Raw genomic sequence first — 119,999 nt, 5'->3', positions numbered from 1 at the left:
TTTGTGGTGTCGGGATGCCTTCACCGGCAAAAGGTCGACGACCTGGAAAGGAGGAGCGGTACCGTCATACGGTAGCGTATTTGCGTACCGTATTTCCGTAACTAGCTAAAACTCTCAATTGTGTCGCCACGACTGGTCTCCTGCCCGATCAAGAAATTATAAATGATGTCGCGACCTCATCGCACCTCGCGGGAAATCTCGGAGGCGCTTTTGATATTAGAGGGCGTTTGCCTGAGCACTTCCGACAGTTTGCGTGCTGTTGGCCATTTGGAAAAGTTAAGAAAAATTGTAATGTAAGCCGGAATCTGCGTGAAAACGCAGACGACCATTACAAAATACTTCAGAAAATAATGGTATGCTTCTCCAACTTGATTTTAATGTTGTTTTTCCTGTTCATTCGCTAATTCGGCATTCGGATAATTCGGACATTTTTTCCGGTCCCGTGAAATCCGAATTAACGAGCTTTTACTGTATAACTTTTTCGAAGAGCTTGCCAACGCATGACGTTAATGAAATGGGTCGCAGCTGATCAAGGCTTCGCCGTTTACCTGGTTTAGGTATGAGTACAACCTGTGCCAGTGTCCATTCTGCAGATATCTTCCCACACGGTGTCGAGACTTCCTGATTAAAGTGGTCCGTGATGGCTTGTAATGCTTCATTGCTGAGGTTCCGTATCATGGCATTTGTAATGCCATCCAATCCGGGCGCTGTATTTCTTTTGAAGCTTTGCGCCGCTGCACAAACCTCCGCAAGGTTATAGGTGCGTCGAGCTCAGTGTTGGGTTCTCCATTGTAGTCTTGACTTGGTGTTGGGCTAACGTTTCGCTTGCGTTCTCCTGTGTAGCGTTGTTTCAGCTCTTCTATTAACTGATCCGGATCACCTTGAAATTCCCCAGCTAGCCGTTGAAGGGTAGCGTTTGTTTCGGTTCTTGTTGCGGAGGGATCCAAAAGACTTCGTAGAATGTTCCAGGTCTTCTTCGTGCTTAATGTGCGTTTTAAGGAATCGCAGAAGGTGCGCCAGTTGTTGTTGTAAAGTTCCTTTGAGTATTCGTTTACTTGCTCCGTGATTTTCGCTATACGGAGTCTGAGTTTCTTATTTAGCTTTTGTCGGCGCCACCGTTTCGTGAGGCCTCGACGAGCTTCCCAAAGATGCGTCAAGTGGGTGTCAATGGCAGGTGCGTCGGTAGTTGTTTGAAAGATCTTGGTGTTCTTGTCATAGAGGCCCTTAATGTACGGTGTCCATTGGGCTATGGTTGTTGGCTTGGGCCCGTCTACTTCTTGTTGCTCTCTATATTTAGTCCAGTCAGACAGTCTGGCTTTTCCGAGCGGGCGTCGCAGTCGAGCTGTTTCATATGTTGTTTGCACAATGTTGTGGTCGCTGCCCAGATTGTCGTCCAGCACACTCCAGCGCATGGTCGCGGCATTGTTGGTTATGGTAAGGTCGGGTGTGGTGTCCCTGTTGACACTGTTTCCTATACGAGTCGGTATGCCCGGTGTCGTGAGGAGTGTGTAGTCGTAGCGCTGTATCGCTTCTAAAAGTCGCGTACCTTTGGGTCTGTCTGCGCTATAACCCTATGTGGTGTGCCAAGCGTTGAAGTCCCCATGATGATCAAGCGTCGCGTGTTGAAGCGTGGTGTTCGATAGTGGAAGATATTGCTGAATTCTGCTTTTCTGTCTTGCGGGGGACTGTATATGTTGCATATAACCTGCCTCGGGCGTCCTTTCTTCGCTGGCCAAAGCGTTACGATAAGGTGTTGCGTCTCTTCGTTCGGTGCCGTTATGCATGTAGCTGCCAATTCTTTCCGGACGAGTGTCGCAATCTTAGGTGTATTTGGATCTACGTACAGTTTGTAGCCAGAGACTGTTTTAGGCCTGGCTCCCACCTCTTGCAAGCAGATTACGTCAGGAGGGCCAACCGCCTTTATGTATAGAGTGAGTGTAGCGTGCTTGTTGTGCAGGGAACGACAGTTCCAGGACCATATAGTAAGATTCTCGTTTGCTATGCGTCGGTTAATTGCCATGGTGCGAGGAGGTGGGTGGTGTTTCAGCGTCCGAGGTAAGCATGCTTTTGGCGTCTGACCCTGGGACCGCTGTTGGCTCTGCTTACGTCGACGCTTCGATTCTTTGTTGAGGCTTTCATGAACGTATTGCTTCAGGTCATTAAATTCGACAAAGAACTGTTTCATTTGGGCTTCTGTTTGCTGCGTATGTGCTGTTGCATTAGCTGCAGTTGTTGTTGTAAAGTGAGGTTTGTTGCTGTTTGTTCTGTTCCTATATTGACTACAGGATCTCGTGGTGGTGTCGATTGTGGTTGGATGTGCCCATTGTCCCGCGACTTTTCGCTTGGGTGGCTAGTTAGATTTTGAGAGGCCTGGACTGTAGTTTTCGGGGTGGCTCCCAATAATTGGGCCAGCTGTTTTTCGAGCCACATTATTTTGTTCTCGTATTTGTCAAGGCGTTGTTTAGTTGTTTGTTTTCAGCGATTACTGCTTGATAGTGTACGTTTTGTGTGATGGGGGGAGTACATGCAGACTTGGGAGCCACTGTTTCCGCCCGCTTACCAGAAGTGATGCTGCCTGTTGGGTGCGTCCTTGATCCCGCCGTTGCTTTTGGCTCCCCTTCCTGGAGGACGTGGTGGAGGTTCTGCTGAGTCGATGCTGGCGCGCTCTTCTTGGATGGCGAGTGCGGCTTTCTGCCTGGAGACCGTGAAGGCGACCGGGAACTATGCTTGGTCGTCGGCTGATGTAGGCGTTTTTTCTTCCTCTTCGGAGGAGAACCAGCGGAGATTCTTGGTTCTCGTGGGTCGTTGCTAGTGCCCTGTTGAAGATTATCACTGTGGCCTGCTTGTACTTGCGGCCGTTTAGGCTTCGGCGGCTTAAGTCTTTTTGCAAGTGGGATCCCCTGTGAGATGAGCCTCCCCGCACGAGGCACAAACTAAATAGAACACGGATGTCCATCCGTTGGGTTAGTCAATCCGCACAGCCGGCAAATGGGCGATCCGGATGGGGCAACGTCCGCGCGGTGTCCTTTTTCTCGGCAGACCTTGCACCTGAATTGTAGGGCGAAGGGGTAGCAGCGGAGTTTACCCCCGTAATAGTAGACGGCCGAGGTAGCGTTGGACCGAAAAATGTAATGGCTGCGCTTTTCGTTGTGCTATCATTCTAGCAGTGATTATCTCCACACAGTGCGTTCTGACACGTAGGTGCGCCATGAGAGTTTCGGTTGAGGTGTTTGGTACGACGTGAACCACCTCTCAGAGTATCATCTCCATTTGCGGCGTAGCACGGACAGCGTGAGCCCTGCCGTTGTACAAGGGTGCGTATCCAGGCGCACTTTGTCGCACTTCCTCATATTTGGTCGATAGAATCGCTATGTTTGACCCTGGATTGATTCTGAGGATGAACTGATCATCTCTGATGCCAGCTTGGCATGCCTCGATGATTGCTTGCGCAAGCGTAGGAGTCAAAATGTGTTCTCAGCGGGAGGCCCTGGTTTGGACGAATGACTATCTTGTATCATCTTCGGCAATGTGGCTTTGGCAATTTCTTGAATGTTGACGTGCCTGTCTTAACTTGGTCCTGGGGCCCTGCGCTGACGGCCTCCGCTCCAGTGCCTCTTGCTTGCGTTTTCTTCGTGGATTTCGCTGCCTGCCAGCTAGCGTCCTCTTCTGCATGCGATTGAGCGCCGATAGCGTCTCGGCTCACCGATCGTGGTCACCCTGGAGTTGATCCATTTGGTGTCTGCTGTGCCATCCTGGTCTAGGAGGAGGTATGTTGGTCGGTCGCCGCGTTGAGAGCCATAGCTGGGAAGCTCCGAGCGGCGTCCCCAGCGTCGGTGCAGCTGCCAGCGGCTCCCAGTCAGCGTTTGGTGAGCGTCCTAGCGGTGTCGAGCTTTCTGAAGTCCTTTGGTACCTCCAAGTGGCAAGAAATCCTCTTGAGTGTGCCCAGGCGTTCCTCGGAACTTCTTGAAGCTGATCGTAACGTTTTTCTGGTAGTTGCAGACAGAAAACACCACTGAAAAATCATGAGAATCCAGAGCACGAAGCGAGCGCGTCTGCACTACTTCGAGCCCCCTGGCGGTCTCTCAGACTCAACAAGATCACTCGTAAGGACGTTACCACCACCGCGATAGACGACGCGACTGACAACCTGCAAGGAGCGAATTCTTTTAATCTCTCGATTTGCGCTCAGGGTACTGGCAAGTACCTATGGCTGATGACGCTCGATCGAAGACCGCCTTTGTCACACCCGACGGCTTGTACGAATTCAACGTCATGCCGCTTGGGCTGTGTAATGCGCCCGCCACGTTTGAGCGCATGATGGATGCCGTTTCTGCGCAACCTGAAATGGCATGCATGCTTGTGCTACCTTGACGACGTTGTCGTTTTTGCTCCGGACTTCTCACGCATCTTCAACGCCTGCCGGCATGTTTTGACGCGTTTGTGGCATGTTTTGACGCCGGTCTTCCACTGAATATAAAGAAGTGCCGATTTGCAGCACGACACCTGACAATACTCGGTTACGTCGTGTCCAGATTGGTATTCTCACCGATCCAGCCAAGCTTCGGGCCGTGACCGAGTTCCCCAAGCCTACGTCCGTCAAAGAACTGCGCGGCTTCGTAGGACTGTGTTCCTACTTTTGGCGCTTCATTCGAAACTTCGCGACTATCATATCGCCACTGACGAAGCTCCTCGGAAGTGGCGGGCCCCTTAATTTCGTGGTCGTCATAGTGCGACGACGCTTCGCAAAGCTGTGTCGTTGTTGATGTCGCCTCCCATCCTACGCCACTACGACCCTACGGCCCCTGCCAGAGGTCCACACAGACGCCAGCGGTGTCGGCCTTGGCGCTGTCCTCGCGCAGCGCACACCAGGGTTTCCTGAATATGTCGTGGCATATTGCAAGTCGTACGCTCACCAAAGCCGAGACCAATTACCACCGTCACCGAAAAGCAATGCCTGGCGATCATCTGGGCCCTTAAGAAGTTCCGACCTTATTAGTATGGTCGCCCCATTTGATGTCATCACCGACCACCTGCACTATGCTGGTTGTCATCATTGAAGGATCCATCAGACCGCCTCGCCGCCTGGGCCACTTCGCCTACAGGGACTACGATAATCAGCGTGCTGTACCGCAACGGACGTCGACGCGCTCTCGCGCTCCTCCTTGCCTGACGACAATACCCACAGCTCAATGTCCTCACAATGCCGTTTTTCTTCCATCGATGTTCACACCTTGCTACCGAACAGCGCAAGGATAAATGGATCACCTCGCTCATATAATTGCTCACTGATCCGTCCACAACACCATCTACTCGCGCGTTGCGTCGTCAAGCCCCCCATTACGCCATTCGCGACGACCTCCTTCACAGACGCAATTAAAACACCGACGGCCGCCAGTGGCTACTTGTGATACCCCGAAGTCTGCGTTCTGACATATGGGAATCGCTCCACGCTCATCCGCAGCGTGCGCACTCGGGGTATCGAAACAAAGCACCGCATTCGCCAACGGTATATTTTGGCGACGGATGTACCGCTACGTGCAGAAGTTCGTTCGCTCCTGCATCGATTTCAGCGCCGCAAACTTCAACGCACCAGTCACCAGCAGGTCTGCAACCTTTACCTTCGCCATGACCGGCCGTTTGGCACGTTGGCATCGATTGTTTGGGCCACTTCCTCCGACGTCGGCTGGTAAACGCTGGGCCATCGTTGCTGTAGACCAACTTAAGCGATACGCCGAAACTGCCGCCTTCCCGGCGGCTACAGCACGCGATGTCGCCTCCTTCCTGCTCCACCAGTTCATGCTGCGGCACGGTCCACCCCAAGAGCTGCTCAGCGATCGAGGCCGTGTCTTCTTGTCGGAATTCGTCCAAACCATTCTCAAAGAGTGTCATGCTGTTCACCGCAAAACTACTGCTTAGCACCCGCGGACGAATGGCCTCACCGAACGCTTTAATCGCACGCTCGGCGACATGCTACCCATGTACGTCGCCGCCGATCACACATTCTGCCTTTCGTTATGGCATTCTGCCTTTCGTCACCTACGCCTATAATACCACCCTCAAAGCACCGCTGGTTTTGTCACCCTTTTTCTTATTATACGGCAGGCACCCGTCGCACACAATCGACAGACTCCTTCCATACAAGCCGGATCGATCTGAGTGTGCACCTATTTCTGCCACAGCCAGACTTGCTGAGGAGTGTCGCGAGCTTGTCAAGACCTTTACTACGCATGACCAAGAGTGGCAGAAGTGCATTCGCGGTGACACCAACACTTCAGCGCCCACGTTCCTCCCAGGAGCGCTGTATGGCTCTCGGTCCCTACCACTGCACCTGGCCTCTCTTCCAAACTACTGCCAAATACGAAGGCCCCTACCGAGTTGTCGAACGCACATCCCGGTCAACTACCTGAATGAACCCATTGAACCATCTTCGACATGCGCCTTCGAGGGCGCGATATTGCCAACGTGGAGCGCCTCAAAGCCCTACCATGACCCGCTCATCGTAACCAGCTGTTAGGTCACCAGGCGGCTCCCTTTTCGTACCCGGGGTAATTGTCGGAAGCATTGGAACGCTCTAATGGGTCGTCCTCTCGAGCGCCTTCTAGTGGGTCGTCCTCTTCGACTCTTGTCGGAGAGCACGCCCCTCGTGCTCGTGCGAGGTCTGCGCTCCGTCGTGACTGTCGTTGTTGTGCATCGTCGCCGCCGTCTATAAACGCCTTTACAATATATATATATATATATATATATATATATATATATATAATATATATTATATATATATAATATAACTATATATATATATATATATAATATATATATATACATACATATATATAATATATATATATATATATATATGTATATATATATATATATATGTTGTAAAGAAGAAACAGAGACAGCACCCTTGCTGCAGGCCGGCTGTTCTTTCTCCTCGTCTTCCTTCGCTTCGGCCTAGCCGAGCATGCGCCCGTGCCCGAGCGCCGCTGTCTTCATTACACTCGCCACACTGCGAGCACGGTGTCCTGCCAAAAAAATGACCCTTCACTGGCGGTGGTTGTTTTCACTCGCTGGTAAACCCATATCAGAGTCCTGGTCCTGAACCATCATAGAGACGCCAGCTTCTAGAGGCACCGATGCTTCTGGCGGGCGGGCATTGGCTGCCTCGCAGAGGCCGCTGACGGCCACGCTGCGACACTGCATGGCGAGCTGCCGAAATTGTCCTCTGGCGGGCGGCATTGACCTGTGCCTAGACGGTCTGTCTTGTGTACGTGGTGACTGTGTCTTGGCTAGCTGCTGAAAAGTCTGGGGGGTGGCATTGGCTGTTTCGCGGCGTGTTGACCTTGGCCACGCAGCGACGGCGTACATTCTTGCGCTTGTCTTGGATGACCTTCTTGCACAACGGTGGCGTGGACACGTTGTACTTCATTTTTTTCCATCCCTTGTAGGTCTCCATTCATGTGCTGTGGGCCCTTCCCTTTCAGGACGTCTCCTGTGAGCATGTGAGGGTGCTTCTTGTTGTTTTTAAACTCACGTTTTCTGGTTTCCTTTACCTCTACACCAAGAAAACATGGGCGTGTCCTGGGAGCTTCCCGATGGGTATCTGTTGTTAACACGGCCACTCCTACATTTTAGTCTCCCGTACAACAAGGCGATCGAGTGCGCCTTGGGTAGGTGACTGCTCTAGAAGCTGAGGAATCGGCTCCAGTGAGTAGTCGAGCACGGCAATGGAAGCGATGTGTTCCTCCGGTGCCTTCACTGGAGGCGTGCCAAGAACGGCAGGAGCTGACATCTCCGCGTATCCGAGCAACGTCGAATCAGGCCCGCTCCTCCAACCGCTCTGAATGAGGAGTGCTCTCGGCCTCCTCAGTGATGTTATGGCGTCGGATACAGGCGCAGAGACTGACTAGCAGCGGTGTGCAGCACCTGGTTCCGACGTCTTTTGTAGAGCAGCCAGAGAAGCTCTCTGTCGTGGGTCTCGAGGGCACCGATGGGTCATCAAGGCGGTGTCCCACGTGAGCTCGATCACCGACGGAGGGCAGATTCGTGGACACGCGAGCTGCATCATTGAGGTGGTGTGCCGCGCAACTCCCGTGTGTGGCATAGGCTCGGTCGGCAGGGAGGGGGTCGCACGCATGAAAAAGTGGTCGAAAAGCAGTAGTCAATCTTGCACACCACTGATGCCTGATGTTGTTTCACGCTTCGTAGTTGTGCCATGCTTGGCAGCATCACGAAGGCGGTCAATGGCCACGCACCATTTCTGTTGGTCCGTCCACGCCTCGCGAGCTCCAAGAGCGTTGACGGTGGCCACCCAATTGTCGGCGTCGTCTTGGAAGCCGCGGAATTCCGGTAGTTCGCAGGCAGACGGTGATGGTGCTACGTTAGGCGAAACTCCGGGGCATGACGACGCCAACCAGTCGAGTTGGTATGAGAGCTCCGTGAGAGCACACCGCAGCTCTCTGCGGCTCTCGGGTGAGCTCTCTTCATGGTCTTGCGAGGCGGCGGCGGCCAACGCGGCATTGAGCGAGTGCAGTGCTGGCAAGGTGGCAGGACACAGCACAGAGATTGACGCTGCCAAGGCGTTCACCGTGACTCGGAGTCGCGCGATGGCGGCGGAAAGCTCGGCGGCGCTCTCGGGCGATCCGCGCGCGGTGCCTGTGGTGACGTCCGAGGAGTATGACAGGATAAGCGTACTCACAGAGGAGGGACCCTTGTCCGAGGGAGCTTGGACAGCACCCCTCAGCGGCTCGGGGTGCCGATGGAGTACTGAGTAAGCCGTTGTCGCTGGACGGCATTCCCGGGATCCTCGCCGTTGGAAGCGTCAACCGCGTTCCGAGGTAACCGGTACCCGTGCGATGTCTTGTCCGTGACTGGTACTGCGGCGTCCATGAAGGAGGCTTGAGCCGCCGAGGAGGTCTGGACGCCGTCCACGGACGGTGCTGAAGCGCAGACAGATTGGCAGGTGGTGGCGAGGAGGCATGTACGGCCGTCCCTAGGCGAGAGGAGCCCGTGCGCATTGTTGCCGCAAAGTAGCACGTCACCGGACAAGCAGTTCCCCGGAACCACCAATGGATGCCTGGACGTCGTCCGCTGGGTGTGGGATGGATGCTTGCCGCGGTGGTCTACTTGCTGGTTCCATCAGCGAGGAAGCGTGACGGCGTTCCTCTGGAAGACGCGTTGCCTCAAGCTAACAGCTGGGGTCACCGAAGCCTTGCGACGACTGCGCCATTGTAAAAAAGAGACAGAGACAGCACCCTTGCTGCAGGTCGGCTGTTCTATTTTCCTCGTCTTCCTTCGCTTCGCCCTAGCCAAGCATGCGCCGCCGCTGTCTTCACTACAATATATATATAATATATATATATATATTATATATATATATATATATATATATATATATATATATATAATTTACGCTCACAGCGTCGTTCTGGTCGGCGGGAGTTGTAACTGCTTCGACGACGGAGGTCACTGGCGACGTGCATTGAACGATCCGGTATGGACCGTTGTACTTGAGTGCAAACATTTTGCACTCAATACGGAATAGAAAGCCACCCAAATGAGCCAATGGGGATGGTGTGAGCAGGCTTGTCCTGGTGAAGTCGTTCTTTGTGGGGACCTTGTGCGACGGGTGTAAATGAACATGCTGATTGGCGGCATTCTTCGGCACATTGAACGAGTTATCCAAAAGAATGCGGTCAGTATAGTGGTAAGTATACGGTAAGTATAGTGTCAAGCGTCGAAGAGGGCTCGCGTACGTTTAGTAGAAGGAAAGGTGAAAACGCCGTAATTGCTTTATGTGGCCACCTTATGTGCATGCGTCCTCGCTTGAATTTCAGTGCTGCAACCGCGTTTCTCCATTTCGCGTTTCTATCGTGATGTTTCTCGCCATCATACAAGTGAGAGCGCTTACGCATCATTTTGATGTCACCCACAGCAGATTTGGAGGAAATTTTCAGTTAATGTCATCACGTCGCCATATATAATGGCACTCTCAGGAGTACGTTGAAAATGTTATTTCGTCTTGGAGTCAGCAATGCTGGCGGCGCACAATGCGGGTTAATCATTTCAGAAGGTCAGTACTGGGCCTTGAAGCATGCGAGGCCCTATCCTAGTGAAACAAAAGGAGTTTTAAGGCAGCACACCGTGTTTGCGCTCACAAGCATTTTATTTAGAATGTGCTGTAGGTCAGGCATATGTGTGGACCTCATCATGTTATTGAAAGCAGCAGTAGTTACAGAGGGTGGGATATGTTAACGCATTATATTAACGAGATTTCTGCTTCTTGCAGGCATTTACTTTGCTTTGTCAAGTAGGTGTTATGTGAACTAATAAAGTTAAAGTGAATCTTCAACTTTTTTGAAACCAGATATGCGAACAAACGATGTCATTCACTCCCAAACTTCGTTCCCACTCAACAGTTCTCCCGTGTTGTCCTTTAAAACGGCATCGAGGCCGCAGATCTGAAAAGAAAGAGAGAGACCAGATTACTGATGGCGACAGCGGGGAAATTCAGTGACATAAATTTTGAAAACATTTGCCTCACAGACTCAGTATCGCAGGATGTAGTGAAGTTACAGGAACAGGCGAAAGCTAGGGGCATTATATATATCTTGCTGGAAAGAGAGGGAGAACTCAGCCTTGCAAGGGAAGCTCGTGGAAGCCAAATACAAGCAGTTGTATAATTATTTTACTTCTGATCTGCACAGAATTGTTCACCCATGTAGCTGTTGGCTGTTCTGCCCACACAAAAAACGTATCCGCCAGGGGACGTATTAATGCGAAGCAGGTCTTAGCGAACCTTCGGCACTTTGAGCATTTCTATCTATCTATCTATCTATCTATCTATCTATCTATCTATCTATCTATCTATCTATCTATCTATCTATCTATCTATCTATCTATCTATCTATCTATCTATCTATCTATCTATCTATCTATCTATCTATCTATCTATCTATCTATCTTATGTCTGTCTGTCTGTCTGTCTGTCTGTCTGTCTGTCTGTCTGTCTGTCTGTCTGTCTGTCTGTCTGTCTGTCTGTCTGTCTGTCTGTCTGTCCTCATGATCGGTGCTCTCATGATCGCCTCTTTAACTTGGTGTAGACCAAAATTGGCATGGGAGGGTAAGACGATTTGTAAAATATGACTGTCGGGTCATGACATGAATAACGTGTAAATCCTGTTGTGTACGTCGTCAAACCCTTTCCTCCAAACACGTGTGGCACATACCCGTTTACCACGGGCCGCGGTGTATGGGTATGCGCCACATGTGATTGACAGTTTATATCTACCCAGGAATGGCGAGAACAGAGATTGGTAATTTAAATGTGAGAGCGTCAAGAAAACCGACATCGGCAGCGTGACCCGACGAATGGGAGGAATAAAAATTAGGATCCCAGCAGTAATCGAACCATGCATGCTGCGTGACAATCAGGTATTCTACCACAAAACCACGCCAGGGCTATAAATGGGTTTGGAAAAACAGCCTATGCAGGCGTAATGTCGGTGCAACGTCAAATTGTGGTTGTGGTGCTGTCTATCTAATTTTACAAGAAAGCAAATAAACGCTACGTATGTACTTCTACGATATACGCGTTTGTGGTTAACGTCTGTGGCCTGTGATTAAGTCTGTGTTCCAGCGTTGGCCCTGCTTTTATAGCAGTCTAATAAACATTACATTTTTATTCCTATGATTCAGCAAGCTATATTGAGCATCGTCGACCCCGGAGGAATACATCAACGAAACTTACGTATGATATTCACATGGCTGCACACGTGCACTTAGTTTCGATAATACTGACGCATGTACTCTAACGTGAGGGCTGACCGTACGTCGCACCTTTAAACGCCAGTGTTGTCGGACGTGCCTGGTAAGCCCACGATGTGCACAAAGCTAATACCCTCTACAAAAACATGTCGATCCACCTGTATTTTCATGGCTCAAAGCCATGAAATACAGCACAGAAGTACTCGCTGATAGCTTCGCATGAAACCGTATTCCCACAACGCGTGGGATCTGCCGAATGTTTTGGCAGTTACATGTGCAATGATATGCTTGTAACCATATTTGTATGCTGATGGATATTTAATAAAGTTGAAAGTTGAGCGCCGTGGTGGTGCCCTTGTCTGCATCGTGATTGTGTGCTAGTTTTCTTACTGCTTTATCAACAGGCCCCAAGTGTTCAATATACTGGTGCCCACAAATGTTGGTATCAATTGTAATAACTTCATTTGTTTTGACGGCATCTCTAAATCTCTGCAGGACGGCACCCATGCTGTGCTTTACGAACGCCGGCAGCAAGGTTATGAGCAGTGCGCCGCGGTATCCCTCGTTCTACGTACCCAAGCGCTTCCGGTAATGGCGACTTCGTATGTTCTCGCCGCCAATATGGCTTCAAAGCTTGAAGTGCACTAGCATACCGACGTAGTGAGCACAGCTTCAATGTTGTAAGACTTAGAAATTGTAGGCTAAAGGCGCTAAAGAGAGACCTTTCTACAAGCCTACGCAAAACACCTACACGATAATTAAGTGTTTATCGAATGAAGAGGTGCCTCCTGGCGAACGATGGAACAGTAGCTCATCACTTACTCTCTCAGCGAACAGAACTTCTTGTAGACTTTGCTGAGAATGTCAGCAAGCTGAAGCAGGGAAACGCCCAGCCACATGCTGACGTGGCCAGAAAAGTATGTAATGAGGTCCGATCCCTGCGAAAGAGAAAGTATGCGCACCTTGTGTTTCTCTCCACGCATTAGTTCACTGCGTTCAATGCACCTATTATCTGCAATCTTTCGCAGTTGGTCCAGTAGTAAATGTACATGGACGGGTTTCTTTACACGAAAAATAGTCAAGACAAAAGGGACACGCCATCATAACAATATGACTAGAGCCCGATATTATAGAAATTCTGTAACGTATTAAGCATCAATACAGCAGCAATGTAAAGCAATGCCTCTATAAGGCATTTCTTCGTAAATAGTCGCTGATGTACGGCAAAAAATTAGGTTCACTGTGCCCTATACTTGTGCGGTCCCGCTAAAAGGAACTTAATCCTAAGGTTTCGCCATTCCGTTAGTGAGTTAGAGCATAAAAATTGATTGGCGCTCATCCCTGCTGACTTGTTGGCCAGCTCAGATATTGAATGCCTCGGCAAAGGATGTCACAAAGGCCATTCAGTGTCTTGGCGGCGTTCGGGCTCGCATTCCTAAACAAAAACTGCTGGGTCTTGCTTGGCCTACAACTGCGCTCGAATTCTTCATGCACGAACTCCGGGATCTAGCGAAGCTTTACGTATACGCTCGTCAGCCCTAAATGAAGGGGAATTGTCCATCATATCTATAGCCTGGTGTTCGTTCGCTTTGCTTCTGTTTCTGGTCGGGTGTTTTATGCAAGTGCCTTGGCGAATATCGATGCTTTCAGATTTGTATGGTAATAAATAATACTTATATACGTATAAACATTTGCACTAGCGTTTTCAGAATAGCGATTTTTGCCGTATCGTCATAAAAAGTACTTCCCAGCATATCCACGGGTGAATGATGAAGAGCTTGGGCGATGCTCCTAAAGCAATCATGGTTACACCGTGAAACCTTCAGTGGTTTCGCCCAGCAGTAATCAAAGCGATAGCCCAGTACATCATCAAAGACGTGACAAACACTATATATATTTATACAAGAAATTTTATTAATCGTAAGTGGTAGCTAGACGTGGCTTCCGTTCTCCATTCATTATAACGGCTTTATGGTCGGTGAAGTGATGGATCGGTGATGGGTCATAATGGGATGTTTGCAAAGACGAAGTAGTGGGCAGTTTGCAAAGGTGGCTTCCGTTCCCCCTTCATTAAAACGGCTTTATGGTCGGTGAAGTAATGGATCGGTGATGGATCGTAGTGGGATATTTGCAAAGACGGAGTAGTGGGCAGTTTGCAAAGGTGGCTTCCGTTCCCCCTTCATTTTAATTGCTTTATGGTCGGTGAAGTAATGGATCGGTGATGGATCGTAGTGGGATGTTTGCAAAGACGAAGTAGTGGGCAGTTTGCAAAGGTGGCTTCCGTTCCCCTTCATTATAATGGCTTTATGGTCGGTGAAGTAATGGATCGGTGATGGATCGTAGTGGGATGTTTGCAAAGACGAAGTAGTGGGCAGTTTTCAAAGTTGGCTTCCGTTCCCCCTTCATTATAATGGCTTTATGGTCGGTGAAGTAATGGATCGGTGATGGATCGTAGTGGGATGTTTGCAAAGACGAAGTAGTGGGCAGTTTGCAAAGGTGGCTTCCGTTCCCCTTCATTAAACGGCTTTATGTCGGTGAAGTAATGGATCGGTGATGGATCGTAGTGGGATGTTTGCAAAGACGGAGTAGTGGGCAGTTTGCAAAGGTGGCTTCCTGTTCCCCCTTCATTATATGGCTTTATGGTCGGTGTGAAGTAATTGTCGGTGATGGGATCATAGTGGAATGTTTGCAAAGGACGAAGTAGTGGGCAGTTTGCAAAGGTGGCTTCCGTCTCCCCCTTCATTATAACGGCTTTATGGTCGGTGAAGTTAATGGATCGGTGATGGATCGTAGTGGGATGTTTGCAAAGACGAAGTAGTGGGCAGTTTGCAAAGGTGGCTTCCGTTCCCCCTTCATTATAATGGCCTTATGGTCGGTGAAGTAATGGATCGGTAATGGATTCGTAGTGGGATGTTTGCAAAGAACAAGTAGTGGGCAGTTTGCAAAGAATCGGTGTTTCCCTCTTGTATTAGTCTTGTACTTTTTCTTCTAATACACGTTTTGTCCAGGTATACTGAGTATGCGTCTATGAATGCAACGCATCCCACGGACCTGTGCTTCTTTGCCGCGCCTACCTGCCCGCCGCTGTCAAGTGTTCATACAATTGGCTAAAGCGTGCAATCTAACCCTGTACTGGAAAATGTGTCAAAACACGAGCGCCGGTACTGCGCCATCTCCAGAATACGCCCAGATTTGGTGCTGTCGGAAGCCAACTGACAAAGACACGAAAAATTCGAAGCAAGGTAAAGTAGAATCAACTTTTTTTTAAGGGAAAAAGTCGGAGCTGCCCAGACTGTGTTGGACGCAGAAGTTGGAGGAGGGCAAACCCGCCCAGTATTGAAATACGCCCCTTAACCCCAAGGCTTTGCCTCTTCCCTAATTGCTGAAAGACCTGCTGCTCTTTAGGTACAGTTTCACAACACGGCTTCAAAAATCTATTTGGGGCATAGAGAACGGGCATATGTTTCATTCGCAAAGCTGATAAGTACGCGCCAACTTTAGCAGATGACTAATAATGTATTTTAATCATAACTTTTTTTCTACAACCGTGTAATCTGCAGGTTCGTACCTTTTCGACCACCTACCTATTATCTCCGGAGTTTAATTGGAACTGAGCGTTCTTGCTGAATAGAAAGAAAGACCAGAGCCGAAAATGTTCAATTATTTTCCAAAGTCAATTCATATCGGTCGCGAAAGTTTGAAACAAAAGCGGTGAAAGACCTATTGCCAGAGACAACGACGCACTGCGTTACACGACTGAAGCGCGAATAGGTGAGGTGAGCACATAATGAAAACTAAATTAGAATGGAAATCTTTTCTAATATTTATAATTTTAAATGTAACAAAATAATTAACAATGTACTTTATGGTATATCCGACATTTCACTGAATAGTTGTATGGTAATGTGGGCATATAATTAGTTGGCTATCTCAGTTTAGCGCACTCTCCGTGAACATGGCATCGCTTGGTTTAGCGCAATGACTTAAACACGCATCATTCGTCGGCTATTTCCTTGCCTGGTCTTATTTACCTGGCCTGACACTGCACCGCAGTCAAATACGCAGCGGCTCACAGCAGCTGTTGAGAGCCTTTCTGTAACTGCAGACTGCTTTTGCTGGCGCACGACCGGCATGCTGTCGCCCTTCGGGACAAACGTATGCACCACGCTACGTGATGGGAATGCTGCGCTGTGTACGGCCGCAAAAGCGAACTTTTTATGCTGCTGTTTAGCTCTACTGGTTTCCCTTGAATCAGTAACGTCAGTTTTTTGAACTATTATGGCATTATGAGGGCTACTGTGCTCGTGGGCCGTACTATCATAACACTGTCACGCACCCTCATTTCTTGTCTTAATGCGGTAGGTCTTCATTCAGCCACAAAAATTGTTACCACCACACGTCGAAGGCCGCGCAGCAATGTTGAAAGCTTTCACGATTGTTTCAGACTATTCTGTTAAGATTACGTACGGGACACGGGTAACTATAGTTTATTCTACCAGCCAACACAAGCACCAGCGATAACGCTGGAAGGTTCGATGTAAGACATGTATAAAGGCCCAAGCGTTCCACCCGACGATCAGATTTCCGACGGTCCGCCGACTGTGATCGTCGCTACCAACTTGCAGGTGTATTGCTTGTACTTTGACTTTTTATTTTCTAGGCACCAAGTTTGCCCAATAAACAGCTTCTTTACCAGCCCGACTTTCGCTTTCTTCGCCGTCACGATCACGTGACAATATCTTTTATAGCGAAGCTGTCTCGTGCGGACCCTGTGGCGTTCGCTTAAACTCGCGTGATCGACCGCAGAGAGTATATCTGAATAATGAAATAAATAAAAAACAAGTTTTCTTGGCAAGGTGAGGTTTGAACCTGGTCCTCACGGTTCGAAGACACGTGACATAATCACAGGGCTCTACACCCACGCTTGCCCAACGTGAATTTATGTTAAGAATACGAATGCGAAGGCGAATTGGCCACGTGGGCCACTAGCCCTTCTCTTATTGTAGTGAGTCACGCGTGCGTGTGCGGTGGTCATTCTCGCTCCGACACTGTCACGTTCATTGAGCAGCTGAGGTGCGGCCGAGAGGCCGAGCGCTAGAGACGTCGCTGGTCGTTTGGCAGGTGCCAACACGAGCTTACGAGCAGCCGGCAAGGGGGGTAACGAGAGCCACCAAGGGGGTACAGACTCTGCGCAGGCGGCGCTGCGAAAAACACCGCCACCAGCGCCCTCATCGCAGCCGTGGCGCTAAATGGGCAGTGCAAAGATATAACAATATTGGGGTTTAACGTCGCAAAACCACGATATGATTATGAGCGACGCCGTAGTGAGGGCTCCGGAAATTTCGACCACCTGGGGTCCTTTAACGTGCACCTAAATCTAATTACACGGGCCTCAAACATTGTCGCCTCCATCGAAATGCAGCCGCCGCGGGCCTGGATTCATCCCGCGACCTTCGGGTCAGCAGTCGAGCGCCATAACCACTAGACCACCATGGCGGGGGCGGGCAGTTCAAAGAGAGCCGTCCGCAAGTGTAAGTGCAATAGACCCCCCTCTCCGTTGGTGTCGAGGCACGGTTACCTGAAAATCAAGGACCTGGAAAGCGTCTTCGCCAATACACGCTTCAAAAAGTAGGAAAGCTCGTCAAACGAACTGCGGGTACAATGCACAAGAAGTTTCAGTTATTTCGACGCGCTGCAACTCGCAAATACAAGCGAAGCATCGCACGACATCGAGTCGAGACATGCCCTCCGACGTTTCGCTGTCTGACGGCTTCCACATCGTGGGAACTGGTAGCAAATTTTTCTATAAAGTATTTCGGTGTACAAGGCTGCCTCACAAATGCAGCTTCCTTCTCAAATTTTCATTGTTCGTCTTCCTGCTCTCTCGTATATGGCCATCAGTGAGCCGCCATCACAAAAAATATCAGCTCAGCTACTTAAACAAGAAAACAGCATGTTGAAAAAATACTTTCTAATAAAAAGACTTCCTTGTACGAACGGCACCCCGTGGCAAGAAGCCCATATGGTCCACACGCCGCTCTTGGTGTATGTCAGTTATCGGCCAATAGCAGCGATCTGTCGTATGACGAAAAAATTTTTTGTATGACAGCCCTCCGAAGAGATTACATGAAGAAAGAGTTTATATGAAGAAAGAACGTATCAGACAGCAGCGACTTCGCACTCCGCTCGTGAACTATCCTTGCGTCACAGCTCTGCAAGATTGGCTGAGCTGTTCACAACAGCGTCTACTTCCCGCAGCATGTGTTAGCGCATAGCGTCAAAGAGCTCGTTTCGCAGAAATTGTGGTGTCGGTGTCGGCGTCTTTGGTCTTGTGAGCGAAAAATCGTCGTGTTCGGTGAGCGAAACTTCGAAGATAGACTCAATAAATAATAAATAAATAATAATAAATAAATAATAACAAATAAATAAATAAATAAATAAATAAATAAATAAAAAACCACACCATCTCCCGCTAAAGGGGACCATGAGGCGATGCGAAGCAGCGTTCTGCATGTAGAGCCCGCGTTTCAGAGGGGGAGTGGAGAGGGAAGTGGAGAGGGGAAATGGGAGAGGGGGAGGAGAAACAGGGAAGGGGAGGACAGGGAAGAGAGACGGGGAGGGGGAGGGAAAGGGGAGCGAGGAGGGGAAAGGGGAGGGGGTAATGGGAAGTGGAGAGGGAGATGAGGTGTGTGGAGAGGGCTTCCGCCATGCGCAGTAAGGGTGGTCACGCCGCACCACCACCACTGGATTGAACTCCGCTATAAGATGCTTCCACATCTAATATCGTTTGAGTGAGATCTAACCCAGGCCTTCTGCAGGCCAAGCGGGTGTTCTACCGAGGAGCCCCGCCAGTGCTTGAAACTGCTTTGTAAAAAAACGCTGAAATATTGTCATGTACTGGGAGGAGTTTCCTTAACGCATGTAACACTGCGTGACAGAATCGTAGAGTCGCCCCAGACGTCAAAACATGTGGGCTGCACAGCGAATGGGCGGTTCAAGGCTGCCCACCCATTACAAAGCGCGCAGCATCGCAGGTGCGCGTGTCACCTTACGGACGCGTAGGGGGCACTTCGCCAATTTGCAAAAGGAAGGATTATAGCGTAGCGGACACTTCGCAACTGCACTTGCAGTAGGCATTCTAGGATAGTTTGAAACGACGAATGCTGCGCGCACAAGCGTTCCTTTCCCTGCAGCACAATTGAAGGCGATGTGCACATGGCCCCATATAAGCTATCGCGTTCTACTCTCGAAGGCGAAGCTCAAGCGTCGTCCATTTCTTTTTCCCAAGCATGAGGGGCGGTACAGTTCCCGTTTAAGGAGGCGCTCCTTGTGCAAGAGGTCATGATGAGGCCGCACAATCGCTAACGCTTTCTACTAAATATAGAGGAGAAATCCCCCATTCAGAAGCCTTGAAGCGTCGGTGTCATATCAGACAATAACGCGTCGTTCTGTGATCTGCTGAGTAGATGTGAATGCAGAGAAATCCCCGGTCGAATTTTCTTTGGCAGCTGTCTCTAGTCCTAAGCGCAAAGATTTACCACACGAGAGTCTATGGCCGCGGACTTCCCTGGGACGTTGTCTTCGGCGGTATCGGTACGGCTTCATTCTTTCAGCGCAAGGCACATCAATTCTCGCTATCCAGATTTAGCGCGTGCCACGAAAGAGCACGAAGCTTCAACTGGACTCAGCGAAGGAATGGCAACGGAACAAGCAATGTAAAATTTTGTAATACACCTGTACAGTGTAACAGCAATATAACAGTACGGTGGCATGTCTAGGAAATGTCGTAGCCCACCTGAAATTTGACCTTGGAATGACTTGAGCGAATTTCGCATTCGATAAGTCTAGTTGTGCTCGGGTGAGAATTTAGATGGCCAGTGCCCGAAATTCGGTCAAGTTGTCATCGACACTGCATTGGCTCACTCTCAAAATTGACTTTGCCGAATTAGGAATTGAGTTGACCGAAGTCCAAACCCATTCCCTAAATTACCTCGGCCTTCCACCAAACTTGGGTGGCCCCAATCCCAAAACTGGCTTCGGCCAATTCGAAATTTGAATTCACCCACGCCTAAAATAGACTTCGCCATCGTCAAAATGCACTACGCCCAATCACTAAATTTGGATAGCCTACCCTCAAAGTTTTTCGCTGCCCAATTCAACGACTGGCGAGCGCGTCGGAGGCGACCAAGATCTGCCAGGGCGACCTTATCGACAACCCCTTTGGCGCTGTGTACTCAACAAGCATTGCGTAACGAGGCTTTCGAATGTGTTTTCGCGCAATACTACGTTGCTTGGCGGAACGAAACAATCTCCAGTTCTTTTTTCTTTTCTTTCTAGCGTTGGTAAGCGTCTCCAACAACAAAAAAAACCAATCACGCGATAATCGGCATGCATGCTTGGCATTACATCGATAAAAGAAGGTAGGCGTGAACACACGGGCAGAAGAGAGCGGTGACAAGAGACACGGTGTTTCTGTTGTTCTTATTTTTTTTTCTTGGGTCTGTGTCTGAACGCCTTTCTATTATCATGAATCCGTACTAACTAGCTCAATTAGCTGTAGTTCTTGGCGTTACACTTGCGCAAGTTTACAATTTTTCTGGTGTGTACAAGCCCCCATGTTTGCTGTGCTTGTTGTCTTAGGGGACATCTGTTCTATATTCAGGTGATATCTCCGAAAACCTTTTCGGAAAGTGTTTCTTTTTACTTTGTTTTTGTATCGCGAGTACAACGTGCTTATATGACTCAGATATATTAACATTCTGCAAGAGTGCATGTGCAGCCCAGGCGGTAAGACACTCGCCGTTTGAACGCACTGTCCTTGCTACAAACTCAACCACCACTAGGAAATGTTATTTTGCTTTAAGATTTGTTCTTTTCAGCGATTTTCCTGAAGTGACGGATGGACTCTCGGTTTTTTACTTGACCTGGCATAGATTTGCGGACTCATTCAATAATTAAATCTAAGTAGAAATAAACTTACAAGCATTCGGGGAAGGGTCTGCACAATCCGGCGCTTCGTGGTACCAAGGACGACGGTGACTTCTATTTCCTTGTTCCTGAAGTCATATTCATGTAAAAAAAGAATATTTTTAAGTCACATTGACGCTTAGTTTTAAAATATCGTAAGAACCTTTAAAACATTTACTTTGAACACAGCCCAATATTTCTTCCTGTAACAGCGCACGCAGCAATGGAGCACGATGAATAAAGTGGAATGAACTTGTTTTTTATTTTTAAGAAACACTTTTCTCGACATCACGTTTCATCACATCAGGTATAATCTCTGTATGTAGACCACTATTTCATAGTAATAAATTGTCGTCTGCATGTTTGTCTGCACACAAGCGACGTCGTTGCATTTACTGTCGTAACGATGACTAGTAAACAGTTCTCAGAATATTAATTTTGCACGCACTGGCAAATATCAGCAAGGAGTTTCACGTATGTTTTCTTCCTTTGCGCCGTCTTTAGTTGAACTGTGTATCTCACACATATCGGGCCAAATGTGTGGCCGCTTATATGCACGAGAAACAAAGGCTTGTTGGATCAATGTGCAGGGGAACCGATGAAGAAGAATTGAACAACGAGTTTACAGGAATAACATCATGATCAACAAACGTATGGCTGACTGCATTTCATGTCCCTCTGGCTGCTTTTTTATACTCTTAAGAGAGGAATAACTTGTGCAACAAAGCTCTTCCTTTCAATTTTTTATCAGGTGTCATATTATGACTCACAATATCTCCAGCGACGTTATGTATTGAGAGTGTGTACATAAAGCTACTATACAATAGTTATGAATAGCAGGTACCATACATGTGAAGGATATGGACCGGTACCTTAATTTCACCATGCACCTACGGTGAATCACACAGATATTATACGTGGAAAACGTATCCCGCATTTTTTTTTCTGAAGGGTGTCCGCTATTTTCCATAAAATAGGTGCACGGGTTATATCGGCAATTTAGTGGGACAGTAATTACGGCGAGGGTTTCTATCAGGAACTTCTTGAAAAGGCGTGACTACAATTCGCCACCTAGCCTGTTCGTTACATTAGTATGTTTTTCCATGGATCAATTCCAGTCTATCGCCCTGTGAAGATTAAGATGAAATTTGCATCACAGTGCAGAATCTATATACTCACTCATATTGAATGTAATCTCAGACTCCCTGTCTGGAAGCTGTAGGACTTGTAACGCACCTCCCTGAAATGTGCAAACTCAGTTATACTTTTGGTCACGTAGTTTGCGACATCAGTTTTGTCACGTAGTGTAACGGTGAAGAAGACAGCACTCTAAGCAGAAAAGGAGCTGAACAGTTTATGGGTGAACCAGCGCCCAGCAAACGGTACAAAAAAAGGCGAACACGAACATTATTCGAAGATTAAAGTATCTGAGTTGTGAAACGTATCGGCATTTACCCATGTGGCATTGTTTTACATGAGAAATGCTAATCAATTTACTATAATATGGGGCCCCCTACACAAATGGTAATATTCTGAAACTTGAAAATGTCCAAAAATTGGGCATACAGTTCATTTACAACTATTTTTGACTCAGATCAGTGAATGAACTACACGCTCGCTCTAACCTAACCCCGCTATCCGAAAGAAACCGCTCATCACGTCTAAAATATTTATATCAATTAGTAAATGGGCACTATAACGCTGACGTTAGCGAGTGGATTTCATTTTCTTCCGGTTATTCAACGCGCCAAAGGCATGAACTTAAAATAACACCATTTCGTTCCCATAATGACTCTTTCAAATAGTCTTTTTTTTCCACAAAAAGTCAGAGACTGGAATAACCTGAGCAGCTACATTGTTCAAGCAGATTGTTTGTCAGCATTTTCATCCCTTCTTGATGGCTGAAACATAGTTGTTGTTTTCTCATAGTGACTGTCTGTATGATATCTGTGTTGCCTGTTCCTCTGTCTCATTTGCACATTTGATTAATGCGTTCTTTACTAACTGAACGTGCATTTGTTGTTTCTCTAGTGTTTTATTACTGTAACCTCTGCATGTACATATATTTTGAGTACCATTGTGTTGTATTTTCTTTCATGTATTGTATCCCACACTGCTGAAACCCCGGTAGGGGTTGCAGAATCAATAAATAACTAAAAAGTATATTTTCCATGATCATATACTGAGAGCCTTGCGCTATCAATATTATTTGCATGATATCGGGAAGTTAAAACGGCAATAAAGCCTCGAAACATTACTTTTAAGATGATACACTCTTTTGTACATCTCCAAAACCCTCGTCTACTCTCTATTTGTTAAAAGGAATGTTAAGATCTAGCTCTAGCAATACGAATTACTTTCCTGCACCTAGTTACATGAACAATAGTGTAATGCAGTATAAATGTCTTGCTTCTCCGCACCAGCTCAGTAAGAGCCAAGTTAGAAAAAAAATCAACCTAACAGAATGACATTTCCTTTTAATGTCATTGTCTTTCCTCTCCTTCCCAACAATCGGAAAACGACGCACTCAAGTCTCTTGTAATTTTTCTTTGACGTAGTCAGAATGAACGGCGATAAAATTTTGGTTTTAGCAAACTAGAAAAACATTGAAAAATACACAACAGACACTCGACAGAGTGAGGATTAAGCGACACACTTCGACAGAATTGCTTATTTGGCTGTAGTAGCTGGTTAGTACCTTGAAATTGCCTCCAACCAAATAAAAAATTCATTAGCCCGAAAGATTCGAAACCCATTTGGTTCCTTCTTCAGGTAGTTATACTTGGGAATTTATCAACCCAAATATTCGGGATTCACTCGGTGCCTTCTTCGGCGTTTCTATTTCTGAAAGATATCTAGCGCTCAACCTTCAACACAAGCACGCAGAAGGAAACGACGCGACGGGCGCTGGATGACTTTCAAAAAGAAAAATTTGGGGAGGGGCGAGGCATGTAGCGAAGGGTGTTTCAGCTCCACTAACATGAAACCTGTGGAGGGGCGAAGCATGCAATGTGCGCCGATGTTTCCCGATGTTTCCCGCCGATCATTATTGTCTGTTAGTTCTCACTAATATTGTGTTTAACAAAGAAAAACGAGCCGTTAAAAGTCACCTCCTTTCCTTCATTCATAGCGAGGGTCTCGTTCTGGCAGACTTGATGCCTTCAGGTAGTATGCGAGGGATTATTGGTCAGCTGGCGGCTCGTAAAAAGATCACGTGCTACGTGACGCCATCAGGCAGAAAAAGTGTGATCCACACTCGCCCCCATGGTTGCGATAGGCGCAGACTAATACTCCTATGTTAAAACGAATAATAATAATATCTGGGGTTTAACGTCCCAAAACCAGGGTTAAAATGAACATATATACCCCAGAAAGGGAAAGAGAGGATGGCCGCCGCCGTAGCTCAGTGGTAGAGCATCGGACGCGTTATTCGAAGGTCGCAGATTCGGTCCCTGCCGGCGACAGTTATCTTTTCGTGTTGTTTACTTCTTTCACGTTTACATCCTAATTACTACAAATAACACCCCGTATACTTTCCTTGGCATTACTGTCTGTCAGTTCTCATTATTATTGTTCTAACGGCAATGAGAGGCAGAAGAAAGATTAGACACAGAGACCCGCAGTCCGCTTTTAGTTAACGTACACGCTGCAAATATTTGTTGTTCAACTACGCACAAGAGAAATCTGCCACCGGCACTACATTGCAGGTCAAGATCTAGTACCTCTATATACGCAGTTGCCAGTGAACGGTTGTGCAGCGCGAGCAGTCGGTTTCTTGCTATCAAGAAACTCGCTAGCAGACACTGCCTGCGTCGGCGTTGTCTCCCCCCTAGCAGGCGAGGGCACATCCTCGTTCTTTGCGAGCCGGTAATTCAGCGTTCATCGCAGGATGAGTGTTTACATAGTCAACGCGCGCCGTTCGTTCTCTCTCGCCACGCGGCGAGCGCTGAGGCAGTGGCGCGCTCTCTTGCGTTCAAGCAAGTGTGCCGTCACGACAGGAAACGACGATGCACGCCGAGACCCTAAGGTGCTTCGCCCCTAAAAGATGCATCACCAACTAGCCCCGCAAAGTGTCTTGTATTTCTGACCTGTCCGAAACATTTACATTCTAAATACTACAGATAACACCCCCTGTACTTTCCTTGGCGTTATTGTCTGTTAGTTCTCATTAATGTTGTGTCTAACAAAGATAAACGAGCCCTTGAAAAATCATAGCTTTCCTTCTGTCCGAAATGAAAACACTCATGGCATATAAAATGTGGGGCTAATACAATCTCGGCTTCCTCAGCATACATCTGTAATCACCCCTTCCCCAACAGGCGCTGAGCCGTGCCCCCGAGACGAGAGGCAGAAAACACCAACTGCCTTTTGGTTTTGTTCCCTCATAATAAACGCGATATATATATATATATATATATATATATATATATATATATATATATATATATATATATGTGTATATATATATATTAAATAGTGCGTTTAAAACGTAATTCCAACGCATCCGCTATCGTTGTGGCTCGCCCTGTGCCTACCGGTACTACGTACCACGATCGGGATTTGTCACACAGGTATTAAGATGAGAACAAACGGCGCTAGACACGATACGATGATAGGACGACAGAGCCCAGTCTTTCGTTCTACCACCGTCCTGTGTCTGGCGCAGTTTGTTCCCGTCTTAATGATGTACAGCAACCAGCCCCGTTAGGTGCACTCCTGCGGCACGTAGGTATAGTTCGTCCCTGAATTCACACCACGCCACAATGTCCCACAATAGACCCTTTTCATAATCCGCAAGTGCGCTTCTCTGCGCTGCATATTTGAACAACTAATGGCGGCACCTCTCTTGCTTATAGTGGAGACGAGGTCCTAGTTGCACGTGCTGAGGCTTGTCATTTATGTCAAGAGAGCCGAGTCTACATTTTCCACGTCATTGCGTAAGCAAAATGCGCTTGAACACGCTGTTGGCAGTAAGTGACTAGACGCCATTACTTGGGCAAACTGCATGGCAGGAAAGCTAGCTTTACAATTATAAAAAGGGTCTATAGGCCTTTCGTCCTTTGGAAAGTGCAGAGAAAAGCCTATCAATGCATCCGACTTTGGCACTAGTGCCTGCGGCGGTACCACTAACATAAGCCCCGCAAAGCACTAAAGGGTTGATGACGGCCACCTTTTGAACGCGACACTACCGCACAGCCCCATAACGACAAGAATGCCGATAAAAATATCTGCTAAACAGCGCGTGTAGCTCAGTGCAGTGGTGAGCGTGCCTTGAATAGGCGCCGATCCAAACGCACCGCGCAGCCATCCGATACCGGCTCATCGCAGGTCACTGTATACATGCGCGCGCCACGCGTATCAGGGTAGGCGAGACGAGAGGTCCGTCCGCTCTGCCACCATTTCCGTGCGGTTCGTGCTCCCTATTATAGTTTCGAAATGTTCTGAGCATCGTCACCATGACCTATTGCAGCGTCGCGCCAGAAAGCCGGTATTTCCTACGTGCTTAATTAATATATTAAAGGTTTTTATAGTGCGTACTTATCGCCAATGGTATCTATCGCTGTTGTCTCGCATTTCTCTCTTTAGCAGCGCAGCACGTCAGGAGCTGCGAATTTGTACTTCGCAGTGTCTGCGTGCTACCGTTCGCTGCTTCCCAGCAATTGGCGATGTTTTATTTGTAATCACTGAGAAATACGCATGACGCGCGCATTAATATCGTGCTCCGTTGGCAGCCTTATCTCCCGCAAGCCCGAGCGACAACAGCGGTTTATTTTTGTTCAAGTTTTAGTCCGAAGCTTTCTCATACAGCGCTATAGTACTTTCGCGTTTTATAAACAGATCAAATAATTGTCAAGAATTATTACCCGAATAATGTTTAAAAGTATGAAAGAAAACAGCTATTTGTCAGCATTACATCCTTCCTCTTCAATTATTAGTGACAGGGTCTTTTGCACTTTTAGATGCGCTGTTACAGCACGCACAGAGTAATGTACTTGTTGGGGTTTTACGTCCCAAAACCATATAACTATGAGGGACGCCGTAGTGGAGGGCTCTGGCAATTTAGACCACCTCGGGTTCTTTAACGCGCACCTAAATCTGAGTACATTTTCGTCGCATTTTCGACAGAGGCGAATATGCGACCGCCGTGGCCGGGATTCGATTCCGCGACCTTCGGGTCAGCAGTAGCACGTACACAAAGGTAGCACGTACACAATGCTTACCTTGTGACCATGCGTAGCAGTTCATTTTCGTGCATGATAATTTGCAATGAGTGCATTACCAGAGGTGCCTCAAGGTGTTGCAGCCTAATGAATCCAGTTTTGTTAATCTATTTTGAAAAAGTTGTTCTCAGTCTCTGTCTGGCATTGTTACAGCAGAGCTGTTAAGGTCGCGGTTTGCCATGTGTCGTAGATAGAAAGTTATCATCATGAACCGGCCCACACTCTCTTCGTCTTCTACATTGCTTTCCTCTTCTTCACCTTCTACTTCACCCCCAGAACACGCGCGCCGATTTCACCGGTGGGGGATGCAATAAATCTGATTGGCGATAGAACGAGCACAGAAAGAGAATAAGAAAGAGAGACAGGGAGAAAAATAGATAAAGAAAGAAATTCTTGGCGAAAAAAAATTCTGGCGATGTGAGATTCGAACCCGCGTCCCCTACGATCCGAAGGCGAGCATCGTAACCACTCGGCTATTCAGGCACTTTAGCAGAGCGTGCCTGGATGGTATAGTGTAGTACAGCAAGTGGGTGGTACAGGGAAGTGAAGGTGAGGAAGGCACATATGAGGATGAGAAGGAGGGGAGGACGAGTGCAGACAGTGAAAGAAAGAGATAGAAAGAAAGGGAAGAAAAAAGAGAAAAGAAAAGGCGAGAGAACGACTACAACCAGGGAGAGAGCGAAAGAAACACGTAGAAAATAAGAGAAACAGACAAAAGAGAGAAAGAAATGGAACAAAGATAGAAAAAGATAGGCATAGAAAGAAGCATAGAGAGAAAGAGTTAGAAAGACAGAAAAAAGTTAAAAAGCATAGCCATGTATAGTATAGTATAGTATAGTATAGTATAGTATAGTATAGTATAGTATAGTATAGTATAGTATAGTATAGTATAGCGAGGGGATGGGAAAGACATGTGAGAGGGTGAAAGCCTATCCAAGCCAGGGCCAGCTAGGTGCCCACCAGCTCTGCTGTGACTCAGTTTTGCGCGACTTAGGGCAAGCGGCGCTAACTTCTTTTCTTTTCTTGCACAACACACACATTTTTGATATTTTGAGACAGTTTTCTGCCTTATTCGCACTCGACTCGTATTCAAAAATTTTAATATTCGCCCACACTGCAATAGTTTGTTCAATCACGTGGATGTTTATCTCGCTGTGGACACGGCCCGTTAATGGTGAAACTAGGGAATCACTTCTCATGGTATATGCGGCCGCTTTCTTCGCTGTCGTAGCAGGGCGGGCTGTCGTCGGCAGCATTCCACATGTCTGCCTTGTATCATATGACTGTCATATGTCTGTGGCACGGAGGAAGGAAAGAAAGGAGATGCCCTGCCCAGCTCGCGCGCCACGAGAAAAGTGTGGAGGAAATAACGTCTTAGCGGCCATATACACTGGGCACAATGGCGGAATTGCTATGGTTACGTGGCGTGCCGTGTGATGGCGGCGGCGGCGGAATGTACGCTTCTTTCGGTCTCGCACCGAACCGTGACGGACAGAATCCATTATTCTGTCGCGTTGTTAGCTCTGCAGTGTGCTCCTGGCTGTAATAGCACCAAGCAATGTTTATAAAAGCTGTTGGTAGCCACGAGGTCTGAACAGTGCGTGGAGCGACCGCCTATCCACGCACCATGCAGCGCGAATCAGCATATGAATGATTTGATGTGTTCAGCAAAATCATGCTCAGGCACCATGAGAGACCGGAACCACCGTGCGCGATGAACGCCTTGCAGGTCAGTGACGGCAGTATAGTGTTCCTGCTTGTGACAGCGGACGAAAGATTTGTGCCCCGCAAGACGAGATGAGGATATCATATATAGTTTCGTGTCCTGTGTTGCGATTGGCGAGCCACCCTCTGCCGCGAGGCGCCGGGACGGCATAAAGGCAGCCGCCTCCCTTTGCGGAGATAAGGAAGAGCGCGAAGACGCCCGGATGTTTCTCATACACCAGGAGGTGCATGGTTGCAATTGCTCGAAAGAACGCCATTGTCGCTGGTGTCGGAGCGGAAATGCGACACATGGAGCTTTTATGCCCTAGGAAAGGCCGCGACCCGAGTTTGCGCCGAAGACGGACCTCGGACCACCGCGTTGTGCGTCTCCTGCTGATAGGCAGCGCCAGCTGCCCAAACACATACCATTGGATTTGCCTCGCCTGCGGCCGCCGTTCACAGCATTGGTGGTCGGTCCGAGGAACGAAGCGAGGGACTCGTCACACCCCACATGCTGGAGGCATGTTTCCCCCGATGCGACTCGTTGCGAGAACAATACGCGTGTTTGGGTTGTGTGTGTGTGTGTGTGATGGGGGCGCTGCCAGCAAAGTGACCCGCAGGGTTTGTCACCTGATTGGATGGAAACGTCGTCCCCTGTTGCCCTAGGTCGGGCATCTAGGGACCGCTAAGGGGGTAAAAGTCGCAAGCGGATGCATGAGAATGACTTTCTGGAACGAACTGTCAAATTGTACAAATGTAAATAAACCTTTCGTACGCTTCTTCGGCTCCTCAGCCCGGTTCCCTCCAACAGCAGCTCGTCTTGAAGACGAGGTTTGCAACCGCCTGCCTGGATGCGAGGAAACCAGCGCAGTCGGGAGAGCCTCAAATTCAAACACCTGTGTAGTAATGACTTGCTTGTGCGTATTAAAACACCTTCTCTGCTTTGCACCTTTGAAGCGGGCGGCGCAAAAGCAAGGACAAAAGAAAGGTACGACACAGCTTTTGTTTTATTTGTCCTTGTTTTTGCGCCGCCCGTTTCAAAGATGCACAACCAATTCCAACTTGCCCATACAGCAATTCTTCTGCAGTACTTCTCTGCTTTGCTTACGATGCTCACTCCTAGCAGTGTATTCTCGGCATTAGAGCACACGCGTTCAAGTGTAATTTGCACGCCTGCGCCGAGCACAAAGTCACCGGCTGCACAATGCTGACGTCGGTGTGTTTTACGTGGATCACGGGCACGGTGACCGGGCGCCCCGTGAGGAAACCACGGAAGACGGCGCGCGGCCGATCGTGTTTTCTGTACAGAGCGTGAATGAAGTCGTAAAAACATTGACACCATCATACCGTATTCAGTGTATCCAGTCCGCAGCGTTTTCATTGTGCTTGCCTCCTTATTGGCGCGCCGTTTCGATCGCCACATTTGCCCGGTGCGTGGCCACCCGAAACTTGTTCAGTAAGTTAAAACGGTTCTTCAAGCCACGACCAAAATACGTGTTTGTGCAAGTCCCGGCACTGACAATTGAGCGAGTTGGTACAGATGCATGGCTTCAGAACGGCGCAACAAGGAAGACGAAAAGACGAAAAGTGTTCGTGTAATCTTTCGTCTTCGTCTTCCTTGTTGCGCCGTTCTGAGGCCATGAAAGTCCCGGCAGTTTAGCCATGGGTCTATATGTTTGAATGTACGTAACGTAAAGGAAACACGAGCGCTGCTGGTCATCGCCGAGCATTTTTGGTGCAGTGAGAATGCGCGGACTTTTTCATATCACCGCGTCCAGCTCGCAGTCTGCAGCTGAAAGCCCGAACAGAGAAAAATGAAGCAGCAGCATAGAACTAAAGCGTTTAAAAAAAGCTACGCAAATTGGAGGCGCTTGTCGTCGGAACAGTAATTTGGCTGGCCCGATGAATCATCATTATTTTCACATAAGAATAAAAGCAAGATATAACGGTATAATTTAAAATGATCATATAAAGTTATTTCGGCGCAAGAGGAGAATACTAGCACGAAATTATTTATAGTAGCCGGAGAGAGTGACGTGCTTTCTACTGTGCTGTTCGCATGTAAACCAGAGAGCAGAATCTTCCCAGTCAATATGGCCGACTTCCGGCTTCACCGCGGCTTGACAGAGAATGACGTCAGGGCCTCTCCTCAGTTCTTTCCTTCCTCCGCGTGTCTGTGGTTTCTGTGGCCATTGCGCGATCTGATAGGCGGGCTGATGAGCGACGGTTGCGGCTCCTGGCGGCGGTATGGTGGGCCCAACAGGGCGCGAAGTGGGGACAGTCAGGCGAGCGGCCGCGGCGTAGCTCATCACCTTCGATTCACGTTGTGGTGGTCAAGGAAGTTCATGTGACCAGTTACTTTTCTCGAGAACAATATGTGCGGTCAGCCACGTCCGGCTTCGACTGCACATAATGCGATCGAAGCGAACAACGGCAACGTCCGACGCATTTCTTTGCGGACAATGAGCCTTATGCATGGTCTCGCGTATGTGATCAGAGAAAAATTCTGCGAGTTGTGCGCAGTATCGTGTCGAGCGGCAACTGAATCTTCTGACACGCACTTGAAGTGTCTTTTGGTTCGTGATTGCATTCTATAGAAAATCTGTTACAGTCTTAGGAAAGTTGCGCATAAGCCCAGCGAACAGCGCTTGCTTAATACGTACCGCGCATGAGAAAGCGATCATATTTCTTGTCATACGTATTCTCGTCAGCGTGGCGTAAAATAAGGGTTAGCTCTTCTGTGGAGTATATCGCGGTTCATTAGGCAGCCGTAATCGGTATTGCAAAAGGGTTTCCACCCATTCCTTGCAAGGTAGTCCAAACTGCGTAAAAAGGTGAAAACGCAACGCAAAGTGAAAAACAAGGAGGGAAGAAAGAACGTCCGGACTAGATTTGTAGACTTATTTATGAAGCCACTTCATAATACCTCCCACTTCGTTACACTGGATCTGAGATTTTCGAAATAGGCTTCCTGGCCGTGCCTACTAAGAAAAAAAAACATCGCTGATTCCGCTTTCATAGGAATCGGTATGACACGAATGTGAAACATGTCTTCGCAGGGGTAGTTGAGCGTTATTGTGCCTGTTTCGCCACAAGGGCGAATGAATGAATGCTATAGCAGCAAATAGTAATGTCACGCAAAGAACGACAAGCAGCTTGAAACTTGCAGAGCGCTCTAAAGCAGAAAGGACGCACGAAAAGAACACACAGAGGATGAGCACGAACTAACAACTGTCACGATTGTTACTTTTTGTGTGTGAGCAGCGCGGTCCTTTCGCAAACGCGGCCACTACAGTGAGCGAAGTGCCTTCGTGCTCTCTGTAACGTCAACGGAAACTTGCGGTGAAAGCACAAGAAGTACAACTGCCCCCGTCACGAGATAAGCGTGCGCGCACGAGAGACATCCCCACGTAGTGACGCACTCGGATTGCAACGCGCGGGGCGACGACCTTTAAAGCGCGCCTTGCACGCTCTTCGTACCATCTCGCTACTGATAACAGAACACGCTGAAGCGCGAAAAGCCGGAGACAAAAGGGAAGAACACGGGATGAGCGCTCGTCCCGTGTTGTTCTTGCCTTTTGCCTGTAGTTTTTTGCGCTGTTTATTACTATGAATACAGACCAATTAGCCCAGCTTGCCACTCTCTATTGCCATTCGCATGGGGCATGGGAATTCCATTAGAGAAAAAGAAAATTTTCGGGAGGTGTCCAATATATCAAGGCGCGCACCGAAATGTAACAGATGACAATGATAATTCGTCGCTAGACTAGTTCGTTCATCGTGATCAACTGCAGAGCGCAAATTAGGTACGGCACAAAGAATAACACCCATAGCGCTAGTCCTGTGCTGTGTGTGTTCTTATTTGTCCCGTATTTAATTTGCGCTCAGCACTTTAACATGTAATAGTTTCAGCCTCTGAAACGCGGTACACTTTCAGTTTAGGAAAGTAACAAGGCAGCTACGCGTTTCATACATTAATCTGATAAGTGATAACACTTCTTAATTAGCTACTTACATCTTTCAACGCCTCACGCAAGTAACGTCCGTCAGTTGAAGTAATGAAGCTGACGGACAGCAATTATCCTATCTGCCGAAATTAATATGAGGAATTATCTATGCTTTAGGAAGAGAGAGGGAAATAGGTGAAAAGGAAGAGGCAGGGACGTTAACCTGTGCTGAGTGACCGGTTTGCTATCCTGCACAGGGGTGGGGAAATAGGGGCAAGAAAGAAGAAAACACTCGCTTTACCAGTGGGGTACAGAGCAAACGACAGGAACAAAACCCTAGCAAGCTAGTCAAAATTTGCAGTGGCTTAGCTCGGCTATGCCAGGATATATGTAGCGTTAGCAATGGTTCAGCTGAATATTCTTAGCTTTCCAGATTTTCTAGGATTATTAGCCTTCTTCTCTTCATTCTTCGTACGCTGAACCGCTAATTGCCAGGCAACTACTTCGGGATCCGTTGAGATAAGCTTCTCGGCTCTTCTGCGCCGTCGAGCAGCATTTGCGCTCTCCTTCTCCATGGCGTTACCCACTTTCAAAACGCCAGTCAGAGGCGCTATCAAGCGGCCCCCAGCGCAGTGTCAGACGGCGACTGCACAGCGAAGGCGAATAGCTGGGCGCGCGCCGACGCCACTGTGTCTATGGCTGCGACGTCACTCCTCTCGAATGCGGCGCAGACCAGCAGCGGCGAGCCGCGCGCCGGCGGTGGCGGAGTCAGCGCGCGCGCCGGCGCCAGCGTGTCTGCCGCGCCTACGATGCCACTCCTCCCGAACGCGCTAACCAGCAGCGGCGAGCCGCGCCCGGCGGTGTCGGAGAGCGCGTGAGATGCCAGCTTCGGTGACCCAGCTGTGTAACATCAATGATCCTCGCGCATGCGCAGCACTGCTCATGAGCATCCACGTGAAATCGGCTCCGGCTAGGCAAGTGTAGCTAACTTTACAAAAGGATGTGCTTCCAGTGAAAAGCTGCCAGACAAGCGAAAGGCGTGTTGTATGAAAGGCTGCTCGAGCTTCGACCTCGACAAAGTTTTGCCTGGCCCATAACAGAGGCGAAATTGGCGAAATAGGCAGCCGTAAGTGATACGGTCTATTCCTCTGGGGGTGAATGGGTTTGTCTTGACAAAGCTTGCACGTCGATGTAATGGCCAGAACGCGTGCTTCTTACGAGCGAGGCTGCGCTCACTAAGCATATCGAAAAGAGACGACCGCCGCTGGCAGCTCACCTGCATGGCCTGGTACATTGGTTCTGGCAGAAAGGTAGCCAGTTCATTGTCTTCATGTAGTCGTTGCACTTCACTGAAAAACAAACAAACAAATCATCTTATGCATGGACAATGGGTAGCAAAGGATCGCACTCACAGTGAGCCAGGTATTCGCATAGGTTGCCCTTCAGAACGTGCTTCATAGAGTAGAGCTTGGGGTAACAGTCGCACTTGTTCTTCCACTGGTCTGCCAGGCACTTTTCACTGCATTCCTGTACAGTCAAAAGCACAAATTTCTTGAATATTTTCTTCCTCAGATTTTTCCTGTTTTTAGCAGCGGAGCTGTTTAAGCTTACAATAGCGGCGGTGTGTCTTCCGCGCAAAACACGGCGGGTACTAGCCACAGAAAGCGGGTATATGTCAAGCAGCTTCTAGCATAGCATAGCCATGCGTATTATGGTATCGCAAGGGAGTAGGGAAGGGAAGTGAGGTGAGGGTAAGGAGGGAGCAAAGGAAGCGAGAAGGTAAAGCATGGCATAGCCTGGATAGTATGTTTAGCCAAAGCGATGGGAAAGGGAAGTGAGGATGAGGAGGACTGATGTAAGGGTGAGAAGGAGGGAAAGCAGGAGGTGAGAGAGTAAACCATGGCATGGTATAGCAAGGGGTGGGAAAAAGAGGTGAAGATGGAAGAGTGATGGGGGTTAGGAGGAGGGAAATGAGAGAGAGCAACATAGAAAGAAATAAAGAAAGAAAAATTAAAGAAGGAAGATGAAGATGATCAAGGAACATGAAGAAAGAACCCAATCTGCATTCGCCAGGTGGTGGCGCTTGCTCCACTGCGAGCGCCACCACCTGGGCAGCACTGGTCGTGAGATGGCTCAATCACACTGCGGATGTTTTGCTCCAGTACTCGGTAAGCGCCGTGTAAATGTGACAAGAGCTTGATGGAAAGACCGAGAGTAGTGCATGATACAACAGTCGAACCAGGCCTTCCGAGGAAATGTGGGACGCTTGATTTTCAAGCTTCATGGCGACTCCTGTGTTGCGCAGGTAATGAGAGGGGAAATCGGTGACAGAAAATCGAGCAAGAAGCGGTAGTTATAGAGAATAACTATTTTGACCGTAAATTACTTCCTGTCACACTCCGTGGAGTCGTCAGTAAGACATAGAGCGCGCATGCGATGTGTAAATGCGGAGGCACGAAGCGCTCTCGCATAATTTAAACAGCCTTCGTAGATAAACGCTGTCAGATGCTTTCAGATGAAATGTCAGATGAAATAGAATGAAAGGGGCAGTCGTAGAAGCAAATACTGGTAGCGTTCCATTTATTTACATCAAGACGAAAATACAGACAAGTGCACTTACCTCTTGTTGGATGACGTCCTTTGTATAGTTGAATTGTCTGGTCATTTCTTCATAGTCAGTGCACTGTGTTTCGTACGGCATCTTTAACGACAACACGTTGGTCTGTAATCAAGACAGGTGACAGATTACACACGGCCTCCATAGTAACTTTCAGTGAAACTTAACAGATTTTTGCCTTTGCGTGGCCGCTCAGCAGAAACACATGCAAAAATAGGGAAGTGTAACAAGAGGTTCACTTTGCACGCATAGTTAGAGAGAAAGTAGTTCATGCAAGTTTCATGCACAGCATATCAAATGTAACTTGACATTCATCTTAGTGACAACCTTATTGATTGTATATTAACCCACCCCTTATGTAATACCCCCTCGGGGGTCTTTAAGGCAATACAGATGAATCAGTGAATTCAGTACCTAAAAATAGAGATGGGAAAATATATTTTGTAGAGAGTCTATAAAAGAGATGACTGTTTCTGGGCATGCAATGTCGCACTTCTTATTCGTAGGCGATCATAGCCTTCATTCGTCATAGCCCTCATTCATCGATCATCACAGATCTACAGTTTTTCAGTTCTGTTCAGACCCGCGTGTTCTCTGACACCTTTTGATGCTCTCGTGAATCGATTAGGCACACAAAATGTATTAACTAGGCTTATTAAGATGGTCCTGGACGGAAGGGAATTATTCAGTCCTAAAGTCACAAAGTTTTCACTTAGGCTGCAAAGCAATATCTGCCGAGAGGTTGTTTGTAGCCATGTTTATGGCTGATGTCAAGGTAGACACACCTGCTGTGCGCTTAGAGCGTACCGCTTCCCAGGTCGAAACATGGCGCTGCTGCTCACTCCGCCCGTGAACTGTCCCTGCTGGTGCAAGAGGGCCGACATGATGGCCTCCTTAGCCGGAACTCCTTCGAGCTCGGTTGCGAGCCTGAAAGTGACGCCTGCGCAAGAAATGTTGTAGGAGCGAATTAAAATGGCTGAACTCGTAGGACCTTATTGTGGGAAATGTCGTGCACAGTCGCGGAGCAAGGAAACGATATGACACTTCGGAGACAGTGGTGACTTCATGTGTGAGGGCGCTGGTTATCGCGATTGATAACTAATGTTAGAATTTCAATTGTCGTCTATGAATGCTCACCTGGCGATATCTATGACCACGCAATTATGAAAAGTTATTCACCACGAGCATGTGTAGCATATTTTCAAAATGCTCCAGCGCGATGCGCGCCAGCGGAATATTTCACATATCTCGACACCTCATCTCGAACGTTGACACACGTGCCAACGTTCGAGATGCCACAGAAGCAGAAAGTAATATTTATTGCTGAGAGAACACGAGATGGTAGTTTAAAAAGTACCTCTTTATTCTGCTACTCTTCACTAGAAGGTCCGCCAGCTCAGACAAAATTATCGCGCATCAGTGGGCTAGGGTAAATAACACAACAACTAACTGTTTGACTTATGGATACAAAAATACATTCATCTTTGCATCAACCATCGAGAGTGAGAGCTGTTGTCATTTCCGGTTGGGCACTCGCGTGGCCTTCAGATCTGTATTACTCTGCATGAACGTCGCACAATACTCACTGTATTTCCAGGGCTCTCCACACGTACGATACGCTTCAGAGTGCGTTGGGTCCATTGTGTAGCACACGCCTGTCTTGTAGTAGGAATACTCGATGTACCACCTGAAGTGAGGGAGCACAACATAACCGTTTTGGCCAAGACGGTGGTCGCACTGCCCACTCTTGACCAATCTGTTGAACTTGCTGGCCAAACTGTACTGTCAGCAGCAAGTTAGAGGCACTAACGCTATTGCGTTTTTCATTGTCCTTCTTACCTGTATGTCGGAAATTTGTGATGTAATATGGTGGATGTTGTTATCATTCTCTCTCATGTGCATGGCTTTCTTTCCTCCTTTTCTTCTTTTTCTTTTTCAGTGCTTTATGTGTAACTGACGTAAGGCGATTATGCGTTTTCTGCCTTGCTTAATAAAATATGCTCATTAAAATTATTATGTTTATTATTACTTTATGTAACCCTTTCTACCTATTCTATACATCTGTGAATGTGTAATATATACATCTGTGAATAAATTAATCCCAGAAAAAATACACCTTACATTAAAGCAGTAAGAGTAGCATTCAAAGTTCATTCAGCAGAAATGAGAGTGCAACAACGAACAAATAGAAAGCATTGACTCAACGGCAACAATGCTTGCTACAGAGAGCGGGAACTGACAGAAGATCGTTTCCCCGTACTGCTATAATAATGTACAATACGTGACGCAAAAGTCGCAAGGTCCCCCATGCGTTCGTCGAAGACGACTCAAAGGCGAAGGCCATCATGTTCTTCGCGCGCGCGCGCGCGCTTGTGTGTGTGTGTGTGTGTGTGTGTGTGTGTGTGTGTGTGTGTGTGTGTGTGTGTGTGGTGTGTGTGTGTGTGTGTTGTGTGTGTGTGTGTGTGTGTGTGTGTGTGTGTGTGTGTGTGTGTGTTTGTGTGCCCGCACACAAGGTTCTTTCTTTGAACAGAGCTTCAGATCAGTGTAGCTCTTTGTGATGAAAATAATTTCTGATTTGAAAACAGCGTAAGTACCGCTGTCCGCTTGAGAGGTCACTGCCGACGTTGTCTCTGCAGTTCTGAAGCTGTTCGCGAAACTGTTGGCATGAAAAGAAAAACATTGCATGGCTTAGATCGGAACTTTTTAATTACATTCCTTGTTTCACCGAAACTGCCCTGAAACGCGACAAGTCGTCTTCGAATGGTCCTCGGCTTGTCGGGCGCAATGCCGGTTACGCGACGTCTTTGTTCAGTACAGCCTTGACGCCTGTCTACTGCGCCGTGTCAACGCAATGTGCGGTGGTTCGGTGCGCCACCAGACTGACAAATCACAGACTCTTCCACTTCACCAGCTGGAACCTTCGCTAAACTGGGCATACATTTGCCATGCCATTCTGACACTGCCACAGCAGACGCAACCCAGCAAGCCCACTCGACTGGATTAAATCTACCGCTTGCTTATCGCGTGACTAGGGCCTACTTCTGCTTTAATTTTGTATGACTAGGCTTTAAGATTATCACGTGACGCTCTCTCCGAGTTTTTGCCTTCCTCCATGGTTGAACCCAACGGCATGCGTATTCTGCGGCTCAACCACAAAGGCGGCGGCGCTCGGCGTGTCACTACCCTGAATGGAGGAACGCGCTACTGTCGAGGCACCGTTGCGCACTGCGTGAACTCAGCGACGCCTGGCAAGTTTTTACTAGAAACGGAGAAGAAGAGTGTGCAGGAATAGTCGGCGCGCTACATACGCGCACCAACGTTGAACACGTGGCCACCGACGTAGCATCTATACCTAAGGGAGCGCGCCTTTCCTTGCTGTATTATATGGCTAATTTGACGTCGGCTGCATCGCACTGTACCTTCGACCGCGCACCGGTAACCTGGTCACGTGTGACTAAGTCATATGTGCACACACAACACTGTGGCGGTAGTGCTACGGTGCTACTTCGATTTGCCCAAGACTTGAGATGCACGCTACCACGACGACGAAATAGAATACTATGTGTAAAGTGTTGTCCGCACAAAGGGAGTGCGTAATTGTCCGCCTTATCAGTTTGCCTTCAACACAACTCGCCAACACCACTTTGCAACATCCCTCTGGGGCATCAAACCAGGGGCGTAGCCAGAAATTTTTTTCGGGGGGGGGGGGGGGATTCAACCATACTTTATGCATGTTCGTGCGTGCGTTTGTATGTGTGCGTGCCTATAGACCGTTTTCACGGAGAGAGGAGCGTAGCCTCGAACCGGTGTATTTTCACCGCTTTCTCTCTCTCCACCTCGGCCGACCGCTGCCGCTGGTGTGTGCGGATTCCGGAATTTTGCACTGCGTGGTGCGTGCGAGGTCAGCGTGTTTCCATTTTTCGACGCGCTGAAACAATTGTACTGCCGCAAATCGAAATGTCGGACGAGACCAGGTCGACAAGCTACCACTGCGCTGTGTTTGGCTGCGGCAACAGCTACGGAAGCCTGAAAGACTGGCAGCCAAGGCATGCGAAGTGCACAATGTTTTAAAGACTTCGCTTTTCCTCAGGTCGCACGCCTTCTTCTCCGACAAATAGTATATTATTATATGTGGTGTCTGCACTTATGGCCATTCTCCAAGTCCCACACCAGCTTGTGATTGTGCTTGGGTGCTGGTACACTTTATCATCTGCACCAAAGAGAACCAATGTCAAGGCTGACGATTAATGCACAAAATGTTTGACCAAGAGTTGTTCTCATGAACCTCTCTGATTTCTATGCTACAGCACATGATTTACAATGCCTGCGGCTTGAAAATGTTCCATCTTAGTGCGTGCAATTTCGAGATTATTGAATGAGCACTTTTCAATCTACATGACAGAAAGGCCCGCATGACATGTGTTCTTTGGCGTAGGTACGCGTTTCTAACGTTTCGTCGAGAGCACTTTCTTTCTCGACTTGTCAATTTTGTGACGATAACTGGGGTAGCGTTATGACAACCGCACTTTTTTTTTTTCGCGCGGCAGCCTGGGTGTCGTGAATAATCGGCCCACGTTCGCTAAAGCCAGGTCGTTACCTGGACACGTGCGCTCGTCGTAATGCTTCTGAAATACTCGCCAGAAAACAAATTGACAATAATGTTACCAAAAACGAGCGCCCTTTCGGCGTATCGCTAGTGGCGGCGGCTCGCGCCGAAACGAACTTATGCCATGCCACGCTTCCAGATGTGCAACAGGCTTATTTTTATTTTATCATCGGTGTTGTTTCTACGCCGGATTTTGAGCTCACACGTCGTACTTCTGTTCCTTATCCTGTGCAAGGATCAGAGGCCACAAGCTACGACGGCGACACGAATAAACACACGCATCGGTGTTTGTGCTCCTGTCGTTCCGTGAACATTGTATTGCAACGTGCCAAGCGGAACCAAAATGGTCTGTTAGGGATTAGAGTTATGTTGAACTTGAATAATCACGGCACGGAAAACCCGGGAGCCATCTTAACACTAATGGGCGCACCTAGCGCGCAGCCGGACAATGGCCTACGTATTCGCTCGTCTCCATTTACGTTTCTCCGATTATACTTCGACAGTTGTCCTAAATGTTAACGCTCTTTATAGTGATTATTCCAAGAACCTCACCCGCCAGCTATAACAAACATACAAAGCAATTAACAATTTACACATGCTGCTTAAGAACTGCATTGGCATTATTCTCATCGTCGGCGCTGCTGCGGGAACGTCTCGTGGGCCGCCGCTGCTTGCTGTTTCAGCCATTTTGAAGCTGACAGATTAGTGATTATTTATCAGCGCCTTTACACTCGAAAAGCGTTGCCCTGTTTTGCCCGTGTACCGCGAAAAACAGCAATACCTTGTGAACCGAGCGTATACGCTGCATACACTAGAGTTACTGTATATGCTACCTTTAGGTAGCAGAGTTGCGCATCTGTCTTCCAACGCCGCTAGCAACCATGCATTGCGGAGAAGCTGCCGCTTGGGCCAATTTTTTTATTTCTCGACGCCTCCGCTGCAGCGAACTGAATTAACACTGGCCATCGACAGCCAATGTTTATCGCCGGTCTTCGACACGCCAGACAGGTTAATCGGCGACACGGTAGGCATGTCGCCTGCAAAAACGAAGAGCGACTTCACCGCATAGCTGTGGTTGCTAGCCGGACCTATGCGCAACTCTGCTACCTAAAGGTAGCATATACAGTGACTCTAGCATACACCGCCGCGGAACCCCACACAGCGGAAGGGCGGTGAAACGTCGCAGACGATAGACGGCGCTGCGGCGGTGGAGTGCTTTAAAAATGGCAGCCTCCTTGTGAAATTGGTGTATATACGCAAGCAAAACTGAAAAATTTCGGGGGGGTTTGAACCCCCCCAACCCCCCCCCCCCCCCTTGGCTACGCCCCTGCATCAACCTATAGGCAGAAGAAACGCTATCGTGTTTTTGTCTCATAAGAATGTGCTAAGAGATCCTCTACAACCTTTTACTCATTAGAAGTATGAAGCTTTCGCCATAATAGCTAAACATAAAAATTGGTAACACTTACATGTTGGTGCAATCGAATGACTGACAGGTGTCAGCGGTTGTCTTCATGTAGCAGTGCAGAACGAGGCTCTCGATGGGGTAGGAATACTTTATCATGTCCTTCATGATGTGTAGCCGGTTGTTTAAGATCGCTTCTTGGAAGTAGGACTGCAAAATTCGCGATATAGAGTGCAACCACATCGTGTGCACGTCACACGCATTTACATTTCCCATGTTCATCTCCACATTTGAGATGTACATACTGAATATACACGTCCTAACACAAATATTAACAAAAAACGTGTTTTAATAAATGAGAACCTTTCGAGTTCCCATGAAATTTAGTAATGAAATTTTTTTTTACTTCAGTATTAAAGTGTCATAAGCCTCAATTACGCTTTCCCTTTTCCAGCTCGATTTCTTCCGTCGTCCTAACCTTTCGCCGCGTAATGTCTCTGCTACAACATTCCTAACATAATAAGAGGTTGGTCGACACAGACGGCGTGAAAATTGGTTTATATTATTATTTTATTGCACTTGAAACTGTACCACTGCAAAGTTCCTTAGGAAAACTGATCCCTTTATTTCCTGACTTTTGATACTTCTACGTCTGTAAACAGCGGCATTACGCAGTAAAACCTGTTAACAACTCTGAAATGCTGCAGCATCGGTCGAAAACGGAAAGTATACGTCAGCTTGTGACATATAACATTTCGATTCCCTCCTTATCATCCAGTATTACATTTTAACAATGGCCATTTACGCGTCGTCGTATACACATTAAGTATTTGACCTCAGTTAAGTGTTTCCTCACTCCTTGGGCGTCGTTATTGTTCCTAGTAATCCTAGCAATCCAGACCTAGTAATATCTAAACGTGTAACGCCAAGTGCACATGTAACAGGTAAGTCGTACCGTGTCCAAGGTGGCACATCCTTTTCCGGTGTGTTCCCAGCAGATCCGTGACAGATTAACCCTGCGCATGCAAACGAGAATGTACAGCGCAACAAGTCTTCAATAACAATAAAAGATTAAAAAGTCTTGCACATTATTGGTAAGGTTAAGGTTACAGAACAATGCAGTCGATCTGATGACAAATGACGGGGGACACAGTACTCTAACGCCTTCTGATATTTTCATTCTATCGTCCACGCCAATTTGCCAGCTGCAGCTACCATGCTTGAACAAGCAAGCTCCCATAAAGACACGTTGAGCGATGTCGAGACCTTTTTGAGAAGGTTAGAAAGTGCTTTAAAATGAATGAATGCTTTTCGCACGTATTAATTGGGCTGCTGGTACTTGTAAATCAGGTGAATGCTTCGTTTTGCTAGAACGTTCTTCAGTGTTGAAGCGTGTTGGATTCCTATTGGGACGGCAAGGACGCTTGCTACACCGGATTCACCTGGGCGTCGCCTTCACTTTCCTTTTAAAGACGATAGTCTTTCTTGGGGAACTTAAACGCAGAAATTTTGGTCTGTCTTTCTGTCTGTCTTTCTGTTTGTCGGCACGTCCCTCGATTCAGCCACTCGGCCAAAGTTGAACCACTTGCCCAAGGGCCAGCCATCGTGAACGGCTGACGAGGTTCATACTTGTGTACATTGTTGATCAAAAAGCAAACATTACGCATATCTGAGGCGCAACATCACTAGGTAAGTATTAGGCGGTGTGTTCCTTTAACAGAAAATACATAGATACGCAATTTTAAAGACCTTGATGGTATGCGTTTAACGTTGAGACAGTAACGCGTTTATTAAAAGATTGCCACAGCTGAAGCGATCAGCGGTCCAAGCCGAGCAAGCGCGAGCGCCAACAACAACCGTCTTCGTCGTCTTCTTTCGCAGGCGTTCTTGTCTGCGCCCTACCATGTTACAAATCACTCCCCTGCGGAAAAGGAGCCATCCTGGCGACCTAAGGAACAGGTACAACAGGTGGGTCATAATGCGGCTTCAGTCGATCGACGTGAACAGTCTCGCGGCCGCGACGACGGCGGTCCGTAGATGATTGAACAGGCTCAATCACATAGTTAACTGGGGATGCTTGACGTAGGACGCGGTAGGGGCCTTCGTACTTAGGCAGTAGCTTTGTCGAAAGGCCAGGAGCGGAGGAGGGAACGCGAAGCCACACCAACGTTCCAGGCGAATACGACTGAGGAGGCAGGTTTTCGTCGTGACGGTCCTTCTGGCCCTACTCGCCCTACAATGTTACAACCCTAGTTTCTTAAGGTGCGCTGAAAATGCGACTGCGCTGAAACTTGTCTTCCTCCGTGCCCTCTGCACAAGCTCATGTTGTGCTTCGGTTTCGGTTCAGTATTGCATTGTACGAATGACAGGGGGCGCCGCTCTGGCATTCCTGTTTTACCCAGGCGACGTGTAAGTAAGAGAGTTTGTGGAGAGTGCTCGTTGAGTGCGGACGTTTCTTCTCCTTCGGCGCATCGCGCCAAACAGCGTGTTCAGGCTGGCCGGCGTCCCCACCGGTCGCGTTGGTCACCGCCGGTCTTCGCCTGCCGCTGCGCCGGGACTACCAGCCCGCAACACAGCACTCGTGTTTCCCGACGTATTGCCAGATGGCGTCCATATCTCACGCAGCGCCTCTTCTATCGTCTTTAGACGACATTTGCAGCGAAGCACGCAGATACGCGGCCAATTTTTTATCATATAAATTTCAGCCTTTCTCTTTTTGTTGCCTATGAGCACCAAAAATGTAAAAAACTTCGCTCAAGACAAGCCTACGTGAGTGGCGCCACCACCATAGTTCCGACGACGGCCGCTTTCCAAGTGATGGCCAATAATCCGGCAAACACTGAAAACCTATGCTCTAGCACTCGTCAGTGTTTCGGACAGCCCCATCACACACTCATCCCGTGACCACCTAAAGGTGTGTTTGGCATCAAAGTTTCGCAAAGTTCGATATTTTCTTATGTGTATAGTCCTATAACTTGTGCTGCAGAAGGCTTTTGTTCCAAATTCAGGAAATTTCATGAAGCCTTCATAGAAATACGTGTTATCGTTCCATATTTGTTTTACACCGCAGATACAACGCATTCATGTAGACAAGATATATTCATATTTTGCATGCACACATGCGTAAACCCTGTCTCACAAGCTGGTAGCAGCAGGGTGGAAGCTACAAGGTGTAAAAACATTCACCGATTATTACTATAGTACCTAGTGTGAATTCTGAGCGCAGCTTCGTGTTGGGGCAACAACAACTGTGAAGTTTTGGCTATGCGCAGTTGTAGCAACGCAACAGGAGCGTAGCCAGACATTTTTTTCGGGGGGGGGGGGGGGTTCAACCATACTTTATGTATGTTCGTGCGTGCGTTTGTATGTGCGCGTGTATATATACGCAAACAAAAGTGAAAAATTCCGGGGGGAAGCTTGAACCCCCCCCCCCAACCCCCTCCCCCCCCTCGCCTGGCTACGCCCCTGCAACGCAACATTCGTTACATATTGTCATAGAAACTGCCAGCGCTCGAGTGCTACGCACACCACTCTGCTTTGCAGGCGTCACGAACCAAGTGAGACGCCGACAGCCCGTTACGACAAGCGAAGCCAGCCGCAGTCCACGTGCCAGCCCTGCATGCGTTCGAGCTCCCACCGGGGGCCCAGCGCGCGTGACGGAGGAAGAAAGCGAGGTTAGAGGCCAGTGGATCGTTATATCGACAGACTCCGCGTTGTTACGCCGACGCCATCTGTTACGCCGACGCCAACGGCGACGCCGCTCAACGCAGGAACGGGCGCCTAAGAGCTGCGCTCTCAAAGCAACATGTTTGCGCAGCAAAACATAGCTGTTTGTGATTGCATTATAATTGCCAAGGTCAAGACAACTGCGTTTGTTTGCACGTGCTACGTCACAGTCATACGTGATACGCTAATCACGATTCGCATGTACGTCGTATGCATTTATTATTGTAGCATACCGCCAGTAATTGCAGTGGCGAAACAACATGGCAGCGCCCATCCAGACACTTCTATCCCACATTGCGTTTGGTACTTGCCCACTGTTTTGACATCAATAAAAAAATGATGGAATCGGCTATCACTTTGCGTCATCTCCCGCTGAGAGCTAAGTATCAAGTATGTTTTGCCATTATTATTCAGATCAGCTGTGTGTTCAGCCACGCCTGCTCAACCTTGTCTCCGAGAATTGAATGTATCTTGGCACCAGTGTAATGTAGCCACGAATACATTGCTGTCGAAGCGTCAGGACGCAAATATAATGCAAATACAAGCGTCGGTATCGAACTTACCGGCAACACATTACATGGCCACGACATTATAAATTCGAGGTGGAAGGAACCAGCTTCGACGAGTGCTGCCGTGCTCTTTCTTCCGTGTGAGCTCAGACGCTATGAAGACACCGAGCAGACGACGCGGCGCCAATCGTGAGGGATTTTCGCTCACCCTATTGGCTAAACAACTCCGTATCCTCCACAGCGCCGCAACCCGCAAGGGAAATCGACTATAGCGTATTGAGGCAACAGATTTTGAAGAACATTCACCATTTTTCTGGAATTGCACAGTGCTTTTATGTTAGCCTTTGAATGTTTGCCTGGTAGATTTTGCGCGATTATTGTCGCTAGGTGATTGAAGCACTGCATCATAGCACCTGTGGTAGTTTTTAAATACGAAATGTAATAAACACCATGAAAGAAAACAAAAGTGGGTGTGTAGCATAGTGGGTAAGACACTCGCCTCCGAGCTGGGGGGCCCGGTTTCTAACCCGAGCACTAAAGTGAAAATGTACTTTTTTTTAGTTTTATGGCGCTGATCGTCTTTCCTGACAGATGCACGTACAGACGATAGTTATCTCATTGAGTCGGCATAGAAATGCTTGCGCGTTTAATAGTGCTGTACGATTAAACGACATTAATGAGTTAAAGCATAGGCCAGCCGTTTCCTTAGGGCCGGTTAGCTCGAAGACACCTTGGTGTCAGTCAATGAGAACCCCATAAAAAAGGCTACGTCAGACGCGGAAGCCTATTGGTGCAACAGCGAAAGTCCAAGCGCGTGTCCCGTGGCTGCGACATAAATACCGAGGTTGTCCCAATGGCAGCGACCAAGATAAACAAACTAGTCCGCTTCACATATACATCATTGCTTACAACGTAAGTCATCGTTGTTTACAGTGTAAGGTTATAGCTAATAATACATCATCGTGGAACATCGTGTACAAGTGCAGCACATGCGACAAAATACTAAGGTAGCCTTTAAATAAACCTAGCTTGATGCATCGTCCATTCGTTCATTCATGTTTAGTGTAAAGTATCTTAATGCATTTTTTCGGCCTGTTTGAGCAGTATAGAGATACCGTCAGTGTGAGCTTTGGGTATTTCCTTGTGTTTTTAAAGATTAAACATTTTCTCTAGAAAATTTTCATTATTGCACAGGAAATGGAGCGAAACGTACGCTTCCTTGTTGCAAACGGTGACGGCTGGAAAGTGCGTCCCCTCCATTGAGTTCTGCAGGAGTGCCACGGTCGTCTCGAAGCGTTGGTAGTTACTGTAGTCCAGGTGTATCATGTATGCACAAGCGGCAAGGCTGGTGCTGTACGCCACAGCGCGCACAGCCTCCAGCACGCACAAGAGGCTGCAACAAAACCATCGTGCACTTAAAGGCACTGTAACAGCGCGCACTAAAGACAAACACATTGACAGAAAGGTGCATATCTAGAAAAATTGAAACTCCTCTTGACGACAGAGTCACTAGAAGAAACAGTTTCAGAGTACCACATTCATTTTCTTAACCTCTCATTGGCACATATCAGTCACGTGGTTCCAAGCACCGGCTGGAAAATACTGCACGGTATGCTCTAATTGTGCGCATGCTTAAAGGGACTGTCTACCGCTAGGAAAAAATTTTCTGATTGTGGTGAAAATGAGAAGATCATTCGTCACATCGGCGGCATCCAGCATGCATTTGCCCCATAAAAAAATAATTATATTTTTAATTTCATGTTACAAATCGTGAAAGAATGACCGCTAGCGTCACCCAACAGCGATGTGGTCAATCTACTCGTAGGACAAGAAATACTCGCAGGCAGACCCATTTTGCTTGAAAACAAACATTTATAACTTGAAATTCTTTTTTGAGCACTTGAGGCAGCTTTCGGTTGCGTCAGAGAATAATTTTTCTTTTCTCACGCATCCAAAATGGCGCCAGATGGCGCTGCTTGCGGCGCCGTTTTCGATTTCGTCTGCTTAAACTCATGCACTATGCCATGCGGCCCTCCGCGCTGGTCGTACTGTGCCGCTGTATTGTTGTTAGGATGTCTCACATGGTGCTGCGCTGTGAAGGCGTGCATTTATCGTCTCTTTTTGATGAATCAACGTGGCTTGGATTGCGGCAGCAGTGCTAAAATAAACGCATAGACAGCGATTACAGCAAAACAAGTGTTCTGTAATCGTATAATAAGGCTTCATTTAACCGCTAGCGCGCTGAAAACGACTGTTACATTCATTACATTAGTGTTCAGCTAAAATAAATAATCCTACAGAAATCACATGTGCTTTCGGTTTCAATTTTTACCGGCGCTACATCATCGCGTCCACCAACCAATGTTGTGGGCATGTTTCAGGCCAATGGAAGAAGACCGAATGCAGATCGAAAGATTGTGTTTTAAAAATTTCTACTGACTTTCGAGAGAAACCGCTGCAAGGTCGGACAATGCAAACGGTACGCTTTCGATTGCAGTACAAAACAGAAAAGCGATGAAGGACGGTAGACAGTCCCTTTATTATGCCAGTGCACTATATGCCAGTAAGCATTAATGCAAGGTGGCATGTGAGTTTGAGGAGCTTTTTCTTTTTAGTGGCGTCTCGTCATGAAGAGTGTGCCGCAAGACCATCCCCTGTGCAGCAGGCTGCCGAAATAGCCCATCTGTAGGCACACCACTGAGTAATTATCGCGTCTCTTTTCAGTGTAAATATCACGTGATCATTTTAACCGTCCTTATATAAGCGTGGGGCCACGATGAAAATTTCAGCTGCTATTGTCAGCTTCGTGTTCGCCTTCATTTCTACCACCTTCGCTTTTCGTTTCTTTGGCGCTGCCTGCCACAAGAAAGGTCATGAGGTGAGACATGAGCTGATGAAGAAGGCGGCACAATCAGGACCGCACGGAAACCGCACTTCTATATTGACGAAGTCAGTAATGGGCGCCTACGTTAAGCTTCGCTTGCCCCCATTTTCCCGATTGGGGAAGGGCTCCTGAAAACTTTCATCTCCAACGAGCTTATCGCAACACGTCTTTCCTTTTCTAAATTTCCACCTTGGTTACTCGACGGCTTTTTCGTCATTGCCTCGTAGTAGGAAGGTGGCACTAATCGAGGAACAAGGAAAGAAGATTATTTTAAAGGCTCGTTTTTCGTTGTTAGACATAATAACTAACAGCCAATAGTGCAACGGGAAGTATAGGAGGTGTATTTTAACAATTAGGATATAAATGTGAAGAAAGTAAAGCGGACGAAAAGATTAATTGACCGCCGGCAGGAACCAAACCTACGACCTCAGGATAACGCGTCCGAGCATTGGACGCGTTTATTTGAAGGTCGCAGGCTCGGTTCCTGCCGGCGCCAAGTTATCTTTTCGTCCGCTTTACTTTCTTCACATTTACATCCTAATTGTTAAAAACACATCTCCTATACTTTCCGCGGCATTATTGTCTGTTAGTTCTCATTAATATTATGTCTAAACCTAGGAACAGTCACTCAAGCAATGAAGCAGGCTTAACGCAAGCGTTAACACAATACCGCCAATGGGTTCCAAAAAAGTACATTTCTAAAGGCAAGTGAAAACAAGCTTTATGGAAGACCCCGTTAAGAGTTTGTAAGGGATTTTATCGAGATGTCTATATCCCTTGCGCAACTTCATCCCAGGAGCGAGCGTCGTGCGCCCGCGCTGGCTGTTGTCATAGGCCAAGTATCTCATCGACACTATAGTGCACGTCAAGCAACCATCACCCTCGGTGAGACTGCTTTACGCCGTGAGTGTACCTGAGTTTGAAAATAGCGAGTTGTTGGGCTACTTGGTTAAACATTTTGCGAAGGGAAGAGAACCACAAATACACAAAAGTTGCGAGGTGGGAAGATTTTTCATCATCAAATCACTCGCAACTGAGCGACTTTCATGTCCTGTCTACTTTCTACCGAAACAACGTTGGCGTTTCCTTCCGTAAGATGATCTTGAGTGATAGTGTGGGTCATTAGGTCTGATGTGCCACATGTACAGGAGTCGTTATGCTGTGTATATCCTGTGTTTCTGGGTTGGCGCTTATAAAGTTTTACGCAGAGGACAAGCTTCCCGCTTTTAAAGAGATGGTTAAATTTGAAATCGACATTTAATTTCACTAGATTTCCTAATTCCACTAATTTTACCTTTATGGTAGGACTGCGGAAACATATAAATAGCTTGCTGAGCCCGCAACCACCTTTTTTAAATGCATTTTGATAGCAGCAAGTACCATTGGGCCATAAATGATGCATGAGGAAAGCGAGAATGAGGGTTATATAAAAAATTCCGCAGATCCCACGCCCTGTGAGAATCGGTTTCATGCGAAGTAGGTAGCCAGTAGTTCTATGCTGCACTTTTCGGCTTTGAGCCAAGTGTTACGAGGTGGATCAACGTGTTTTTCTCAATGGAGGAGTTGTGTGCACATCGTGGGCTTACGACGCACGCCGACTACACTGACGTTTAAATGGTAACTTATGGTTTGAGGTAGTGTCAGCACTCACGTTATAGCACAGACGTCTGTGTTATCGAAACGAAGTGCACGCTACGGTTACGTAAGTTGTGTATGATGTGAATATCATACGTAACTTTCGTTAGCGTATTCCTCCGGGGTCGAGCAACGCTTGAATATAGCTTGCTGAATCATAGGAATACAACTGTAATGTTCATTAGACTTCTCTAAAAATGGAGCCAACACTGTAACCACAATTGACGTTAACCCGACATGGCGCCTGTGTACACATGTAGGTGTACACATGTACTGTTTATTGCTTCCTCTAACATAACCACTTGCTGCTTTGTTATAAAATTAGATAGCCAGCAGTACAACCACAATTGACGTTGCACCGAAATTACGCCTTCATAGGGTCTTTTTTCAAAGCAGTTTCTAGAGATGGCTCTGTGGTAGAATACCCGACTGCCACGCAGAATGCTTGGGTTCAATTCCTGCTGGAATCCTAATTTTTATTCCTTGCATTCCTCGGCTCAACGTTGCCGGTGTCCGTTTTTCTTAACGTTCTCGCATCTAAATTAACCAATGTCTGTTCTCGGCGTTCCTGAGTAGATATCACCTATGAAGCTTTCCCGTATATACGGGTATGTGCCACACGTGTCTGAAGGAAAGGGTTTGACGACGTATGCTATAGGATTTTCACGTTATTCATGTTATGACCAGACACTCATATTCGTCAAACTTTCTCAACCTCCCATGCCACTTTTGGTCTACACTAAGTTAAGGAGGTGATCACGAGAGCACCTAGAAGTAGGCGGCTAGATGGATAGACAGATAGATAGAAACGCTCAAAGTGTCTTGGTTTCGCTCAGACATGCATCACATCTAAAATTTTTTAACAGTTAGACAATACCTAAGATGGCACGCTGGGTCAGTGATCAGAGCTTCTTTAGTTACGAAGTTGTCTATCTGATCCTCTCAAGACATGGTGGACAAAAATGCACCACCACACCGACGGCGTTATATCTTGACGTCACTTTGACGTCACAAATTGTTAAAATTTGTGACGTCATCAATTGACATCGTGGATTCTTGAGAGGTTGGCCGTTTCCGAATGCAGTGCAACACTATGTGAGGTGAAGAAAGTTTGTTTTGCCGCCGAAATTCGTATATTTTTTAGGCGAAAAAATTTCTTTTTGGCGAAACTAACTTCGAAATTACGTACTGTATTCGGTTAAAACCTGCGCCTAGAGTAAATTTTATTAAATCGGTAGTGGGGACCGGAACCTCGTGCTCGTTGTCATATGGACACACCCTGCAGCTGCTTCCGCTGTGGGTTGCACTGTCGAACATGTTCATTCTTATGTACCTTGCAACCTCAATGTTGTGAACGCGATACCACTGTTGCACAATCGCGTATATGTGGGACAGATGAGGTGCTGCCTCAACTTGAGATTAAGAGAGCGCCACAACAAACATAGAGGCACGGCAAGTTCACTTATCAGTGATTTACCAGCCATGTGTCTGTAAGCGTGCTCTGGCTCCACTTCGTTTTTTCTAGGCACATGATCCAAATGGCCCGTGAGTTCGGTCTACACACCTCTGAGAGCATCGCAATATGGGTCAATCAGACTTCTGGGGCTCTTCACGAGGAAAAATAGCGTATCGAGAGCAATAAGAGCGAATGATATGTCTGTTGGTGTGTAAATGTGGTGTTCAGTGCAAGTGTTTGCCTTTCGCGCATGCACTCAATCGATTGAACTTTTTTAAATGCGAAGCATTTCTTAGCGAACCTCTGGCACTTTGAGCGTTTCTATCTACGTATCTATCTATCTATCTATCTAGCCACCTACGTCTGGGCGCTCTCATGATCGCCTCCTTGACTTGGTGTAGACCAAAATTTGCATGGGAGGGTAAGAGGATTTGACGAATATGATTGTCGGGTCATGACATGAATAACGTTAAAATCCTGTCGCGTACGTCCTCAAACCCTTTCCACTAGACACGTGTGGCACATACCCGTTTACCACGGGCCGCGGTGCACAGGTATGCGCCACAGGTGATTGACAGTTTATATCTACCCAGGAACAGCGAGAACAGACATTGGTACCCCAAATGCTAGAGCGCTAAGGAAAACCAACATTTGGCAGCGTTGACTCAACGAATGGAAAGAATGAAAATTAGGATCCCAGCAGGAATCGAACCCAGGCATTTTGCGTGGCAATCAGGTATTCTACCACTGAGCCACGCCAGGTCTATAAACTGGTTTGGAAAAACAGCCTACGCAGGCGTAATAACGGTGCAACGTCAATTGTGGTTGTGGTGGTGGCTATCTAATTTTACAAGAAAGCAATAAACACTACATGATACTCCTACGATACAGGCGTCATCAGATTAACGTCTGTGGTTTCAGTGTTGGCTCCGCTTTTATAGCAGTCTAATAAACAATATGTTTGTATTTTTATGATTCAGCAACCTATATTGAAGCATTGCTCGACCCCGGAGGAATACATTAACGAAAGTTACATATGATATCCACATCAACGCACCGTAAGGTGCACTTCGTCCACCAGAACGACGCAGTGTCCTCTTCATTTCTTACGAGGCTGGGCGATGGCCTCATGCTGACCGAGGATGACGCCAGATTGATTGACAGCCGCTTTGTAGACTAGGCTACGTAGGCCACATACGCCCAGGTTGTTACGAATACGACAAACACCATCCACTCACGTTGGTCTACGTAGCACTATCCAGGCCTACCAGACTCGACGGCCTATACCTCACCAACGCGAAGGATGGTTTCAGGTTCCGACATGTCGCCGGCTCTGTCGACAGACAATTTGTCGACGAAGTGACCGAGGCATCCACAAATTTCAACAGCTCTACTATACCACATACTTCACTACACATGGACCCCTCGTCACCACGATCACGACCGGATCCTGTAACAAGCATGACTTGCTGCTGGTGCTCAGTGATCGCGGTGATGATGCCCTTGTTCAAGAACTGTCAAGAACTTCTTGCACACATGCACACGGGTTCGTGAAACGTGCGTGCGTTCTCGGGACACGTATAAGCACTACATATCAGTTTACCGCTTCTAATGTTGGTAATACCCACGTTGCCATTCGGCAGCCTTACCCAACCGTAAACAACTGGGTATATAACACATATGCGGCTCTTCAATATATATATATATATATATATATATATATATATATATATATATATATATATATATATATATATATATATGATATATATATATATATATATATGAGTGCGTATAAATTTATACGAATCTTTAGCGTCATTTTGAAAGTGTCGCCAAGTAAAAAAAAAGTTACGCTACAGTCAACTACCCGCCGCATCCTTCCCATAACAACGACTCCTATGGTACGTGGGATCTGCCGAATTTTTTATGTATATATTCATCTTGTTTTGTTTTGTTTTTATTTGAAAGCTTCATTGAAAGTCGGCGTTTGTTCTTGTCCTTGTCTGTGCTTGCGTCTCCCTTTTCGCGCTGTGTTCACGGAGAGTCATTTCATTTCACAGCACTATATTATAATCTATGTTGCACAAACGGTCTCTCAACGAATTTTATTCACGCGGTAACGCATAGGATCACATGTTCGGCGAAAGAGCAAGGCAGGGCAAAGAACGCGGTGTTGTGTATATATGTGATCACGTGAAAAAAACCCTAAGTTGTTATCTCCGCCGAGTTCTGCCTTGCTCTTTCGCCGTCCATGTGATTCTCTGCGCGACTGCGTGAATTATTTACATCCAACTTTGCACTGTAATTGCAAAGAACAGCAACGAAAAAACCCGCCTAATTATTGAATCTCACAAGATCTCATGGCTCAAAGACAAATGCATCAGCATGCGATCCATCTCTTTATCAGCCAAAGAAATTGCTTATCTAACTTGTACGACACGTGCATGTTAAGGTTTCGCCTGTACTTTGCTTTGCAATACGTAATGTGTGTTCAAATTTAATTATAAGTAAAGTCTCATTTCCCGCCAATGAATCGTTGTTAGTTTGGGCTTCGTCTGTGTATCTGCGTTCCTTCTTGTGTCTCTGCGTTTTGTCCGCAACAGTCCTCATCCAACTAGCCCATAAGTCGTTCCTTTTGAATTTTATTCTCCTTTCAGTGCTCTACTTTTCACAAACAACATCATCGAATAGGTGAACACAACTAACTAAAAACCGCTGCGCACAAAACAGGACCATCCTTGCTACTAGCCGCAGCCTCATCGCACTTTACCAGGAACACCAGCCAATCATTATTTCTATAGGTACACCAAAGAGACTTTACCTGGCCCTGTTTAACGCTGAACTCAGTCGGCGCCGCAGCGTGAGCAGCATCCACTTGGCTCCAAGGTACACGATCAGGTACAGCGACAGGCCCAGCCACAAGCCGAGGTAGCCGCCGATTATGCCCAGTATCTGAGTGCCCTGCGCAAAAACACGTTTGTTCCTGTTAGGAACGCAGCACATACACTCCAAGGCAATGCTACCCATACTGGAGTAATTGTTAGCCGTACCTGCCATCGGGCCTGCACAGCTTACATTTACGCTGCCAAGAAGCCATCATTTAGAGCTATGTGCCGTGTGCAAATCTGAAAGTCTAACCGTTTACACTCCCTTTCTAGACAGCGCGCCATGTGCGAACCCGGAAATTGGCAGTTTACACTCCGCTTCTATATTCTCGTTTGTAAACGGGGCGAACCATCCCCACTGCTGGCTCAGTCGTGTTCGCAACGCCATGCTGACGGGCGCCAAGCACGTTACAAATATTTGAAACATGTAAGAAGTATGCTTCGGTGCCCTAGACGTACAAGCACACCCACGTGAATGAGCGTGAGTTGCTGCTTATTGCGTTTTAAGGCGCCAATACAGTGTAGGCACACTGCGCCACCGCGGTGCATTTCTCCGGTGCAGTCAGAGCACTGTGTCGTCATCGGCTCCAAATAGCGCCAGGCCGCCGCGGAACACGCAGAGCAGTAGTCAGAGTGAGCCGGAGGAGGACCCTTCTCAGATCCCGCTGTGAACTCTCTTATGAGAAGTAGCGAAGCAGCGACAACGAGCCAGTAAGACAACCTGTACACCTGCGCTGCCGCGCACTTTGTTGATGCCGCGGCTGATAATGTTGATGAGTTATGTCTGAGCCGTTCGTAATGGATGGGCAGCTTCAAACTACACACTCGTTGCGCAATTCACATGACTTGACGCCTGGTGCGATTATATGCATCTGCCACGCAAAAGATAACTTTCAATGAGTCTCCTCGGCCAACATGACTTTTGTATATAGGGTCTTTTCCCGAAGCAGCCTCAAGCACTAGCGTAGCTCTGTCGTAGAATTATTTACTGCCAAGGAGAACTGCTCAGTTGAAACCCGCCTCAAATCATTTCTTCGTCTTCTTCTTTTTCTCGTTGTGCGCGATAGCTGTGAGACACCGGCGGCGGCAGACGACATCGCCACCAAAATCGGGTGTTGTTGTGAGCCCTTAACAGGTTACGCTGTAAAAGACGCTACAAAGGCGTCGTATCGGGCTAGAATTCAACTAAAGAGCTATGCACATATTGCGTGACAAAAGGCTAGAGTTGCACCTGGCGTCACACTTTGTGCGATTCAACGCCACGGTGAATTGCGTAACGAGTGGATTGTTTAAAGCTGCTTATCTATTACCAAGGGCTCAGCCACCATTTATCCTCAACATAATCAGCCAAAGCATCAACAAAATGTGCAGCTGCGTACGTAAGTGCACATATTGCCTACAGACGCGTAGTAGGTAGTTCGCTGCTCTGCAATACGATGACGAATTAGGCCGTAGTGGGGTTCTTCGCACCTGTACTTCCAGTACGCGTCCTCAGAAAGTTGCAATAGGCTCTAAAAAGGCCGATCCTCCGCTCATGCTGTGACTATGGTGCACGTTCCACGCAGGGCTGGCGTTTTTCTGGAGCAGGCTACTTTTGTTTGTTCCATTTATCTTGCTACATTTGCTAACAGTTGCTTTCCAGTGCGTTGTTTTGAAAACACATGTGTGCCCTCTTACGTTATGAAATGGGGCCCTTAAGGTGTGTTAAATTGAATGAAATGAGCAGCTTCAGAAACAGAAGAGAAGTTAACAAGAAACACACAATGGATTCTTGAATCCTTTTCTTTGAGATATGCTCTTTTATGCCCTGGAGATTTCTAACGAAAGCACATGGAATGCTGGAACAACTACAATGATAAATTACAGCAATAAAATGCGGACTTTCACCCCAAGATGGCAATGACGCTAGGCTGGCCGCGGCGCCCGTTGTTACGGCTCATCTTATGCAGAATATAAAAATCTTAACATCGCACGAACAATCGCCGCCTAACGACGCAGACAATCTTCCTGGAAAATGAGGACAGTAATGGTTCTTTCCCAGAACAGGGGATGATGCACAAATTGTAAAAGGAAGCATAGTCAAAGTCATAGACGCAATCAAGCTTTCTAATAAAGAAGCTAGCGCTTTATAGTACATGAAATATTGTGCTTTGCATGTTGCATATCCATGTATCCCATAGAACCCAAAATTTCAATACGCTAATAACGACGCGCAATATTTGTGTCAAAATATCCGACTATTTGGCTAACCGGTTCTTCAAGCGGAATATAGTAAATAGTCGGCCTTATAAGTAAGAATAGCCAAATAACCAGTTTTTATATCCTGTTAAACCGGAAAAATGATCTGACAGTAATTTCCAAGCACTCTGTTAGATATACAGAGACAGTCTCTCATGGAGCGTACGGTTAGGTCACTGTGAGGGACCAGTCAATCAGTGCGAGCTGGCGGACGTTCCAAAAGCTTCATCAACGTCCTTGAAAGAAACGTCTCCGCAGGATCATTTATTACAAGATATTTATATTTGAATGCTCCACTTGCATTTGGGTCGAAAATCTGCAAGTGTGATTGTATGCTTAGTGTATTTTTTTCTCTACACTGCTCCTCGGTATGAAAGTAATCATGTGCGGACTTACAATCCAGCAAACGCGAAATTAAGCGAGCTAAAGGAACATCACCTTGATGAGGGGGATGATGTGCATGACGTCCACGGAACGAGAAGTCATGAGGAGCTTGAGACGGATGTAGTATTCTCTGCGGGGAAACAAGGGCGCCAGAATTAGCGAAGCGGCATGCAGCTGCACAGGCGACACAAACTTACCCCTCGTTTTCTGGGTCATAGGCCAGCCAAAATGACTGTTTCGTCTCGTAGATGTATTCTCTGCGAGAAAAAACTTATGGCGTTTTTTTTTTTTTGGCAGTTCATGTGAAGCAGTGCTTTGTGAAATGGTAAAAACCATAGCTTCTCACCGAGCGCGTGAGCCAAAACTCCTACTGCGCTAATGCTAAACACAGGCGATCTCATACCAGAACATGCATACTTCACTTAACCTGTTTGAAACAAATCAGTGTACGGATATAACGACCACTGTTTCGCGTTTTCACTAACACACAACATGACTCAAATTGCGACAGATCACTATGTTATGTTTATAGCTTAGGGCTTCATCCAAAAGACAGATGCCGGCTCTCTGTTGTATACCGCAGAGGGCAGCCCAAAGAAATGTGCGTTGGTACACCCATGAAATTTTTTAATAATATCGCACGGGCGTCGTCCCCTGGATACGGTAGTTTTTAATATCTACGAGGTGCAACGACAAGGGACTTGACGATCGGCGTAATACCGGCTTTCTGAACACGCGATCGCACATATAAGGCTGATAATGCATATTTAAGCAAAACAGCGTAGCAGACGGCGCTGGCGCACGAGTGTGCTTTCCGAGCTTGCACATCATGTAGGAAATCTCGCTACTTCTCGCCTTTATTACGCGCTCCCATGTCCAGGGGTCACTGCTGGCGCGATATTGTTAAACACTCTAAGTCCAGCCCTAAATGTAGCGCTAATTCTGCTGTAATCCAGCGCTAATAATTCGGTTAATATAGCGCAAATGTAGTTCTTCTGTAGGTCTTGGTGTAGTCCTGCGCTTAATGCAGCTCCACTACCGTGAAACCTGAGGAAGTGCGCAGCGCGGGCAACCCAGCGATTCCCTCGGCAATCGCGCGCTTGCCGAGACGGTGGTGCCCTCTCTTACGCGGCGCAGGTCTCAGCCGGATGTTTCAGAAGTGTTTTTCGCGATGTTAGATAAATTATTGAGATTAATTCTTGGTTATTTGTGTAGTTTATAATACTTTATACCTCGTCAGCTCATTCTGCCCTGGTTTTGAACATTCGTAGCCTTGTTTTACGCCTGTGTAGACCACTGCGTGACCATGCGGCTTGAGAAAGAGGATGGACGACATGCCGCGCCCCTAAAATGCTACGCAGTTAAAAATTGCAAGGGGACGTGGTCACTGCCGTGACCTTCAATATCTGAGAACCAAGTTGGCAGATACGTGAGGCAAGGTGAAATCACGGCGACGTCGAGCGCACTGGATCAGTCATCCTTGCAGAAGATTGACAGTCCATCGTTGAGAACGATCGGGTCATTTTTATGGGCCAGCTCAAGAAAGAAGCCAACCATGTACAGTCAATATCTTGCCTCCCAAGACTGAATGATGCGCTTTGAAATCGCCTGTTAGAATATCTGGTCCAGGCTTTGCATCTAATATGTCCTGCAGTCATCCACATGAAATGCTGCTCGAGGTGGTATGCATGCTGCAATCATCGTAATGTCAAAATGCCATACTTCAACGTCACTTCCACATATTCATTTGATGTGTCAGCTGGCTGAGCGCCAGCATTTAGCATCAGATTACTCTCCGGGCATCCACTCCAATCGACGAGAAGATTAGACTGTATCCAGAAAGGCGAAAGTCGGTGCGCACTCGCGATCCTAATAAGCGATATCCGGGAAGCGGTGCACCTCTCATAGATCTACGGGCACGTCGTCGTTGGCATAGGCCTTGCATCGCTTAGGGGTATTCTAGCAGCCGCCGTTGCCCTTCCCGTTCCCTAGTATTCTCTCGTCATACGTACTCAGGGTCTTCGGCTCGCCGCCGTCGCTTCGCAGCCATTTGTTGGACTAACTGTTGCCTTCTTCATTTTTAGTGGACCACTGGTGAGGAGTCGGACGTAACCAATTTCAGTGGCACATACCCGTTTATGATGATGATAGTTTTTTGGTTCGGCGCACAAGGAACGATTTGCTGAACAGCTTCGCGGTTAAAACAATATTTCAGAATCGGCGTCCACATTTTAGTCATTCTGGATATTAGTGTCGATGCGTTTCTCGAAACCTGACGTCAAATCCTTTCAAGAAGTGAGCCATGTAGGAAATATAGGAACGGCCTTCTGTGAAATGGCAACGTTAGAACATTTTGTTCAAACTTAATACAGGAGAAATCCAAAAAATCACAGCATATCCACGGGGTGAATGATGATGAGTGGGCGAAGCTGCGGAGGTTCATCGGTAAACCGTGAATCTTCCGTGAATTCTGCCAAGTACATCATCACCGACGTGAGATCGGGCGCGTTTATACTAAAGGTTCGATGAGTTATGACGACTTGCAGCTCACTTTAATTTTACATGTACGCTGTGAATTTTCATTGTTTAGAAAACCATTGCTTTAGAAAACATCTGGCGTCTTTCGTTAAAGGGGTCATGAACCACTTTTCCAAGTAATGATCTAATGGCCTCAGTATCGGAGTGTACTGCCTCCCGAATCGATTGCCGCAAAAATTTCTCGAATCCGTCAAGAATCAGCGGAGTTACGGGGGTTTGGCGCACGCTCCCAGCGCTTTCTTTCTTTTCTCGTGCCGACGAACGCACTGGAAGCTAGACAGGGAGGGATGGCATGGGGGAAAGAAGTTACGCCAGCGCGCGTCATGAAACTCGATTCGCTCTCGCGCTGTGATTCGCGTGCGCGAGTGCGGCTACCGTGTACTGAGGAGTGCGGCGCCGGCAAGTGGCGGCAGCCCGCGGCAAGAAGCGCATCTGATCCGAACGCCGCTCTCGATTTACGTCGGCTATCGGCCAATAAGCATGCTATGTCTCTTGCGACGTACAGCGGACAGACGCCCCGCCCACCGACGAGAGTGAGAACCGGCCTCTGTTTGAAAAGAGGGTGCCTGGGGAAACGGCAACTTCGCGCTCCGCTTGTGGCCATTACGCGGCGCGCACGACTGTAATATTTGGCAGAGCAGTTCATAGCCGTGTCAGCTTTCCGCAGGATGTGTTTTTTCAATCAGCCCAAGGGGTGCTTCATGACCCCTTTAAGCAGCTGGCGTCTTTTCGTTTTGCTTTAGAAACATCTGGCGTTCTTTCGTTTTGCTTTTAGAAAACATCTGGCGCCTTTCGTTGGTTTATTTCATCAATCAACGGCGTTTTGAATAAAATTTTTATTGTTTAATCACGCACAGGAGAAATCTCACCAGACACTACCTTGGAGGTAAACAATGGCTGCTAATGGGAATGAGAGACAGAAGAAGTCGGCTTTTAGCTAACACTTACACTTCTACTTCTAACGTTTCCTACTGGAACATGCCAATGGCTGCTAATGGGGAATGAGAGACAGAAGAATTCGGCTTTTAGTTAACGCGCACGCTGCGAATTTCAACAACGCAAAGAAAAAATCTCCCACCGGCACCACCTTGGAGGTCAAGATCTGGTACTAGCGTTACGACTGGTTACGCACTACGACTACGACAACTACGAGGGACGAACGGGTGCCGCCTTAAGGAGCTTCGCCCCTAAAACAGCAGGAAGGAGAAGATGGAAGCTTGCGATGAGACACCAGATACAGATAAATACCAAGAATCGAAAGACGAAGAACTTAACTTATGCAGAACACGAGGTCCTGAAATAACTTTTAAACAGAAAGGACATTGTTATAAAACGAGAGGACAAGGGTGGTAGTATAGTAATCTGGCCTATAGAAAAATACAAATACGAAGCTATCAGACAACTCAGCAACAACACGCACTATCAAAAATTAGCCTCGGACCCGACTCAAGAATATAGTAATAGCATTCAACATACGATCACGGTTTTCCTGTCCAAGGAAATAATCACACGCTCCGAGCACCGGTTCCTGATGCCTAAAAACAAGCAAGCAGGCCGCTTCTACCTTCTGCCGAAGATTCATAAGGTGTCCGTAGATGAACTGCTTATCGCACAAATCTCGGGCAGGCCTATAGTATCTAACAACAATACACCCACTGAGTCACTATTAGCATTTCTAAATCATCATTTATCTAAAATATCATCTCACCTACCGTCTTTTGTTCAAGATACGCCTAATTTCATTCGAATAACAGATTCTCTTAACGAAACACAAACACTCTCGGATCAGGCCATTCTGGTAACATCATATGTCTGCTCCTTGTATACGAATATACCTGTACTGAAGGGATCGAAGCGGTCTCAAAATCACTCATAGAAAGCAAGCAAACACATAATGCTGAAGTTTACCTATCGTTACTGAAATTAGTCCTCACGCTAAATTATTTTGAATTTGATTCGTCCTACTACCTGCAAACTTTCGGCACTAGTATGGGAAGCCCTTTTGCGCCAACATGCGCCAACATTTTTATGGGACAGTTAGAATCAGAGCTGTTGAGTGAAGCCTTCCACCTATCTCCATTACATAGACGACATATTTATCATATGGGAACATCGCGTAAGCGCACTAAACGCATTCACTGACCACTGTGACATGTTTCACTTTAGTATTAAACTCACCATGCACCATTGTTTCAGTGAAATTAACTTCCTAGACACGACGGTATCTATTGAAGCAGGAAAATTAAAGACGACGCTTTATAGAAAACCAACAGACAGACAGCAATACCTAGATTACACTGGTCATCACCCGCAACACTGCAAACAAGGGATACTTGTAGGACAGGCGAGGCGTATAAGAAGCATCTGTAGCGACGACGGTGACTACGTTCACCACTTAAGCAACCTAAAGGAAACATTAGTTAAAAGAAATTACCCGCAATATGCTCTAAACAAGGTCTACAACGAAGCATGTCATTCTAAAAAGACAGGGCGTGCAAACACGGACACAAGAAAGAAGTCAGGACACCACAAACGTCGACTAACAGTTGTTAGTCGGCGTTTGTGGTGTCCTGACTTCTGTCTTGTGTCCGTGTTTGCACGCCCTGTCTTTTCAGAATGAATATTTACCAACTAGCTCAGCTCTCTGTTATTCGAAGCATGCCAACTAGATGGGAAATCATCACTAGCTCAAAGGGTATTAAATTGAGGTATTAGCACAGCCCAACCAGCCGCCAGCATTTATAACCAAATACTCAAATGCGCTACCAAACATAAATAATATCCTCCGTAAGTATTACCCAATACTGGCAAGCAACGAGCGCCTTAGAAAAGCGTTTCCCGGAGTACCAAAGGTCGTGTATCGCCGCATTAAAAATTTTAAGGACATGTTAGTGCACGCAAAAATAAACCCTCATTCTACTGTCCACATTACACCTTGTTCTCGTCCAAGATATAAGACTTGTAAGTACCTCCAAGATGACGTTATAGTTGAAAGCACCGGAAGTGATTACGTCCATCATATAAAATCTAGTTTTACCTGCACTAGTTCAAACGTTATCTACATGATCGAATGTTCATATTGTCAAAAACACTACATTGGCGAAACGGGACAACCTGTCAATGTTCGATTAAACGGGCATCGCGCGGACACGGCGAAGTTACCCACAGCGGTGGCACAGCATTTTATTGTAGCAGGTCATAACTTCGACGATCTCAAACTTTACATACTTCAGTCAGATTTCCGGTCCCCAAGAAACAGAAAATATACAGAGTCATACCTTATTCACAAGTTCAATACACTCCAGTCAGCAAGTATTAAAGTTTATAAGGGGGCTCTTGATTCTATTCGGTATGGCACATACACAACGAAAGCCAATGAGAGTTTAGCCCTTTTTCTAGCAATTTCGAACCTACCATTGATAAAGTGCCACGTGCTTCCACTGACAATCATTCAGCGAAGGGTATATCCTCCCCTCTCCTCCGCCCCGTTTTTTTGTTCCTTTTTTCTGTCTTTTTTTTCTCGCCTTCCTTATGACTCACTCAGTTCGTCACTGCGGCCTCTCCCCCCCCCCCCCCCCACCCCCACTCTGGCAGTTGCCCTCCCCTTCTCCCTTTTGGTGGAGAGGGCACGAAGCATATACACACAGACGCTAAGGAAATCAGTTCCAGCCTTGAAGAAGACAAGTCCACTTGTCGAAACGTCGGCTCGAGCACCCACCCCCTGTTTACGGATTTTTTCATTATTACAGGACAAAGATTCATGATTTTTCTTGCAGTTTGAGCACTTCGGTTTTTCAATTTCGCAGGAAAATCCGTCGTGGTTGCCTCTACAGCATGAGCATCGCGCTTGTAGTCGACAGGTAGCAGCCACATGCTCAAAACGTTGGCATTTGGAGCATTCTATCGGAGACGCAATGTACTGGAACACTCGATAACGTGTACAACCCAGAATGGCTTATTCGAGCACAGTTTTTGTGGCAAATATAACGCGGAAATTTTCTGACTATCCCAGTAGCCATACTGACTTGATAGGGGCCCTTTTAAGGAGTACCGAGTGAATACCCTGTTGATCAACGTCCGCACGAACTCTCTTGATGAAGTCTACTCCACAGTTATCAAGCCGCGGCTCGTAAGGCTGAAGATGTATTTCCTCAATGCTTTTAGTTCTCAGAAGGCATTCGGAGACATCTGCACCTGCATCGTGTGTGTCCACAGCCAGGCGATTGAAACGCTCATTAGTTCGTACTTTTGCCACGCCATCTGGTGCTACCTCTTCAAAGGCGGCTTTCAATGTGAGTGGATTTTCTCAGGATTCCGTGGCTTAAATATAACGGTTCAGTTTCATTTAGGCATATTTTCAGGAGTTGCATTTGCATGTGCGATCTTCACTATCCGCGACATCGCTAAGGAGGTTTACATTGCATTTTTCTGGGCCTTCAGAAGACTCCACAGTAGCGTCCATGTAGGCAACTGTGGAAGAAGATTCAGACTTATCCGAAAAATCTTCCTGACCTTGAAGTAGACGGGGGGCCTCAAACAGCGACGCGTGGACCTCTCGCTAGCGGCCCGACCAGCATATGACTGACTTCATCCCATAATTTCTTTTCTAATAAGTATGTTCATGAGCTACACAGACGTGGCCGGTCTCAAGCACATTTGTCGTGAAGCAGCTCATGCGGTCACCATGTGATGAAACATAACCTTGGAACAGCAACTCTATATCTCAGAATCGGTGTCCAGATTGCCGTCATTCCGGAGAACACAATCTATATGTTTCCCGACCCCTGACATTTGGTTCACTTCATTAATGACCCATATATGAGATATGTGAAAAGCCTTTCAAATGGCAACGTTGGCAGACATTCCGTTTAACCCCTCCGCTGCAACCTCCTTCACTGCCCCGGCCCTTGCGGGAGGCAATTTCGTGGACAGACGTCAAGGTAGGAGATTTCTTATTCGGGGAACCTTGGACGGGTGCCAGCGGCAAGTTCTCAGCACATTCTGTGGAGTTTTGGCCTGTAGCTTCACCAGGCTGCATTCCAGAGCTAGAGCATGCCCCGAAGCTTTATGCCGGTGCATGCACCACCATAATTCGATCTGACTGGATCTCAGGAGCTTTGATAGGGTGCGGCCCGCAAGGTGATTAAAGTTGCAAAGTGGGTTTGTTGGTGGTATATTTTTTTTTCTTACTAGGATAGCGCGAAGTCAGAACACAAGAAATGCACACGCTGTGTGTGTGTCCTCATGTGCCTTTCTTGTGTTCTGTTTCTTGTGCTACCACAGCAATCAACAATACCATCCGAAGGCGCCGCACCCGCTGTCAGAAACATGCCCGATGCTCCTAAATTAAGCGTTGAAGCGCTGTGAGACAGATATACCAAAAAAATTGAGACAAGCGAAACAGCACAGCCGCTACGTATCACTTCAAGCAACACTGCGTAGACTTGGTATAAATACCTGTTGGCTGCAGTAAGTTATATCTGTGCAGGTGGCTTCCACACGAATAAGCGTGGTTACAAAGTTTAAATTTATCTACAACTCAAAAAAGAAAACGCCAGGTCTGCGCGGATAGCGCACCACAGTCACAGCGAAAGCTGGAAAAGCGGCATTTCTAGAGCCCGTTATAAACTCTCTTGTGGCTATTAATACAAGTACACTAGCAACGTACCCACTACGCCACAAACCTACGCCAGCTTTATATGACCCGCTAGTTACGTAATCCGCATTGTGTGACTCCCGGTCGTTATTTCTCTCCCACCACGCTTATAACATACGTTAAAGAGAGAGAGAGAGGGAGAATTACCTTTATTGAGACCCTGAGAAAATGGATCATAGCAGCCTTATGGGCTTTCTTGGCAACCAATAGAAGTGCACTGCGAAAAACCCACTACGCTATAAATAATAATTTTTGTGAAGAAGGGAAGCAGCCACTATGCAATTTTTCGTCATTCTGCGGAGAACCGTGGTACCCGCTAAATACCTGTAAGACATTATGTTCACTTTGTTGATGCTGTGGCTGATGACGATAAAGAAATAATGGTAGATCCCTTTGTAATGGGTTGGAGGCATTCAACAACGCTCTCGTTGCGCAATTCGCGTTGTGTGACGCCTGGTTACAGAATTCGCGTTGTGTGGCTCCTGGTTGTCTTCTACCACACTACATTACATATGTTAATGTGGTTCCTTCCCGACATCAAGCCTATAAAGGGTCATTTTGCAAAGCATTTTCAAGCACCGGCATCTATAACACTAAGCTTGAAGCTTAGTGCGGATGTATTTGTTTTTGTTTGAATGTTACATTCTGCAATAAAGACAAAAACCGGCATGGCCCTGAGGTAGAACACTGGGCTCCCACTCAGAGGGCCCAGGTTCGAACCTCGTTCCATCCCGGATATTTTTTCTTATTTCGTTTTTTTTTCTTATTTCGAGCGATAGTGGTTACGGACACCGGCGGCGGCAGCTGCGGTCAACTACGGCGCCAAAAACGGCCCTTGTTGTTGTGATCTCATAACAGCTTTCGCTGTAAAATGCTTACCTGCAACCTTTACCACACTCCCGTGTGCAAGTGTCGATCATCTTTCTTCTTGTTTGACGAACACAGGAAACTGCAAAGCAAGCATTGTTCCATTAAACGTAGATGCTAACGTTTCAAATAGCTCGCCTGTTTTGAAAGGCTTTTTAATATCACAATCGCTTGCCCATATATGCCATCATTCACTGCCTACTCGGGGCGTTATTGTGAAGTATGCAATGCGCAAAAGTTACTATTTTGTACAAGTCTCGCGAAATAAACGGCCTCTTAAATTTTTGGCGCATGCTAATGCTTCCAGTTTTTCAGAAGGACTCTAGAATATAACATGGAAAAAGATTCTCTCATTTTCTGAAAAACATTCTGTTAACTCCGCATCATTTCGGACCTCGTCGAGGCATGTCAACAGAAATGTCTCTGTTAAACCAAAAAGACCTAATATTGCGAGGGTTTGAGGAAAAGAAACTAACACTGTGTTTTCGCAGATTTCTCTAAAGGATTCGGTAGAATTATTCATACTACTTTGTTCATAAAATTAGAGAATTGCGGATTTCGCAACTTGCCTCCTGAACTTCTTGAGCCGTACTTGAACAAAAGGAAATACTGTGTCAGCGTTGGAAATGGGCAATGAAGTTAAACACACAAAGGGGGATCCTCTAGAAGTATATTAGGACACGTGCTTTTTAACATGCATATCAACGACTTCATAAATATTACCGATGAGGCCAGAGTAGTACCTTGCATCGATGATAATGCCCTCTCTTTGCAGTCGTACATCCTAGAAACGTTTTCGCAGCTTGCCAATACTACGTCACGCAATATATATAGTCGAAAGTGAATTAATTAGAGGTAAATGCAAAAAAGAAAAAAAAACGTACCGTTTACGCCGATCGCAAAATGTGCATGTCGTGATTTGCAAATGTTTCTTGGAAATGAAATAGTTCTTATTGCAGCTGATGTGAAAACACTGGGGATAACCTTCAATAAACACTTAAAATGTTATGAGCACGTAGAGCACGTAACAGCAAAATTCGCCTGAGTGTGTGCTATACATTGTAAATTCCGATACACTCTTTCTGAGAAAATAAAGGTATTGCTTTATAAATGTATATTTCCTTCTCACGCAAACTACTGCGCAGCCTCGTGCGGGGAACGACATCCAAAAGTGATATAGATAGGCTATCTCCCTTCCAAATAAACCTTTACGTCACGTTACCCAGACTGCGTATGACGCCCACACAGGACTTTTCTGAGCTCTACGTTCTTCCGTTTTATCAACTGTATCATTTTTTAATCGCAATGAATTACGTGTGTAACGTAAGATGCAATGACAGCACGTTTACTGAACGGCAATTCCGAAAAACCCGGTAAAGTTCAGCACGATATTAGAAATTGCCGAATGTGGGCGGTTCCTTTCTGGCGGATTGAACCAGCCAGTAATAGAATAAAGTGTAGCATGCCGACGCCACTCATGAGTGAATCGACTCATGAGTGAGTTTGCTGACCTATAATCCCACGCATGTGAAATCTGCAGACAAAGCGGAGCTGTGGTTGTGCTCTATTCTTATCTGTTGTTGGCACGTATTCTCTACTGTATTGCTCTTCCGCTTCTTGGCTCGTATTTGCTGCTGAACGCTTGCGTTCAGCCCCTGCTTCTCTAGCACTGAGCTCCGGATCAGCTTGTTTTCGTTGGCGTAGCGCTGCTCCTTGCTTAGCGAGGACCGACGGATCTTTGGTTCTTTGCCGGCGTTGACTTTCCCACAGCAAGCGCTTGCTTGCGTTCTATACGTTCAGTATCGGATGTTTGCGGGGCGAGGACCGGCGAGCGAAAGCAGTAGTAGAAATTTTTGAGGTAGATATAAAAAGGCGCTCATTTCTGCGACCATATAGGGAGCACGGCTAAGCGCCCAGGGAACCACCGTCTGAAGCGCGGGCCCTTTTATCCTTCCATTCTCCCTTCTCACCACCTGGCGTGCACTTATTGGCTCGCTCCTAGCAGCTGCAGCATGCGCCTCTAGGGTGTGCACAGCAAGTACCGATTTTATTTTTTGTTTTGCGGTGTAGTGAAAATATTGTTGGCAGCTTCGTACTAGTGGTATCAACCCTCAAGAAAGATGAGTGGTTCTGCGGAAAAAAAAAGGCGCTAATTTTTTTCTCCCAAGTGGGGACACGGCGAAGTGCCTCCTTAAGAAGAGCGCACCTGGCTGGCCTTCCCTGTTATTCTTTATTTTTCTCCTTCTTCTCATTCTCTCTGTTTCTTGTATTTCTTTATCTGTTTCATTCTATTGCTTTCTTTCCCTCTCTATTTCTTCCTGTTTTTCGCTCTTACTTTTTATCTTTTTCTTTCTTGCCTTTCTCTCTCTCTTTCTTTGCTTTTTTCTCTCTCTCTCTCTTTGTCTCTGTTGCTCTCTTTCTTTCGCCTTCTGTCTTGCTCTCCGTTTTTTCTCTCTCTTTTTCCGTCTGTTTCTATCTCTTTCTCTCTCTTTCTAGGTCTTTCTCAGTCTTTCTATATTTTTATGTATTTATTCCCTTTATCACAGCAAAGCTGCATGCCTCTACCCCCAACGGTTTCGTCTCCGTGGGCAAAAAAAGACCGCGTCGCGCTCGGACGCGTGAGCAATAAATGCGTGTGCAAAACAACGGAGTCGTGCTCGGACGCTCCGTTCAAGGGTGCATATTCTAAATTTAACAGACGTTCTCGACGCCGCTCCTTGTATGCGCTCAGCGTAAGCGACGAAGGTACGATGCTATGAACCGTTTCAAGGGTGCAGATTCTGAATTTATTAACGTTCTTCTCCAGAGTCCGCCCTACAAGTTAAACAACATTCGCTTCAACCCACAGACTTCGAACGTCTCCCCGACGAAAGGGACATAGACGAAGACGAGGTCGAGAGGCTGATGGACGTCGACGACTTGGATGACCCAAAGCAATGCGTCATGGCTGTGAGTGCGTCGAGTCAGACGGTTGTGTACGGTGAAATATGCATGCCCGGTCTACAAGACCAGACGCACTTCTTGGCCATGCTCCTGGTGAAGGTCAGGCGCCAATCTCACTTCTGTACGATTCTTATGCGGAAGATCATTCAAGCGACGTCGCAATGAGTAATCGTTCTGGGTGTTTACAGCTTCGCTGTCCAACCATCTTCGCTACGTGACTTGGAGCCATAATTTTTTTCTCTCGCTTTCAATTTGCTCTTGCTTTCTGTTTTTTCTATCTCTTTTTCGTGTCTGTTTCCTTCTATCTCTTTGTGTGTCTTTGTCGGTCTTTTCTATCTTTTTATGTCTTTATTCTCTTTATTTCTCTCATTTTTTTGTATTTCTTTCTATTGCTTTCTTTCCGTCTTTATGTCTGTCTTTCTTTCTCTATCTCTGTTTTCTCTTTCTTTTTATGTTTCTTTCTTCTCTCTCTTCACGTGTTCATGTGCTCCACTACGCCGAGCAGAGCTTTCCTTAACGCTCGCACCAGCTGTACTCGGTAGTGCGGCGTGCCCAATTCTTATGGCGCATACCCACCTGAAGAGTTATGCACGGCGGAGCACAAGTTACCGATAGCTTAAACAGCTTGACTGTGAAGAGAATGAAGAGAGCGCGTGCCGGTTCATGATGATGATAGTTTTTTACGACGAAGCACAAGTTACAGACACCTTAAACAGCTTCGCTCTTGAAAAGCTTGTTTTTGCTGTTGTATTTGATTCTGCTACTTCGGGCACAGCAGGTGGGCATACCGAAGCATGCTTAACCGCCGCACAAACAGACTCAAGCGCGGTCGAGCACACACAGTGCGCTCATCAAGTAAACCTAGAAGCGGACAAACAGGACGGCGCTTGATCATCTTCTAAAAAGCTAGTGCGTCACGCTCAAAAATCTAGAAATTTCTTAGTGCCGCCGAGCTTGCAGTGGCGCTGCCATCAGGAGCAAGTACTTTCGCTACTGCCTGATTACGTATCGTAATTTTTACACTGTCGGACACCTCGAAAATACGCTACTTGTTTCTTTAGACATGACATTGTCGTATTTATCGTTATTTTTTCACATTCTTTATTTCGAGGACCTTTCCCACTTCGCCGTTTAGAACCGCAGCTCGGGCGCTCTGACGGAAGCAGGGTATTTTATTCATTCACTTAAGACGACTCCAAGGCGAAAGCCATGTTTTTCTTCCCAGTCCGGCCAAGAGTCATCTACCGCGGGATTGGCAGCTCAACTAACTTCATTTGCAATCTACAAAGTACACGAGAGTAGAGATGTCTGTACACTCACACGAATGGTGCTATTTTAGTTATTTTTCGGGGACATTCTTGACCCAGCAGGGAACCACCAGGAAATGTCATCTGTATCCCAACCGCGAGCGGGACACGAAGGACCGCGAAAAGGCGAGAGCCCCCACATGAAAATGAAGGAGTACATTCCAGCTGGAAGGAGCATTTCCAGCTACATATCCAGCGGGAGCACCAATATCCAGCCGGAAGAGGTGCATTTTAACTGTAAATTTAAGATTGCTTTGCTGGAAATAACATGTTTCCAGCTGCCAGCTGCATTTATTTCCAGCAGAATGGGCATCATTACAGCAGTCAACCTTTCCAGCTAAGCCAAGGAGTGCCTGTGACAGCTGGAATACTGCTATTTCCAGCAGGCAGCATTTCCAGAAGCCGGAAGGTGTTTGCAGCAACTGGAAACAGCCATTTCCAGCCGCTTAAACTGGAGTACAACGGGAACTATAATGGCCAGCTGGAAAAAATTCTGTTTGAAACACCTCTCCCAGCTGGGTCCCATGCTACATTGCTGTGAAAAACTTAGACGGCTAGTATTACTTAAGAGCCCTGTAGTGCAGAATTCCGCCTATTCTAGGAGAAGATTGAGAACAACACAAATCAAGTTCGGCACGCAGCTACAATTATTGTACAAAATGTTCAACGCTTCCACGGAAACAGGCTTTAAAATGAAAAGAGACAATGGAGCCGAGAAACACGATGTAAATGAGTTTTCGTACAATATAGTCATCAAAGACAGTTACCGACGCATTACATGTAGTATCAGTGCATTAGAGCTGAACAATTGTGCATATTAATCTCAAACAATATTTAATGCCTTTCCATTTATCTTAATTACTACGTACACCATCAAAAAATTTGCAGTGGTTTAGCTCCGCTATGTCAGGATATATGTAGCGTTAGCAAAAGTTCAGCTGTTTATTCTTAGCTTTCCCGATTGTCTAAGATTATTAGCCTTCTTCTGTTCGTTCTTCGTACGCTGAACCGCAATTACCATGCAACTACTTCGTGATCCGATGAGATAAGCTGCTCGGCTCTTCTGCGCCGTCGAGCAGCATTTGCGCTCTCCTTTTCCGTGGCGTTACCCGCCTGCAAACGCCAGTCTGAGGCGCTATCAAGCGGCCCCAGCGCAGTGTCAGATGGCGACTGCACAGCGAAGGCAAATAGCTGCGCACGCGCCGGCGCCACTGTGTCTATGGTTACGACGTCACTCCTCTCGAGTGCGGTGCTGACCAGCAGTGGCGAGCCGCGCGCGGCGGTGGCGGAGTCTTCGCGCGCGCCGGCGCCAGCGTGTCTACCGCGCCTATGACGCCGCTCCTCCCGAACGCGCAGACCAGCAGCGGCAGTGTCGGAGAGCGCGTGAGATGCCAGCTCCAGTGTCCCAGCTGTGTGACAACACTGATCCTCGCGCATGCGCAGCATGGCTCATGACCCTCCACGCGAAATCGGCTCCGGCTAGGCAAGTGTAGCTAACGCTACAAAACTACAAATAATATCCCCTATGCCTTCTGTGGCTTCATTAGGTTGTGTCTAAAAAGAAATGAACGCTGCACTCTACTCCCGTCTTTCGTTCTTAGAGAGAACTGTAATTATCAAAACACTTAATGTTTTGCTAGTAGTTTTCGAGTAATCAGCAGATGTGCAAATTACCGAAAAAAGAAAGTTGAAATAGCCAGCAGAACATTTTGTCTATAGACATGTCTACAGACAATATCGCGTGGTAAAAGTGCAGTTTATAACGTTGTAATACATGTATACATGCACAACGTCAGTAATGAAAGCTTTAGGTCACAAGACAGAGCCTTAACCTGACGAACACTACAGCATCTCATGCTTAGCAGAAGTTATCTACGTGGCGGTACAGAAGTTATAGTGTTCGGCTGCTGACCGAAAAGTCGCGGGTTTGATCCCAGCTGCAACGGTCGCATTTCGATGGAGGCAAAATGCTAGGGGCCTGTGTACTATGCGATGTCAGTGCACGTTGGAGCACACCAGATGGTCAAAATTTCTGGAGCCCACCTGTACGGTGTTCCTCATAATCGTATCATGGTTGTGGCACATAAAATCCCAGATATTATTATTATGGTCTTAACAGAAGTTTTGAGTTCACTCCATCTGGAACACTGGGAAAATATCGCAGCTGGCGTATTCCTTGATAATGAAAATGCTAGCTGCTGAAAGAACAAGCGCACATTAGGTTTGGAAAAAAGGGCATTTCATTAGGTTGTGTCTAACAAGGAAACGAGCCCCTCTTCTAAATGGCACGACTATTGCCTAGGCAAAGTACAAGAGAAGTATCTTGCTTTCGCTGAGACACAGTCAATATGTTTCCTTTGATTTTTTTTTCAATTTGAGATATGCATTTCATGTTGCCGCCCGCTATTCCAAACATTTGCTTCAAATCGAATTTTACTATTGGCGTTTAATTTAAAAGTGCTCGAGAACCTAAACACCAGAACTTATATAGCCAGGCAGCTAGTGTAGCTCGACTAGTGAATAGCGCACATATACAAAAATCTTATGTTGTAAATATAACTCAAGCATGAAACACAAACTTACCAGTACTAAGACTGCCCCGAAACACCGTTTCGAAAAACAATAAAAGTCACATTACAAACACAACAGATATTTAGTAGTACTACTGTGTGGATTATATACAACACAAAGCACATAACCGAAATACTAACTTTTTCCTGTATATTCCTTTGAGTAAAACGTTATTTTTGGAAATGAAGTACATAATAAGAATCATTCGTAACTTGAAAAAAAAAAACGCCCTACATCATTTTGTTCATGAACATTATTCAACAAGGTATATCTGGAATGCAACCTTCACAAAAATATGTGAAATGATGGCACATTTTCTTTGCTTAAAGTTCAGATTAAATGTTCTGCTTATACTAGGACGTGCTGCCGCGGTGGTATAGTGGTTATGGCGCTGGGTCGCTGACCAGAAAGTCACAGGTTTCATCTCGACCATGGCGGTTACATTTTGATAGAGGCGAAATGCTAGAGGTCATTGTTTGAAGTTTAGGTTCACTTTAAAGAGCCCCCGGTGCCCCGGTGGCGATCGAAATTTCTGGACACCTCCGCTATGGCGTGCCGTATAGTCATACTGTCATTTTGGCAAATTAAACTCCAGATGTTATCATCATCACACCCTACGATCACTCGTAACTATTTAGTGTGTGCCAGTTGATTGTGTGTCAGTTGAATTACCAAGTATCAAATGTGAAGTGTTTGCCAGTGAACCAAAGGCCCTTTGACCGTTTCATCTAAAGGTCCGTCTATCTATCTCTCTAGCCGCCTACGTCTTGTAGCTCTCGTGGTTGTCTCCTTAACTTGGAATACACGAAAATTGTCATAGGACGACATGAGTATACGATGAACACGACTTGCAGGTCATGAATCACGACATTGCAGGCCACCTGCAGCACATGACTAACACGGCTTCCCTGTCGCATACGTCAGGGAACCCATTCCATCAGTGACATGTAGCACATACCTGCATACCAGTGCCCGTGGTATGCTGGCCCGTGGTATGCTGGTTATTCGCCACAGGTGATTCAGTGTTCAATTCATAATTACCGTTGGTGTAATATCACAAGTGTCATGTGACACCTACGCCAATTGTGGTTGCGGGGTGCGTATTCGCTTTTATTATCATATAATGAACATTACATGTGTACACCTATGACTCCGCAAGCTATAGTGAAGTGTTGCTCCAATATGCCGACGATCACTACTTATGACATGCCCATCATCGCACCGTAGCTTGCACTTCGTTGCGATAGAACGAATGCCCCTCCTCTAAAGCAAGTGCCTACGCTACGTCGAACCAGGAGCGGAACTTTAAATGCCTGCGTAATCGGTGGGCCTTGCAAGTCCACGATATGAGCACAACTACTCAATTTACACAAAAATGTCGATCCAGCTTGTAACGTGTGGCTCAGAAGCGAGAAATCCGGCATAGGTTTCTTCTACTCGGTGACTGCTTTACATGAATTTGATTCCAGCAGGGTTACCAGGTCGAAAAGACAAAAAATAGCCAGAAAATTGGAAAAAGTTGTCAAAATGTAGACAACTTGAGCCAAGGGCAGTAAAAGCAGCCAAAAGTAGCCCCGCATATGTCAAAACCACGTCCACATTTTTATTTAAATGAGTAAATGCAAAAGTCCTTCGGCGGAAATGTAGATATGTGCTGCATGAAGAATTAAACATCATAATTCTTGAGATTCCAGCATAAATTGCTGACTGTAGCAATCATTTCATGCATGATGACGTCGTATTCGCGCTGTTGAAAAAATGACTCTCTCTTCACGCATCTTGCACGACTTTTCTTGGAAGGACTAGAAGTTGCGACAACAAAATTAAGTCTACGGCATGATGAGCGCTATCGAAATCTCCGTCCCTGCATTGAAGCATAAATTAAAGCCCCTTTCGGAAAAATTCTTCCGTGATGACGAATCCAGAGTCGCAGTCCGTACCTGAGACCAGAAATGATAAAAGCAGTTTGTCGCGTATCCTAGAACGATTGCTTGTTCGGCGAGTTGGTACAGCATTCTTTCTAAAGAGAGCACTAAGGAGGAGCAATAAACGTTTATTGTACGAGACGGTGTCGCGGTGCTAGTCCCGCGTCTACCCTAGGTGGGAGGTCTCCTCATTCCAGGAACCCTCTAGCCTTTGCTGCCTCTTTGGCCCTGGCACTAAAAAACAAAAAAAAACAGGACACAAGAGGCAAAGGCGGCAACACAAGCGCTCACTAACAACTGTTTTCAGTGAGCGCTTGTGCTGCCGCCTTTGCATCTTTGTGTCCTGGTTTTTCAGGGCTCGCTTGTAATTTCGGATATCCTATTTCTAATGTCGATGGGTGAAGCGTGCTCTGGATGCGGAGCGCTTCCGATTCTGTTTACTTGAAAACTGGTTTAAAGCCGCGTTCAGCAGTGGGTGATCTGCAAAGTGAGGCCCCATGCAACAGTCCTTGCTGAGTCGCAACCAGGCATCCAAAAGCATTTTTTTTTTCAAGCTGAACGTGATATGCAGAGGTTCTTTTATCACAATTTTAGAGGTTTTCTTTGTCTGTGCATTTCTCTTCTTTCAGTTCCATCTTTCCAACAATATTCGCATCACACATGACCACACAGCAAAGCTTTTCAAAAACAATAAAAGCAACTATTTTGGTGAGGGACTCTGCCCAAGTTGTGTGGTGATCTGAACACTTGCACAGAGGAGTGTAAGCGGAAAATGGGCACCCACGAAGGCGAACAGTGGGCAAGAGCTATATAAACAGCTTACGCCAGGAAAAGTGGAGTTTTTACGGGTAGTATTTTTTTTTCAGAATACTGCCCTTTAATTTGAATGAGTTTAATGCTTTTCAAAATTCTTTCGTTGCATGGCTGCCTGGCTTACTGGGGCCAGGTCAACAATATTGATACTACACTGGCACACCATAACATTATGCGCACTACAAGTGAGAAGATTTAAGACTGCAAAAAACTGAGTATGAATAATGTGAAGGCGAGCATGCATGAACAAACGGAGGAAGCAAATCTACATTTTTAATTAAAATACATAATAAACTTTGCACAGCAGTGTTTCCTTGTTTGCACATGAGCTGCTGGTGAAAACCACGTACTGCAGTTGCCTTTTTTCTCGCTTCTAGTAAGTTGAAAGTAGCTGGCATCAGCTGTTTTTCGTAATCAATCTAGGGGACTGCAGCATGAAAGCTGCGATCACTAGAGCCTTTTAGCAAGTTACGGAAATACGGTACGCAAATACGGTAAGGCCGTACAGTAGCGCTCCTCCTTTCCCGCTTGTTGTGCTTTTGCCAGTGACCAACACCACAAAAGCTTCTTCAAAAATTGCTGTGGGGTTGTCACGCCTTATTGTTGCCAGTCAGCCTACGTATTGTTAACGAGGAACCTGTCGTTCAGGGGGCGCACTGTCACTGGAACGGGGAGAGGGTTAAGCACAACGAGCGGGAGAGAAGGAGCGCAACCATACTGCCTTACCGCATTTGCGTAACGTATTTTCGTAACTTGCTAAAAGGCTCTACTTTCTCTAGCAGCGAAATATCATATTTTCGGGCTGCAGCAACCAGTGCTGTGTACAACCCCAGACTATGTATCTAGCTGGGTGCTTCTGGTTGAAACGTCTTCCAGCCGAATTCCAGCTGAAAGTTAATGCACCCAGCTGGATCCAGCTGGGAAACATTCCAGCTGTATCGTAGAACCGGAAATATCATCCATGTGGATTTTTCCCCAGCTGCAGCCTTCCTGCATTGCCAGCATTTCAAGCTGGATTAGGGAACCAGAAATTTCATCCAGCTAGATTTTTCCAGCTGCCTTCCCAGCTAGAGAAAGCTCCGGATGGATGAAATTTCCGGTTCCATAATCAAGCTGGAAGTAAACATTTTTTTCACGTGGTGACTAGCTGTGGTGTTAAAATTCCATCTGAATGCTGCAGCAGCACTTGTTCAATTTTTGCGGTATCATAGTACAGTATGAGGCTGTCACCATGGCTACTATCATCAGTAATAACACTTAAAGGGCGGTGCCATTACATTTCTGTGGCTTGCGCATTCTTTGTTGCAAACGTTTTTATTGCTCTAGGAAGCATGATACACGCTCCAAGATTCACGTATTGGCGCTAAATAATTTGATATCACCTTATTTATATGAACGACTTTCGGTTTCGGTATCTGGGCACCGAGTTGGACAGTGACGTCACTGCGTCGGAAGCTTGAACACGTGGGCTCACAAAGCTGTGACGCACGTAGCGCTGCATCGTCTGCTCTCGCAGACACACGCGAGCAACCTTCCGGATGTCTTCAAAACTCGCTAAAATTCTTTTATAGAGAACATTAGCGTGTGCGAAATTCCGGTATGTATACGCCGGGGCTGGGCAAAGATGCCTTGAAATTGTATCGCGATAAAATACAAGATACTCAGACAAGAAGTATTTGAGATGCAGATACAAGATACTACAACACTGATTGTATTCGATAGGATACATTCCAATTGTATCTTAAATTAAGATACTTCGATACATTCGCAAATTTCTTGTTATATGTCGGTATTATGTAGCACTACAGGGGCGTAGCCAAGGGGGGTGTTGGGGGGTTCAAACCCCCCCGAAATTTTTCAGTTTTGCTTGCGTATATATACACGCACACATACAAACGCACGCACGAACTTACATAAAGTATGGTTGAACCCCCCCCCCCCGAAAAAAATTTCTGGCTACGCCCCTGTAGCACTAATCTCCTATGCACAAGCATCTTCGCTTAAAAATTTATTAAATGCGACCAATTTGATTTCATTTGAATGAAATGCCTGTTAGTATCTCAAATTTATTGTACTTCTTGCTCAAGGTATATTAGTTTCCTGCCGAGGCAACTTATTGGCGTTGCTTTAGCTGCTTAACATGACAGCTCTTTAAAGACTTCGGGGACAGCGGTTTTTGCTTGTCGCTGTTGTAATTGATGGGAGTCGCTGACCAGCTAGCAGGTTGTCATCTAATCACAAGAAATTAAATAAGGAGCATGCGCGTGATGGTGCAGATACCGCTGTGGAGTTCTACCTTGCTTGTAAACGTACGTGTATTACGGTTTTCGCAATAACGGATCACCAGACAGGTGTACGCCACCAAGAACATGCGCAGCCCAGAAACGTTTCAGACGTATTGTACAGTTCCACAAAGCACAGCAGGACACAGACGCTATTCACACTCTTCCCACTTGTAGTTTCGATCACTTGGTGATTAGTAGAACAGTAAAATAATTTAACGAAGCTAAAAAGGAAAACAAATATATCTGAGCAAAAGAGAAAAGCGATTCCGTATCAAACACAGCGAATAAGTATAGAAACACCATACAGGCGGTACCTCCAAGAGGTAGTAATAATTGTTGCGTTTTACGTCCCAAAACCAGAATATAATTATGAGATGCTATAACTGAGGGCTCCAGAAATTTCGACCACCTGGGGTCCTAAAACCTAAATATCAACCCACAGACATCTTGCATTTTCCCTCCAACGAAATGGGGCCGCCGCAACCTTCGGGTCAGTTAGCAGTCAAGCACCATAACCACTAGATCACCGCGGCGGGGAGCCCCTAATAGCTATGACAATTCAATTCGGTGCCTATGGAAAATAGCGTAAAACGGCTCGTTGGGGCGCAACGAGAAAAACGGAGCGTTTAGTATAACAATGTTTGAAGAGTACATTTGCTAACAAATTTTATAGGGCTCCTAATAACTTAAGTTATTATAAGGAGAATTCAATTTACCTATTTTACTTAGTAGTAAGCAGAATTTTAGTTACTGTAGACACCAGGCGCTCTCGGCTTATTATATGATTGTTCAGTAAATTCAACTGGAATATAAGTATGTAAACAAGCAGAAATGACGCAGACAGTTAAAAGTAAGAACAAAGCAGACATCTTACCTTGGCAGCACGTTAGAGACATATTGCAGTAAGCAAGTACTGCAAGTTGGTGCATTATGAGTAAGCATACCGGAAAAAACTACATAGACGCATAGGTAATGTATGGGACGGAAACGAAGGACATCTTAGCAAGAACTTGTGCTAACAATCAAGTTAGGATGTTAAAAACTGCCTGAATAACATAAAAAGAGATGTACGCCAAGATAGCGTCTGTTAGGTGAATGCTTGTTCTGTTAGATCCAGCATCGGTACTGGTAGTGCTATAGCTGTTAGAATCCTATTCGCAATAAGTCATGCAATCTCATTGCATGTAAGTCAAACTTACATCCACGAGATCCTTTAAATCACCAATATGTGAAAGCCACGAGACGCAAAGCAAACCCCCCCCCCCCTTTCTTGCATTCTTCAGACTTCGTAACGAAGCTCCACGCCAGAGAAACTTCGATAATGACACTACAGGGGAATCAGAATGTGTGCGATAGACGCCGCAAATTGGAGTACGCGTCACAGGACTGTGGCTAAGTGCCAAGTGTCATGACAATGACACAAATAATGAGAATAAAAAAAACGAGAAAAAATGTCGGCTGGGTGTAGACGAAGGTAGCTGCTTAACCAACAGTAACTGCTTAACCAACAGGAACGCTCAGAGCTCAACGGTTATCCTCGCCGGAAAACTCTGGCGGAAAGATAAAATAATGTCACTGCCTTTAGTTTTACTCTGGTGACTTAGTGGCAACATTATCAGCTTGAGACGTGGAGTTCAGTCAAAGTTTGTTTCGCACGGTAGTGCTGCGATTTGAGTATCTTGTATCTAAGATACACGATACGTTCTTCCATGTATCGGAAATACAGATACTGATACACGTTTTGCGAGACGTATCGCGATACAGATACAAGATAGTCAAGGATTATCTAAGATAGTATCTAAGATACATGTATCTTCGGTACTGCCGAGCCCTGGCTATACGCAGACATCTTTGCGGAGTACTGGGTTACCGAGCGATGGTATCGACATCTTGCGACGCTTCGTGCAACCACAATTATATGTGCGTTTCTGTGTTTTCGCTGAGTGACCGTGGCGAAAAGATGTTTAAAAACGCAACGCATTCGGAACTACATAGTTGACGATCATTTATACCAGCAGAGAAGTAGAATATAATATATTTCTGCAACAGCGATTCTGTGCTTGCATGGTTCATCTTAGTACCGCCAGGTGCAGGCACGTAGGCAAGGGGGGGGGGGGACCCGGGCCCCCCCGAAATTCGTCCAGCCTTTTATGTTCCCGGGCAATTTTTTTTTCTTTTTGCCATGAAAAGACTTTCTTTCGAATAATTAGGCCTTGGGCCCCTCCCGAAAAAAAATCCTGGCTACGTGCTTGGCCAGGTGCCCACACCTATTCGGTCTCACGTAGAGTCAATCGAAAAAAATTACAGCATATCCACGGATGAATGATGAAGAGCTTGGGCGAAGCTCCTGAAGCAATCATGTGTACACCGTGAAATGTTCAGTGGTTTCGCCCAGCAGTAATCAAAGCGATACGCCGCTTTGATTATTTTTCCTTTTAGGGGCGAAGCTCCTTATGCCGTGGGTCTGTCCATCCTCCGTTTGTTTGTAGTAGCCACCTCTAGTTCGTGAGAAGCGCGCGTTCTGCTATGCAGTAGACGAAGAAGACGACGTTGACGAGTGAGACTCTCGTTTTTGCGTGTTCACCTGTGTGGCGTTCTTTCTTCTTTACTACGTCTCGTGTTTTCAACGACGCCCGAAGACAACATTTCAGAAGTAACGCCTCATTAACGCGCCATGAGGCTCCCTCTTGGCGCCCTTTTCTTCCTCTCGGAGTCGCCAGATGGAAGACAAGGCTGCGGAACGGAGGGCACGGAAGGCGGCTGCAGCGCTTGCTCGCAGACAGAATCCTGAGGTGAGAGCCTGCGAGGCCGAAGCTGCACGTCGACGCCGCGAAGCAGATCCCGCCGTTCGAGCCCGCGAGGCCGAAGCTGCTCGACAAGCTGCACGGCTGCGGCGAGAAGACCCCGCCGTTCGAGCCCACGAGGCCGAAGCTGCTCGACAAGCTGCACGGCTGCGGCGCGAATCCGATCTTCAAAATGTGAAGGACCTTGAAGCGGCAAGAAAGCGCGCGTACCGCTAGGCAGAGCCCGAGGCTGTGCAAGCATGTGAAGTGGCTGAGAAACGCATCAGGCGGGCTCTTCCTGAAGGCGCCGACGCGCGCTTCCAGCGGGATTTCCTTGACAACGGTTTCGGCCATAGTTGTGGTGTGTGCGACAGATTGTGGTTCTCAAAACAATCTAGTCACAATATCTTCCATCAAGAAGGACCAGGCTCGCGCCAATGCCATCACCGTGCTGCAGCGCAAGTTCCCCGCCAGCAGCGATCACAGTGAGTACAAGATCTGCTCCAGCTGCAAGGATTCGTTGGTGGCGGGGAAGGTGCCTCCGATGAGGGTCACGTATGGCTACAGATGCCCGGCAAAACCCGAGCACTTGCCCCGCTCAACCCGGTCGAAGAACGCCGGATCGCTCCTCGGTTACCGTTCATGAGCATCAGGCGTTCATGAGCATCAGGCGTTCATGAGCATCAGGCGACCACAGGTTCTACCATAAAGACAAGAACGAGGATAGGGCAATGCTGACCGAATTTCAACGTCTAGACCAACATCGACTACCTACGTTGACGCAGCGGTACCTCCGAGCCCTGCAAGAAGACGTTGACTGTACCAACGAGTTTGCCATTGCCCTCCTCAACGTTCGATCTTTGCATGCCCACGTAGACGATGTGGAACGGGACCCCATACTTACTGCGGTGGACGCTTTCTGTCTTACCAACACGTGGAACGCCAAAAGACCGTATATCAAAGGATACGTTCCAATCGTGTGCATCGATGATGCAGAGCGTTCTGCAGGTGGTGTGGCCGTATACATCAAACAAACAGAAAAGGAACAAGATCTGAAACTACTACCAATGACACAGAGCCACAACGGTGAATATCCTCCCATCGATTTTGATGGATGCATCATGACCATGTACCTTGCATCCAATTTGTCGAGTGGGAATATCAAGACATTCATTGATACGGCATTGTGTAATTATGACAAGTACAAGAATAAACCATTTGTGTTAGTTGGTGACCTGAATGTCGATATTACCGAAAAGAACAATGAGTGGTTAATATAACATATGGCAGCCAAATATGCTCTCACGTGCACGTCCTTTGATCATATGAAACCAACGGCCGCGGTGAAACCAACGGTGTATAGACCTGGTATTTTCAAATTTCCAGTTGCAACCCGTACAGGAACCGCTATCCCTTCATTTCACGGACCATAAAGCCGTGATAATGAAGGCACAACGCAAGCCAAGCATCATCTAATTAAGAAAAAATAAAAGTTTGATGTTTGTAATATACACACAGTGTTTCTCACTCTTTATATGATGATTGATGGAGCGCTACACAGAAGATTCACGGTTTACCGATGATTTCCTCCGGAGCTTCGCCCCACTCATCATCATTCCGCACGTGGATATGCTGTGAATTTTTTTTTCGTTTTTCCTTCTTTTTTATTTTTTTATTTTTCTATTATTTATTTATTTTTATTTTTATTTACTTTTACTTTTTATTTTTATTATTTTTTATTTCTTTATTTTCATTTTTTATTTTATTTTTTATTTATTTATTATTTTTTTCTATCTCTATGGGACAGCGCCATCTATTATACTGTTCGGGTGATACTGCCGGTACGCTTGACAGGGGACAAGGTTAGACTAAGAGGAGCTACGCCCCTAAAATTTCAGAGTATCGCATCTGTTTTCCACGCGCCGCCGCCGACGCGATCGGCTTACTCGCATCACGTGACCTCTCGCCACCATATCCCTTCAAAGCGCTTTGGATACAGGCGCGTTGAACGCAGAGCGTGGCCGGACATTTTGCAGTACCACGGTCCCTATAAGCACTACGTCGCTTTTTAAACGCGTCATGCAGATTCCAGAGAGTAGGTCACCAGCAACCGAGCGTAATCTGGGAATCTCGTTCATTTCTGCATTTCGTGTGGGGAAAATTAACGTCAAAAAGCGTCGTTCTACTGGGCTGCATAGTTGGCCGGAATGAATTCGCCCCCCTCGAAGAACACACTCCTTTCTGCAGTGAACTAGACAAACTTTGCTGGAAAAGCTCTCATGCGACACGATACTTTACCTTTTCGGTTCGCTATGTTCAGCGATATTTAAAACTACATACTACATACCTTTGTATTTGCGCGGCTGTTTATATCTCGATATCTTGAACAGATTGTGCATGCATTTAGAGTTTTAGGCGTGTCACGCACGAGAGCGAAATCAAAGATTTATTAAAATAATAACACTTTACTGGTATACATCGACGGCAATTGCGGCATGATTATTTGCCATTGCGCAAAACAGGAACGTGGGACTTCGTTGATGAACTTAATATAACGCAATGTTATTTAGGCGTATTTTTAAATTTCTTACAAAACAAATGTTGCTAATGCTGCAAAGCGCCGAGTGTACACTTACAAAACTGTTAAGTGGGTGAAAAATGGTCACAGAAAAAAAAACGGCAGATACCACACATTGAGGGAATCGATTTCATTCGAGCCCTAGGTCTATTACTTACTGTTGCAGTAGCATGCGCTTTAAAAGTTTCCGGGGTGTGCTGTTTCTGATCAAAAGAACATAAAGCACTGTGTTGAGTAAGTTTTAATAAGAGTGCATTATGAGAAAAAAAGTTGAAATTAAAAGCAGAGCAGGAACCGAACCCCAGCCCCAGCTGTTTACATGCTGGCAACGTGAACAAAAAAAAAACTGTTTGTCGGAACACAGGAAAATATTTGCAAGTGCGCTGCAACATTGGGAATATTAAAGAGACAAAAAATGGGAAATGAAACACTTAATTAGTGAGGCCAGCCATTTTTGATGGCCTATTTTCTACGTATCTCTTAGGAAATGACAACGTATTCGGAAAATAAGATGCACCTTACCTACCGCACGCCGATTCGCCAATGCGTTCGGCTGCTGGCGTTCCAAACCGAGACATAAATATGTCGCGCACAACTTCCAATTACCGTACACACGCCATTTCTATTACACATAACACCCAGTAGAACAGCAAGCGTGGTGCGCCAGCAAGGTATGCGTCAGCGATCAGTCGAAGGACGCAGTGTTGAATGTTCTCGATGTTGTTCGATAATGTTCTCGAGTGCGCTATGAAGTGAACCTGAATACCGACTGCAAAGCTAGCGCAAACAGTCAACGTTCACCAAGTGTCGAAGTAAATGACATCTCGCACGAAGTCACTGCGCTAATGCAACCATGTTTACAGCTCCGGACCTAGCGAACACACCCGGCCGTGACACGAACAGACACCGATGAAGCCATGAAGAGAATTAGCGAGCACATGGCAACATTCGCCACACGTTTCATTAGTTACATCGCTTACCGCGCAGTCTATTCATAACTGTCCATGACTCTAGATCACCTCTAATATCCTCTTGAAAACACACACACACACACACACACACACACACACACACACACACACACACACACACACACACACACACACACACACACACACACACACACACACACACACACACACACACACACACACACACACACATAATGCAGTTCCGCCGAGCTTAACAAGGCTCCGAGGCTAAAAGATCGGTGACTTCTCAACACACGCTAGCAACGCGCCGGACGGTCTGGAAGGGAAATGGCCGCCGCCGCCCAATGTTACTTGCGTGCAGCCTACCTTTGTGGTACTCTGATTTTCCAGTGACTCTAGTTTCACGTTTCCGGCTACGGTAACCCGGTACGCTAAAGCAGTGTGCGAACAAACTAAAATTTTCTAAAGTCGCCTTCGCAGGTTCGCGTGACGATACGAAGCACTTTACAAAATGCGAGCAAGTTTCTCTACTTCAGCAACACGCTGAGGAAAAGAAGTGTTGGTTCGCTACAATTCGTAGCACTTTCGTTACACTTCCTACACAGTGACGTCGGCATCAATCGCGCTGGGATGGGTCTCGATCGCGGAATGAGCATTCAGGCACGCTTTGGAAGCGAATTAAAATATATTCTGAACGTTTGCTGTGTCCAACACTTCGTGATGAGTGTCCCTGCATACAGAGCAAGTCTACAGCTGGCTTTTTATAGCCTAAATGTTTGTTGTCGCCACCCCTTTAAATAGAAGAAGAAATAACGACGATCACACCTGTTTGCTGCCTCGAACAGGCAGTACCATTCAAGCGATGACGGAAAACATAGTCTTGCAAGAGACAGTTGCAATCTGTCTGAATCACCCTTGCTTTGCACTCTTCATAGCACAGCTGCAATGTAAGAGAAGGAAACACAGTTATTGTTTTTCATGCCTATGTATGAGAAGCTCTTCAGCAATGATAACCACTGATTGCATAAAAGAAGATTGATGACTTAAACCCAAAAAGTATTAAAGTATGGCTCAAAATTAATAGGCTCAGGACAGCGGTGAATGAATAATCGCCCGTCGAAATAACAACAGTTCACCGTCGGCCACCAACACTTAGAGTCTGTAGAAAGGCACGCATGCCTAAGTCAGTTTCTGATCGGGGAGCCTACTAATGAAAAGTAAATTCACCGAAAAATAAGGACGGGCAGGAATTTATACGGCAGGCATTTTGAAATCATGACTGCAGCTTACAGCTGTCCTTAAAATGAAAATTCATTCATTGCATATATTCAAAACATTAAAAAATCATTCCATTCTATAGGTATTAACGTAATAGGGAGAAATTTAAGGAATAACAGTGAATTTGGAGAAGTCAAGCACTACGCAGCCTGCAAAAGCCGCGTCATTTCAAATGACCTAATTATAATAGTTTATTCTATCCGAATCTGTCGCAGCACTCTTTTTTTCTATCCCTTCAAGCATAAGCGGAATTACAGGGGGTTACGCAGGCTTCGGGTCGGTTTCCTTTAATCCCAACAAGCGCGCTGTAAGCGAGAAAGAGGTGAATGATAGGAAGGCAAAGGTTGCGTGGGCGTGCGTCATGACCATGACAATATTTCCTTCGGTAGTTCACTGTATTTGTTTGCTGCCACTTTTGGTTCAAGCGAGCGCGGCGCCGTCACGTTAACGCACCCCTTGGCGGCCACGGTGCGTACTGAGCAGGATATACAGCGCGCAGCAGAACAAGCGACGCACAATTGTCGTGCTACAGTCTTCCCGAATTCTCTCAGTGGCTGACACGCATCGCCTTCGTCGAGTGCCAGCATGATCGCCAAATAGTAGCCAAATACGGAGAGTGCAAAGTGGCCTGCCGAGGCGTGAAGAGAGCTATCGCACGCTGGCAAGCGCACCAGTGTTTTGGAACGAGAATAGGCATCGCTAATACTGTTCGTAGCGGGCTCAGTGCGCGACAAGTGGCCCACAGCAAGCACGTAGTATTTTAAACAGCACTTGTGTAGTGGACTGGATGCCGTATCACATTAACAAAAACGCTGTAAAATTAAGCAGTCGACTTTTTATAGAGACTGCAAATACCAAGACTTATTTTTTCTGTGTTTTTGAAGAGGGAGACACGTTTTCTTTGAGGTATAGAAAACAAAACAAACAATAGAAATATTGCTGAGGATATTTTGGCGAATATGAAATCAACCAACGCCAGTGTCGTTTTCGCCCGCTGCATGGCAGGTTCCACCTGGTGTGTAGTTTTTATAGGGCAGAGCGAGCAATTTTTGGATGCCTTTTTCAGTGAATTCTTATTCACCTGCGATGGTCAGTGCCGTTAATTTAGCTCAGATGTTTGCAGGCGCCTTCGCAGCAGATTGAAAGTGTTTTCTGGCTATGTCTAGTTTTAGTGTTCCTTTAAGAGACGGGAAGACAGCACAGTGATCAGAGAACACAAAGGGATAGCCGGTATTCAGATAATATAACGAAAGAAACACCACTGCACGCATTGTACATGTAACCGGCGGTCCTTAAGAGTGACGGAGCAGGTACCAAGCGATGGGTAGCACAAACAAGGACGGCAGGAACCTTGTTCGCATAATGAAATCAGAAAATTTGCAGGCATAAAATGAAATCAGAGCGCGCTAGAGTACCCTGGAGATCACTGGGAGAGGCACTCGTCCGACTGTAGGAGTACGAGTTATGCGGTGAGGATAACACGTGTGAATTTGTGTCTCCTGAAATATCAGTGATTGCTGTCTACAACAATCTGCCCAGGTCACTGGAAAAAGCGCGCAAGAATAACGCTCCTGTTCATGATTCGCTAGGTACGCAACAAAGCAGTAGGAGCAGGTTTATTTGGAGAATGCGAACGAATGCGGTCCGTTGACGCTTTAATTGTCATTTTCTATCAGAAACAGGCGCATTACTTTTGAACGTTTGGTACCTTGTTACCACTCCAATGTAATTCTTCGCTTCTAGATAGTGTCAATTCTCAGGCTGCCCTAGTTCGTAGCCGTGCGACAGCACACCAAAATTCAGCATTTATGATTATCCAAATGTGCTAGCGTGTCGTGTGCATCAAGCACGTACTACCGACTTATCGCACGGCTTAAGATATTTTATTTAGAACTGGAAGTCCGAATTGCTTAAAATATGGCACTAATGAAAAGGGCTCCTTTTGTAGTTTTGACTGCCTGAGTTTTTTTAGCTTATAATTCAGCCTGATGCTCGCGTTCCCCACCTGGACCTAACAGGTACCCGACAGCTTAACCTCATCAACATTGGCGAGTGTAATTGAAGGCAAAAAGCAATGCCACAGCAAATTCTGCGCACAACAATGCAGATCGAAGGCAGTACCACAACAACGTAGCCTGGCAGTGTGTTTAGCTTCTATTAGTATCAATACAAGAAGCTCTAATCCATGCAATGGGTATTCGCTTACTTTATTGGACCAAGGTATTCGTTGGAGCGAAGACACATAAGATGGCATATTCAGTAGATGTAGCTCATTTGATAAGCTGAATCGTAGTGCGATATAGCGTACCTCTTTCGTGTACATGGTCGGGTAGTGTGAAAAGATTGGCTTCTTGGCGTAGTCGGTGCACATCGTGTCGTATGGAGCCGGGAGATAGTTCACTACTTTCTGCAGGAAGAAGAAATGATGCGAAGTTTAGACTGCTGTGAAAAGTAAGCTTCTCGTTTAGAGCGCTCCAGTTTATGCTATCGCAACTCTGTATATTGCTGGAAATAAAGCAGTACGCCAGCAAGCTAGCCAAGCAACCTGTATTTGCACCAACATCAGAAACTAAAAGCGCCTACATTATGCAGCGTGTTTTCATGTGTGCGCAGTATTAGATTCAGTGAACATTATAACCAACATTAAAAAACCATTTAGGTAGGAGAAAACTCATCTAAGACTGGTTGGCGGTGTTTTCGATGTTATCCGTGACACGTGACAACTACGTGGTCGCTTCCTAACGAGAAGGAATGATGCCTTGACGGTGAATCGTTCTTACATTATCTGAATATTGGTACAACGTTCTCCGTTTTATAGTCATTGGGCCTGTTGCCTGTGGATAAGAATTATATGGGAAGTAGATAGGCACTCTCCTGAGTCATGTGTTTATTTCATCTCATTACCGTAACTTTAACCATAACCAGCCGATGATTAGAACTATATTTCGTTTATTCATTAGTGCTTTTATTTCACCAGCTAAGAAGCAATGGCGTTTACGGTAGACGATATTTTATTGTAAGATGGAAATGAACAACGTGCATCAATTTAATGAGTAAAACAGGATGAAACGTTGCGTTGTAGATAATTGCATAGTCAATGTCAAATTGTACGTCGCCTTGTTCGTTTTATAAGGTAAATAAAGTGGGATTTCTGAAGGGTCGGTACTCACCAAGCATTTCTCTGGTTGCTACTCACGAGTTTTGCATGGGCGAGTCCATGGAATGCAGCTAAACAGACTGCTTTTGGCATTCTTATTTTACTAGTGCTATGAGGACCTCGCTCTTTTTTGGCGACACGATATGAACGTTTCTGTTTATATTCCTGACTTTTCATAGTTTTGGCAAGCATGATCTGGCTTAGTCCTAAACGGAATGTCAGGGATGAGTGCTTCAGGTAGATAAGTCAGTTTCTGTCTAAAATGCAATCAGTTGGCGTCAGTAGATTGGTCGTGAAAGGTGAATTGAAAGAACCGCCACAAAGCCAGCAAGTTTCATTATAATTCCTACCTAATTTTAACAATCACACAGGGCCATTGCTGTGAGGTGAGTTTGGTGTAAGATTGTATGCTGCTTAGTTCTTCCTGGTATGTCAGTGATAATAAAATATCAGGTTGACAGGTTAACAGTAGGTCCACAAGTTGCGTAAGGTCAATTTCTAGGTGCGCATTGAAATTTGTCCACTTTGGATTCAGTTATAAGAAGCTTGCGTCATTCTCTGCAAATGAGTTCGTAAAAACAAGTAAAATCCCATATCTGCGTCACCTGTTCAAGGGAAAAGATATACTCTCCCGAGGGTTCCACTACAATTGCGTGCTTGATGCCAGCAGATAGCGTGTCCACGTCATGAAACCCAATGTCCATCTCGAATGGGTCCATCACGATTATGTCCTCCGGTACCCAAAAGAAGAGGAGCTTCGCCTCTGAAAATCAAGCAGTCATTATTAGTAAATACAAAAGCCCTAACATGCAATGTCCTGTAACTAACAGTTTTCGCAAGATAAAGGGCACAGGCTCAACGCGACGCAGCCTGGTGCGCACGGCTACCTCAATTTTTACTGTGAAGACATCAGAGTGCTTAAAAATGTTACACGTTCATTTTATCTTTTTCGAAAGGAAAAAGCTGGTTCGTTCACGAAGATTACGTTTGCATAAGTGCAGGGATTGTTAGCGGAACTAGGCTCGAAAATATTGAAGTTTGTGAGTTAGGTCGATGTTTAATAAAAAAAGTGCTAAACAAACGTTTTCAACCCATTTAAATGCGTTATATAGAAAACTAAGAAGCATTCCCCACCTTTGGTTATAACGCCCCAATTTGCTTATTTACATGACGGAAGGACATTCATTGGGTCCCCTACAACGATGGTCTGAATAGCTTAGCTTAGTTATGTGCTTCGCTTGTAATTAGCAAACACTGTACTGCTTTGCAAAGAATCCGGACGCGTCAGCGTTGACTGCTAGTGTTCTATCGATAGTATACGAGGTCGAGCGCTTGTGCATGCCTGCATGCCTCTCACATCTAACCTGCTTTTCTGGGGAAACGAATATCACAGCGTGGCAGTTGTGGGAATCGAGCGCGCCCTCCCCTTTGGCGCCTCGCTCCCCAGCTAGCGCGTGTGCGGGCCCCGCGCGGCTCGAGCGTCGGGAACCGCCGTTAAACGGACACTAAAGGCAAATATTAAGTCGACGTTGATTGTTGAAATAGCGATCCAGAAACCTCGTAGTGCTACTTTTATGCCAAGAAAGTCCTTATTTTGAAATAAAATCACGTTTTAGTGATCCGCATCGCTTTAGCGCACTTCAAGTCACCCGCCAGAAATCCGACTTTCATACGTCACTGCTGCCGTGCCCAACGTTGCCCGCCTTTACTGCGCGGCCGCCGACACTAGTAGAAGCAGAGCGAAAGTAGCGGGACCCACAGCAGCAACAACGGCCATCGAAGCCATCGAAGCTGGCCGCAATCGCCGCAATGGATGTGGACAGAGAACTTGACAACGAGACATTGGCTCGCGACGCTGGGCTCCAATTCAGCGACTTGAGCCCCGATGAACGCGGTATGCTGCTGAGGGCTCGTAGTGCCGGCGTCGTTGCATGCGGTATTTTGCCGAACTTTCTGTCAGAGCGACTTTCACGAGCGCGAAAAACACACGCGGCAGTACGCGATCCCGAAACTACCACTGAGACGCGACCGCTGGAGTGAAGCAGGGCGCCAGGAGAAGCGCAGTTCGGCGAAAACAGAACCTTTGAACCACGCGCGCCGTTCCCCATGGCAACGCCACAGAGGTTCTTTTTTCCATGAATCAAACGGAAACGAACAAACAGCATTTTATTACGTCTTTTGATGCACTGAAGGTTCTTTTTTTATTGCTGCTAGTTTGATTACTAGTGATTTATTGTAGGCAGACTCTCTTACGTCATCGGGATCACTTCGAAAATGTTCCGCTCGTGGCGCTCATCATGTGATATATTTAGCTTAATTTCTCGGTAAGTAGGGCACTGCTGTTGATAATATTGCCGTTTTAGAAGTTGTCATACATTGAGCTTTCACTCTGACATTTTTTGCGCACCTTTAGTGCACCTTTAATTGGCGACATGGCGACGGTGCCAGGCCTCTTTGTCTGGTGCGAGCCATGCGTCGGCTTCCCGCAGCGCGTGCATGCGTCAGGGCATGTCTGGACAATGCTCGCGCCACCACGCTAGCCTAAGTCACTGCGCAACGCATGTCCTCATTAGCCGCCAGTGACAAACCCCTTTCCCATGAGCTTGCTTCTGTCTGGCGCTGGCTCGCCGCGTGAGATTCTCTCAGGCCCGGTCGAGAGGTTGACGCGGTGCTGTGGGGGCGGCTTCTCGTCCGTGCGCTCGACTGTTCCCTTTGTGTGGTAGTCGTAGCGCCGCTGGCAAGCGTACTCGACCGGTCTTGCTGAGTTTTCCCTTTACGGCCTGCAAGCCCGAGACTGTCGCACTGTGCTGCATCTTGGGTTAATAAACCCATGTTTGTTGACAACCTCCCTCGACTGCCTTTTCTTCGCCGTGTCGAGAGTCGATGAACCCGGCCGTAGCGTCGTAGTTCGCCGCGGCAGTGGAGAACGTCGCGTCTTCTCCCGGTCGCCTCGTGAGGCAACCGGGAGAAGACGCGAAGTGAAGCAGTGAAGCAGTGATAGGGAAGCTATGCCATCTAGCAGATGAACGTTGCTGCTACACCATTCATTATCTAAAAATGAGTACACAGTCGGACCCATGCGGAATATCCCAAAAACTACAAAGAAATGCATTCCCACAAACACTTGACCTCTAGCTCAAATGTAAGTAACTGCAATATTGTTTTAGTATACAGACGTGCTGCCTGAATGAGTAGGACTTTTAGGAAGAACGGTTCAATTAAGACTCACCAGGTGAAGTAGACAGTCTTTCAAAAACATGGCTGATCCCTCCGTCATAGGAATCGGTATAACACGAAAGTGAAACGTGTCTTCACAGAAGTAATGCTTATGATATATGAGAGCTTGTACAATGTCTATTCGTGTTTGCAGCTATAGCACCGTTTGACGTGGACGCACCCATGTTGACAGCATGTCTCTATCGCGAAGACTAACGCCCATGATCATGATTAAACCGTTGAGGTAGCTGACGGTGTGAACATATATTTGGACACAGCGAATCGTGAATCGCGCGTAAGGATGATATCAACAAGTTCATAATCACATTGGTACCCGGTATGCACTTCTTCAAAGCGTCGTCAATTAAGGAGAGAAGCGGCACGGTGTGCGCTTTCTAGTAATGGGTAGCCGACGCCTGTGCTCATGCATACATAACACACACTGCACTTCAGCAACGCGGGAGGTAGAGGTTCGTAGCCTGAGCCGCAAACGCGTGCGTCCCGCTGGCCTCTGTCTCGCAGGTGCTGCTCTCGCTCCACCAAGGCACGACATTCGCCCGTCGAAATCGCGTCCTTTCTACAACGCATATTGCAGCAGTTTTGTTAGTCGTGCTCTCGCAATTGAAGCAGTCGGCGGCAGAGAATCCCGTTCGTGCACGTGGAAGCTGCACTACTCCGATGAGTCGACGCACGCTAACACGAATCCAAAGGCAAAGAACGTAACTGCGTCAAGGGTGCCTCGGCGACGCCAGCGCGGCCAGTCTACCTCTCTGGTATCGAGACGCTTTAACCATGACCTCCGATATCACGTGCAATCTCGGAGTAAGCGTTAGTAAGTGTCGATCGTGAAGCATTACTTCTTTTCACCTCTCACAGACGGCGGCACCGCCCCGCTCCGCCCGCCGCGAAAGAGAAGGTGTGAAAGATATAAGGCGCGTTCGCGCCGTGCCTAGCATTCCCGAGTTGGCTTAGTCGGTAGAGCGTCGGTCGCTTGCCGTCGCGGCCGCAACGTCGTGGGTTCGATTCCAGCGGGGTATCTTTTCTTGGTTTTTTTCTTTCTCACCCGTTGGCGTCCATTTTATCAACGTCATATCCGTGACGGATGTACTTGGTGGACCCCGGCATAAAACACTTTCGTGTTAAAATGGAAAAGCTCTTATGGCCGGAAACGGTGCTCTTATGCGCATACACAGCTGCGTGAAAACATGCCCATCTGGCTTTTTCTAATGCGTTCTTATATGGTGTCTATTCGGTCAAACAGCTATTCGGTGAAGTTTGTTTGCACTGGCACAGAGTACTGTTTTTTTTAATGTTTTCTAAGGTGGATTACGAAGTAGAGTGGTCATTTATGTCATAGCTTAACCTATTTTACAGCACAGCGTCCTCATTCAAGTATTGACCGAGTGGCCTTAATCATCACTCCGTTAATTTGTTCCTTTTCAATCACATTTTCTTTTGATACAACGTCCAGCAGGCTGACACTTGTCCTAGCTGCATGCAGTCTCTATATATTTAATTGCCTGCTAGCTAGCCTGGATTCGTACATGACAGCCGTATCATTGTCAACTCCCGTGCCCGATCCCTTACGATGAGCACAGAATGTCCGGGGACACACCTTCGAGACACGGTTTATGCATGCTTCCCACTTCTCAACGCAATATTTTGTATTTTGTTAGCCAAATAAAAAAAAAGCAGGACGAGTTAAGCAACTACAGCCGTAACTTCTTTGGAAGTGTTTTTCTACAGTATTATTCTCGTATATGATTGCACTTCTTGTACATTATACTCTTGTGTGTTGGATGATTTCGGTATGGGTACTTGTGAAATCTTGGTGTTTTCAATTACTCACCTTTTTTTTCGCAGCGTTCGTCTAACTATACTGCAACAACTCTTCCACCTATCAATTCCGTCGATTCTAGTATACTAAAAACTAAGTCACAGCAACCACGCAGCCGCGGCCGTAGGAGAGGGGAATCCCCGCCGCATAACGGCAAGGCCCGACTCAAAGTGAGAAGAAAAGCGCATAGGAATAGTCGTCACTTCGTAAGGAACGCTTTCCTGTTCATATCTCATAGCATATGCTTATGAATTATCTGCGGCCTTTTTGTACTGCCATCTACGCGTTATCTGCTAATGTCACTTGCATGTGCACCTGAAATTTTTGTATTCACATAACAGGTCACCCAGGTATTACTGTCTTACCTACTCTTTGTTGTATAATGCTACAGGAAGCCGAGGTCTTCGTCAGACTTTTCAACCTCAAGAGCCGGCTTCGACCTTTATAACAAAAAGTATATAAGCTTTGTCTCACTTCGGGTGATTAAACTCGTGAAATGAGTCTACCCTAGAGCGCTCAACACCTCGTAAGCGTAGAAACGCTCTCCGCCACCTGCAGCAATGTTTAAACAGTCCAAAGCCGGCAAAGGGACAAAGTACCAAAAAAATTGCCTTTATTAAGGCGAAAGCCCCTTAGGTGTTGGTGTTGGAGGTATCCTCGAAGAGCCGGCGACCTTGACGCGAAAATTCTGCCATGGAAGCGTGCGGAAGCAGCTGTGAGTGAGTAAAAAAACGTATACACGCGCAGTCAACCCCTTTGTCTGGCTTCTCACTGCAGATCAACAGGTGTTGTTGCGTAATACAGTGAACGCACGCAAAGCGAATTTACGTTGAACTAGGCGCAGTTTCTGTGGCGTCGGCTATTGCTAGCGGCCCTATCCGGCGGCGAGAAGGCGAGCGCTGGAGCGTGCATACACTTGTGGCTTGCGGGGACTGCCACGCAAGAGTGCCACTGCAGAAGAAGTGCTTGTCGCTCCTCGTGCTTACAAGCTGGAGCGTACATACACTTGTGGCTTGCGGGGACTGCCGCACAGGAGTGCCACTGCGGAAGAAGCGCTTGTCGCTCGTCGTGCTTACAATCTGGAGCGTGCATACACTTGTGGCTTGCGGGGACTGCCGTCCAGCAGTGCCACTGCTGAAGAAGCGCTTGTCGCTCCTCGTGCTTACAACTTGGAGCGTGCATACACTTGTGGCTTGCGGGGACTGCCGCACAAGACTGCCACTGCGGAAGAAGCGCTTGTCAATCCTCGTGCTTACAAGCTGGAGCGCGCATACATTGTGTGCTTGCTGGGGCTGCCGCACAAGAGTGCCACTGCGGAAGAAGCGCTTGTCAATCCTCGTGCTATAAGCTGGAGCGCGCATACACTTGTGGCTTGCGGTGACTGCCGCACAAGAGTGCCACTGCGGAAGAAGCGCTTGTCGCTCCTCGTGCTTACAAGCTGGAGCGCGCATACACTTTTGGCTTGCGGGGACTGCCGCACAAGAGTGCCATTGCGGAAGAAGTCGCTTGTCAATCCTCGTGCTTACAAGCTGGAGCGCGCATACACTTGTGGCTTGCGGGGCTGCCGCACATGAGTGCCACTGCGGAAGAAGCGCTTGTCAATCCTCGTGCTTACAAGGCTGAGCGCGCATTACACTTGTGGCTTGCGGGGCTGCCGAACAGAGTGCCACTGCGGAAGAAGCGCTTGTCAATCCTCGTGCTTACAAGCGTGGAGCGCGCATACACTTGTGGCTTGCGGGGACTGCCGCACAGAGTGCCACTGCGGGAAGAAGCGCTTGTCAATCCTCGTGCTTACAAGCTGGAGCGCGCATACACTTGTGGCTTGCGGGGCTTGCCGCACAAGAGTGCACTGCGGAAGAAGCGCTTGTCGCTCCTCGTGCTTACAATGCTGGAGCGTGCATACACTGGTGGCTTGCGGGGACTGCCGCACAGGAGTGCCACTGCGGAAGAAGCGCTTGTCAATCCTCGTGCTTACAAGCTGGAGCGTGGATACACTTGTGGCTTGCGGGGACTGCCGCACAAGAGTGCCACTGCGGAAGAAGCGCTTGTCGCTCCTCGTGCTTACAAGCTGGAGCGTGCATACACTTTTGGCTTGCGGGGACTGCCGCACAAGTGTGCCACTGCGGAAGAAGCGCTTGTCAATCCTCGTGCTTACAAGCTGGAGCGCGCATACACTTGTGCCTCGCGGGGCTGCCGCACAAGAGTGCCACTGCGGAAGAAGCGCTTGTCAATCCTCGTGCTTACAAGCGGTAGCGCGCATACACTTGTTGGCTTGCGGGCCTTGCCGCACAAGAGTGCCACTGCGGAAGAAGCGCTTGTCGCTCCTCGTGCTTACAAGCTGGAGCGTGCATACACTGGTGGCTTGCGGGGACTGCCGCACAAGAGTGCCACTGCGGAAGAAGCGCTTGTCAATCCTCGTGCTTACAAGCTGGAGCGCGCATACACTTGTGGCTTGCGGGGCTGCCGCACAAGAGTGCCACTGCGGAAGAAGCGCTTGTCAATCCTCGTGCTTACAAGCTGGAGCGCGCATACACTTGTGGCTTGCGGGGCTGCCGCACAAGAGTGCCACTGCGGAAGAAGCGCTTGTCAATCTTCGTGCTTACAAGCTGGAGCGCGCATACACTTGTGGCTTGCGGGGACTGCCGCACAAGATTGCCACTGAGGAAGAAGCGCTTGTCAATCCTCGTGCTTACAAGCTGGAGCGCGCATACACTTGTGGCTTGTGGGGCTGCCGCACAAGAGTGCCACTGCGGAAGAAGCGCTTGTCAATCCTCGTGCTTACAAGCTGGAGCGCGCATACACTTGTGGCTTGCAGGGACGGCCGCACAAGAGTGCCACTGCGGAAGAAACGCTTGTCAATCCTCGTGCTTACAAGCTGGAGCGCGCGTACCCTTGTGGCTTGCGGGGACTGCCGCACAAGAGTGCCACTGCGGAAGAAGCGCTTGTCAATTCTCGTGCTTACAAGCTGGAGCGCGCATACACTTGTGGCTTGCGGGGCTGCCGCACAAGAGTGCCACTGCGGAAGAAGCGCTTGTCAATCCTCGTGCTTACAAGCTGGAGCGCGCATACACTTGTGGCTTGCGGGGCTGCCGCACAAGAGTGCCACTGCTGAAGAAGCGCTGTCAATCCGTGCTTACAAGCTGGAGCGCGCATACACTGTGGCTTGCGGGGCTGCCGCACAAGATGCCACTGCGGAAGAAGCGCTTGTCAATCCTCGTGCTTCAAGCTGGAGCGCGCATACACTTGTGGCTTGCGGGGCTGCCGCACAAGAGTGCCACTGCTGAAGAAGCGCTTGTCAATCTTCGTGCTTACAAGCTGGAGCGCGCATACACTTGTGGCTGCGGGGACTGCCGCACAAGAGTGTCACTGCGGAAGAAGCGCTTGTCAATCCTCGTGCTTACAAGCTGGAGCGCGCATACACTTGTGGCTTGCGGGGCTGCCGCACAAGAGTGCCACTGCGGAAGAAGCGCTTGTCAATCTTCGTGCTTACAACTGGAGCGCGCATACACTTGTGGCTTGCAGGGACGGCCGCACAAGAGTGCCACTGCGGAAGAAGCGCTTGTCAATCCTCGTGCTTACAAGCTGGAGCGCGCGTACACTTGTGGCTCGCGGGGCTGCCGCACAAGAGTGCCACTGCGGAAGAAGCGCTTGTCAATCCTCGTGCTTACAAGCTGGAGCGCGCATACACTTGTGGCTTGCGGGGCTGCCGCACAAGAGTGCGACTGCGGAAGAAGCGCTTGTCGCTCCTCGTGCTTACAAGCTGGAGCGTGCATACATGGTGGCTTGGGGGACTGCGCACAAGAGTGCCACTGCGGAAGAAGCGCTTGTCAATCCTCGTGCTTACAAGCTGGAGCGCGCATACACTTGTGGCTTGCGGGGCTGCCGTCCAGCAGTGCCACTGCTGAAGAAGCGCTTGTCAATGCTCGTGCTTACAAGCTGAGCGCGCATACACTTGTGGCTTGTGGGCTGCCGCACAAGAGTGCCACTGCGGAAGAAGCGCTTGTCAATCCTCGTGCTTACAAGCTGGAGCGCGCATACACTTGTGGCTTGCAGGGACTGCCGCACAAGAGTGCCACAGCGGAAGAAGCGCTTGTCAATCCTCGTGCTTACAAGCTGGAGCGCGCATACATTGTGGCTTGCGGGGCAGCCGCACAAGAGTGCCATGCGGAAGAAGCGCTTGTCAATCCTCGTGCTACAAGCTGGAGCGCGCATACACTTGTGGGCGGGGCTGCCGCACAAGAGTGCCACTGCGGAAGAAGCGCTTGTCAATCCTCGTGCTTACAAGCTGGAGCGCGCATACACTTGTGGCTTGGGGTCTGCCGCACAAGAGTGCCACTGCGGAAGAAGAAGCGCTTGTCGCTCCTCGTGCTTACAAGCTGGAGCGTGCATACACTTGTGGCTTGCGGGACTGCCGCACAAGAGTGCCACTGCGGAAGGAGCGCTCGTCAATCCTCGTGCTTACAGCTGGAGCGCGCATACACTTGTGGCTGCGGGGCTGCCGCACAAGAGGCCACTTGCGGAAGAAGCGCTTGTCGCTCCTCGTGCTTACAGCTGGAGCGTGCATACACTGGTTGCTTGCGGGGACTGCCGCACAAGAGTGCCACTGCGGAAGAAGCGCTTGTCAATCCTCGTGCTTACAAGCTGGAGCGCGCGTACACTTGTGGCTTGCGGGGCTGCCGCACAAGAGTGCCACTGCGGAAGAAGCGCTTGTCAATCCTCGTGCTTACAAGCTGGAGCGCGCATACACTTGTGGCTTGCGGGGCTGCCGCACAAAAGTGCCACTGCGGAAGAAGCGCTTGTCAATCTTCGTGCTTACAAGCTGGAGCGCGCATACACTTGTGACTTGCGGGGCTGCCGCACAAGAGTGCCACTGCGGAAGAAGCGCTTGTCATTGTTGTCAATCCTCGTGCTTACAAGCTGGAGCGCGCATACACTTGTGGCTTGCGGGGCTGCCGCACAAGAGTGCCACTGCGGAAGAAGCGCTTGTCAATCCTCGTGCTTACAAGCTGGAGCGCGCATACACTTGTGGCTTGCGGGGCTGCCGCACAAGAGTGCCACTGCGGAAGAAGCGCTTGTCAATCCTCCTGCTTACAAGCTGGAGCGCGCATACACTTGTGGCTTGCGGGGCTGCCGCACAAAGTGCCACTGCGGAAGAAGCGCTTGTCAATCTTCGTGCTTACAAGCTGGAGCGCGCATACACTTGTGGCTTGCGGGGACTGCCGCTCAAGAGTGCCACTGCGGAAGAAGCGCTTGTCGCTCCTCGTGCTTACAATCTGGAGCGTACATACACTTGTGGCTTGCGGGGACTGCCGCACAAGAGTGCCACTGCGGAAGAAGCGCTTGTCGCTCGTGCTTACAATCTGGAGCGTAAACACTTGTGGCTTGCGAGGACTGCCGCACAAGAGTGCCACTGCGGAAGAAGCGCTTGTCAATCCTCGTGCTTACAAGCTGGAGCGCGCATACACTTGTGGCTTGCGGGGCTGCCGCACAAGAGTGCCACTGCGGAAGAAGCGCTTGTCGCTCCTCGTGCTTACAAGCTGGAGCGTGCATACACTGGTGGCTTGCGGGAACTGCCGCACAAGAGTGCCACTGCGGAAGAAGCGCTTGTCAATCCTCGTGCTTACAAGCTGGAGCGCGCATACACTTGTGGCTTGCGGGGCTGCCGCACAAGAGTGCCACTGCGGAAGAAGCGCTTGTCAATCCTCGTGCTTACAAGCTGGAGCGCGCATACACCTGTGGCTTGCGGGGCTGCCGCACAAGAGTGCCACTGCGGAAGAAGCGCTTGTCAATCTTCGTGCTTACAAGCTGGAGCGCGCATACACTTGTGGCTTGCGGGGCTGCCGCACAAGAGTGCCACTGCGGAAGAAGCGCTTGTAAGTTGTCAATCCTCGTGCTTACAAGCTGGAGCGCGCATACACTTGTGGCTTGCGGGGACTGCCGCACAAGAGTGCCACTGCGGAAGAAGCGCTTGTCGCTCCTCGTGCTTACAATCTGGAGCGTACATACACTTGTGGCTTGCGGGGACTGCCGCACAAGAGTGCCACTGCGGAAGAAGCGCTTGTCGCTCCTCGTGCTTACAATCTGGAGCGTACATACACTTGTGGCTTGCAGGGACTGCCGCACAGCAGTGCCACTGCTGAAGAAGCGCTTGTCGCTTCTCGTGCTTACAAGCTGGAGCGTGCATACACTGGTGGCTTGCGGGGACTGCCGCACAATAGTGCCACTGCGGAAGAAGCGCTTGTCAATCCTCGTGCTTACAAGCTGGAGCGCGCATACACTTGTGGCTTGCGGGGCTGCCGCACAAGAGTGCCACTGCGGAAGAAGCGCTTGTCAATCCTCGTGCTTACAAGCTGGAGCGTACATACACTTGTGGCTTGCGGGGACTGCCGCACAAGAGTGCCACTGCGGAAGAAGCGCTTGTCGCTCCTTGTGCTTACAAGCTGGAGCGTGCATACACTGGTGGCTTGCGGGGACTGCCGCACAAGAGTGCCACTGCGGAAGAAGCGCTTGTCAATCCTCGTGCTTACAAGCTGGAGCGTGCATACACTGGTGGCTTGCGGGGACTGCCGCACAAGAGTGCCACTGTGGAAGAAGCGCTTGTCGCTCCTCGTGCTTACAATCTGGAGCGTACATACACTTGTGGCTTGCGGGGACTGCCGCACAAGAGTGCCACTGCGGAAGAAGCGCTTGTCGCTCCTCGTGCTTAGAATCTGGAGCGTACATACACTTGTGGCTTGCGGGGACTGCCGCACAAGAGTGCCACTGCGGAAGAAGCGCTTGTCGCTCCTCGTGCTTACAAGCTGGAGCGTGCATACACTGGTGGCTTGCGGGGACTGCCGCACAAGAGTGCCACTGCGGAAGAAGCGCTTGTCAATCCTCGTGCTTACAAGCTGGAGCGCGCATACACTTGTGGCTTGCGGGGCTGCCGCACAAGAGTGCCACTGCGGAAGAAGCGCTTGTCAATCCCCGTGCTCACAAGCTGGAGCGTGCATACACTTGTTGCTTGCGGGGATTGTCGCACAAGAGTGCCACTGCGGAAGAAGCGCTTGTCGCTCCTCGTGCTTACAAGCTGGAGCGTACATACACTTGTGGCTTGCGGGGACTGCCGCACAAGAGTGCCACTGCGGAAGAAGCGCTTGTCGCTCCTCGTGCTTACAAGCTGGAGCGCGCATACACTTGTGGCTTGCGGGGACTGCCGCACAAGAGTGCCACTGTGGAAGAAGCGCTTGTCAATCCTCGTGCTTACAAGCTGGAGCGCGCATACACTTGTGGCTTGCGGGGCTGCCGCACAAGAGTGCCACTACGGAAGAAGCGCTTGTCAATCCTCGTGCTTACAAGCTGGAGCGTGCATACACTTGTGGCTTGCGGGGACTGCCGCACAAGAGTGCCACTGCTGAAGAAGCGCTTGTCGCTCCTCGTGCTTACAATCTGGAGCGTACATACACTTGTGGCTTGCGGGGACTGCCGCACAGCAGTGCCACTGCTGAAGAAGCGCTTGTCGCTCCTCGTGCTTACAAGCTGGAGCGCGCATACACTTGTGGCTTGCGGGGCTGCCGCACAAGAGTGCCACTGCGGAAGAATCGTTTGTCGCTCCTCGTGCTTACAAGCTGGAGCGTGCATACACTTGTGGCTTGCGGGGACTGCCGCACAAGAGTGCCACTGTGGAAAAAGCGCTTGTCGCTCCTTGTGCTTACATGCTGGAGCGTGCATACACTTTTGGCTTGTGGAAACTGCCGCACAAGAGTGCCACTGCGGAAGAAGCGCTTGTCACTCCTCGTGCTTACAAGCTGGAGCGTGCATATTATACTTGTGGCCCTCCACAGCCGCTCCCGCTCCAGCGGACGCTCCCCCTCCCGCAAAGCCTGGCTGACATGGGCGGATCGAGTCCAAGGGAAGCAACAATCGCAACGGAGCCCACCACCAACTAAACAGGTAACGTTCCCTCATTGCCAGAGCACAAAAGCGAGATAGTCACAACCCTACACCAAGAACTAACTAAAAGGCCTTCGGGCCACCATACAACAGCTCACCACGCAACTACATGATGCGAGGCAACAAATACAAACTCTCACAGCCCTTAAACCTTCACCCTCACCCTAGGTAGACGTTAGCTAACCTAAGTGCGGAGCCCCCTCACTCTCAGAAACAGTCAGCGGTGACAGCGACACATCACAAGACACTCTAAACGAAATCCTACGTCTCACACGAAAAAACAACGAAAGTATCCACACCTTGACACGCCGGCTAGAAGCTCTAGAGCAAAAAGCCACCATAAAAGCTAAACAAAAAGCGAAACAAGCACTTCCCACGGATCCAACGGCACATCTGCCTGGGCCAGCTAATCTAATCTAATCACCATGGGTTCCACAACCCAAGACACCCTAGAAATTTGGCAGTGGAATTGCGCTATCTACGCGAGACACAAAACCCCACTGCAGCAGTACATTAAAGCGCAACCCAAAAAGCCTCACGTAATACTACTGCAGGAAACACTATGTGACAAGCTCACACTATCGGGTTACCACCCCATCTCACAACGACGGGAGACCAAGAGAGGTATAACCACACTCATCAGTAAGAAATTCGCTTTCATTGAACACAACGCGTAACCCACCCGCAGTCGCCTAGAGGCGATACTCATCGAACTCATACCAAACCGATTATTAAAACAAATAGTTTTCGTTCTCAACGTTTACAGCTCCCCGTCCTGTCCTCCCCGTCTACTGTCCTTCCACGCGCTCTTAACCACAGCCACAACCCTCGCGCGAAACTTTCCGCTCATCATAGCAGGAGACTTCAACGCCTCCCACCCGTCATAGGGTTACCCCCAGGCAACGGCCAAAAGCACTTACCTCACGCGAGCGATAGACGACCTGTCCCTCACACTCATTACAGATCATCGATTGCCTACGAGACTAGGCGTGTCGGTACACCGCGACACTACATCGGACTTAGTATTCACCCGTAACGTCACAGGCCACACCTGGACCAATACGCAGGAGAACCTGGGCATCGATCACTTCATCATACGCACCGAATTACCCAACGCAACAGCCCCGCTCCGTGCATTCACGCTAACGGACTGGGATGCCTTCCGCACCCTCCGCAAAAACAACACAACCGCATACAACACATTCACCGAACTACTCTCCTCACTCCAGGAAGACGTAGCCAAAACAACGAAAACCATACAAATAGAGCTCGACGTCCCGAGAATGAACCCACACCTCGCACACATGCTCGCGGCAAAGCATCATACTTGCACACTGGAAAACACGACTCACAGCCGCTTACGCAAAAGCATAGCAATACTAAACCGAGACATCACCTAATACTGCACGGAGCTCACACGACTCCAATGGCACCAACTCTGCTCGGTGGTCGACGGCCGCAAGCGAACGGGAGGTAAATGGAACCTCCTAAAACACATGCTCGACGACCGCCAAACAAGACAACCAGATTCATGCCATAGACCGTCTCCTTCACTCGCCCAAAAAGACGGGAGGAACGGAGACAACCTTTGAGGAAATCGCCAAACGACACCTTCCCCTACACACCGCACATCCCACCGACTACCCCCCAAATAGAATGTGAAACGATACCCGAACTCGATGACCCTTTAACGGATTCTAGAATTCGGGAAGCCTTGCACAACCTCAACAGTAGATCGGCCCCTGGTCCCGACAGGGTAACCAACCGCGTGTTGCGAAACCTAGATGACCAAGCCATCACACTACTCACGAAAGATATAAACCACATGTGGGAAACCGGCCACGTGCCTGAACAATGGCGCACGGCCACGGTGCTCTTCCTCCCAAAGCCTGGCAAGCCACTCAACTTTGACAATATACGCCCCATCTCCCTAACCTCATGTATAGGTAAAGCAGCAGAACATGCTATCCTTAATCGCGTATCGCGCTACATAGAGGACCACGAACTATTTTCATTCAACATGGTAGGTTTCCGACCACACCTCTCAACACAAGACGTCATGTTACTGCTAAAGAAGCACATCTTCGACTCAAAAACGTGAGATGTCCGCGGCATCCTCGCCCTAGACCTCACCAAAGCATTCCACACCGTTTCCCCCCGGTTCATACTGGAACCATTGCCAGCCTCGGCCTCGGTAAAAGATTCCAGGCATACGTCCGTTCTTTCCTGCAAGACAAAAAAGCTCACTGCGAGTATCGCAACTCACATCCGACACATCCACATTAGGGTCCCACAGGGGGACCCCACAAGGGGCAGATCCATTTCTCCCCTCCTTTTCAACATAGTAATGAAGGGGGTCTGCCGACAAACTCCGCGACATTCCCAACATAAACCATGCTTTTTACGCGGACGACATGACCATCTTGTGCCCGGGTAGGTTCCCTGCGGAAGTAGAGCAAGCCCTTCAAGCCGCTCACGATTATCACAGGAGCCTACCTTCAAAACACCGGACTTGCGACTGTCACCCACGAAATCCGAATTGCTACTGTACGGAAATCTCGACAAAGCGTTCGTAATCTAACCCCTTTACGCTAACTTCCCATAGCACTACAAGTCAAACACGGGCAACGAATACCCCGCGTTGACTCCATACGCATTCTCGGCTCCTAGTCGAGGCCACCGGGTGCCATGCACGTACAATAACACATATCACAACTAAAACGGAAAACATGCTCCGACTGATCCAGTGAGTCTCGGCTCGCAGGCAAAGCCTCGGTGAGGCCAACCTCCTGCGCATATACCACGCGTTCTTAATGAGCCACATCAATTACGTCGCCTCTGCCCACAACTGCACAAAGGTGGAAAAGACTAAACTCAGCACACTCATACGCAAAAGCATTAAAGAAGTCCGCGGCCTACCCCAAAACATGAGTATCTCCCGTCTCGACCAACTAGGTATGCACAACGACAACGATGAAGTGATCGAGGCCCAGACCACAGCCCAAGTGGTCCGCCTCTCCCCCTCCAAGGCAGGCCGTCGACTACTAAACGAAGCCTGCATGTCCTCACACCCCTACCTTGAACGCTCAGTAACCCTCCCGAGAGATGTCCGAGATCACCAGCAGACCACCTCGGGCACGGCACCGCACCAGAGATGCACGTGTTTGAACCAATCACTTTGCAGGCCACGATTACCTCGGCTGTCTGTGCCTATCTTGCTGGCACGTGCGCACTGGTCTCCGATGGCACTTAACCGGCTTGGCCTGCTCCTGCGCCCTTCACGCCGACACTGGACAAGCAAATCTGGACGCACATCTGGCCGCTAGGGGCCGCGACGACTACGCCTGACGGAACCGGCACAGCATACTTAAAGGAATCACCAGCAGACCACCTCGGGCACGGCACCGCACCAGAGATGCATGTGTTTGAACCAATCACTTTGCAGGTTAGTGACTACAAAGACATGGAGACTTACAAAGAGGGTTCAACTTAAATTGAGGACGACGCAGCGAGCGATGGAAAGGAAAATGATAGGTGTAACCTTAAGAGACACGAAGAGAGCAGAGTGGGTCAGGGAACAAACGGGGGTTAAGGATATCATAGTTGAAATTAAGAAGAAGAAATGGATATGGGCCGGGCACGTAGCACGTCGGCAGGATAACCGGTGGTCATTAGGGGAACTGACTGGATTCCAAGAGAGGGCAAACGCGTTAGGGGAAGACAGAAAATTAGGTGGGTAGATGAGATTAAGAAGTTTGTAGGTATAACGTGGCAACAGAAAGCACAGGACCGGGTTGATTGGCGGAACATGGGAGAGGCCTTTGCCCTGCAGTGGGCCTAGACAGGCTGATGATGATGATGATGACTACAAAGACACTGCCTGTGTTCGAAGTAGCAATTACTGTTTGATTGCGGTGTCGTGCCCAGCCGAATGGTCTGATGCTTTGAAACGATCTTTGTTGCGATTATCTCGCCTTTGTCTGCTCATCTTTGATATGCTGCTTATGTTGTCGGGTGATATTTAATCGAACCCAGGACCCATGAGCAAGGCGGAGGCTGAAGCCTTCGCTGCAGCTATGTCAACAATACAGAAATTAGAGGAGGGTCACGCAGTTAGTGTCGGTGAAGTTAGGTGAGACCATTGAAAAACTGCCAGCTTCTACGAATGAAGATTGTCAAGCTTGAATCAACCTTCACGTCACGTTCGACAACTGATACCGGCACGGCTCATAATGCGCTGCACCAAATTTCGAGCCATTTGACTGAAATTACCTCCAGGTGCAACGATACTGAAAACAGACAGAGGCGGTCTAACCTGCTTTTTTTTTTTGGTATAGAAGATGACCCTAACGAGGTCTGGACAGCATCTGAAAAAAGAATTATCGAGTTGTGCTCTGAAAAGTTGAACATTTCTTTGAGTGGCGCACAATTTGAACGTGTGCACAGGCTTGGGAAATTCAGAGACAGCAAAAAGAGACCCATAATAGCCAAACTGACTTTCTTTAAAGATAAGCAGCAAATTCTTGCGTCTGCTCCAAAACTAAAAGGGTCAACATATTTCATCGGAGAAGATTTTTCTCTGGCTGTGCGACAGCCAAGAAAAGCGCTCATCGAATTCGCTAAAACGCAAAGAAAGCCGTTTAAGCTCTCAGTTGACAGGCTGCGCATGAATGGCAAAACATACATGCTTGATAGTGTTAACAAAACTGTTGTTTTATCACAAAGATAGCAGGAGAATCTGTTGTTGGGCCTGTTGGTACATACTTGAACAAACGAAAAAACCAGCTTAAAGACGCGTACACAAGAAGAGAAGACGTCCATCCAGCGAGTGTCTGTCGTCTTCTCTTCTTGTGTACGCGTCCGTAAGCTGTTTTTTTTTTCGTTTCTTCAGAAAGATAGCTCGCAACAAAACTATACGCGCGAGAACACCACCAGAAACCTATAGTGCGTGTGGCTACACCTTCTTTTTTGATATTACTTACTAACATTAGAAGCGTAATACCCAAACACGATGCAATCTGCTCTTTGCTAGAAGACAACAATTCTGATATACTCGTGCTCACAGAAACTTGGCTGTACCCTGCAATCACAAATAACGAAGTTCTTGCTGGCAGTGAACGCTACAACATATACGGCAAAGATCACGCCGACAGGAGAGGCGGTGGTGTACTTCTTGGTGTGAAAAATACGCTCACTTCTTACGCGCTGAATCTTGACTCGGCCATTGAAATTATTTGGATAGTATGTGTGACCAAATACGCTAAGATACCAATTGGAAATTGCTACCGTCCGCCCGATTCTAGTCATACATTTGTACGTGAACTTTGCCATAGTATCGAAAATGCCAAAGATCTTTGCCCTACCGATTTAATTTATCTCTTTGGTGATTTTAACTTTCCGCTAATTGATTGGATAAATTTATCATCACCGTGTTGTCTTTCAACAGAATTCATTAATTTAACATTGGATTATAACCTCTTACAAGTCATTGATAAACCTACCCGTGGTTCAAACACATTAGACCTGTTGCTGACAAGCGCTCCAGAATCCGTGAAGATGGTTTCTTGCATAAAAGGATTCAATGACCATAATTTAATCAAAATGACATTGGACCTACCTTTACCATTCACAGGAATATCTAAAAAAACAATCCGGGACTACAGCAAAGCCGATTTTGGCAAAATAAACGCACAGCTGGAAAAATTTTTTAAGGAAGTCTTGTTCCCTCATTCTACAACCGGTCCGTAAATGAAAATTGAGTGCTTTTCAGAGACAAAATGACCTTGCTGATTAATCAATATATCCCAATTATCACAATTTCTAACGATAAATTCAATCCCTGGTTCACCAAATCCCTCCGCAAACAAAGAAACAAGAAAAAAACGCCTCTATTGCAATGCTAAACGCGCTGCTACGACTTCCGCTTGGAACAAATACAGGCACTGTTTGAGCGAATACTGTATAGCAATATGCAATGCTAAAGACAAATATTTTCAAAACGACTTACCCTCTCTTTTTCAAAATAAGCCAAAGAAATTCTGGCGTCTCATATCCCCTGACCACAGTTCTAACCAGTTGTCATTACTTGATGAGAAAAACCTTCCACTCTCAGATTATGAATGTTCTACTACTTTTAATACATTTTTCTCATCTGTGTTTAGCCTGGAAGATCATTCCGACGTGCCAAATGTCCTTTAATACGACTTCCAGTACATGCAGCCCATTTAAATAACGGTGGATGGTATCGCGTGTCGTATTAAACAAATTAAAGCATCCTCATCAGCCGGTATTGATGACATCAACTCCAAGGTACTAAAAAACACCCTTTCCATATCTAGCATTACATTATATCACATCTTTCGACAATCGCTGTCGTCTGGAAAACTGCCCAACGACTGGAAAATCGCCAAAGAAGAACCCATTTTTAAGTCCGGGAATAAGAACTCACCTAAAAATTATCGTCCAATATCACTCACATGCATCTGCTGCAAAGTACTCGAGCACAAATCGCCTCCCACGTCTACAGTCACCTTGGAACTAACAAATTCTTCTTCCCTAATCAGCACGGATTCAGAAAGGACATGTCATGAGAAACAGTTATTGGAATTCACTACTGACATTCATTACAGCATAAATAATGGCTGCAAAAATGTTCCAAAAGCCGGGAGAGTTCATGATTAAAATAGATACTCCGACTTAACACAACAAAATATAACAAAAAACTACACAGACGTTTCGCCACCTATGCGGGTGGCATCTTCAGTATGAACTGGCACCGAATGAGCGAAGGTAACCCAGTCTATTTCTAGTCTCGTATGTCTCTGTACACATCCGGTAGGGGGCCATGGTTGCTGTTGCACGCCGACCTGTCACGGCGGATGAACCACGACTCGAGAAGCTTTCTCTTGCCCCACCTTTGTTCCCGAGCCAGCGTCGTTGCATTACTGAAGTCGAAGGCATGCCCCGTCATCCTGCAGTGTTCGACGAGTTCACTCTTGGAATGTGTGGCATGGGTGGCTTTGGCGACGTCCCCTTTGTGCTCTTTGAGCCTCGTTGACCGCTTCCTGCCTGTTTCGCCGATGTATGTGGCGTCACAGTCCCCGCACGGTACCTTGTAGACGACCCCGCTTTGATTGTGGGCAGGGGTGCGGTCTTTAGGCTTGGTGAACACGTTCCCCAAGGTACAATGAGGTCTGAAAACGGTTTTAATGCCCAGCGGTCGAAGTGCTCTCCGAAAATAGTCCGACACGCCCTGAACGTAAGGAATGGAAACAATGGATGCTGTGTTTCCTCGTGCCGCACTTCTTGTTCCCCCTCGCATACGTCTCATGGTGTCGTTGATAAACGTCCTCGGATAATGCCTTTGCTCCAACGCACCGACCACATTTTCCATCTCATGTCGCCGCAAGTGCTGATCAGAACAAACAGCATCGCAACTGGACAAGAACGTCCTCACGACGGACCGTTTGTGCTCGGCCGGGTGATGTGAGTGGAAGGACAAAAAGCCTCCGGTATCGCATTGTTTCCGGTACACTGTTGTTTCCACCCCGCCATTACAAGCCCTGCGGACAAGTATATCCAAAAATGGCAAGGCATTATCCTTTTTTACTTCATAGGTAAACTTAATGGCAGGATGTACGCCGTTCAGTGCCTCATGGAAAGCAACCAGATTTGCCCTCTTCAGGATGATGAAAGTGTCATCAACGTACCTACGGTATAGTTTCAACTGAAAAGGTAGAACCTTCAGCGCCCGTGTTTCGACGTGCTCCATCACTAAGTTGGCCATGGTGACGGAGACTGGACTTCCCATAGGGCAACCTTCAATTTGGTGGTAAACTGTGTTGTTGAAACTGAAGTACGTTTGTTTCAGGCAAAACCGCAGCAAAATTACAATATCCTCCACCGACATCGACGTAGGACTTTGCAAATTCCTGTCCTCTTTCAAACGGGCCTCCGCAACCTCAATTGCCAGGACAACAGGAACATTTGTGAATAAAGAAACAACATCAAAAGATATCATCACATCATCATCATCAAGCTGCCGCGTACGCACGACAGTCGCAAATTCCCGAGAGTTTTTGACTGACCGGCCATTGTTCTCGGTTAACGGTCTCAGCAACCCAACCAGAAACTTTGACAAGTTATAAGTTGGTGACCCAACGAAGGACACGATAGGGCGAAGAGGACAGCCCTCCTTGTGAACCTTGGGCAGCCCATAAATCGTTGGCGTGGCCCCATCCGAAGAAAACAGTCGGCGGAAAACAGGTCGGTGGAAAACAGCAACCGTGGCCCCCTACCGGATGTGTACAGAGACATACGGGACTAGAAATAGACTGGGTTGCCTTCGCTCATTCGGTGCCAGTTCATACTGAAGATGCCACCCGCATAGGTGGCGAAACGTCTGTGTAGTTTTTTGTTATATTTTGTTGTGTTAAGTCGGAGTATCTATTTTAATCATAAATAATGGCCTACAGACTGAGTGCATATTTCTTGACTTTGCCAAAGCTTTCGACCGTGTCGCCCATTGCCGCCTTATTTCTAAATTATCTGCCCTCCGATTAGACGCTCTCACTCTAGCATTCGCAAGCAGTTCACAACCGTTAGTAATTCTTCCTCTCCCTCTTCCTATGTCTCTTCTGGCGTCCCACAGGGGAGCGTTCTTGGCCCATTACTTTTCCTTATCTACATAAACGACCTCCCAAGTAACATTTCATGAAATATCAGAATCTTCGCTGATGCCTGCATGCTTTACAGACCCAAAACTGTCCTAATGATCACTTCACCCTTCAAGATGATCATAATACTATCTCTAACTGGTGTAACACTTGGCTCGTGAACCTAAATACTAATAAATGTAAAGTTGTTTCCTTTGGACGTAAACAAGTCATTTCTAACTTTACCTACCATATACAAAGCGACAGGCTCTCCCGGGCAACTTCCTATAAATACCTTGGCGTCCACCTTACACCAGGCCTCCAAAACATTAGGCTATTTGGGCCGAAACCTTCGTCATTGTCCCTCTAACGTTCGCAAACTGTCCTACCTAACTTTCGTCCGCCCGCAACTTGAATATGCCTCATTTGTTTGGTCCCCGTCCGCTCATTATCAAATTAACATGCTCGAAGCAATTCAGAACAGAGCTGCACGTTACATTTCGAGAATCTACTGCCACCATTCCAGTGTGATGCAGCTTAAACTCAATTATTCATTACAACCATTATGTGTTCGCCGTCAAGGTCTATTTCATAAGTACGTCTACAATAACAAAACATCGTCGTTGCAACTTGAACGCCCCCTCTACACATCACGCAGGTTACATAATCATCTCAGCTTCACCCGCACCTTTGGTAACACAAACGCGTTTAACACATCAGCACTACCGCAAGCCATCCGCATGTGGAATGATCTTCTCGATAATATCGTCTCTAATAGTAACCCTAACGCGTTTCGGCAGAAACTTCAGATACATTTTCACGATATAGCGTTGTAAGATTTTAAGTGCGAATGCACTTTATAAGCGACCCTGAATCCGCCGTCCCATAGCAACGGCGCGAGGAGCGGAGAGGAGCGTCTGTAGCAACGGCGCAGCGACGTCACGCCCCACGTGACTGTGCTCCGCTCCGTGGCTGCGCGCGCCCTGCTGTGGTGATGAAGGCCGGCGGCGAGACGCCGAATGAAAGCGTGCGAAGCGAGCCGAGCACCCCGAAACCGATCTGGCGCGGGGACGCGCGATGCGTGAGCGAGCGCGGGCCCTCGAATTCGATCGGCCGTACGCGCGCTTCAAGCGAGACTTCCTGGACCGCAGCTTCGGATATAGCTGCGCGGTGTGCGATCGACTGTGGTTCGACAACAACCTGAGCCCCAGCTCGGGCGTGCGCAACACCGCCAACAAGTTGAACGCGTTGCGGGTTCTTTGGAACGAGTTCGGGAGACAGATCATCATCATCAGTAAAGGTGCTTTGCACTAAAAAACGGCCAGACCTCCGTGGGTCGGCTGGCGCGTGCTCTCTCGCTGCCGTCTCCTTCGCTCGGCTCTGCAGTTTAGTCGCGCGCGCCCCCTCATAGCATCACCCCGTGCTTCGCACTTCCTCATACTCCCCTTCGGGGAAATGCGGGTTTTTTTTTTCTTGCTTTTTCGTCGAACTTTGAAACATTTATATTGTCAAGTGTCGCGCTCTGTTTTGATTAACGTGCTGTAATCTGCTATTCGTGTACTATTGAATTACGATGACTCATTGCATTGTTAATTTTGTTACGAAATATGTTTTTTGTTATTATTATTAACCTGCACTGTAGCTTTGTTCATTGTGAGATTTTGTTCATTATCTGATTTCACTGTAACCCCCCTTACTCAATGCCTTCGGGCCTGTCAGGCATTTTCAATAAATAAATAAATACCTACATGGAAACCCCATTCCCGCGAAACGTCCACCCACACCACAATAAAGGCAGACGCCTGGCTCGCGCTCGCGCTATCCTCGACCGTACCGCCGCGAATCGCGGCTCTACCGTATTCGTCGATGCGGCGCAATACGGCAACTCCTCCACCTTTGCACTCGCAGTAGTAGATGGCGATGGAGCCCTATGCTCAGCCGCCTCGGTTAGGCTAGCAACGAGCGCCACAGCCGAGCAGGTCGCCATAGCTTTAGCGATGACCGACCCCTCGTACACTAGCGTCTTCACAGACTCTCGCGCCGCCATTCGGGCTTACGAAACCGGCAACATCGCGCGTGAAGCAGCCCACATTTTCAAACACGAAAGCACACGGTCTCGCACTGCCTCTCTTGGTTCCCTGCCAACATGGGCAAAGACGTCCACTCCCAACAACCCAACCTCAACGAAACGGCTCATGACCGAGCGCGAGAGCTCACCCGCCGCGACGATCAATCAGCCACGGAAGAGCTGGGCCCATACATACAGTTTAACGACCCCTTACTAACCTTCCGCGAAATCACCTCTCACTACCGCAACAACAGAAGCCAATGCCCATTACCACACACAAAGCTCGAACGTGCGCAAGCGGTAGCCTTTCGCATGCTACAAACGAGATCGTACCTATCACGGGGCCGACTGAGCCATTACAACACAGACATCACTCCCCAATGCCCAGATTGCAGAGAACTCTATTGTTCACTCTCGCACATGCTATGGCCATGTCCCGCGTTACCTCAGGGACCTCTCACCAGTGAGTCCGACCGGGAAGAGGCATTCAGGAGCTCCGAGCTCCACCACCAACTCAAGGCAGTCCAGAGGGTTCAGGAACTGGCGGAACGCCATCACGTTCCCGCCCCGACTCGGGCGTCGCCTACGGTAGCGGCTGCTAGGGTGTCCCCCCTGGATCCCCCGGCGGCTTAAACTCCTCAGGACCGATGAATAAAAGTTCTTGATTGACTGACTGCTTCTTTAACACGGCATCATACGACGACCAAACAGAAGTTAATAGCAAACGTTCACGAATCCGTTCCATAGAAGGTTGTGCGAGGCGTGCAGACAGCATTTTTTTTTTCCTTTTTCCGTGGTGTTTAAGCCTTCTTGTCGTAAAATAAACGTTTCATCGGTAGTACAGCGATATGCGTCTTCCTGCCTGTGTTGGGCTGGATCATGTTTCTACTCTGTTCCCTTGTACAATAACAGCCAAACTGCAAGCGCTACTAACCTAGAATATCGGTAGCGGTTTGAGTTCACTTACGGCTACAGTTACAGTCTAGGCACGATTTTTCATTATGGTCCAAGTTCGGTTCGATGCCTTGTATAAAGTGGACCATTCCGTCATTTTAAAGGATATATAGTTAAGTAATTCAGTTCGTTTGAAGAAAAGAATGCATTTTGTTTGAGATTTCAGAAAAAAAACACGTGTCTTTCAGCACTCTTTTTGGAACTAATTTGCACTCTGGCACTTTAAACAGCCGCACCGTTGGCCATATTGTATCGAACCAATGGCCATGTTGCATCGAACTCAGCGTTTTAACAGGTGCAAGCAAAGACAATTGCTTACGGAATATAAGTGGATTCTGATGAACGAACTTCATAAACTGCTCTTTCCTCCAGTCAATAGTAAAACACATGTGCTTGGGTAGCTTGGAGAAGGACTGCTGCACCGCCCTGTTAAATGAAATGTGCCAGTTATTCATGTTGTTCAGGTGTGGTGCATCTTCCTGTGCCGTTAAAACTAATTTATACTTAACTTTATCAGCTTCGTTAATGCTGCGATAGTGTAGAGTTGTTTAAACGTCGTTGCTCCTTAAGGAGTTAACTGTAGATAGGTTATCAACAGGACGATCGAAGCAGTCAAACACGACCTATAATATTGTTCACGAAAAGCTTAAAGATGGAGTAACATAAGTGTGGCTTGTTGGGTTAGCCTATACATCAGTGGCTTAGCCAGGGGGTGGCACATCGAGCCCGTGCCCCCCCCCCCCCCCCGAATTGTTTTTTTTTTTTTTTGCATAGGATCATTTCTACAGTACGATTGTCGAGACGCATCCACGATCTCAGAACACACTATGGCATACAGAGCCCAAAATGACACTTGACCGCATCTGCCTGCTCGGCCCCCACTTCAAATCAAAGAGGTGCCCCCCCTCCCCCCCCCCCCCCCCCGAAAAAAAATGCCTACGCCCCTGCGATGCATTATTCCGTCGTAGAATGCAAGCGAGCAGTTAGGGAAAAAAAAAGAAAACTACGAGTAAGATCCATGAATATGAGAACTCTCTTTCTGTCAGATCAAATTCTCTGGCTTTACGTGCCAAGACCACGATATTGTTACTAAGTACTTTTTTTGCAAGCTTGTAGGTTCAAAGATTGCAGACTATTAACTCAATTGGTAGTCTGCCCTCTTTCCTGTCTTATCGTCCTTTTTCGTTTCCACACCTTATGGTGGTTCTGTGGTGCAGGGAACTTAAAGTTTCGATATCGCCAGGCAGTTGTGACGGTGAAGAATGTCGTAATCAAACCGGTAAGTAAAGAACTCTTTATCAGAAGCACTTGTGCCTAGTAAACCAAGCAACACTCACAGTGCAGTCAATACTCAGGGTACAATGACAGCGGCGGGCATGGTCGTCCATCGTCAGTAACGTTATATTCAGTAAAAAGGGCCGACTTTTGCACATGCATCGCACAGTACAGCGTTATCAGTGGTGCTCACGTAACTTCCAGAATGCACTCTACCATATGCGTCGTCCATGCGATCTCAGCAGCACATTCAGAAATGTTCGAAAGGGTTCCCATACATTCAGGCGCAGCCTATGCCGAGCGACATTACGTTCCAAAGTATATACTGTGAGATCTGGTTCCCATGAAAAAATATTCACCTTTTGGAGTTGTCTAAGTGACGCTTAAATGTTGGTTTTTTAGCGGCACGGGTACCGAGTGACGCTCTTGTTTCTCTTCCAAGAATATCCTGTCGAGTACTTAGTTCGCGTTTTCCGAATATGCATAAAAGCTTCTCTTAAGATTATAAATGCATAGTTCTGGTTCAACTTAGGAGTTATATTCGATACATATGATATCTGAGAACAACTTCACTTAAAATAAGGGCCAATGTACTGTCATGATAAAAAATGAAAATATTCGATCGAGTTCATTGAAAGATGCTGGGACCGTTGCGGCACCCGACGGAGCAGACCTGAACCACGCAGTTCTTTCTGGGCGGCCCTCTAATATCGTGCCCTCTGAGAGAAGCGGATCTAAGAGGGCACGTAGAAAGAAACGCGTCGTTGAGATCTGCTCCGTCACAACGATCCCAGCTGCTCACACGAGAAGTGTCTGCTCTTTCAATGAACTCATTGAATAAGTCTAATTAATTATCTTGACAGTTCATTGGTCTTTATCTTAAGTAAACTGATGGTCCGATGTCATATTGTCGCGACGTCAAGGCAGAGGTCGTAACGCACAGATCGGGAGAAGAGCAGCAGGTTGGCCTTTATAATCCCGCGCGCCAGCGAGCTCTTCTTTTTTGTCCTTTCTACCTTCTGTACATAGCATATGGGCATTTGTGTTGTCGTCTTTCTTGCCGCACGCACGTGGCAATATGTATCTAACATAACTCTTAACTCGAACCAGAACCATCTATTTATTAGCAGGACGTTTTAGTTTTTACGAGACTTTTCTGAATATTCGGAAAACGGCGTAAGTAAGTGCTCAACTGGAAGCGCCTGAAAGAGAAACAACAGTGCCACTATTTGCTCGTGCCACAAAACCCACACATTTGCTTGACAAAAATACCAAAATCAAGCAAAAATAAGACAGCTTCGCACTTGTGGTGCCAAGCCTGAAAGAAGTGCGGAGTTGGGCGGCCGTTTTTATTTCTCTTTAGTTTTCCGTTTCTTTCTTTCTTCTTTTCTTTCTTTCTCTTCTTTCTGTTTCTTCTGTCTTTCTTTTTCTCTGTTTACTTCTATTTACTTATTTCTCTCTCTGTTTATCCATTTCGTTCTCTTACTTGCTCTTTTTATCATTCTTCCTCTTTCCTCCCTTTCTCTCTCTTTCCCATTCTTTCTGTGCTATGCTTTACCGGGTTGGTATACCGTGTAGCGCTGTGGAAGTTTGTAGAGACATCTGTCAGTCGTCCATGGTTTCGGCGATCGCCGTAATGGGGGTGCTGCGATGTTCGACGAGCAGCAGAAAGCGCGCGCTGAGACGATCGTTCGCGCGCGCTTCCCGCCGGCTCATGGTGCTTATCATCCGCGGGATGGAAAAGGCGCTACCTTTTAGCAGGTGCGATACCATGTCAGAACCGCCCCGTGCGACCTCTTGATCGTCGGCGCCGTGCTCAGCGTCCACGAAATCGGCTGCAGATGCTGAAGTCATTATTTAAACACGTTGGTTTTACAAACTCACAGGGTCCCTTATGCGTTCTCCTAAGATGACTGGAATGCGAAAGCCAGCTTCTTCTTCTTCTTGTCAGTCGATGTATTGATTCTTCCCCACCCCTCTCCGAAAGCTTTCTTCGCCCAACGCGGTTTTGCACTGCCTCCGTGATCGGTGGGCCGATCACAGAGGCTGTGCAAAGTGATCATGTCCTGTGAATACGTCATCATGTGACGTCGCGTTATGTGACGTCATTGTGACGTCACAAATTTTTGCAATATGTGACGGCATGGTGACGGCATCGCGTGATGAAGATTTTTTGCGTCACTCGTGTCGACGCCACCGACGCTGGACGCCTACGCCGACGGTCAATATTCGCGTATCATGAGGCATCGAAACCTTCCGCCTTCATAAGCTACACGACGTTTGCTGGTGGATGTATATACCGAGCGATTCGAATGCTGCGGCTGATGCGTGCTGAATTACGTTGGCAATACCATTCTTTCAGTCAAGCTTGCGCGTTCTCCTGACGCAAACACTACGAGCTAAAAAGCTCAAATTTATTTGTGCCACTCTCAAACTCAAGTTCGGCCACTCCAACCCGCTGTACTTTCTTGGAGCCTTACTTATTTATGTGGGAAAGATGCCGCGCTGTTTGCGTTAGGCACTACATGCTGCCGAAATTGCTGGGCAACTCGCCAAATATTATGGCGCGTTAAAATTTTGCTGGGCATTAAAAACCGTGCTTTGCAGCTGCAAGTTGCTGCAATAACTTCTCTTTCTTTCACCGCTATTTCAATTTGATGTGGGTCCTTGTTCACAGACGACGTTTGCAGAACAAATCCGGCGAACGTTACTGTATTTTCTTAATTTTCCTTGGCCTTGCATACTATTACATGCTTGGCCTCGTAGACCGCTTCTCCTTCCACCAGCAATCTCGAAGTGGTGAAGCTTTAGTCTATGAATTTTCTGATGGCAGAGAGGGACAAGTTAACTGAAATACAAAGGGAACGATAATTAAGGAGTTTAAAAAAGGCATCGCATTTGCTCACGCTTTGTGTGAGCTCCAAACGAAACAAACGCACTGAAATAAGAAACATGAGCAGCTCTGAGAAGGCCGACCAATATGCAGTGCGAGGCAGCTTGTCAAGTGACATTGAAACGTACACGAATTTATACAAAAAAACAAAAAAAAAGACATTGAATCCTCGGGATGGCGTATCACAAAGTTGCCAAAGGCGCACCGAAGTCGTAGTTGTAACGAAATTGTTTTTTAACTGATCTGATAGCGTCCGCGCAACAATATTTGTTTGTGCACTTACTCACAAATTCTCATATTTTGCAACCTAAAGGTCACAACAAAGTGCAAAAACGCGCTCGAAGCGAAAGCGAAACCATCAGTGCGAACACGTGCAGATTCTGATACATGCAGAAGCACCGTCGGTCGCCGCGAACCCGTAAGATCGCTGGCTTGAGGCTACTTTTTGTTATGCTCCGTTTGGTTATACAGGCAGTCCGCTCTAGCTCTAACGAGATATTTTACATAGTTTGCACCAAGGAGGTTCTATAGAACCTCTGGAGTGGCAGTCCCGGCCGCCGCCAACGGGAGCAAGTGAAGCCGCCGGCGGCCATGTAACTAGAGGAAAAACACGGCGCGACCGCCATAGACGGCAATGGAATACGCGCGGCGCGCGCGTTGGTTTGCAGTCCCACAGTCAAAAAATGAGATGGAAACTGCTTTAAAGTTACACCCACGAACAGTTGGCTCTTCTCGTTTATGAAACAAATTATGTCATACACCCATTGTCAGCTGCAGACTTTCAGAATAATCTGTTGTCGAAGGGGTGCTTAATACATATGTGTTACTAGGAACTGGGTTTTTGTGATGTAACGGCGTCAGTGTTCAAGGGGTAACCACGAGCTAACGTGAAACGCACTTATTCTCTTTACATAGGCACACATCCATCACGCGAACATTTGGCCAGAAGGAGGATTCCCAAGCATTAACCTACGTGGGCGACGCGCAGCGCGCATAGCCTCGAAGCGAGGTTGCTCGCCCTCTCAGACTAGACGCATAAAAAAGTAAATCAGCCGCGTCCTCCGGTGTTTCGGTTCCGGTTTGGTCGGATTTCAGAAGAGTTGCATCTTGCTTTTGCCGCAATTTCTTCTCTTCGTAACTATTTGTGTTGAAGCTACGTCAAGGAGGTAGAAACTAACAGGCTTTTGTAGATGCGCTGGGAAAGCGGGAAAAATTGTAGGTTCACTGCCACGCCGTCTGCCCTGGTCGTCTGCCCCGTTCTGTCGAGGCAGCATTCTGCGAAGTGAATAGAGCAGAGGTGGTTGTTTCGTTGGTTGTTCCTTGACACCTGGAGTAGCAAGCCAGGCGACAAACCAGGCTAACCTCTCCGGGCATTTCATTAAAGAATCTTATCTCTCTCTTGGCAACCTGGCGCAACCCACCACGGGGTATCGGCCATGAAACGGGCGGCACCTTATTTTAGAGATAAAATTGTTTTACATGGAGCAGAGGTGGTCAGAGCTGGTCACCGTCCTTAGCTCTCTAACCACTTCTTCGACCGGCACGTTTCCAGGTAGAACGCTGCGCGCAGTCTTTCGGAAACATGTAACACGGATAATCACGTCATGGAACGTTGCGTTTGCCAATTTCTCGCATGCATCAAATTCGATATCCATGCGCCGGATAAATATGCATGCACGCCGTCAGTCTTGACTTGCAAGAAAACACCAGAAATCTCGGAATTCTAAGGGCGTTCAGACTTCCTACTCGTACCAATAATGCTCGGTACGTCCAGCTAGACTGCACCCCATTATTTGGTACTTCGTGCATACACTTAAAAATCACGTAAAACGTCGTGTCAGCGAACATTTAAAGCGTAAAATTTTCGTCGATACAACTGTACGCATGTATTACATGTATGCGCACCTTTCAAATTGTTTCCAGTTTAACAGCATGCACGGAAAAACAGACAATCGTCAGCGAACGAAGTGAGGACACTTACACGTGAAAAGTGATCCCAGGAGTCTTCTTATTGCGATTTGTGCAGCCATAAGCGACGCACGAATTCACCATGGCCTCGTAAAATGTTTAACTGCTTTACAAAAGCATGCCACCGTCCCCAAAGACAACTGCGACGGCGGGACAACAGAGCGCACTCCGTCGTCTGCTTCCGAGTTTTTCCTTTTGCAATATGGCGGCGACCGGCTTCACTTACGGGGGCGCCACCTCCACTCCAGAAGAAATAGTATATAACCTCCTTGGTTTGCACTCAGCTACTGACTACATTTAACGCAAGAAGCCGGTTCAGGGATCTCCATCGCGGTGACCGCGTGAAGCGGGCGCTCCGTTTCCTGAAAAGAGACAGCGACTGTAACCTATCTTGTGCTTTCTGTTCGTCGAGAATTATTACCTTGACAGCAAAGAACATATTTCGTTTCGAAAGCACTTACAAAAATGTCCTGGAGGGCTTCGGTGGGTGTTTTTGTAGAGCGCCGACAGCAAATCCTATGGGGAGCGCGCGGCGGTATCCTGCCTAGCGCGCAATCGAGGCACGTCCGATAGAGGGTGACTCCGTAACTTTTCGCGCCAAGTTCTATTTCATGGCTGT

General features: G+C 47.6%; 1 protein-coding gene and 1 long non-coding RNA gene across 2 annotated transcripts; both read right to left on the bottom strand.

Annotated features, from left to right (window-relative positions):
* Window positions 1–10,178: 10,178 nt before the first annotated feature.
* On the bottom strand, window positions 10,179–20,823 carry LOC119397809 (uncharacterized). The gene is made up of 3 exons (XR_005184605.2): window positions 20,744–20,823; window positions 12,586–12,701; window positions 10,179–10,457 (listed from the first exon to the last, which is right to left on the bottom strand). It is a non-coding gene; the product is annotated as an uncharacterized LOC119397809 (long non-coding RNA).
* An 8,621-nt stretch (window positions 20,824–29,444) lies between these two features.
* LOC125758827 (uncharacterized) lies at window positions 29,445–87,797 on the bottom strand. The gene is made up of 11 exons (XM_049416474.1): window positions 87,735–87,797; window positions 54,265–54,404; window positions 46,679–46,858; window positions 42,186–42,246; window positions 41,295–41,440; window positions 36,806–36,906; window positions 36,005–36,159; window positions 35,223–35,324; window positions 34,015–34,129; window positions 33,879–33,951; window positions 29,445–29,502 (listed from the first exon to the last, which is right to left on the bottom strand). The coding sequence occupies exons 1-11, from the start codon at window positions 87,795–87,797 to the stop codon at window positions 29,445–29,447; spliced, it is 1,194 nt and encodes a 397-aa protein (XP_049272431.1).
* Window positions 87,798–119,999: the final 32,202 nt, after the last annotated feature.

This window comes from Rhipicephalus sanguineus, chromosome 6 (genome assembly GCF_013339695.2).
Source record: "Rhipicephalus sanguineus isolate Rsan-2018 chromosome 6, BIME_Rsan_1.4, whole genome shotgun sequence".
Classification (NCBI taxonomy): Eukaryota; Metazoa; Arthropoda; class Arachnida; order Ixodida; family Ixodidae; genus Rhipicephalus; species Rhipicephalus sanguineus.
The sequence above is the reverse complement of the archived record's forward strand: the minus strand, read 5'-3'. Positions and strand labels throughout refer to the sequence as shown.

Coding starts and splice junctions, on each gene's coding strand:
- LOC125758827 (XM_049416474.1), bottom strand. CDS start 87,797: ATGTGCACCGACTACGCCAAGAAGCCAATCTTTTCACACTACCCGACC. Junction 46,859..54,264: donor TCAGCGTTAAACAGGGCCAG/GTAAAGTCTCTT, acceptor GTTTTGTTGCAG/CCTCTTGTGCGTGCTGGAGG. Junction 29,503..33,878: donor CAATGTACCAGGCCATGCAG/GTGAGCTGCCAG, acceptor CCTCGCATCCAG/GCAGGCGGTTGCAAACCTCG.